General features: G+C 41.3%; 2 protein-coding genes and 1 non-coding gene across 12 annotated transcripts; 2 read left to right on the top strand and 1 right to left on the bottom strand.

Moving 5' to 3' along the window:
- Positions 1-30874: 30874 nt before the first annotated feature.
- LOC131501337 (integrin alpha-M-like) lies at positions 30875-74334 on the top strand. 8 transcript variants are annotated; one of them, XM_058711331.1, is made up of 31 exons: positions 30885-30996; positions 32503-32629; positions 36323-36426; positions 36739-36809; positions 36956-37073; positions 40545-40675; positions 41116-41261; positions 41996-42149; positions 43366-43516; positions 44155-44228; positions 45963-46092; positions 46379-46521; positions 61186-61326; positions 61415-61627; positions 65677-65807; positions 65902-66065; positions 68168-68322; positions 68420-68551; positions 69061-69134; positions 69351-69492; positions 69584-69706; positions 70250-70329; positions 70593-70676; positions 71016-71091; positions 71654-71761; positions 71947-72030; positions 72164-72277; positions 72364-72465; positions 72691-72801; positions 73226-73331; positions 73685-74334. In XM_058711331.1, the coding sequence occupies exons 1-30, from the start codon at positions 30969-30971 to the stop codon at positions 73292-73294; spliced, it is 3480 nt and encodes a 1159-aa protein (XP_058567314.1). In that variant the 5' UTR covers positions 30885-30968; the 3' UTR covers positions 73295-73331; positions 73685-74334. The 8 variants fall into 8 exon arrangements, with proteins under 8 accessions (XP_058567317.1, XP_058567316.1, XP_058567314.1 ...); XM_058711334.1 differs by having other exon boundaries at positions 30875-30996; positions 32521-32629; positions 61418-61627; positions 73226-74334; XM_058711333.1 differs by having other exon boundaries at positions 30875-30996; positions 32521-32629; positions 73226-74334.
- A 1993-nt stretch (positions 74335-76327) lies between these two features.
- On the bottom strand, positions 76328-76412 carry TRNAR-UCG (transfer RNA arginine (anticodon UCG)). The gene has a single exon. It is a non-coding gene; the product is annotated as a tRNA-Arg (tRNA).
- A 10584-nt stretch (positions 76413-86996) lies between these two features.
- Positions 86997-136606, top strand: LOC131501336 (integrin alpha-X-like). Of its 3 annotated transcripts, none has more exons than XM_058711328.1 (30): positions 86997-87153; positions 87687-87792; positions 91136-91239; positions 91536-91606; positions 91846-91873; positions 93246-93376; positions 93494-93639; positions 93882-94035; positions 94344-94494; positions 94702-94778; positions 95199-95328; positions 95438-95580; positions 95766-95906; positions 95999-96208; positions 105844-105974; positions 106106-106263; positions 106406-106560; positions 107477-107608; positions 107698-107771; positions 107987-108128; positions 130318-130434; positions 130523-130602; positions 130693-130776; positions 132728-132806; positions 132917-133024; positions 133142-133225; positions 133433-133546; positions 133709-133810; positions 134074-134184; positions 135930-136606. In XM_058711328.1, exons 1-30 carry the CDS (start codon positions 87120-87122, stop codon positions 136026-136028), a joined length of 3396 nt encoding a protein of 1131 aa, XP_058567311.1. In that variant the 5' UTR covers positions 86997-87119; the 3' UTR covers positions 136029-136606. The 3 variants fall into 3 exon arrangements, with proteins under 3 accessions (XP_058567311.1, XP_058567310.1, XP_058567312.1); XM_058711327.1 differs by having other exon boundaries at positions 91759-91873; XM_058711329.1 differs by lacking the exon at positions 132917-133024 and having other exon boundaries at positions 91759-91873.
- The last annotated feature ends 871 nt before the right edge of the window (positions 136607-137477 follow it).

Genomic DNA, 137477 nt, shown 5'->3' with positions numbered 1-137477 from the left:
ACAGGAAGAACAAAACCCTAATTGCCTCAATCCTTTGAGTCCACCAATGTGGAATATAAATTACAAGAACACCTGTAATATCTGTGGGCTTGACTGTCTATAAGGAATAGACACCTGCCTGAATTTCTACAAGAAAATAAGGGCTTGGTATGAAGATATGTAGAGATCAGGTATGAGGATATGTGGGGGCTTAACTAAAACTGGAAAGCACCCACAGAACCCAGGCTGCTCCAGAACTCACTCTGCATCTGTCTGTCTCAGGGGCTGTATGGCTCCCTCATGGTATCTCCCTCCTCTCTGTGAATAGACTTCATTTCTTTCCTGTCACCTCTCTATTTCCTCACAGCTTAGTTCTCTCCAATCATCACTTCCACATTCTAGGCAGGGGGTTCAGGGAGGGGAAATATCAGCCCCTTTGTCCATCAAGGTTTCCCTTACATCTCATTGGTCGGAATGGGATCGTATGGCCACTCCTGGCTATAAGGCAAGCTGTAGGCAGCTTTTCCAGTCTCTTGGAGGCACAGGAGAGGGAGCTGGAGTTAACCTACTAAAGTATCTGCCCCAGGAGGTGGAATTTAGGTTAGTCTGCCAGAGTGGTTGAAATAAAATTTATCAAATGGCTTGAAACTATAAAGCACTGTAAAATGTTGGCTTCAAAATGGAATGCCCATTTGGAGAGTCATTTGGCAGTGAGTACAAAGGGCCCCAAAATGTGCATCTAATTTGCCCCAGTCATTTCATCTTAAAAATTATATCTGGAGGGGCGCCTGGGTGGCGCAGTCGGTTAAGCGTCCGACTTCAGCCAGGTCACGATCTCGCGGTCCGTGAGTTCGAGCCCCGCGTCAGGCTCTGGGCCGATGGCTCGGAGCCTGGAGCCTGTTTCCGATTCTGTGTCTCCCTCTCTCTCTGCCCCTCCCCCGTTCATGCTCTGTCTCTCTCTGTCCCAAAAATAAATAAAAAACGTTGAAAAAAAAAATTAAAAAAAAAATTATATCTGGAAAAAAATTCCAAAGAAGCAAAAAGTTGTGTGTAAAAAATTATTTAATGAGCATTACCTAAAACAAAACCACTAAAATGTCTCAATTGAGTGGAATACTTTATACCCATTAAAATGAGAATTCTGTAAAGCTGCATGAAATATTTGTGCTAAAATGTTATATGACAAAACCATGATACAGAATTAAGCCTACCCTATCATGACAAATTTGTAAATCATATCTGCTGGGAGTGAGTGCAGAAAAGCTGATGTATGAAATACTGTTCAAGTGTTAAAATGATCAGGAGAAAAAAAATACAATCACTGTGGTTTCGTAGGCTTGGCCTAACCTCTCAGTGATTGAATAGAGTCATGTATCTTAGGACATATCTGACCTACTCCCCAGAAATGATCTGTCCTGTGGAGTTGGGGAGAAATTGTTGCCCTTTAACATTTGTTTACCCCTCTCCTCTAGAAGCAAAAATATCAGATAAAAGAGTTTGCAGTTCTTCTCCTTCTGTTCTTTTCATGTGAAGGAAGTGTGGTTCTTTTGTCCTATTCCAGGATTTAGTAATTTTCTCCTCTGTCCTGCTCAGGTCAGGCTCTGAGCCACTTCTTCTTTCAAGGATGGGAAACAGGAAGAAGTATTTTAGGGGTGGTGGCAGTGCATAGTTGACTCTGCCCTGAAAGTGACCCTTGGCCAACCATACCCTTAGGGTGATCTTGGGGGGAATACCCCCAAACTCCCACAAAGCCTATGATATGACTATTTATCTGACCTGCTTGAAGTTTGACTTACTGCTTGGCAACTGAGGGAGGATGTGGAACAGCCTAGAATGCTTCTGAGTAAGTAGCAGGCAACTTTGAGGCCAATACCCCCTTTATGTATCATTGGGATTGTGCTAGCCATATCATTGGTTAACTCAATAATATAATTATAATATAATTATAGCTAATGTTGATTGAATATTCACTACATGCACTGTGACATGTATTATCTCATTTAATCATAACAACAACTCCAAGAAGTTAAGTACTATTATTACCATCATTTTCTAGATGAGGACAAGGAGGTCAAGAAATAACTTGCTTAATTAAGGTCAAAAAGTCACCTATTGAGATATGATTTTTAACCCCCTTAGTCTGGCCTCAGACCCCAAAGGCTTAATAAGATTGTTAAGAATGGCATTCAAGTGGATCTTTTGTCAGCAGTAAGTGTAATGGAAACAATATTTTGTTATATGTATTTTTCCAGAACCTTCTCAGAAGGTAGATCCTGTGTGTCTAGTTCCTTTAAATGTGGTGAGTCAAGCAAATTGAAGAGGTTTGGACAGAGGTAACTTGTCTGGGTAGGTGGCAGAAAGAGATTTGGAGAGATGGGTCTGGGAGATTATATTGGAAGAGAGGAGCCATGATCCTAGGTGCCATGTGGGGCATGGGAGGTTAAGGAGACCCTGCTACCTTCATTCTCTTGAAAGCAAAGCCAAAATACTAGGGAGAAGAAACATGGTAAAGAGGATTTATGAAGTTGAATATAGAGACTTGAGTATGAGCCTTGAAGATCTCTGGGGGAAGAATAGTCCAGTTAAAGGGAGCAGCCAATGTGATGGCCTTAAGATGGAAGTGTGCCTGGTATGTCTGAGGAACAGCAAGGAGGCCAGCATGGCTAGAGTGGAAGGAATGAGGAGTCAAAGAGGAGGTGAGCTGAGAGAAGTAAAGGTAGGAGAATGGGACAATATGTGCACAGTCACACAGGGCACTGTTGCCATTGAGTGAATGTGGGAGAACATCTCCACAATGGTGCCTTGGCCATCTGGCACAGCCACATAGGCCACACAGGCAAAGGCTTGAACCACAGCTTGCCTGATTTTTGGTAGAACGTCTGTGATCTTCCCAGAAGAGAGAATATGGGAGGGGTTTGAGGAGCTGCTCTGGGGCCATCTCCTGCTTGCTTCTCTCCTTCCCTTAGGAGGCCATGATGAGACAGTTTCTGTGGTCTCCCAGGTTCTGATGAAGTATAAAACTTTCTTGCCTCCCCACCCATAAGAGCTACAGACTAGAACTGCTTTGTCTATAAGTCTAGAATATAGACTTCCATTTTTTGGCTTATCCTTTTTGATCCTCACGACAAGAACCATGAGAAAATTTAGTTTTGCCATCTGTGTAAGTAATAATCTGTCTAAACTTAAAAGTGGCTCATTGTATCTTTACTAAGCCTATCTGTCCTGCCTTGGTTTGGCCTAGCCTTGTCTGCTTACTTGAGGCTGAGATGCAGCAAGGTGTAGGGAGCAAGATTGGGAGCCATCGGGCATTCCATTTTAGACATACTTGATTTGAAGTACTTGTTAGACATTGAACAGGCAGTTGGATATCTGAATCTGGACCTCAAGAGAGGGGTCTGGGATGGAGACATAAACTTTGGCAACATCATCATATAGACGATATTTATAGCCTTGGGGCCACCTAAGAACAGAGTGTAGATAAAAAAGAGGCTCAGGGGTACTTGGGTGGTAACAGTGGGTTAATATTCTAACTCTTGATTTTGGTTCAGGTCATGAGATTGAGCCCCGTGTCATGGTTGGGCCCTGCACTGGGTGTACAGCCTGCTTGAGATTCTGTCTAGCCTTCCCCCTGTGCCCTTCTCCTGTGGGCTCTCTCTCTCTCTCTCTCTCTCTCTCAAATAAAAACAAAAAACAGAAAACAAAGAGGCCCAAAGACTGAGCTCTGGGATCCTCCTTAAGAGGGTAGAGAGAAAGGAAAGGATTGACAAAAGAAACCAGAAAGAGGAACTGGAATGAAGGAGAACAAGGGGAGTGGAGAGACCCCAAGGCAAATGTACAAATGAGTTCCAAGAAGGAGTAGTCAAATGTCAAAAGCTGCTGCTGAATCACTTAAAGGTGAAGATAGAGACTATTGGAGTTAACCATGTATCCTTGGTGACCTTGATGAAAACAGTTTTAGTGGAGTGGGAGCTGAGGTGAGGCAAATGCTTTATTGGAATGGGTTTAAATGAGAGTGGGAGGAACAGAACTGAATGCAGTAAATAGACAACTGTTTTAGAAACTGTTTTGCAAAAAGGAAGCAAAAAAATGGAGTAGTGATTGGTGGGCGAAGTGGGATCAAAGAAAGTTTACTTGCTTTTTCATTAAGAGAAACAAACTATTTCTGATAAGAACACTGGACTTGTGTGTATACATTCAATATTCATTCCATTGGCCTTATGCATTTATTCCAGAGCCAATTATTTATTCCAGAACCATACTTTAACTTACTATGGTTTTGGGGTTTTGCTTTCATATGGTACCTCTGGCTGTGGAATGGGATGATGCAATAATGTATGTTTCATGGGTTTTTAAGCTGTTTCTGTGTGTTTTCTCTTCCAGGTGAATTTTAGAATCAGCTTTCAAATTCTATAATAATTCTGTTGGGTGAGACTACACTGAATTACTGAGTAATCTGATGGAGAACTCACATATTTATAATGTTCAGCCTTGTCATCCATGAACATGACATGTCTCTCTATTTTTTTTAATGTTTATTTTTGAGAGAGAGAGAGAGAGAGAGAGAAAGAGAGAGAGAATGAGTGGGGTAGGGGCAGAGAGAGAAGGAGACACAGAATCTGAAGCAGGCTCCAAGGCTCTGAGCTGTCAGTCCAGAGCCCGACATGGGACTCGAACTCAGGAATTCTGAGATCATGAGCTAAGCTGAGGTTGGAGGCCCAACTGACTGAGCCACCCAGGTGCCCCATGTCTCTCTATTTTTTTATGTCCTGGATGAAAGCCTAACAGTTAAAAAAATTTACATATTCATATTAGATTTATGCTTAAGTGTTTTATAGTTTTTGATGTTATAAATGTTTTATTTTATTTTCTGATTATAAAATTACTCGTAGCAGAATAAGAAATAGATTAGATTTTTATATGTTGATCTTGCTGAATAAGATTAGTTCTAGCAAGTTATCAGTTAATGGTCTTGGATTTTCATACTTTCTGCAAATGCTGACTTTTTTTGCCCATTGAACATGCGTTGGGCAGGAAAGAGATTTATGATTGGATGTTACTGCTGCCCATCATTTTTGCTCTTGGGGAGGCAACAGAATGATCAGAATAATTCGTCCTTTTGAAGTGGTTTCCTAGCTGTGCCAGATTTACTCAGACTCAAAGAGAAAATAATTGTACCAATGGTGATAAGTAATACTGGAATATTGCTTTATATTGACTTGGGTAGAGAATGGAAAAGCGATAAAAAAAAAAAAGAAAGAAAGAAAATAAAAGAAAAAGATAAAGAAAAAAACCCCCAGACAAATAAAGAGAAGTAAAATTTCCTTCTAAAAGCTTATATTTTTTAAAGTTTATTTATTTTGAGAGAGAGAGGGAGAGTGTGTTTGCATGTGCAAGAGCACTAGCAGGGGAAGGGCAGAGAGAGAAGAAGAGAGAGAGAATCCTAAGCAGGCTGTATGGAGCCTGGCAAAGCTTGAACCCACAAACACTGAGATCATGACCTGAGCTGAAACCAAGAGTTGGACACTTAACTGACTGAGTCATCCAGGAGCCCCTGAAAGCTTATTTTATTTTACTAAAAATTTTTTTTTGCCACTTTTATTTTTATTTATTTATTTATTTATTTATTTATATGAAATTTATTGTCAAATTGGTTTCCATACACCACCCAGTGCTCATCCCAACAGGTGCCCTCCTCAATGCTCATCACCCACTTTACCCTCCCTCCCACCCCCCATCAACCCTCAGTTTGTTCTCAGTTTTTAAGAGTCTCTTATGGTTTGGCTCCCTCCCTCTCTAACTTTTTTTTCCTTCCCCTCCCTCATGGTCTTCTGTTAAGTTTTTCAGGATCCACATAAAAGTGAAAACATATGGTATCCGTCTTTCTCTGTAGGACTTATTTCACTTAGCATAACACTCTCCAGTTCCATCCACGTTGCTACAAAAGGCCATATTTCATTCTTTCTCATTGCCATGTAGTATTCCATTGTGTATATAAACCACAATTTCTTTATCCATTCATTGGTTGATGTACATTTAGGCTCTTTCTATAATTTGGCTATTGTTGAGAGTGCTGCTATAAACATTGGGGTATAAGTGCCCCTATGCATCAGTATTCCTGTATCCCTTGGGTAAATTCCTAGCAGTGCTATTGCTGGGTCATAGGGTAGGTCTATTTTTAATTTTTTGAGGAACCTCCACACTGTTTTCCAGAGTGGCTGCACCAGTTTGCATTCCCACCAACAGTGCAAGAGGGTTCCTGTTTCTCCACATCCTCTCCAGCATCTATAGTCTCCTGATTTGTTCATTTTAGCCACTCTGACTGGCGTGAGGTGATATCTCAGTGTGGTTTTGATTTGTATTTCCCTGATGAGGAGTGACATTGAGCAGCTTTTCATGTGCGTGTTGGCCATCTGGATGTCTTCTTTATTTTATTTTATTTTTTTTAATATACGAAATTTATTGTCAAATTGGTTTCCATTAGCAGCACTCTCAACAATAGCCAAATTATGGAAAGAGCCTAAATGTCCATCAACTGATGAATGGATGCCTTCTTTAGAGAAGTGTCTATTCATGTTTTCTGCCCATTTCTTCACTGGATTATTTGTTTTTCAGGTGTGGAGTTTGGTGAGTTGTTTATAGATTTTGGATACTAGCCCTTTGTCCGATATGTCATTTGCAAATATCTTTTCCCATTCTGTCAGTTGCCTTTTAGTTTTGTTGATTGTTTCCTTTGCAGTGCAGAAGCTTTTTATCTTCATGAGGTCCCAATAGTTCATTTTTGCTTTTAATTCCCTTGCCTTTGGAGATGTGTCAAGTAAGAGATTGTTCCGGCTGAGGTCAGAGAGGTTTTTTTCCTGCTTTCTCCTCTAGGGTTTTGATGGTTTCTTGTCTCACATTCAGGTCCTTTATCCATTTTGAGTTTATTTTTGTGAATGGTGTAAGAAAGTGGTCTAGTTTCATGCTTCTGCAGGTTGCTGTCCAGTTCTCCCAGCACCATTTATTAAAGATACTTTTTTTCTATTGGATATTCTTTCCTGCTTTGTCAAAGATTAGTTGGCCATACAATTGTGGGTCCAGTTCTGGAGTCTCTATTCTATTCCATTGGTCTATGCGTCTGTTTTTGTGCCAATACCATGCTGTCTTGATGATTACAGCTTTGTAGTAGAGGCTAAGTCTGGGATTGTGATGCCTGCCGCTTTGGTCTTCTTCTTCAATATTTGGCGATTTTGATTGGGATTGCATTGAATGTGTAGACAGCTTTGGGTATTATTGATATTTTAACAATATTTATCCTTCCAATCCATGAGCACGAATGTTTTTCCATTTCTTTGTATCTTCTTCAGTTTCCTTCATAAGCTTTCTATAGTTTTCAGCATACAGATCTTTTACATCTTTGGCTAGGTTTATTCCTTAGGTATTTTATGATTCTTGTGCAATTGTGAATGGGATAAGATTCTTTATTTGTCTTTCTGTTGCTTCATTATTATTGTATAAGAATGCAACTGATTTCTGTACATTGATTTATATCCTGCGACTTTGCTGAATTCATGTATCAGTTCTAGTAGACTTTTGGTGGAGTCTATCAGGTTTTCCATGCATGATATCATGTCATCTGCAAAAAGTGATAGCTTGACTTCATCTTTGCCAATTTTGATGCCTTTGATTTCCTTTTTTGTCTGATTGCTGATGCTAGAACTTCAAACACTATTGTTAAACAATAGCGGTGAGAGTGGATATCCCTGTCATGTTCCTGATCTCAGGGGGGAAAGCTCCTTTTTTCCCCATTGAGGATGATATTAGCTGTGGGCTTTTCATAAATGGTTTTATGATGTTTAAGTATATTCCTTGTATCCTGACTTTCTCGAGGGTTTTTATTAAGAAAGGATGCTGAATTTTGTCAAATGCTTTTTCCGCATTGATTGACAGGACCATATGGTTCTTATCTTTTCTTTCATTAATGTGATGTATCACATTGATTGATTTGCGAATGTTGAACCAACCGTGCAGCCCAGGAATGAATCCCACTTGATCATTGTGAATGATCTTTTTATATGCTGTTGAATTCAATTTGCTAGTATCTTCTTGGGGATTTTTGCATCCATATTCATCAGGGATATTGGCCTGTAGTTCTCTCTTTTTGCTGGATCTCTGTCTGGATGGCAATCAAAGTAATGCTGGCTTCATAGAATAAACCTGGAAGTTTTCCTTCCCTTTCTATTTTTTGGAACAGCTTGAGAAGGATAGGTATTATCTCTGCTTTAAATGTGCGGTAGAATTCCCCAGGGAAGCCATCTGGTCCTGGACTCTTATTTGTTGGGAGATTTTTGATAACTGGTTCAATTTCTTCGCTGGTTATGGGTCTGTTCAAGTTTTCTATTTCTTCCTGTTTGAGTTTTAGAAGTGTGTGGGTGCTTAGGAATTTGTCCATTTTTTCCAGGTTGTCCAGTTTGTTGGCATATAATTTTTCATAGTATTTTCTGATAATTGCTTGTATTTCTGAGGGATTGGTTGTAATAATTCCATTTTCATTTGTGATTTTATATATTTGGGTCATCTCCCTTTTCTTTTTGAGAATCCTGGTTAGAGGTTTATCAATTTTTTCAAAAAACCAACTCTTGGTTTCATGGATCTGTTCTACAGTTTTTTTTTAGATTCTGTATTGTTTATTTCTGCTCTGATCTTTATTATTTCTCTTCTTCTGCTGAGTTTGGGGTGTCTTTGCTGTTCTGCTTCTTGTTTCTTTAGGTGTGCTGTTAGATTTTGTATTTTGGATTTTTCTTGTTTCTTGAGATAGGCCTGGATTGCAATATATTTTCCTCTCAGGACTGCCTTCACTGCATCCCAAAACGTTTGGATTGTTGTGTTTCCGTTTTCATTTGTTTCCCTATATTTTTAAATTTCTTCTTTAATTGCCTGGTTGACCCATTCATTCTTTAGTAGGGTGTTCTTTAACCTCCATGTTTTTGGAAGTTTTCCAGACTTTTTCCTGTGGTTGATTTCAAGTTTCATAGCATTGTGGTCTGAAAGTATGCATGGTATGATCTCAATTCTTTTATACTTATGAAGGGCTGTTTTATGACCCAGTATGTGATCTCTCTTGGAGAATGTTCCATGTGCACTCGAGAAGAAAGTATATTGTGTTGCCTTGGGATGCAGAGTACTAAATATCTGTCAAGTCCATCTGATCCAATGTATCATTCAGGGCCCTTGTTTCCTTATTGATCCTGTGTCTAGATGATCTATCCATTGTTGTAAGTGGAATATTAAAGTCCTATGCAATTACCACATTCTTTTTTTTATACATATGAAATTTATTGTCAAATTTGTTTCCTACCACATTCTTATCAATAAGGTTGCTCATGTTTGTGATTAATTGTTTTATATAGTGGGGGCTCCCATATTCTGCGCATAGACATTTATAGTTGTTAGGTCTTCCTGCTGGATAGACCCTGTAATTATTATATAATGCCCTTCTTCATCTCTTGTTACAGCCTTTAATTTAAAGTCTAATTTGTCTGATGTAAGTATGGCTACTCCAGCTTTCTTTTGACTTCCAGCAGCATGATAGATAGTTCTCCATCCCTTCACTTTCAATCTGAAGATGTCCCCAGGTCTAAAATGAGTCTCTTGTAGACAGCAAATAGATGGGTCTTGTTTTTTTTTTTTTTAAATCCATTATGATATCCTATGTTTTTTGGTTGGAGCATTTAGTCTATTTACATTCAGTGTCATTATTGAAAGATATGGGTTTAGAGTCATTGTGATGTCTGTAAGTTTCATGCTTGTAGTGATGTCTATGGTCCTTTGTGGTCCTTGGAACATTTCACTCACAGAATCCCCATTAGGATCTCCTGTAAGACTGGTTTAGTGGTAATGAATTCCTTCAGTTTTTGTTTGGGAAGACCTTTATCTCTCCTTCTATTCTGAATGAGAGACTTGCTGGATAAAGGATTCTCGGCTGCATATTTTTTCTGTTCATCACATTGAAGATTTCCTGCATTCCTTTCTGGCCTGCCAAGTTTCAGCAGATAGGTCTGCTACTATTCTTATGTGTCTACCTTTGTAAGTTAGAGACTATTTAGCCCTAGCTGCTTTCAGAATTTTCTCTTTATCCTTGTATTTTGTCAGTTTCACCATGATACGTCATGTAGAAGATCGATTTAAGTTACGTCTGAAGGGAGTTCTCTGTGCCTCTTGGATTTCAATGCCTTTTTCCTACCCCAGATCAGGGAAGTTCTCAGCTATTATTTGTTCAAGTACACCTTCAGCCCTTTTCTCTCTCTCTCTCCTTCTTCTGGAATTCCTTCTGGAATATCCATGGATATTGTTCTGTTTGATTGCATCACGTAGTTCTCTATTTCTTCCCTCATACTCCTGGATTTTTTAATCTCTCTTTTTCTCAGCTTCCTATTTTTCCATAATTTTATCTTCTAATTCACCTATTCTCTCCTCTGCCTCTTCAATCCAAGCTGTGGTCACCTCCATTTTTTTTAAAAATTTTTTTAACGTTTATTTGTTTTTCAGACAGAGAGAGACACAGCATGAACGGGGGAGGGACAGAGAGAGAGGGAAACACAGAATCGGAAGCAGACTCCAGGCTCTGAGCCATCAGCCCAGAGCCCGATGCGGGGCTCGAACCCGCGGACCACGAGATCGTGACCTGAGCCGAAGTCGGACGCTTAACCGACTGAGCCACCCAGGCGCCCCAGTGGTCACCTCCATTTTATCTTGCACCTGATTTATAGCATTTTTTAGCTCCTCATGACTATTTCTTAGTCCCTTGATCTCTGTAGCAATAGATTCTCTGCTGTCCTCTATGCTTTTTTCAAGCCTAGAGATTAGTTTTATGACTATATTCTAAATTCTTGTTCTGTTATATTGCTTAAATCGTTTTTTATTAATTCATTAGCTGTCACTACTTCCTGGAGTTTCTTTTGAGGAGAGTTCTTCCATTTCATCATTTTGGGTAGTCCCTGTGGTGGCTCCAAACTTCAGGGCACTTCCCCTGTGCTGTCTGGAGTAACTTGTGTTGGTGGGCAGGGATGCAGACCCAATGTCTGTCCCTAGCCCACCACTGGGGCCACAGTCAGACTGGTGTGTACCTTATCTTCCCCTCTCCCAGGGGCAGGACTCACTGTGGAGTGGTGTGGCCCCTGTCTGGGCTACTTGCACACTGCCAGGCTTGTGGCGTTGCTTCAATGGGATCTGGCCAAGGGCATATTAGCCTGGGTGGATCCGCTAGGTGCACAGGGTCAGAGAGGCAGGCTTAGCTCACTTTACTATCGGTGGTCCCCTGAGGGAGGGGCCCTGCAGCACCAGGAGGGAGACAGGCCGTGGGAGGGATGGATCCACAGAAGCACAGTGTTGAGCATTTGTGTGGTGCAAGCAAGTTCAGTGATGGGAACTGGTTCTCTTTGGAATTTTGGCTGGAGAATGGGAGAGGGAAATGGCGCTGGCTAGTGCCTTTGTTCCCCCACCAAGCTAAGCTCTGTCTTCACGGGCTCAACAATAGCAGAGCTGTTGACTTTTAACATTCCAGATGTTAGGTCCCACTGCCTGTCAGAACTCACGGAGTCCAGTTCCTCCACTTTTGCAAGCCAGACTTCGGGGGCTCTGCCTTGTTGGGCAGGCTGCCCCTCCACCTCCCTGGCTCCATCCTGCCAGTCCGTGTAGCACGCACCACCTCTCTGCCCTTCCTACCCTCTTCTGTGGGCCTCTTGTCTACGCTTGGCTCCTGAGAGTCCTTTCTGCTAGTCTTCTGGTGGTTTTCTGGGTTATTTAGGCAGATGTGGGTGGAATCTAAGTGATCAGCAGGATGAGGTGAGCCCAGCGTCCTCCTATGCCACCATCTTCTTGTTTCTCCCAGTTAAAAAATTTTTTTAATGTTCATTTATTTTCGAGTGAGAGACAGAGTGTGAGTGGGGGAGGGGCAGAGAGAGAGGGAGACCCAGAATCTGAAGCAGGATCCAGGCTCTGAGCTGTCAGTACAGAGCCCCACCCAGGGCTTGAACCCACAAACTGAGAGATCATGACCTGAGCCAAAGTCAGACACTTAACCGACTGAGCCACCTAGTCATCCCTTTAGTTCCTTTAAAAAAATTATTTATTTTGAGAGAGAAGGAAAGAGAGTGAGAGTGCACGCATGTGTTTGTGACTGTGAGCCAGGGAGGGGCAGAGAGAGATACAGTGAATCCTGAGCAGGCTCTGTGCTATCAGCACAGAGTCCAATGTAGGGCTAGAACCTATGAACCATGAGATCATGACCTAAGCCAAAATCAGTACTCATACACTTAACTGATTGAACCACCCAGGCGCCCCTGAATTTCTGATTCCTTAAATTGTAAAGTTAGGATATTGATTTGAGGTCTTCCTTTTATTTTAATGTGTTTATAGCTATAAATTTTCCCTTAACACTGCTTTCATGTCGTCCCATTTTAAGTTTTGATATGTCGTGTTTTTGCTTCATTCATCTCTAAGTATTTTAAAATTTCCCTTGTAATTTCTTCTTTGACCCATTGGTTGTTTAAGAGTGTATTGCTTAATTTTTACAAATTTGTGAATTTCCCAGTTTTCCTTCTATTGTTGATCCTAATTTGCTCCCATTATGGTTGGAAAAGATACTTTGTGTAATATCTACCTTTTAAAATGTATTGAGAGTGGGGTTCCTGGCTGGCTCAGTCAGTATAGCACACATCTTGGGGTAGTGAGTTCAAGCCCCATGTTAGGTGTAGAGCTTACTTAAAGAAATCTGTTGGGACTTAAGGGGCACCTGGGTGGCTCAGTCAGTTGAGTGTCCAACTCTGGATTTTGGCTCAGGTCATGATCATGGTTCCTGGATTAAGCCCCGTGTTGGGCTCTGGGTTGGCAGTGCAGAGCCTGCTTGGGATTCTCTCTCTCCCTCTCTCTCTCCCTCTCCCCTGCTCTCTTTCTTTCTCTCAAAAATAAATAAACATTAAAAAAATAAAGTGAGTCTTTTATAGAAAGCACACAGCATATAGTTGGATCCTGTTTTTCAAATCCATTCTATAATCCTTGTCTTTTGTAAAGAGGTTAATCCATTTACATATGAAGTAATTACTGATAAAGAGGGACTTACTTCTGTCATGTTGCTGTTTATTTTCTTTATGTTTATGACTTTTATATCCTTCATTTTATGCATTACATTTTTTGGGTTTAGTTGATTTTTTTTTTTTTTTGCAGTGAAACATTTAAATTCCATTCTCATTTCCATTTTTGTATATTGTATACATGGGGTTTGGTTACCATGGGGATTACATTTAACATCATAGTTATAACATTTTAATTTTAATTAAAAATTTTTTAATGTTTATTTATTTTTGAGACAGACAGAGACAGAATGCAAGTGGGTTAGGGGCAGAGAGAGAGGGAGACACAGAATCCGAAGCAGGCTCCAGGCTCTGGACTATCAGCACAGAACCCAATGCGGGACTTGAACTGTGAGATCATGACCTGAGCCGAAGTCGGATGCTCAACTGACTGAGCCACCCAGACACCCCTAATTTGAATTTATACTAGCTTCACTTCAGTAACATACTAAACTCTGCTTTTATATAGCTCCATTCCCATGGATTTTGGCTTACTTGTTTATTTATTTATTTAGAGAAAGAAAGAGTGGGGGAAGGGCGGGGGGGGAGAGAGAGAGAGAGAGAGAGAGAGAAAGAAAGAAAGAGAAAGAAAGAAAGAAAGAAAGAAAGAAAGAAAGAAAGAAAGAAAATGTTAAGCAGGCTCAATGCCGAGTGTGGAGCCTGATGGTAGGGCTCTATCTCATGATCATGAGATTATGACCTGAGCTGAAATCAAGAGTCAGATGTTTAACTGACTGAGCCACCCAGACGCCCTCCACCCTCCATTTTGCTTATTTATGTCACACAATTGCATCTTTATACACTGCATGACCAAAAAATAGACTAATACGTGTTTTTAACTATGCATTAGTTTCTTAAATTATGTAGAACATAAAATGTGGCCTACAAACCAAAGGTAGTAATACTAGCCTTTAGATTAGTAGTTTACAAAGTGCATCAATTTCTTAAATTGTGTAGAAAACCAAAAAAGGAGTTACACACCATTGTTACAATAACACTAGTGTTTACTACTGCATGTATTTACCTTTAACTGAGATTTTCATTTCTTCATATGACTTCAAGTTGTTGAGTAGTGTATTTTCACTTCTTTTTTTTAAGTTTATTTATTCATTTTGAGAGAGAGAGAGAGAGCAGGGGAGGGGCAGAGAGAGAGAGGGAGAGAGAGAGCAAGGGAGGGGCAGAGAGAGAGAGAGGGAGAGAGAACCCCAAGCAGGCCCCCTGCACTTATCATGGAGCCTGATATGGGGTTTGACCCCACAAACCATGAGATCATGACCTGAGCTAAAACCAAGAGTCGGACCAAGAGCCCAGGTGCCCCTAGTGTCCTTTCATTTTAAACTGCAGGACTCCCTTTAGCATTTCTTTCAGGGTAGATCTAGTGGTAATGAGCTCCTTCAGCTTTTGTTTACCTGGGAATGTCTTGATTTCTCCTTCACTTTTTTTTTAATGTTTCTTTATTTTGAGAGAGTGTGTGTGTGAGCAGGGGAGGGACAGAGAAAGAAGGTGAGACAGAATCCCAAGCAGGCTCCATGCTGTCAGAGAAGAGCTTGACACAGGGCTCAATCTCCTGACTGTGAGATCACCACCTGAACCAAAATCAAGAACCAGATGCTCAACCAACTGAGCCACCCAGGCACCCCTCTCTTTGACTTTTGAAGGACAGTTTTGTGGGATATAAAATTCTTGGCTTACAATTTTTTTCTTCCAGTACTTTGAAAATATCAGCCCAATGCCTTTTGGCCTCCAAATTTTTTGATGAGAAATCTGCTGAAATTTTATTTAATATCCCTTCTTTGTGATGATTCACTTCTCTTTTGCTGCTTTCAGACTCTTGTCTTTGGCTTTTGACAGTTTGATTATAATATGCCATGTATGAGTCTCCTTGAGTTCATCCTGCTTGGAATTTATTGAGCTTTTGTAATATATATATTCATATCCTTCATAAAATTGGGAATTTTAGCCATTATTTCTTCAGAAAATCTCTCTGACCCCCTCTCTCATCTTCTGACACTTCCACAATGTGTATATTGGTCTGCTTAATGATGTTCCACAGGGGGCCATCTGGGTGGCTCAGTTGGTTAAGTGTCCAACTCTTGATTTTGACTCAGGTCATGATCTCATGGTTTGTGAGATTGAGCCCCAAGTTGGGTTTTCCAATGACAGCAATCAGTCTGCTCGGGATTTTCTTTCTCTTCTCTCTGCTCCTCTCCCGCTCTCTCTCTCTCAAAAATAAACATTAAAAAAAATCATGTTTCACAGATCCCGTACACTCTTTTAACTTTTCTTCATTTTTTTGTTGTTTCTCAGACTCAGTAACTACAGGTTATTGTCCTACCTTTAAGTTTGCTAATTCATTTTTCTGTCTGATCAAACTTGCTTTTATAACTTTCTAATGAATTTTACACTTCAATTAATGCACCTTTCAGCTCTAAAATTTCTTTTTGGCTTCCTTTTATTGATATTTCCATTTTGTTTATATATGTATAATATAATATACATATGTATTATATAATATAATATACATATATATATATAACATACATATATATTATATATGTATATATATATATATACACATACATACATATATATGTAATTTCTTTACTTTCTCTATGTTTTCCTTTAGTTATTTGAGCAATTTTAAGCAGTTGTTTTATTTACTCTTTATTTATTTAAATCTAAGTTAGTTAACGAACACTGCAGTATTGGTTTCAGGAGTAGAATTTAGTGAATTATCATTTACATATAACACCCAGTGCTCATCCCAACAAGTGCCCTCCTTAAGGCCCATCACCCATTTAGCCCTTCCCCCCACCCAACGTCCCTCCAGCAACTCTTGTTTTTTTTTTTTTCTGTATTTTAGAATCTCTTATGGCTTGCCTCCCTCTCTGTTTTTATCTTATTTTTCCTCCCTTTCCCCTATGTTTATCTGTTGTGTTTCTTAAATTCCATATATGAGTGAAATAATATGATATTTGTCTTTCTCTGACTGACTTATTTCACTTAACGTAATACATTCTAGTTCTATCCATGTTGTTCCAAATAGCAAGATTTCATTCTTTTTGATCACTGAGTAATATTCTATTGTATAAATAAATAAATAAATAAATAAATAGTTATATTTATTTATTTTTGAGAGAGAGAGAGAGAGAGAGAGAGAGAGAATGAGTGTGAGTGAGCAAGGGGTGGAGAGAGAGAGAGGGAAAGAGAGAGAGAGAGAACCCCATGAGGGGCAGAGAGAGAGAGAGGGAGAGAGAGAGGGAAAGAGAGAGAATCCCAAAGTGGGACTCAAGCTCACCTGATAAGGAGCTCAAACTCATGAACTGTGAGACCATGACCTGAGCTGAAGTTGGATGGTTAACTGATTGAGCCACCCAGGCACCCCTATATATCACATCTTCTTTATCCATTCATCTTTCGATGGACATTTGGGCTCTTACCATAATTTGGCTATTGTTGATAGTGCTGCTATAAACACTGGGGTACATGTGCCCCTTCGAATCAGCATTTTTGTATCCTTTGGATAAATACCTAGTAGTGCAATTGCTGGGTTGTAGGGTAGCTCAATTTTTGATTTTTTGAGCAAACTCCATACTGTTTTCCAGAGTGGCTGCACCATTTTGCATTCCCACCAACAGTGCAAAAGAGTTGCCCTTTTTCCACATCCTTGCCAACATAGGTCATTGTCCTAGTTGTTAATTTTAACCATTCTGACAGGTGTGAGGTGGTATCTTACCGTGGTTTTGATTTGCATTTCCCTGATGATGAGTGATGTTGAGCATCTTTTCATGTGTCTGTTAGCCATTTGGATGTGTTCTTTGGAAAAATGTCTGTTCATATCTTTTGCCTTCACTGGATTACTTGTTTTTTGGGTGTTGAGTCTGATAAGTTCTTTATAGATTTTGGATACTAACCCTTTATCTGATATGTCATTTGCAAATATCTTCTTCCATTCTGAAAGTTGCCTTATAGTTTTGTTGATTATTTCCTTCTCTGTGCAGAAACTTTTTTTATTTTAAAGTTTATTTTTGAGGGAGAGAGTGCAAGTGGGGGAGTGCAGAGAGAGAGAGAGAGAGGGACAGAGGATATGAAGCAGGCTCTATGCTGAAAATAGAGAGCTCGGTGCAGGGTGTGAACCTATGAACCGTGAGATCATGACCTGAGCTCAAGTCAGACACTTAACTGACTGAGCCATCCAGGTGCCCCTAGATGCCTTTTATCTTGATGAGGTCCCAATAGTTTGTTTTTGCTTTTATTTCCCTTGCCACCAGAGACATGTCTAGTAAGAAGTTGCTGCTGCTGAAATCAAAGATGTTGCCTGTTTTCTCCTGTAGGATTTTGATGGCTTCCTGTGTCACATATAGGTCTTTCATCCATTTTGAATTTATTTCTGTAGATGGTGTAAGAAAGTGGTCCAGGTTCATTCTTCTGCATGTCACTGTCCAATTTTCCCAACATCATTTGCTGAAGAGACTATCTTTTTTCCATTGGATAATCTTTCTAGCTGGCCATACATTTGTGGGTCCACTTCTGGGTTCTGTATTCTGTTGCATTGATTTATGTGTCTGTCTTTGTAGCAGTCCCATACTGTCTTAATGATTACAGCTTTGGAATACAGCTTGAAGTCTGGAATTGTGATGTTTCCAGCTTTGGTTTTCTTTTTCAGGATTGCTTTGTCTATTCAGGGTCTTTTCTGGTTCCATACAAATTGTAGGATTGTTTGTTCTAGCTCTGTGAAGAATGCTGGTATTATTTTGATAGGGATTGCATTGAATGTGTAGATTGCTTTGGGCAGTGTTGACATTTTAGCAATATTTGTTCTTCTGATCAATGAACGTGGATTTTTTTCCCATTTCTTTGTGTCTTATTCAATTTCTTTTATAAGCTTTCTATAGTTTTTGGCATGCAGATCTTTTACTTCTTTGGTTAGGTTTATCCCTAGGTACTTATGGTTGATTTCTGGTGCAATTGTAAATAGGATTGATTCCTTGGTTTCTCTTTTTGCTGCTTCATTATTGGTGTATAGCAATGCAACTGATTTCTGTACATGGATTTTTATATCCTGTGACTTGGCTGAATTCATGTGGCAGTTCTGTTGGAGTTTTTCGGGTTTTCCACAGAGTATCATGTCATCTGCGAAGAGTGAAAGTTTGACTTCTTACTTGCTAATTTGTATGCCTTTTATTTCTTTTTGTTGTCTGATTGCTGAGGCTAGGACTTCCAACACTATGTTGAACAACAGTGGTGAGAGTGGACATCCCTGCTGTATTTCTGACCTTAGATGGAAAGCTCTCAATTTTTCCCCATTGAGGATGATATTAGCTGTGGGTCTTTCATATATGGCCTTTACAATTTGAGGTATATTCCTTCTATCCCTACCCTCTTGCGAGTTGTTATCAAGAAAGGATGCTGTATTTTGTCAAATGCTTTTTCTACATCTATTGAGAGGATCATGTGGTTCTATCCTTTCTTTTATTAATGTGATACATCATTTATGGATATTGAACCACCCCTACAGTCCAGGAATAAATCCCACTTGATCATGGTGAATAATTCTTTAATGTATTATTGGATTTGGTTTGCTGTTATCTTTTGAGAATTTTTGCATCCACGTTTATCAGGGAGATTGGTCTGTAATTCTTCTTTTTAGTGGGATCTTTGCCTGGTTTTGGCATGAAAGTAATGCTGGCCTCATGAATGAGTTTGGAAATTTTCCTTTCATTTCTACTTGTTTTGGAACATCTTCAAAAGAATAGGTGTTAACTGTTATTCAAATGTTTTTATTAGAATTCCTCTGGGAAGCCATCCAACCCTGGACTCTTGTTTGTTGGGAGATCTTTGATTACTGATTCAATTTACTTACTGGTAATGGGACTATTCAAATTTTCTACTTCCTCTTGTTTCAGTTTTGGTGGTTTATATTTCTAGGAACTTGTGCATTTCTTCCAGATTGCCCTATTTGTTGGCATATACTTACTCATAATATTCTCTTATCATTGTTTGTATTTCTGTGGTGTTGTGATCTCTCCACTTTCATTTATGGTTTTATTTATTTGAGTCCTTTCCTTTTTCTTTTTGATAAATCTGACTAGGGGTTTACCAATTTTGTTAATTCTTTCAAAGAACCAGCTTCTGGTTTCATTGATTGGTTCTACTGAGTTTTTTTTCTTCAATATTATTGATTTCTGCTCTAATCTTTATTAGTTTCCTTCTTCAGCTGGTTTTGGGCTTTATTTGATGTTCTTTTCCCAGCTCCTTTAGGTGTAAGGTTAGGTTGTGTATTTGAGACATTTTTTTCCTTTCTTTAAGAAGGCTTGGATTGCTGTATACTTCCCTCTTATGATTGCCTTTGCTGCATCCCACAGATTTTGGACTATCATGTTTTCATTTTCACTGGCTTCCATGTACTTTTTAGTTTCCTCTTTTATTTCTTGGTTAACCCATTAGTTCTTTAGCAAGATTTCTTCAATCTCCAATTATTCATGATCTTTAAAAAATTTTTCTTGTGGTTGATTTCAAGTGTCATAGTGTCATGGTCTGAAAATGTGCACGGTATGATCTCAATCTTTTTGCATTTTTTGAGGGCTGATTTGTGACCCATGTCCCATGTGCACTCAAGAAGAATGTGTATTCTGCTGCTTTAGGATGAAATGTTCTTAATATATCTGTTAGGTCCATCTGGTCCAGTGTATGGTTTAGAGTCATTGTTTCCTTGTTAATTTTTTGCTTAGATGATCTATTCATTTCTATAAGTAGGGTGTTGAAATCCCCTACTATTGTGGTATTATTATTTTTTTAAATCTTTATTTATCTTTTAGAGAGAGAGAGAGAGAGAGAGAGAGAGAGAGAGAGAACATGAGCAGGGGAGGGGCAGAAAGAGAGGGAGACACAGAATCTGAAGCAGGTTCCAGGCTCTGAGCTGTCAGCACAGAGCCCGACATAGGGCTTGAACTCACAGAGCACAAGACTGTGACCTTAGCTGAAGTCGGACACTTAACCAACTGAGCCACCCGGGCGCCCCTATTATTATGGTATTATTATCAATGAGTTTCTTTATGTTTGTAATTGATTTATATACTTGGGTTCTTGCAAGTTGGGGGTATAAATATTTGCAATTGTTATAAATCTTGGTGGATAGACCTTAATTATGATATAAAGGCAATTGTTTTAAAGTGTCTAGGTCTACCATCTGGTCTTCCTCTGGAATAGTTTCCATTTTTTTTCCCTTTGAATTGGGCCATACTTTCTAACAATATAGTAGCTCTGGAAATCAGATTCTTTCCCTTCCCCAGGGTTTGTGTTCTCTCTGTCTCTCTCATTCTCTCATTGCTGTAGGCTATCTCTGTGTCAGGGATCAGCTTGAGGTATTAATGTCCTCTTTGGGCATTTATGGTGACTTTCCAGACTCTTCCATGTAGCAGTTTCTCTTTTTTTAAATATGAAATTTATTGTCAAATTGGTTTCTATACAACACCCAGTGCTCATCCCAAAAGGTGCCCTCCTCAATACCCATCACCCACCCTCCCCACCCTTCCACCCCCCATCAACCCTTAGTTTGTTCTCAGTTTTTAATAGCAGTTTCTTTTGAATGTCCTAGTTCTTAAATGTCTGGCTCCCCCCAAAAAAAGAAAAGGAGAAAAAATGGAGAAGAAAATGTCAGGAGCCCTTTAAATCTCCTGGATTTTGCTTCAGTCAGAGATGGAGGGGCTTCCATATCTGGGGAGGATGGAAATCCAACATGGCTGCCTGCCTGTGTCTGAAACTCTGAGATCAGAAGCTGCAATCAATAATCAGAACACTCCTGCAAGCTGCATGCAAGCTACTCCTGGAACATAAACACAGCTTCCTGCTGCCAGACTGTGGGAGATGGGAGATCCAGAGCTGCTGCAATAATAAGAAATGAAATAGACTGAAATTAGCCACAAGTGTATACATAGACTCCAGAGTTCCTATACAGTCCCACCAGACAGATTATGCCATTACAATTGCTGTCTAGGTAGGGAGAAGAATTCCTTGTTCTCCCTACTTTGCTATCTTTTGGAATCATCATTCTGTTTCAATTAATTTTGAGGGGATCTTTATTAGAACCAGCCACTGTTCTGTGCACTGGAAATAGAGTGATGAGCAAGACACACAAGAGTCTCTGCTCTTAGAGAGGTTATATATTATAGTTGGGAGTCAAACAATAGAAAAACTAAATAAATACATAATTTCATGTCATGATAAGTGCTATGAAAAAATACTTGAGTATCTGTAGCAGACATCGTAGTTTCTCCACTCACATCCCAATCAGTGTTTAACATTCTTATGTAATCTAGTCAGATTTCTAGCTATCATTGTCTGCAAGTGCTTGCCTGACGGTTCTTTCTGTTTCTTGGAGTCTCTTCTATGTGGGTGTAGGTCAGGCAGGTTGGGAGTACCAGAGAATTAGGCTACCACAGAGAACACCCCTCAACCAATAGCTGATGTGAATTGTGGATAAGAATTTAGACCCTTTGCCCTTCAGGTGGATAACTTTGAGGCATGTTCATTTATGTATGTATGTATGTATGTGAAAAGAAACTTATTTACATAATATTATTGAATACAAAAGAAAACATACAACTTGGCTGTGAAGACCAAACACACATGACATAACTAACAACAAACAATATGGTGGAAATTTGTAAACAAGAGTTAAATAATTAAGAATAGTAGTCTTGACTATCAGGATGTTTTAGACAATTATCAGCTAGTTGAATTTTCCAGATAACTGAATTGTATTCCTTTCAGAATCCAAAAGAATTTTATTTTACTCATTATCCTTTCCAAATATTTATGCAATCCTTTGACTTTTTTTTTTTAATTTTTTTTCAACGTTTTTTATTTATTTTTGGGACAGAGAGAGACAGAGCATGAACGGGGGAGGGGCAGAGAGAGAGGGAGACACAGAATCGGAAACAGGCTCCAGGCTCCGAGCCATCAGCCCAGAGCCTGACGCGGGGCTCGAACTCACGGACCGCGAGATCGTGACCTGGCTGAAGTCGGACGCTTAACCGACTGCGCCACCCAGGCGCCCCTCCTTTGACTTTTTAAATAGAGTCAGCTAACATGATGCAATCTAAAATTCACGTTATCTACCCTCTCCCATCCAAGTACTAACCAGGCCCGACCCTGCTTAGCTTCCGAGATCAGACGAGATCGGGCGCGTTCAGGGTGGTATGGCCGTAGACTACCCTCTCAAAATAATACCAGCATTCTTCACAGAGCTAGAACAAACAATCCTAAAATTTGTATGGAACCAGAGAAGACCCTGAATAGTCAAAGCAATCCTGAAAAAGAAAACCAAAGCTGGAGGTATCACAGTTCTGGACTTCAAGATGTACTACAAAGCTGTAATCATCAAGACAGTATGGTCGTGGCACAAAAACAGACACATAGATCAATGGAGCAGAATAGAGAATCCCCAAATGGACCCACAAATGTATGGCCAACTAATCTTTGACAAAGCCTGAAAGAATATCCAATGGAATAAAGACAGTATCTTCAGCAAATGGTGTAGGGAAAACTAAACAGTGACATGTGGAAGAATGAACGTGGATCACTTTCTTACACCATACACACAAAAAACTCAAAATGGATAAAAGACATAAATGTAAGACAGACAGCCATCAAAATCCTAGAGGAGAAAGCAGGTAAAAACTTCTCTGACCTCAGCTGCAGCAACTTCTTTCTCAACATGTCTCCAAAGGCAAGGGAAACAAAAGCAAAAATGAACTATTGGGACCTCAAAATAAGAAGCTGCTGCACAGCGAAGGAAATAGCAAAACTAAAAGGCAACCGACAGAATGGGAGAAGATATTTGCAAATGACATATTAGATAAGGGGTTAGTATCCAAAATCTATAAAGAACTTATCAAACGCAACACCCAAAAAAACAAATAGTCCAGTGAAGAAATGGGAATAAGACATGAATAGACACTTTTCCAAAAAAGACATCCAGATGGCTAACAGGCACATGAAAAAATGCTCAACATCACTCATCATCAGGGAAGTACAAATCAAAACCACAATGGGATACCACCTAGCACCTGTCAGAATGGCTAAAATTAACAACTCAGGAAATGACAGATGTTGGCTAGGATGCAAAGAAAGAGGAATCCTTTTGCACTGTTGGTGGGAATGTAAACTGGTGCAGCCACTCTGGAAGACAGTATGGAGTTTCCGCAAAAAATAAAAAAATTAGCTACCTTATGACCCAGCAATTGCACTATTAGGTATTTATCCAAAGAATACAAAAATGCTGATTTGAAGGGGCACATGCACCCCAATGTTTACAGCAGCACTATTAACAATAGCCAAAGTATGGAAAGAATCCAAATGTCCCAAATGTCATCTACAGATGAATGGATAAAGAAGAGGTGGTATATATACACAATGGAATATTACTTGGCAATCAGAAAGAATGAAATCTTGCCATCTGCAACAACGTGGATGGAACTAGAGTGCACTATGCTAAGCAAAATTAGTCAAAGACAAATATCATATGATTTCATTCATATGTGGAATTTAAGATATAAAACAGATGAACATAGGGAAGGGAAGCAAAAATAATATAAAAACAGGGAGGGGGACAAAACATAATAGACTCTTAAATACAGCAAACAAACTAAGGGTTGCTGGAGGGGTTTTGGGTGAGGGCATGGCCTAAATGGACAAGTGGCATGGAGGAGGGCACTTGTTGGGATGAGCACTGGGTGTAATATATATAGGTGATGAATCACTAGATTCTACTCCTGAAATCATTATTACACTATATGCTAACTAACTTGGATGTAAATTTAAAAAAAATAAAAAGAGATAATAAAAAAATAAAATTCACTTTACCTAGAAAAAACACAAAATCCTTCTTTAATCTCACTAATTATAATATGGGTATTTCTTTTTTAAATTTATCAGTATATGTAGTAATCCTAAGCAGCAGGCACTGTTCTTAGTATTTAACATATCTGCTAAATCAGTTTCTTATTCTTTTTTTAAAATATAATTTATTCTCAAGTTAGCTAACATACAGCGTATACAGTGTGCTCTTAGCTTCAGGAGTAGATTCCCACGGTTCATCACTTTTCTTTTTCTCAATTTTTGAGAGAGAGAGAGAGAAAGAGACAGGATGTGAGCAGGGGAAGGGCAGAGAAAGAGGGAGATATAGAATCTGAAGCAGGCTCCAGGCTCTGAGTTCTGAGCTCTCATCCCAGAGCCTGATGTGGCGCTCAAACAAATGAACTGTGAAATCATGACCTGAGCTGAGGTCAGATGCTTAACCCACTGAACCACCCAGGCATCCCTCATCACACAATTTTATGGTATTTTTCCTATTCCCACTTCCCCACCAGTGTTTCTTGCATCACCTCCCAAATAAATTACTTGCACTTGGATCCTTGTCTCAGGGTTCATTTTTAGGGGAACCCAAGCTAAGATTTTATCAAGAGGGGGTCTGGGGATGGATGGGAAGGAATGACAGGGACCCTATAAATAGGTGCCCACCTGTGGTCACTTGGTCAGGTGCACACCCATTGGCGAGTCATTGAGAAAGTCTCCGTGGTTTGGATAGCTATTCTGAAATTTTATCTATGCCTTTATATATAGTGGACCGTTGGCCCTGCCCAGGGCAAAAAAGGGCCCTCATGTCTGAGCTATAGCAACTTCCTGTGGTGGTCAGAGTGTGAAAGCTTTTTTTTTTTTTTTTAAAGCTTATTTATTTTTGAGAGAGAGAGAGAGAGAGAGAGAGAGAGAGAGAGCGCTAGAGCACATATGAGCAGGGGAGGGGCAGAGAGAGAGGAAAAGAGAGATTCCTAAGCAGGCTCCAGCTCAGTGCAGAGACTGATGTGGGGCTCGCATTCGTAAACTGTGAGATCGTGACCTGAGCTGGAACAGAGCGTGAAAGCTTTTACCAAAACAAACCAAGCATATTCATGAAACTACTCCTCCACACCCTGATATTGTCTCATCCAGAGCTTATGGTCTTATTCCTCTTTCTTCAGCTCCTTTTCCTGTTACTAGGTATAGGCACTTTGTTGTTTTAAATTATTTACTGGTGTTTTTATTTTCTTTCTGATCATAAAAGTCATTTTTTTTGGTATAAAAAATTTAAATACAAAAGAAATACAGAAGAAAATTCATAGACCACAATTCTTTGACACAACTCACATTGAGAAGTGGGATCTATGTCCCCTCTCCTTGAATGTGGATGAGCTCTGTGACTGCTTGACCAATAGAATATGGTGGAAGTGACTCTGTGACAGTTTCCAAGTCAAAACCTTATGAGGCTTGACACTTTCAATTATTGTTTTTTGGAATACTTATTCTTGAATTCTAATCACTGTGCTGTGAAAAGCCCAAGGAATATAGAGAGGCCACATGAAGGTACTTCAGTTTACAGCCCCAACTGAGCTCCCTGCCTGCACCACTGCCAGTTATGTGAGTGACCAATTTTGAAAGTCCAGCCCAACTGAGCCTTGGATGATTCCAGCCTTAGTCATGATCTGACTGAAACCATGTTAGGTTTAATGAGAACAGCTGAAGCTAGACAACCCACAGGACAATGAGACAATGAGTTACTGTTTTAAGTCACAAAGATTTGTAGTGGTTTGCTATGCAGCAATAAATGATTGGAACAAACTCGTAATCCACTGTCTAGAGATAACCATTATTAACATTTTGCTTTTCTTAACCACACACATTTTTATCTTTTTTAAAAGTTAGTTGTTAGTTAGTTAATTTAAAACATTTATTTATCTATTTTGGGAGAGAGAGAAGGAGGGGCAGAGAGAGGGAGAAAGAGAGAATCCCAAGCAGGCTCTGCATTGACAGCACAGGACCTGATGTGGGGCTCTAACTTATGAATGATGAGATCATGACCTGAGCTGAAACTAAGAGTTGGATGATTAACTGGACAATTAATCAACTGAGCCACCCAGCAGCCTCCATACATATATGTTAAAAGAAGTTAATTAATTAATTAATTAATTAGTTTTGAAAAAGAGAGAGAGAGAGAGCAGGGGAAAGGCAGAGGGAGATAGAGAGAGAATCTTAAGCAGGCTCCATGCTTAGTGGGCCCAATCCCATGACCCTGGGATCATGACCTGAGCCAAAATCAAGAGTTGGATGCTCAACCAAGCCATCCAGGCACCCCTAAATAAATAATTTTAGAAAAAAATGAACAGAGGAGTGGCTGAGTGGCTTAGTCAGTTAAACGTCAGACTCTTGATATCTGCTTAGGTAATGATCTCACGGTTTGTGAGATGGAGCCCCGAGTTGGTCTCTGTGCTGACAGCATGGAGCCTGCTTAGGATTCTCCCTCTCCTGTTTCTCTGCCCCTCCCTGACTCATGTACAAGTGCATATTCTCTCTCTGAAAATAAATAAATAAATAAATAAATAAATAAATAAATAAATAAAATATTTAAAATATTTAAAAAATGTACAGATTTTTAATGGATTTTTTAAATTTATTTTTATTTTATTTTATTTTTTCAATATATGAAATTTATTGTCAAACTGGTTTCCATACAACACCCAGTGCTCATCCCAACAGGTGCCCTCCTCTATACTCATCACCCACCCTCCCCTCCCTCCCTCCTCCATCAACCCTCAGTTGGTTCTCAGTTTTTAAGAGTCTCTTATGCTTTGGCTCTCTCCCACTCTAACCTCTTTTTTTTTCCCTTCCCCTCCCCCATGGGTTTCTGTTAAGTTTCTCAGAATCCACATAAGAGTGAAAACATATGGTATCTGTCTGTCTCTGTATGGCTTATTTCACTTAGCATAACACTCTCCAGTTCCATCCACATTGCTACAAAGCACCATATTTCATTCTTTCTCATTGCCAAGTAGTATTCCATTGTGTATATAAACCACAATTTCTTTATCCATTCATCAGTTGATGGACATTTAGGCTCTTTCCATAATTTGGCTATTGTTGAGTGTTGCTATAAACATTGGTGTACAAGTGCCCCTATGCATCAGTATTCCTGTATCCCTTGGGTAAATTCCTAGCAGTGCTATTGCTGGGTCATAGGGTAGTTCTATTTTTAATTTTTTGAGGAACCTCCACACTGTTTTCCAGAGTGGCTGCACCAGTTTGCATTCCCACCAACAGTGCAAGAGGGTTCCTGTTTCTCCACATCCTCTCCAGCATCTATAGTCTCCTGATTTGTTCATTTTGGCCACTCTGACTGGCATGAGGTGACATCTGACTGTGGTATTGATTTGTATTTTCCTGATGAGGAGTGATGTTGAGCATCTTTTCATATGCCTGTTGGCCATCCGGATGTCTTCTTTAGAGAAGTGTCTATTCATGTTTTCTGCCCATTTCTTCACTGGGTTATTTGTTTTTCGGGTGTGGAGTTTGGTGAGCTCTTTATAGATTTTGGATACTAGCCCTTTGTCCGATATGTCATTTGCAAATATCTTTTCCCATTCCGTTGGTTGCCTTTTAGTTTTGTTGGTTGTTTCCTTTGCTGTGCAGAAGCTTTTTATCTTCATAAGGTCCCAATAGTTCCTTTTTGCTTTTAATTCCCTTGCCTTTGGGGATGTGTCAAGTAAGAGATTGCTACGGCTGAGGTCAGAGAGGTCTTTTCCTGCTTTCTCCTCTAGGGTTTTGATGGTTTCCTGTCTCACATTCAGGTCCTTTACCCATTTTGAGTTTATTTTTGTGAATGGTGTGAGAAAGTGGTCTAGTTTCTATCTTCTGCATTTTGCTGTCCAGTTCTCCCAGCACCATTTGTTAAAGAGACTGTCTTTTTTCCATTGGATGTTCTTTCCTGCTTTGTTAAAGATTAGTTGGCCATACGTTTGTGGGTCTAGTTCTGGGGTTTCTATTCTATTCCATTGGTCTATGTGTCTGTTTTTGTGCCAATACCATGCTGTCTTGATGATTACAGCTTTGTAGTAGAGGTTAAAATCTGGGATTATGATGCTTCCTGCTTTGGTCTTCTTCTTCAAAATTACTTTGGCTATTCGGGGCCTTTTGTACATGTGCATATTCTCTCTCTGAAAATAAATAAATAAATAAATAATAAATAAATAAATAAATAAATAAATAAATAAAATATTTAAAATATTTTAAAAATGTACAGATTTTTAATGGAATTTTTTTTAAGAGGACAAATATTTATTTGCTTTGGTTATTAAGCAGGTGGCACTAGGGGCAAGAGAAAATGTGTTAGAGATAGAGTGAAAAAATCATTGGCTTGGGGAATCACATTAGTAGTCATATACAAGGTGCAGTTTGGTGTTCTATATATTTCATGTGTGACTGAATAAAGGAGACCTCATTTATTTATGTATTTATTTTTAATATTTTTATTATTTATCTTGAGAGAGAGAAAGCACGAGTGGGGGAGGGGCATAGAGAGAGAGGGAGAGAGAGAATCCCAAGCAGGGTCTGCACAATCAGCACAGAGCCTGACATGGGGCTTGAACCCACGAATAATAAGATCATGATCTGAGCCGAAGTTGGATGGTAAGCCGACTGAGCCACCCAGGTGCCCCAATGCTGCATTTAAAATGGAGTCAGGAGGGGGTGCTCAGTTGGTTAATCTTCCAACTCTCAATTTGGGCTCAGGTCATGGTCTCACAATTGGTGGTGAGATAGTGAGATCGAGCCCCTGAAACTGAGCCCTGCATAGGGCCCTGTGCTGGGCATGGAACTTGCGTAAGATTCTCTCTCTCCCTCTGCCTCTCTCCTACTCACTCATTTTCTCTCTCTGTCTCTCTCAAAAAAACAAAATGGAGTCAGGAAAACAGTAAGGGAAGCTCTCATACTCACTGCTCCTGGTCATTTGCAGGCTCCAACAGAAAGGGACTGCATTACACAACAGGAAGACACTTATACTTTGTATTTTCTTTCCTTTTTTAAATTTAAATTCAAGTTAGTTGAAATACAGTGTAGTTAGTCTTGGCTTCAGTAGTAGAACCCAGTGATTTATCTCTTATATATGACACCCAGTGCTCATCCTGAAAAGTGCCCTCCTTAATGCCCATCACCCATGTAACCCATCCCCACCCACCCAGCTCCAGCAACGCTCAATTTGTTCTCTGTATTTAAAAGTCTCTTTTGACTTCCTTCCCTCTCTGTTTTTATCTTATTTTTCCTTCCCTTCCCTATGTTCATCTGTTGAGTCTCTCAAATTCCACATAGGAGTCAAATCATATATTTGTCTTTCTCTGAATGACTTATTTCGCTTAGGAAAATACCCTCTAGTTCCATCCATGTTGTTGCAAATGGCAAAATTTCATTCTTTTTGATTATCAAGTAGTATTCCATTGCATATATATACTACATCTTCTTTATTCATCAGTCAGTGGACATTTGGGCTCTTTCCATAATTTGGCTATTGTTGATTGCATTGCTATATACATTGGGATGCATCAGCCCCTTCGAAATAGCCCTTTTGTATCCTTTGGATAAATTACTAGTTATACTTTATATTTTCTTCCTCCTAAAAAATTTTTTCCTTGCTGACCAACAGCCCAGTCAGTGAGAGAAAATGTCCCAACTCAGGAATGAAAAGCCACTATACTTTGAACTCCCAGTTTACTCCAATGGAGTTTTTGTTTATAACTGCCTTTCCCAACTCATTTCTTTCCTCTATAAAAGAGCTTTCCTGTTCTTTGTTTTTGGGACTTGGTTTTGCCATAGCTTGTAAGTCCCAAATCGCAATTTCTATTATTCCTGAATAAACCCAGTTTTGCTGGTAAAGTAACTGACAGTTTTGTTTTGAAGGTTAACACATGAAATTATGCCTTTGAAAACAGATTTGGAAGTGAGTAGTCATGATGGAATGTAAGGATGTATCACAGAGTGAGACATCATTCAACCATCCCTCTGTTGTTGGCTATTGAAGCGATTCTAGTTTTTTGTTATTAAAAACAATGCCACAGTGAACAAGCTTGTAAATACATCTTTGACTGTACTTCTCAACTATTTTTTAGGATAAATTTCTGGAAGTGAAAACTCCTAGACAAAGTGTTTGAGGCTTTTTTTTTAAGCAAAATAATATTCAAAAAGCACTGGGTTTCTCTGTACCTGACTTGTCCTTTCTGATGGCTATAAAAGGAGGACAGCTGTGGCTGAAGGGTACTCCTATTTCCTTGGGCAGGAGGGAAGGACATTTTGCAAAGTGTACTTTCAGAGAGACACAGTGTGACTGTCCACATATGCTTGGTCTGTATTAATATTAGTTTAGACACATGTTCCAGGAGGCAGACCCTAAGTTTCTTCAGCTTGCTTTTCTTTTTTAAATATATATATATATATATTTTTAATATATATAATATATTAAAATTAAATATATATATATTTAATATATATAATAAATATATATTATATATATATATAATATTTATTTATTTATTTGAGACAGAGAGAGGATAAGCAAGAGGCAGGGGAGAGGGGTAGAGGGAGAGAATCTTAAGCAGGCTCCAAGTAAGCAGGCTCCACACTCAGTGCGAGCCTGTCACAGGACTTGATCCCAGGACCCTGGGATCATGACCTGAGCCAAAATCAAGAGTCAGATGGTCAACCAGCTGAGCCACCCAGGCACCCCTCAGGTTGCTTTTCATAATGCTTGGCCAACCCTAGAAGCGGGTGGGCAAAGAATACCTTTGGGACAGGGATCTTGTTGGTTTGGGCCAGGAATATGGTTAGGCAGGGAGCACAGGCTCTTTGTAGTCTAAGGGAAGAAGGTTGAGCAGGACTGTGCTCACTAAGCCCCCGCCCTCTTCCTTTGAATCTCTAATAGACTTCTGCCTCCTACTTCTCCTTTTCTGTTCTTCCTGTCTTTGGTGGCTTTCTTGAAGTGGCTCAGTGGTGCATCCAGCTCCACAGTTTCTGCTCCCTCCAGCTATGACTCACAGAGTTCTTCTGTTAACAGGTACCCTAGGGACTTGGTGGTGGTGGGGTGATCAGAGTGAGGAGACAGGGACATTTTGAGTCTCTGAGTGGAGAGAGAGGGCACAGAATATCTAGGAGTTAGATGGGGGGAATTTGGGGAAGGACAAGGGATTTAAGAAGCAGAGAGAACTAGACCAAGATGGGATGACCAGAGAAGCTTGGATGAATATTTAAATTTACAGACAATGCAATGGGGTTTGGCTGTCCCCTTCACTTTACAGATGAGGAAACTGAGGTCCCAGACAGGTGGAATGATATGCCCAAAAGTCAACATATATTGGGTTCTCAGAGTGTTTCTTGGATTCCATTTTACCATGTCCACTTTGTCTTCAGTTCTATTTTCCAAGGAACCAGGTGTAAATGTTTGTTGAATGACCAAAATGATTCAAATCTGCTTCCTTTCATGCCTGTGCTTTGTGGAGAATGAGCCAAAGAAAGGAAAAAAAAAATGCTTGAGAGTTGCATACGAAGGAAATTGCCTAATAGAGAGTCTTTAGGAACTTGTTAGGCAAATCAGCAGAGTAGGAGCATAGGGTGGAGCTCAGAGAGGGACTGATTGTACCCCATATTAGTGGTCTTTGGGCCAAGAGTCAGCAAACTAACTTATGCCTGTGGCCATAAGGCATGGATTCCCCTACCTGTTTTTGTACTGTGAGCCATAGGTCTCAGGTGAACATTTGCAATTGATTCATGATAAGGAAAGCTAACTCTGAATCCCAGTGAAGTGACACGTTATTTTCCCAAAAGAATTCCATTTGTCTCATTAGTAAATTTATATTACAAAAAAACTGTACTCAATTATTATATTTTGAATTTCCCTAGTGAAAAATTTGTGGAAATACATTTTCTCTCTTGTGTAAGTACTTACCTAATGTACTCTACTTGCTTTTTGGCCCACAAAACCTAAAATATTTACTATCTGGCCCTTTATAGAAAAAGTGTGCCAACCTCTGCTTCAGACAGTTGGACAGTAAGACAGTTGGACCTGGGAGGCAGATATCTCCATGCTGGGTTAGGGTGAATTCCAGCAGGTAGATGCACAGAGCAGGAGGGCAAGTTGCTTTTTTAAAAATTTTATTTATTTTTATTATTATTAGTGTTATTTTTATTTTTATAAAGAAAGGCAGACTGCCACGTGCAGCGCCTCATTTGGATGTGTCTGGAGTCTTGGAAGCTTGACTATCCTACGTTCTCCTACAAATGGACCTTGAGAGCTTGTTTGGAGGTTCTAGCAGGGGAGCGCAGCTACTCATATACTTGTGACCGAAGAACGGTCCTCCTCTGTCAGGGAAGGTCGTCCTCTTCGACCGAGCGCGCAACTTTGGGAGGGAAGCACATGGAGCGGTGAGGGAGGAAGGAGACACCCGCCTAGCCAGTCAAATCAGCCGAATCAACCCTGGCGATCAATGGGGTGACAGATGTCGCAGCCAGATCACCCTCACATCCAAGTTGCTTTCTTATCTCCTTATGTCCTCCTGACCCTCAGGCTTTCTCCTCCTTCCAGCCTTGGCCTTATTATGTCATGGGTTCAACCTGGACACTAAGCATGCAACGCTATTCCAAGAGAATGCAGCGGGCTTCGGGCAAAGTGTGGTCCAGCTTGAGGGATCCCGGTAAGGACCACATGTGGAGGTCTCTGTATTACACTTCTCTTTAACACTTATATACTTGAAAAAAAATCACAATTTTGTGGATTTTTTTCTTGATTTACTTTTTGTATAGGTAATACAGATAGAGAGTTCTAAATTCAAAAGATCCTAAAGAGTGCAATAGTAAAAAGTCTCCTCAGCACATACTCCCTTCCCCCATTCTTTACCCAGGAGGTTCCCTGTCAAATGGTTTCTTGTGGGTCCTTGCAGAGTCTATGTTGTGTGTACCTCCACATTTCCTTAACTCCCATTCCCCACACAATTTGTAGCACACATTGTATTCAAACTACTGCCTATTTTTGTAAATAAATTTTATTGATCCCATCCTCATCCCAACTTGATATTCGTTGTTTATGGACACTTTGGAGCTACAATGGGAGAATCAAGAGGCTTCAACAGGGAGTATATGGCCTGCAAAGCCTAAAATATTTGCCTATATAAAAAGAATTATGGAAATAGTATTACCTTTCCACAAAAAGTTTGCCAGCCTCTGCTCTATACTGAGCTTCACATTTTTTTTCTTAATAGAGCTTGGTAATTTTCCCAGATACATGCATAAAAACTTTACCCATTCTTAAAAAAATTTTCTTAAATGTTTATTTATTTTTGAGAGAGAGAGAGAGCACAAGAAGGGGAGGGGCAGAGAGAGAGAGAGAGAGAGAGAGAGAAGGAGACACAAATCTGAAGCAGGCTTCAGGCTCTGGTGAGCACAGAGCCTGATGTGGGACTAGAACCACAAACCATGAGATCATGACCTGAGCTGAAGTTGGACACTTAACCAACTGAGCCACCCAGGTGGCTAACTCATTCTTTTAAATTCTTGCATCATCAATGCTCTGGTTTCTCTTCAGATCATATAAATCTTTCGCCTTTTACTAAATTCTTGCATCATATTCTATTATTTTGAGGTACTATAGTTTACATTGATATTACATTTAAATCTCTTCTTAATAGACATTAGATTGTTTCCAAATTTTTGTGATGTGAAAAATGCTGTCCTTTTGTACATGTGTGAGTATATTTGGAAGTAAATTCCTAGAACTAGGATTCCTGGATCAAAGGAATGCATATGTGATGTTAATAGATGTTTCCAGATTACCCTTGGTGGAGGTGGAAACAGTTTGCACTTACACCAGAAATTTATGGAAACACTTACTTCCCCACCCACCTGCCAACCCAATGTATAATCAAACTTCTTGATCTTTGCAAATTGAATAGGTTAGATATGGTATCTCAATTTAGTTTTAAATTGCATTTATTTATTTATTTATTTATTTATTTATATTTATTTTTGAGAGAGAGAATGTGCAGGTGCTCATGTGTGTGAGTTGGGAAGGGGCAGAGAGAGAGGGAGACAGAGGATCTGAAATAGGCTTCTCACTGTCAACGCAGAGCCCTGTGTGATGCTCTAACTCACAAACTTTGAGATCATGACTGAACAGAAGTCAGACTCTTAGCCACCCAGGTGCCCCTTATTTTTATTTTTTATTTTTATTTTTTAAAGCGTTTATTTATTTTGAGAGACAGAGCGAGAGAGCAGGGGAGGGGCAGGCAGAGAGGGAGACAGAATCCCAAGCAGGGTCTGCTATGTCAGGGGCTCAAACTCATGAACTGTGAGATCATGACCTGAGCTGAAACCAAGAGCTGGATGCTCAACTGACTGAGTTACCCAGGAGTCATGCAGGTGCCCCTTAAATTGCACTTGCTTTTAAATGAGAAATGTATTTCCTTTTCTGTGAACCTTTTTCTTATTTGTTGCCCATTTTTCTATTGTTTTATTTCTTTTTTCTTTATTGATTTGTAGGAGCTCTGACTATATTGAGGAAAGTAGTCTGTGGCATGAGTTGCTAATTTCCCTCTCACCAGTTTATTGTTTGTCCTTTAACTTTGTATATGGTAGTTTTTCACATACGGAAATTTAGAAAAAAGTTTTTGTTCTCTATAGTTAAGAATCTGTTTCTTGGTTTGCCTTTCTCTTTTTTGTCCCTTCGCTTATTTCTTGGTTTCTTAAATTCCACATATGAGTGAAATCATACAGTATTTGTCTTTCTCTGACTGACTTATTTCACCTAGCATAATAGTCTTTATTTTTTAATTTTTTTAATTTTTAACGTTTATTTATTTTTGAGACAGAGAGAGACAGAGCATGAATGGGGGAGGGGCAGAGAGAGAGAGAGAGACAGAATCGGAATCAGGCTCCAGGCTCTGAGCAAGCATAATAGTCTTTAATTCCACCCATGTCGTTGCAAACAGCAAGATTTCATTCTTTTTTATGGCTATTAATATTCCATCGTGTATGTGTGTGTATATACATATATATATGTGTATATATATATATATATATAATCATCATCTTTTTTTTTAAGATTTTATTTTTAAGTAGTCTCTACACCCAATGTGGGGTTTGAACTCACAACCCAAGATCAAGAGTCGCACACTCCACTGACTGAGCCAGCCAGGCTCAGAATACACCATATCTTCTTTATCCATTCATCAGTTGATGAACAATCGGATTTCTTCTATAATTTGGCTGTTGTAGATAATGCTGCTGTAAACATTGGGATGCATGTATCCCTTTGAATTATTGGTTTTGCATTCTTTGGGTAAATACCCAGTAGTGGAATTGCTGGATTGTAGCATAGCTTTATTTTTAACTTTTTGGGGAAACTCAATACTGTTTTCCAGAGTGGCTGCACTAGTTTGCGTCCTACCAACAGTGCGTGAGGGTTCCCCTTTCTCCATATCCTCACCAATACCTGTTGTTTCTTGTGTTTTTCGATTTTAGCCATTTTGATAGGTATAAGGTGATATCTCATTATTTTTTTAATGTTTATTTATTTTTGAGAGAGAGAGAGAGCATGTGCACAAGCAGGGGAGGGACAGAGAGAGAGGGAGGGAGACAGAGGATTGGAAGTGTGCTGACAACAGAGAGAACTCACGAACCACAAGATCATGACCTAAGCCAAAGTCAGATGCTTAACCAACTGAGCCACCCAGGTGCCCCCAAGGTGATATCTCATTGTAGTTTTGATTTGCATTTCCCTGATATCACATACAGAAATTTATTTAAAATGACTGAATTTAAAATGGTTGAATTTATTCATCAAAAATTTTTCTTTAAATTCCAGTATAGTTAACATACAGTGTTATATTAATTTCAGGTGTACAATATAGGATGCAACAACTTTTTAAAAAAATTTTTTTTAATGTTTATTTATTTTTGAGACAGAGAGAGACAGAGCATGGATGGGAGAGGGGCAGAGAGAGAGGGACACACAGAATCAGAAGCAGGCTCCAGGCTCTGAGCCATCAGCCCAGAGCCTGACGTGGGGCTCGAACTCACAAACCGTGAGATTGTGACCTGAGCTGAAGTCGGATGCTCAACCGACTGAGCCACCCAGGCGCCCCAGGATGCAACAACTTTTTAATGACTTCTTGGTTTTGTGTCATTCTTAAAGAGGCCCTTCCCCTTCCAATATTTAAACTTTTCCCATTTTTTTCTTTGCTGAATCTTCCTATTTCAGGGAATTGGGAAATACTGAGGGTTGTCTCTTCTCACTTTCCTTTGAGTGGCAGAACTTTCATGGTCTCCTTCTTTCCCACATGCCATGGTTTTCTCTTGTCCCTGTAGTGATCTTTTCCTAACTCTCCCCCCAGGTTGGTGGTTGGAGCCCCCCAGGAGATAAAGGCTGCCAACCAAACAGGTGGCCTCTACCAGTGTGACTACAGCACGGGCAAGTGTGAGCCTATCTCCCTGGAGGGTGAGTCACTGCCCCTCCCTGGGATCCAGGGCTAGGCTTCCACCTGTGTGTACACCTGAACTTGCCAGGCATTCCTTTTGTTCTGAGCGTCTGTAGTTGGGGGCTCAGGCATCCAGTTCATCAGTCTCTGTGCTGTATGCAGACTCTACCTCAGATACTTTCAGGCACCCCTCATGTTCCTTTCCTGTGACTTAGGTTCACCTTGATCTGTTTAGTCTGCATGTCTCCCAGGTTAAAGTGACCTCTGTTGACCTTCACATAGCCCATTTTATGCCCCTGAAGGTGACCATGTATATATATATGTCTCCTCAGTCCCCCTGGAGGCTGTGAACATGTCTCTGGGCCTGTCTCTGGCATTTGCCACCAACCCTTTTCGACTGCTGGTGAGTTGTCCTGGGTCATGGGATTGTTCTGAAAGAAGGAGTTAGGGGCTTATGGCTGCTGGGGCTGGGGTCTGTGGAAGCTGGTGATGCTGAGGTAAAAGGACAGGAAGCAGGAACAGCCCCTCCCACATGCAACCTTCCCCCAGGCCTGTGGTCCCACTGTGCACCAAACTTGTAAGGAGAACACCTATGTGAATGGCTTATGCTTCCTGTTTGGATCCAACCTACGGCAGCAGCCCCAGAGTTTCCCAGAGAGCCTCAGAGGTAGGTGGACTTTGGCAAAGAATACAGATGGGCAGTGTGAGCATAAGGGCAGGACTGGGATGGGGACTATTCACAGCCTGAGGGGTGACTTAGGGATCTAGGTGCAGAAGTGGGAGGCAACTAGGTTCCAACAGAGATGGTAGGAGTTGATGCTAGGATTTTGCACTTTAAGAAAAGTCCTGATATATAAATATAAATATAAATAATATAAATATAAATAATATAAATATAAATATAAATAAGGAAAGTCCTGATATGCCCACTCATCTTTGTGAGATGATGTCCTTAGAATAAGTGCCTAAGTCTCCTAATCATAGCCTTTGAAGCTCCGAATGGTATGGCTTCTTCAACTTTTCTCCCATCCATTCTACCTCAGCCACTGTGCTCCAGCCACTCTGGCTGTCTTTCTTCAAGAACAACACCAAGTTGTCCATGTCTGTACATGCACTCACTATTGCACTCACTATTCCTTCAGCCTGGAATGCTCTTCCCTCAGATCTTACCTGGCAACCCATTATTGTCAACTCAGCTCAAATGTCACTTCTTCAAAGAGGGCTTTTCTGAGTGGATCTTCTAATCTTTTCCATCATCACTCCCTACCACATTGTCCTACTTTACCATTTTCATACTTGTATGTACATATTTTACTTGTTTGTTTTATGTCCTTTCTTCTGGAATGCAGGCTTCATGATAGCAAGGATACTACTGCCCAGCTTGTTCATTGTTCTATACTCTCATATCTATTGCTGCTTAACAAATTGCCCCTGAACTTAGTAGCTAAAAACAATAAATGTTAATTATATTACAGTTTCTATGGATCAGGAATCTGGGTATGACTTAGCTGGGTAGCTCTGCCTTAGGGTTTTTTTTTTTTTTTGTGAGATTGAAGTTAACTTGTTAAACTGGAGCTGTGGTCTCATCTGAATGCTTGACTGAGAAAAGATCCACTTCCAAGCTCATTTACAAGATTGTTGAACTGAAGGCCTCTGTTTTCACTGGCTGTTGCTGGAGGCTTCTCTCAGTTGTTTGTCACATGGGCTTCCCTATAAATAATCTCATAACTGCTCCCCACAGAGCAGCTGGCTTCCTCCAGAATGAGTAAACAAGGGATTAGGAGAGCAAGAGGGAGAGAAAACACCCAGGGAAGAAAACACAGTAGTTTCATAATCTAATCTCAGAAGTAAAAACACATTACTTCTGTAATTTTATATTTCTTTGAATTGAGTCAAAAAGTCTAGCTCACACTGAAGAGAAGGGACTATGCAAGGGTGTTATTTCCATGAGGTGAGAATCTTGGGGACCACCTTAGTGGCTACCTACCACATTCTTGTTCCCCATGCATTTGTTGACTGAAAGAGTGAGTGACTGACTGAATCTTTTTTTTCTAAACTACTTTTTGCCACTTATTTCTTGGCCTTCTTTTTCTTGTCTTCAAGTTGGTTCTGGAAACAAGGGCAGATATGTCTTCCTTTTGTAAGTTTTTTTTTCTCTCAAGCTCTGCTCCTTTGTACTTTACTCTCAAAAGATAACCTTCCTTCTTCACAAAGAAAATCAAAGTTGCCAGGGATGAACTCCCTCCACTTACCCCTTCTCCTTGTTCAAACTTTGCAATGGTATCACCCTTGGTTTTAGAGAAAGACCTGTCTCTCCACCTTTCCATGAATCACTCTTTTCTCTGGGCTTTTGAGGCTCTCTCACCTCACCAACTTGAAATCCACATCCTAAATCTTTCATTCTCTCTAGGAGCTTAAATTTCTACCCCTCTTTTGAATGTAAACATGCTCATGCTTATCCATATCTTAAAATCAATCAACCACCAAAATTAATAGCACTAAAAATACCCTTCCCTCTCCTTGATCTCCTCTATATCTTCTGCCATTTCTCCTTACCTTCACCACCACACTTCTTGAAAGGGCTCTCTCTCCTTGTTTCCATTTCCCCCATATCACCATTCTTCACCCTCTGACATCTGGCTTCTGCTCAACCATCATATAAATCTTCCTCTTGCAAATGGCACTTATGACTCCCTAAATGCCAAATCTCTTTTCTGCCCTCATATTTACTGACTTTTCTGATGTGACTTACAGATCATCTCTTCTTTCCCAAAACAACTTGGCTCTAGATTTCTCCCTTCTCCTCCCTTCCCCTCCTCCTCTCCTCTCCCTTCCCCTCCCTCCACCTCCCCTCCTTCCTCTCCTCTCCCTTCCTCTCCCCTCCCTCCCCTTCCCCTCCCCTCCCCCTCCCCTTCCCTTCCTTCTCCTCCCCTCTCCTGCCTTCTCCTCCCCTCCCCTTCTCTCTTCTGTCTTTGCTTCTCCCCCTGCCAAGGGCTTCTGTTAAGCTTCAGCTCCAGGCAGTCTTCCTCTGCCTTCTTTGCATGCATAGGGGTACCAGGTTATAGCTTCTATTCTTGTCCATTTGTTCTTCCTGCCCAATCACATCCAGTTCTGTGGCTTCAGCTCTCACCCTCACATTTCTCTCTTCTGTTTTCACTCTCAGGATTCCATACTTTTCTTTTCTTTTTTCTTTTTTTATTTTTTTTTCAATATATGAAATTTATTGTCAAACTGGTTTCCATACAACACCCAGTGCTCATCCCAAAAGGTGCCCTCCTCTATACCCATCACCCACCCTCCCCTCCCTCCCCCATCAACCCTCAGTTGGTTCTCAGTTTTTAAGAGTCTCTTATGCTTTGGCTCTCTCCCACTCTAACCTCTTTTTTTTCCCTTCCCCTCCCCCATGGGTTTCTGTTAAGTTTCTCAGAATCCACATAAGAGTGAAAACATATGGTATCTGTCTGTCTCTGTATGGCTTATTTCACTTAGCATAACACTCTCCAGTTCCATCCACGTTGCTACAAAAGGCCATATTTCATTCTTTCTCATTGTCACATAGTATTCCATTGTGTATATAAACCACAATTTCTTTATCTATTCATTGGTTGATGGACATTTAGGCTCTTTTCATAATTTAGCTATTGTTGAAAGTGCTGCTATAAACATTGGGGTACATGTGCCCCTATGCATCAGCACTCCTGTATCCCTTGGGTAAATTCCTAGCAGTGCTATTGCTGGGTCATAGGGTAGTTCTATTTTTAATTTTTTGAGGAACCTCCACACTGTTTTCCAGAGTGGCTGCACCAGTTTGCATTCCCACCAACAGTGCAAGCATCTTCTAAATTTTGTTGTTTCTTTTTCACTTGTATTTCTTCCTTCATCTCTGTGATTCTACTTGCATTCCTTGAAAAATTGTTTATTTTTTGTTATTCAAAAGTAACATTGACATATTCTACAGATGCCTTCCTCATGGTGACTGCCATCTTGAGACTGTGTCCATGTTTTTATTAAGCTTGGAGCATGGGTTGCATATTGTTTACTTTTCTTTTTCACTGCTTAGTAGAGGGTTGACATGGAAAAGAATTAATCCCAGTCTCTAATACTTAATCAGTTCATGCTTTTTCTCCTGTTTCCCAAGAGTGTCCTCGGCAAGACAGTGATATTGCCTTCTTGATTGATGGTTCTGGTAGCATCATCCAGAGTGACTTTCAGAAGATGAAGGATTTTGTCTCAACTGTGATGGGTCAATTCAAGAAATCCAAAACCTTGGTGAGGGCAAATGGGTTGGTTAGGAAATAGTTCATATAAAGCTGGCAAATCCATGGCAACCAGTCTGCCACTTTTCTCTTTTACTTCTATTGCAAAATTGCCAATTGATCATGTTTTCTTTCATGATCCTCTTTCCTGCTCTTTCTGGATGCAGCCTCAGCATTCTTCCAGCCCTCTGTAAAGCAGGCAGCTCTGACTAATTGATAAGGGTTGGCATGGGAGATGAAACCTACCTGTCATCTCTGGCTGAGTTCTAGTATTTAGAGGTGGGAGCTGGTGGCAGATCTCTGTCCTGGTGTGGCAGAAGAATTGGGGGCAGTGTAGAATTTGGAGGGATTTGGAGACTTGAGTGTTTCAAGATTTATGTAACATTTCCTAGGAGGTGGGTAAGTGTGAGGAGGGACACTTTCTCCAGGGTAATACCAGATGCCTGTTCCCAGTTTTCTTTAATGCAGTACTCTGAAGAATTCCAGACTCATTTCACCTTTAATGAATTCAAGAAAAACCCTAACCCATCATTGCTGGTGAAGCCAATAAAACAGTTGCGTGGGCGGACACACACTGCCACAGGAATCCGCAAAGTAGTGTAAGTTCTTTGCTTAGGATGGAAGGAGGAAGTGATATTTTTTAGTTGGGATTTGAAGAATGAAGGCAGTTGTTCAGACAGGGATGGGGTAAAGGATATTTATGGTGGAGGGAACAGCATGAGTAAAGGTGTGGAGGAGGGACTCTGCATTGTATGTTCATGAAATACAAGTTGTGAGTAAAGGTAGGAGTGAAGGGGAGACGTGAAGGTAAAGCTAGAGGGTGGCCACAGAGATTAGTTGAGGTCAGGTACCTTAAGGCAACTGAAAAGCCAGTGGGGATTCACTGAAGGTTTTAAGCAGTGGGGAGATGTCACCACATCTTGTTTTGGAAAGTTCACTCTGGTGTGTGTGTGTGTGTGTGTGTACGTGTATAGAGGTGAGGGTGGGGATTGGGACAAAAGTATAGGAAGGTGAGCTAGAGACCCGTTGCATCAAACCAGGAAAAGTTTGTGAGGGCCGAATTAAGCTTAAAAATTTTGTTTTAATTTAAAATAGTTAAAAAAAATCAATATATGCAAAAGTATATAAATGCAGTGAAGATTTCTTTTCCTTCCACTCTTCTACCTTCTCCTGTTGCCTTTCCAGGTCATGGGGCAGCCACATCTCAATGTTCATTCCAAGGGAGCCCAAACCCCTCCTAGCTACATCGGAACCAGTGACTGCTGATGCTTCCTCCTTAGCATTAAGAGTATCTCTATTCACATTTGACTTTTCTTTCCTCTTCCCTGGACAGAAGAGAATTGTTTCAGAGCAGTAGTGGAGCCCGGGAGAAAGCCTTTAAGATCCTAGTAGTCATCACGGATGGAGAAAAGTTTGGCGATCCCTTGGAGTACAAGGATGTCATTCCTGAAGCAGACAAAGAGGGAATCATTCGCTATGTCATTGGGGTAGGAAATGTGGCTCTCTGGCCTGAGCTTCTGTGGCCTGATGCTTCTACTTGGATACGCCCTCCCTTCAATTTGTAAATATCAGTTAAACCAAGGTGGGGCAAGGTCACTGCTAGCCCACATGAGCCTGTATCAGTTAATTATTGTTACAATGATGCAGTACAACAAATTATCTCAGATTTCAGTCCTTTAATTTTTTTAACAATTTATTTTTATTTTTGAGAGGGAGAGAGAAAGAGAGAGAGAGGGAGACATAGAATCTAAAGCAGGCTTTAGGCTCTGAGCTGTCAGCACAGAGCCTGATGCAGGGCTCAAACTCATGGGCTGTGAGATCATGACTTGAGCCAAAGTCGGATGCTCAACTGACTGAGCCACCCATGCGCACCAGAATTCAGTCCTTTATTTAAAAAAAAATTTTTTTTAGGGCGCCTGGGTGGCTCAGTCGGTTAAGTGTCCGACTTCGGCTCAGGTCATGATCTCGCGGTCCGTGAGTTCGAGCCCCATGTCAGGCTCTGTGCTGACAGCTCAGAGACTGGAGCCTGCTTCAGATTCTGTGTCTCCCTCTCTCTCTCCACCCCTCCCCTGCTCATGCTCTGTCTCTCTCTGTCTCTCAAAAATAAATAAACATTAAAAAAAATAAAAAAAGAGCAAGTGTAAATGTTTCAAGCACTTTTTTTTTTTAAAGCATCTGTCTGAATCATGTATGATAATATCCATTGGGTGAAGCGAGACACATAGCCAGACCCAGAGACAACAAGCAGGGCAGATTGCTCTGCTGTAAATAGGAGGATACAGCAAAGTTTTGGGGGAAAGGGCTTGGATATAGGAAGAGGTATAGAGTTGGGGATCATCAGTGTAATCAAACTACCACAGTACCTTGTATGACATAGAAAAAGGTATCATCATGGGTACATGGGTTGGCAAGTAGGAAACTCCTTCATATAGAGAAAAAGACTCCCTTTACTCTGGGGAGAGGTCAGCTCCATACCAGGAGGCATAGCACAACAAAGGGACCAAAAGCTAATTTCTCCCTTGACAGAATGTTCTGTGCAGTGCATAAACTGCCCTACTATACTTGGTAGCCCTGTCCCTATTCTGGTGCATTTCTTCATCTGACAGATATTGTTTCAGATTCTTTTCCCACAGAATTTTCTTTGCTGGATGAGACTGATACCCCCAGATGATGTCTGATTTGGCCTCTATTCCTTGATAACAGGTGGGAGCTGCTTTCAACAGTCCAAAAACTCGTGAAGAGCTTAATACCATTGCATCAAAGCCTCCTCGTGATCATGTGTTCCGGGTGAATAACTTTGAAGCTCTGAAGACCATTCAAAACCAGCTTCAGGAAAAGATCTTTGCAATTGAGGGTAAGCTAAGGTTCTATATTCCTGTAGCAGCTCCAGAGGCAGCTCCTTATCTCCAAACATACATTTCCTCTTTAGTAGCTAGAACCTCTTAACATTTGATATCCTCTCAGCATTAACTCTTTCTCCATTTCCTCTAGTTCCCAGCAACTCTGGCCTCACTTGGTCATTTCCTTTGAAATCAAAGAATCTAGACTTTATCTTTACTTTGTAAGCCTTGGCTATAGGCTGAAAAATTGGAGGATAGGGGAGCCAAATCTCAGATAGTATTTTTCAAAAAATTTAGATATGCTAACCAACATTTGTCTGTTTGATTCACTGCTGTATTTCCAGTGTCTAGAATAGTGCCTGGTACATAGAGAGTTCTCAATAAATGTTTATTGAATAAATTAATTCAAAAATTGGGGAAAGGTTCATACACAATCTGGATTTATGGTTTTTCTTGAAAAGTTGGAAGGTTAGACTGCATTCCTACTTGGCAAAAAGAAGGTGGGGCCAAATTGCTACCTTCTCTTTAAAAGGAGTACATGCTTTCTAGTGCAACATAGCTCCCATATGACTCTCTTTTTGTTTGGTCAACATAACATTTGAGTTCTCAGCTCTTCTGCTTTCTTTAATGTAGAAAGTGCTCCTCCTCACAGGTACTCAGACAGGAAGTACCAGCTCCTTTGAACATGAGATGTCTCAGGAAGGCTTCAGTGCTGCCATCACCTCTGTAAGTGGTCCTTTATTAAATTGTGATGGGGCAAGAAGAAGGGGGAGAAGAGGTGCAAGGGTTTGGGTGCTTTTATCTGCAATGGGTACTTGTTGGGAGGCATGTCTTTGATGGGGAGCAGTGGTCCCTTTTCTTTTCCTTATCAGACTTTTTTTTTTTAAATGAGATATAGTGGACATATGGTATTATCTTTAGATATACAACATAACGATTTGATGTATGCATGTATTGTGAAATGATCAACACAATAAGTCTGATTAAGATCCATCACACATTTTAGGTAAAAAATTTATTTTTCTTGTAATGAAAACTTTAAGATTTATATTCTTAGCAACTTTCAAATATCAATACAGTGTTATTAACTATACTTACCAGGGTGTACATTATACCCCAGACTTATTTATTTTATAACTGGAAATTTGTACCTTTTGACCACCATCACCCATTTTGCCTACCTTCCCAACAAATTGCCTTTGGCTACCACCAATCTGTTCTCTGCATCTATGAGTTCAGTTTTTGTTTTGTTTTAGATTCCATATATAAGTGAGATCATACCATATTTGTCTTTCTCTGACTTGTTTTGCTTAGCATAATGCCCTCAAGGTCCATACATGTTACAAATGGCAGTATTTCCTTCTTTTTTTATGGCTGGTTAATATTCCATTGTATTATATATAACATTTTCTTTATCTGTGCTTCAGTGGACACTTAGATTATTTCCATGTCTTGGTTATTGTAAATAATGCTTCAGTGAACATGGGGTGCAGATATCTTTTTGAGTTAGTGTTTTCATTTCCTTCATTTCTTTCTTTTCTTTTTCATGACAGTCATTCTAACAGGTGTGAGGTGACATCTCATTGTGGTTTTGATTTGCATTTCCCTGATGATTAGTGATGTTGAGCACTGTTTCATGTACTTCTTGGCCATCTGTATATCTTCTTTGGAAAAATGTCTATTCAGATCCTCTGCCCATTTTTAATTAGAAATTTTTTGCTATTGAGTTGTAGGAGTTCTTTATATATTTTGTATATATCAACCCCTTACCAGAGATATGATGCACAAATATTTTCTCCAATTCTGTAGGTTACCTTTTCACTTTGTTGATGGTTTCTTTTGTTGTGCAGAAGCTTTTTAGCTTGATGTAGTCCTATTTGTTTATTTTTGTTTTTGTTTCCTTTGCTTTTGGTGTCAAACCCCAAAAAATCCTTGCCATGATCAATGTAAAGTTGCTTACCACCAGTTTTATTCTTGGAGTGTTATGGTTTACGGTCTTATGGTCCATTTTGAATTGATTTTTGTAAGTCATGTGAGATAGTGGTTCAGTTTCATTCTTTTGCATGAGACTTTTCACTTTTCCCAATCCCATTTATTGAGAGACTGTCTTTTCCCCATTGCATATTCTTGAAACTTTTTTGTAAATTAATTGACCGTATATGTATGGGTTTATTTCTGGGCTGTCTATGTATTCTGCTATATTTATCTATATGTTTGTATTTATGCCAATACGATACTGTTTTGATTACTATAATTTTGCAATATAGTTTGAAATCAGAAAACATGATGCCTCCAGCTTTGTTCTTCTTTCTCAGAATTGCTTTGGCTATTTGGGGTCTTTTGTGGTTCCATACAAATTTAGGATTTTTGTTCTATTTCCATGAAAAATGCCATTGAAATTTTGATAGAGATTGCACTGAAGCTGTATGTTGCTCAATCTTGTTCTACCTTCTTTCCCAGAATGATCTCTTGCTAGGTGCTGTGGGAAGCTTTGACTGGGCTGGTGGAGCTTTTCTGTATGGGTCAAAGGACAAATTCACCTTCATCAACACAACCAGGGTAGATTCAGACATGAATGATGCTTACTTGGGTAAGTGGAGACGGCAGGGTAACTCTAAGAAGGGATCTTGATAGGGCATACCTCAACTAGCATAGACATCACTGGATCTTTCAAAGGCCCTTGGAATAAATTTAAAGACAGAAATTTCAAAATTTCATTTTAGTTATGTTAAAAAAAGGGGATATAGTGCAGGGTCCAGTTATCCCAACCTACTAAGCATGGGGCTACTGCAGTGCCCCTACTCTAAGGATAGGTCTCCTAGAGGGGGCTGAGTCTGTGAAGGAAAGCACTTATCCTCTCAGATCACCATCTTCAGGTTATGCTGCCGAAGTCATATGGAGGAGCAGGGTGCAAAATCTGGTTCTTGGGGCACCTCGATATCAGCACACTGGCCTGGTGGTGATGTTTAGAGAGAATGCTGGTACCTGGGAGACCAACACTGTTATCAAGGGTAGCCAGGTAAGTGCAGAGTATGTGGAGCATAAATGTGCAAACAGAGGCACCATGGGGGCTTGACATTCCAGTATGGGCATCACCAGGTGCCATGTGTATCAGAGTTTTGTAAAGGAGCTTTCAGAGGGCTTTGAGCTGGACAGTCACAAGAATAAGCTTTGTATTTGAGAATGTTGTGTTTTCACTTTTCTAACTACAATAAATAATGACACTTGACTTGTGCAGAGCTTTCTGTGAGTCTCCCTGTGCAAAGAGCTGGTATTTAACCAGTACACAACCAGTATAGCCATATTAGTTATTAGTACATGGAAGTAATTCCATATCTGTCAATCAATAGACGCTTTCCTTAGATTAATGCTTTCTTCCCCCTCCCTTGCACTCTGGTCTCTTCCTCATTATTCTTTGAACTTCCCCATGATTCAACAACTATGAGGTGAGACAGGGCATCTCAGGGGAGCTTTTGGACCTACTTCATCTAAGCCCATAGTCAGAGCCTGAGCAATCCTAGCAGTTCAATATTTTGATTTTTTAAAATGTTTATTTATTTTTGAAAAGGAGAGAGAGACAGAGTGTGAGCAGGGGAGGGGCAGAGAGAGAGAGGGAGACATAGAATCTGAAGCAGGCTCCAGGATCTGCACTGTCAGCACAGAGCCTGATGTGGGGCTTAAACTCATGAACCATGAGATCGTGACCTGAGCCGAAGTAGGACCCTTAACCCACTGAGTCACTCTGGTGCCCCTAGCAGTTCAATATTTTGAATATCACCCTGAAAAAGCAGTGTGATTGCGTCTTATGTGTGGCATCATATGTGGTGCGAGACACAAAAGTTTCTAGTTCAAATTATCCTTGAAAATTCCTGAAATAGGGTTGCACTCGTGTGTCTGTAGTTCTGTGTGTATTCCTTTCATTTTTATCACTGGCTTACTTTGGTCTGCAATTAATGCATCATATGTGGATACCTGATTGTTCTGATACCTGAACAGCTTGTCATAATTCTTTGCCATAGTCAAATTCTTCATATGGTCTTTTCATAGTTTTTATTAACACATAAAACATAGGTATCAGTGCCTGACACATATAAGGGGTAGGGTGGGGGAGAATACATAGGGGAATTCTAGGAAGTCAAGTGTGAATGTGATGCTACTTCTCTGTTTTAAGTGTGTGTGGTCCAGAATTACATGGAGAAGGCTGGATGGTCAACTCTTTTATCATACACAGGTATTACACATGCAAATTAGAATCAAGGATGATGAATACTAAACTGGGACAGTCTGAGTGTTATGAGAGTAAATGGGAGGGATATCCACACAAGGATGTTAAGGAAAGTTTCCTAGAGAAAGTGACAATTGATGTGGAAGAACTAGAGAAATGAAGAATGTGGAAATAAGAGGGCCAAAGGAAGGAGAGAGCATGAGACACAGTTCAGAGTGTGTGTATTGGGGTTTGGGGAGTGTGGGTGAAAACACTGGGAAGAACTAGATTAATGTCAAATCTATCACTCCCTCCATTTCTAATGAAATCAGCCTGGTCCATGCCATCATTTCCGTGGACCTAGCTTTAGGTTCCTGTGGGTCTCCCAAAGTCTTATGTTTCCTCTCTTTAATCCATAGAGGGAGGGTGAACTTTCTAAATGAGAAACTGTTGATATCAATCTTCAGTTTAAAACACTTTGTTGACTGCAGACCAATATTTAATAAAAATTTAAATCTATAAAAATGATAATGCATCACAATCAAGTGTAGTTAATCCCATGAATGCAGGGCTTGTTCAATAATGTTCCAGAAATGGACAAGCTGATTATAAAGTTCACATGGAAATGCTAGGGACCCAGAATAGTCAAAATATTTGAAAAAGAAGAATTTCCAATGTCAAAACCTACTACCAATCTACAATAATCAAGACAGTGTGGTACCAGTGTAAAGATAGACCTACAGGTCAATGGAATAGGATGAGGGGCCCAGAAATAAACCTATACATCTATAATCAATTGATTTTTGACAAAGGTACCAAGTTCATTCAATAGGGAACAATAATCTTTTCAACAAATGGTGTTGGGATAACTGGATATCACCTACCTCAAAATATACAAAAATTAATTCAAAATAGATCAAAGAGCTAAATGTAAGAACTAAAGCTATAAACTTCTTAGAAGGACTCATAGGTAAATTTTTGTAATTTTAGATTTGGCAGTGGTTTCTTAGATATAACACCACAAGAACAATAAACCAAAGAAAAAATAGATAAATTTGGCTTCATCAGATTGAAAACTTTTGAGCATCAAAGGACACTATCAAGAAAATGAAAAGGATGGAAGAAACTATTTATAAACCATATATCTGATAAAGATCTGGTATTTAGAATATATAAAGAACTCTTACAGCTCAACAATAAAGAGACAAAACATGTAATTTAAAAATGGGTATAAGATTTGAACAAACATTTCTCTAAAGAGGATATATACAAATGGCCAATAGGCACATGAAAAGATGTTCAACATTATTAGTTTTTAGTGAAAGACAAATCAAAACCACAATAGAGATATCACTAGAATGACTATTTAAAAAAATAAAAAATAACAAATATTGGTGAGGATGTGGGGAAATGGGAGCCCTCATGTACTGTTGGTGGGAATGTAAAATAATAGAATCTTTTTGGAATACAGTTTGGCAGTTCCCCAAAAAGTTAAATATAGGTTTACTACGTGACCCAGGAATTCCCCTCCTAGATTAGATATATACCTTCCCCCCAAACAAAATAAATGTTCAAATAAAAACACGAGTGTTCATAGCAACATTATTCATAATAGTCAAAAGGTGAAAAAAATCTAAATGTTCATCAACTTTTGAAGAGGTAAACAAAACGTGGTACATCTATACAATGAAATACTATTTAGTTATAACAAGAATGAAGTGTTGACACATGCTACATGGGTAAACCTTGAAAATTTTATGGTAAGTGAAAATAACCTGTCACAAAAGGCTACATATTGTATGATTTCATCCATCTGAAGTGTCTGACTTAGACAAATTCATAGAGCTAGAAAGTAGATTAATCGTTGCCAGGGAAAAGAGGAAAGAGGGAATTGGAATTGATGCTAACAGAAAGGTTTCTTTCTGGAGTGATGGAAATATTCTGGAATTAGTGCTGATGGTTACACAACATAGTTTATGAACTAAAAACAACTAAATTTTAAATGGTGAATTTTATGTTATGTAAATTTTATCTCAATTAAAAAAAGCTGTTCTGAGAAAAAGAGCAATGAAATTTACCATAACAGCAGACTAAAGAAGAAAAAAAAATCTTAATAGATACAGAAAAAGAATTTGACAAAATACAACATTTACTCATGATGTTTAGTTCTCAGCAAACTAAGAACTAACATTTTTTGAGTTTTGTAAAAAAAAGTACAGCGAGCATCACACTAAAAAATAAAAGAGAACTTTTCCCCCCTAAAATTGGAAATAAGAATATTCACCTTCATAAGTAAGTAAATGAATAAAGAAAGAAAAGAAAAGAAAAGAAAAGAAAAGAATATTCACTTTTACCACTCCTATTCAGCCTTGTACTGACAGATGTAACAAGTGCAACAAGACAAGAAAAAGGGGGAAAAAAAGCACACAGAGTGGAAAGGAAAAAATAAAACTGTCTTATTTGCGGATTACATGTTGCATGGAAAATCCTAAAGAATCTACAAAAAAAGCTCCTATAATTAATAAGATATTTCATTAAGTCATACAGAGAAAGACAAATACCATATGTTTTCATTCTTACGTGGATCCTGAGAATCTTACTAGAAGTCCATGGGGGAGGGGAAGAAAAAAAAAAGAGGTTAGGGAGGGAGCCAAAACATAAGAGACTCTTAAAAACTGAGAACTGAGGGTTGATGGAGGGTGGGAGGGAGGGGAGGGTGGGTAATGGGTAGTGAGGAGGGCACTTTTTGGGATGAGCACTGGGTGTTGTATGGAAACCAATTTGACAATAAATTTCATATTAAAAAATAAGCTATTTCAGTAAGTTCTTAGGTTACAAGATGAATATATAAAAATCACTTGCATTTCTATACTACCAATGAACATTTGGAAATTTATTTTTTATTTTTATTAACTTGTTATATTTTTTATTTTTTAAAATTTACATCCAAATTAGTTTGCATATAGTGCAACAATGATTTCAGGAGTAGATTCATTAGTGCTCCTTACCCATTTAGCCCATTCCCCCTCCCACAACCCCTCCAGCAACCCTCAGTTTGTTCTCCATATTTATGAGTCTCTTCTGTTTTGTCTCCCTCCCTGTTTTTATATTATTTTTGTTTCCCTTCTCTTATGTTCATCTGTTTTGTCTCTTAAAGTCCTCATATGAATGAAGTCATATGATTTTTGTCTTTCTCTGACTAATTTCACTTAGCGTAATACCCTCCAGTTCCATCCACGTAGTTGCAAATGGCAAGATTTCATTCTTTTTTTTTTTTTTTTTAATTTTTTTTTTCAACATTTTTTATTTATTTTTGGGACAGAGAGAGACAGAGCATGAACGGGGGAGGGGCAGAGAGAGAGGGAGACACAGAATCGGAAACAGGCTCCAGGCTCCGAGCCATCAGCCCAGAGCCTGACGCGGGGCTCGAACTCACGGACCGCGAGATCGTGACCTGGCTGAAGTCGGACGCTTAACCGACTGCGCCACCCAGGCGCCCCAAGATTTCATTCTTTTTGATTGCTCCATTGTACATATATACTCCATTGTACAAATATACCACATCTTCTTTATCCATTTATCCATCGATGGACATTGGGCTCTTTCCATACTTTGGCTATTGTTGATAGTACTGCTATAAACATGGGGATTCATGTGTCCCTTCAAAACAGCACACCTGTATCCCTTGGATAAATGCCTAGTAGTGAAATTGCTGGGTCATAGGGTAGTTCTATTTTTAGCTTTTTGAGGAACTTCCATACTGATTTTTAGAGTGGCTGCACCAGCTTGCATTCCCACCAACAATGCAAAAGAGATCCTTTTTCTCCGCATCCTCGCCAACATCTGTTGTTGCCTGAGTTGTTAATGTTAGCCATTCTGACAGGTGTAAGGTGGTATCTCATTGTGGTTTTGATTTGTATTTCCCTGATGATGAGCGATGTTGAGCATTTTTTCATGTGTCGGTTGGCCATCTGGGTGTCTTCTTTGGAGAAGTGTCTATTCATGTCTTTTGCCCATTTCTTCACTGGATATTTGTTTTTTGGGTGTTGAGTTTGATAAGTTCTTTGTAGATTTTGGATACTAACCCTTTATCTGATATGTTGTTTGCAAATATCTTCTCCCATTCTGTCAGTTGCCTTTTAGTTTTTCTGATTGTTTCCTTTGCTGTGCAGAAGATTTTGATTTTGATAAGGTCCCAGTAGTTCATTTTTGCTTTTGTTTCCCTTGCCTCCAGAGACGTGTTGAGTAAGAAGTTGCTGCAGCCAAGATCAAAGAGGTTTTTGCCTGATTTATCCTCGAGGATTTTGATGGCTTCCTATCTTACATTGAGGTCTTTCATCCATTTTGAGTTTATTTTTGTGTATGGTGTAAGAAAGTGGTCCAGGTTTATTTTTCTGCATGTCACTGTCCAGTTTTCCCAGCCCCACTTGTTAAAGAGACTGTCTTTATTCCCTTGGATATTCTTTCCTACTTTGTCAGAGATTAGTTGGCCATACGTTTGTGGGTCAATTTGTGAGTTCTCTATTCTGTTCCATTGATCTGAGTGTCCGTTCTTGTGCCAGTACCATACTGTCTTGATGATTACAGCTTTGTAGTATAGCTTGAAGTCTGGGATTGTGATGCCTCCTGCTTTGTATTTCTTTTTCAAGATTGCTTTGGCTATTTGGGGTCTTTTCTGGTTCCATACAAATTTTAGGATTATTTGTTCTAGCTCTGTGAAGAATGCTGGTATTATTTTGATAGGGATTGCCTTGAATATGTAGATTGCTTTGGGTAGTATCGACATTTTAACAATATTTGTTCTTCGTATGCAGGAGCATGGAATCCTTTTCCATTTCTTTGTGTCTTCTTCAATTTCTTTCATAAGCTTCCTTTCAGTGTATAGATTTTTCGTCTCTTTGGTTAGATTTATTCCTAGGTATTTTATGGTTTTTTGTGCAACTGTAAATGGGATCGATTCCTTGATTTCTCTGTTGCTTCATTGTTGGTGTATAGGAATGCAACCAATTTCTGTGCATTGATTTTATATCCTGCAACTTTGATGAATTCATGAATCAGTTCTAGCAGTTTTTTGGTGGAATCTTTTGGGTTTTCCATATAGAGTATCATGTCATCTGCAAAGAGTGGATGTTTGACCTCCTCCTGGCTGATTTGGATGACTTTTATTTCTTTGTGTTTTCTGATTGCAGAGGCTGAGACTTCCAATACTATGTTGAATAACAGTGGTGAGAGTGGACATCCCTGTCTTGTTCCTGACCTTAAGGGGAAAGTTCTCAGTTTTTCCCCATTGAGGATGATATTAGCGTTGGGTTGTTCATATATGGCTTTTATGATCTTGAGGTATACTCCTTCTATCCCTGCTTTCTTGAGGGGTTTTATCAAGAAAGGATGCTGTATTTTGTTAAAAGCTTTCTCTTCATCTATTCAGAGTATCATATGGTTTTTGTCCTTTCTTTTATTGATGTGATGAATCACATTAATTGTTTTGTGGAAATCGAACCAACCCTGCATCCCAGGTATAAATCCCACTTGGTCGTGGTGAACATATTTTTTAAATGTATTGTTGTATCTGGGTGGTGAATACCTTGTTGAGGATTTTTGTTCATCAGGGAAATTGGTCTATAGTTCTCCTTTGTAGTGGGGTGTCTGTCTGGTTTTGGAATCAAAGTAATTCTGACTTCATAGAAAGAGTTTGGAAGTTTTCCTTCTGTTTCTATTTTTTTGGAAGAGCTTCAAGAGAATAGGTGTTAATTCTTTCTTAAATGTTCGGTAGAATTCCCCTGGAAAGCCATCTGGCCCTGGACTCTTGTTTTTTGGCAAATTTTTGATTATTAATTCGATTTCCTTACTGGTTATGGGTCTGTTCAAATTTTCTATTTCTTACTGTTTCAGTTTCGGTAGTGTATATGTTTCTAGGAATTTGTCCATTTCTTCCAGATTGCCCATTTTATTGGCATATAATTGCTCATAATATTCTCTTATTATTGTTTTTATTTCTGCTGTGTTGGTTGTGATCTCTCCTCTTTCATTCTTGATTTTATTCATTTGGGTCCTTTCCTTTTTCTTTTTGATCAAACTGGCTAGTGGCTTATCAATTTTGTTAATTCTTTCAAAGAACCAGCTTCTGGTTTCACTGATCTGTTCTACTGTTTTTTTGGTTTTGATAGCATTAATTTCTGCTCTAATCTTTATTATTGCCTGTCTTCTGCTGTTTTGGGGTTTTATTTGCTGTTCATTTTCCAGCTCCTTAAGGCGTAAGGTTAGGTTGTGTATCTGAGATCTTTCTTCCTTCTTTAGGAAGGCCTGGATTGCTATATACTTTCTTCATATGACCGCCTTGGTGCGTCCCAGATATTTTGGGTGGTGTCATCATTTTCATTGACTTCCATATACTGTTTAATTTCCTCTTTAACTTCTTGGTTAGCCCATTCATTCTTTAGTAGGATGTTCTTCAGTCTCCAAGTATTTGTTACCTTTCCAAATTTTTTCTTGTGGTTCATTTCAAGTTTCATAGCATTGTGGTCTGAAAATATGCACGGTATGATCTCAATCTTTTTGTAGTTACTTAGGGCTGATTTGTGTCCCAGTATATGGTCTATTCTGGAGAAAGTTCCAAGTGCACTGGAGCAGAATGTATATTCTACTGCTTTGGGAAGAAATGTTCTGAATATATCTGTTAAGTCCGTCTGGTCCAGTGTGTCATTCAAAGCCATTGTTTCCTTGTTGATTTTTTGATTACATGATCTGTCCATTGCTATGAGTGGGGTGTTGAAGTCTCCTACTATTATGGTATTACTATTGATGAGTTTCTTTATGTTTGTGATTCATTGATTTATATATTTGGGTGCCTCCACATTTGGCACATAAATGTTTACAATTGTTAGGTGTTCTTGGTGGATAGACCCCTTGATTATGATATAATATCCTTCTGCATCTCTAGATGCAGATTCTAGATTGTCTGATATAAGTATGGCTACTCTGGCTTTTTTTGTTGACCATTAGCATGATAGCTGGTTCTCCATCCCCTTATTTTCAATCTGAAGGTGTCTTTAGGTCTAAAGTGGGTCTCTTGGAAACAGCATATAGATGGATCTTGTTTTATTATCCATTCTGTTACCCTATGTTGTTTGATTGGAGCATTGAGTCCATTGACGTTTAGAATGAGTACTGAAATATATGAATTTATTGCCATTATGATGCTTGTAGAGTTGGAGTTTCTGGTGGTGTTTTCTGGTCCTTTCTAAACTTTGTTGCTTTTGGTATTTATTTATTTAGTTCTCTATCTATCTATCTATCTATCATCATCTATCTATGTTTTTTTTCCCATCTTTTCTCCCCTCAGAGAGTCCCCCTTAAAATTTCTTGCAAGGGTGGTTTAGTGGTTACAATCTCCTTTAATTTTTGTTTGTCTGGGGAACTTTTTATCTCTCCTTCTATTTTGAATGACAGCCTTGCTGGATAAAGAATTCTTGGCTGCATGTTTTTCTGATTCAACACATTGAATATATCCTGCCACTCCTTTCTGGCCTGCCAAGTTTCTGTGGATAGGTCTGCTGCAAACCTGATCTGTTTCCCTTGTAGGTTAGGGACTTTTTTTTCCCTTGATGCTTTCATGATTCTCTCCTTGCCTGAGTATTTTGTGAATTTGACTATGATATGCTTTTTGATGGTTGGTTTTTGTTGAATCTAATGAGGGTCCTCTGTGCTTCCTGGATTTTGATGTCTGTGTCTTTCCCCAGGTTAGGAAAGTTTTCTGCTATTATTTGCTCACATAACCCTTCTACCGCTATTTCTTTCTCTTCCTCTTCTAGGACCCCTATGATTCTGATGTTGTTACTTTTTAATGAGTCACTGATTTCTCTAATTCTTAAATCATACTCTTCTGCCTTAATCTCCTTTTTTTCTACTTCATTATTCTCTGTAAGTTTGTCTTCTGTATCGCTTGTTCTCTGTTCTGCCTCATCCATCCTTGGCGTCACTGCATCCATCCATGATTGCAGCTCAGTTATAGCATTTTTAATTTCATTCTATTTTTTTTTACTCATTTTATCTCCACAGAAAGGGATTCTAATCTATTTTTGACTCCATCTAGTATTCTTATTATCGTGATTGTAAATTCTAGTTCAGACATTTTGCTTGTATCTGTGTTGGTTAAATCCCTGGCTGTTGTTTCTTCATGCTCTTTCTTTTGGGGTGAAATCCTTCATTTTGTCATTTTGAACAGAGAAAATGAATTAATGAGGTATAAAAATTAAAATAAAAAAATTAAAGTTAAAAATATTAAAATTAAAAAATTAACACACACACACACACACACACAAATCTAATAAATGATGCTAGATCCTAGGTGTGTTTTGGTCTGGGTGTTGACAGTGGTTTGACAGATTAGAGAAAAAAAGCGAGGGGGAAGGAAATCGTTTGAGAATTTGAAAAAATGAATACAGTGAAGTATGCTAAAATGAGATGATGGGAGTAAAATGGAATTTGAAAAAATTTACACAAAAGTAAAGAATATAGTAGGAAAAAATTAAACAAAAACATTTTTAATAAGAAGTAAAAATGAAAATGAAATTTTCTCTTTATGTATTCAAGAAAAAGAAAAGAAACAAAAAAGAAAAAAGAGAAAAAAAATCATTTGAAAATTTGAAAAAGTGAGTACACTGTAGTAGACTAAAATAAAATGATGGAAGTAAAATAGAATTTGAGAAAACTTACATAAAAACAAAAATATAGTAAAAAATTAAAGAAAAATATTTTTAATAGAAATTGAAAATAAAAATGAATTTTTTCTCTTTATTCAAGACAAAGAATAGTGTAAAAGAGAAAAAACAAAGAAAAAGAAAGAAAGAAAATTAAACAGATGGACCTACTAACAGATTGAAATAGGACTGATATTACTTTGTTTTCCCCTATAAATTAGACCATGTAGCGCTTTATAGTCCATAAACTAAGCAGGCGGTGAGACTTGTGTTCTTGAAGAGTGAGGTTGGCCCAGTTGGGCGGGACTCAGTGTAACATCTCCATTCTCCATTAGATGGCGCTGCTAGCCTACTGGGGTGGATTGTTGCAGCATTGGTAGGTGTGTATGCTCATGCATGGGAGCAGTGAAAATGGCATAACCCAGCTACCCAGTCTCTAGTATGGGAACTCTGTTCTCTCTCATCAGCAATCGCACACCATCCTCTGTCTTCAGCTTTCGTCCACTCCCCGCTTCTTCACTGCCTGTGACCAAGCCCCAGGCAGTACCTCTTTCCCGAGTTTTGTCTCAGATGCAGCTGTTTTCCCTGGCCCCTTACTTCTGAAGGGCTGAGGCTTTGACCTGCTCTGCCCCTCTGTGGGAGGGTCTCACTGAGCAATGGTCAAATGCTGGCTGCACCTAGGAACGCCTAGCACCTAGGACCTGCTACTGATGGTGTCCCAAGACTGCAGCCAGGTACCAGCCTGCCCAAGAAAAAGTTCACGAGATAGTGTAGCAGAAACTTTTCAGGGATTATGGAAAATTACAACACACATCTGGCAGCAGGCTTCACTCTCAATGACCTTGTTCCAGCACCAGCAAATGTAGCCATTTTCTGGGGTCTGCTGGGACCAGGTGGTTTCAACACTCTCCACCAAATGTCCTTCCAGCAGTGGAACCGCTTTTCCTATATGGCCCAAGAGCCTCCTGGATCCCACTCTGTTTCTGGTGATTCGCCCTTCCCACCAGAGCACCACCAGGTATTGAGCTGCAGAGTTTCAGAGTTTGTGCTCCTCTTGTTTACAGTCTTAATGGAATTTAAACCCTTTCCTTTCTCCTTTCTCCTTTCTCCCTTTTTAGTTTAGTCCCTGTGGCTGTTTCCAATTTTCCACTTTCTCTCCAGCTGCTTTTGGGGAGGGGTGCTTTTCCCATATTCTCCTCTGCCCCAGTCTCCATCCTCTCTCCACCCACAAAGGTGGCTCCCTGCCTGCTGCCGGCTTCTCTCTCCCTAGGTTCACCTCTCCACACGACATACCTGATGAATTCTGTGGTTCAGGTTGTGCAGATTATTGTCTTAATCCTCCAATCAGTTTTCTAGGCATGTAGGATGGTTTAGTGTTGGTCTGGCTACAGATGGGAGACACACAAAAAACTTCCATGCTCTTCCGCCATCTTGGCTGTAACCCAACATTTGGAAATTTAAATTAAAAAGTACCATTTACAATAGCACCAAAAGACCATGAAAGACTTAGATATAAATTTAACAAAATGTGTATGATTTCTGTATGCTAAAAGCTATGAAACACCAATGAGAGAAATCGAAGACCTAAATAAATTGAGAGATATGCTGTGTTCATGGACTGGAAGACTCAGTATTGTTAAGATGTCAGTTCTCCCCAAGCTGATCTATACATTCAACACAATGCCAATCAAAATTCTAGCCACTTATTTTGTAAAATTGACAAGCTGATTCTAAGATTTATATGGAAAATAAAAGAAAGTAAAATATCCATAACAGTTTTTTTCCAGAACTGTTTTAAAAAGAAGTTAAATAAATAGCACTAGGTATTTAGTGGAGAATTCATACACTACCTGATTTTAAGACTTACTATAAAGTTACAGTAATCAGGATAGTGTGGCATTGGCAAAAGGATAGATATAAAGGTCAGTGGGAAGAATAGGTCTGGAATAGACTGATGCATATATAGTCAATGATTTTAAATAAAGGCACAAAGACATTTCAATGGAGACTTCAGTGGAACAGTCACACATCCATAGCAAAAAACAAACCAAAATAAAATGTCACCCATATGTGATATCGTATTAAGCTTAATTCAAGGGGCACCTGGGTGGCTCAGTCACTTAAGTGTCTGACTTCGTCTCAGGTCATGACCTTGTGGTTTGTGGGTTCAAGCCCTGCATCAGGGTCTGTGATGACAGCTTAGAGCCTGGAGCTTGCTTTGGATTCTGTGTTTCCCTCTTTCTGCCCCTCCCCCACTCACACTCTGTCTCTCTCTCTATCAAAAATAAATAAACATTAAAAAATTTAAAATTAATTAAAAATAGACCATGGAGCAAAATATAAAGTCTAAAATACAATAGTTGTGGAAGAAAACATAAGAGAGAAAATCTTTGTGACCTGTGTTAGGTAAAGAGTTCTTAGCTATAACACTAAAAGCATGATCCATAAAGGAAAAACTGATAAATAAGACTTCATAAAAATGAAAAGTTTTGCTCTGTGGACACTATTAAGAGAATGGACAGGTAAGCTATAGACTGGAAGAAAATATTTGCAAATTTTCCTTCTTTTTTATTTTTTAATACATATTTTTAAAGTTTATTTATTTATTTTGAGAGAGAGAGAGAGAGTGAGGGAGAGGCAGAGAGAGAGAGACAGAGAGGGAATTACAAGCAGGCTCCACATTGTCAGTGTAGAGCCCAATATGGGGCTTGATCTCATGAACATGAGATCATGACCTGAGCCCAAATCAAGAGTCAGATGCTTAACCAACTGAGCCATCCAGGGGCCCCTCCTTCTTTTTTAAATTATGTAGCTGACAAAGGACTTCTATTCAGAATATACAAAGGATTCTCAAAAACAAAACAATAAGAAGCCAAACAATCCAATTAAAAAGTAAGCTAAATATTTTAACAGACACTTCACCAAAGAAGATACATGGATGGCAAATAAGCACATGAAAACATCCTTCATGTCATTAATCATTATAGAAATGCAAATTAAAACCACAATGAGATGCTACTGCATACCTATTAGAATGATTAACATAAGGAAATAAATTGGTAATATCAAGTACTGGCAAGGGTATGCAATAACTAAAACATTGCCATCTGAATGAAAAATGGCATGCCTACTTTGGAAACAGTTTGTCAATATCTTATAAAGTTCAATATGCAGTTACCATACTAGTAATCCCACTTTTAGGTATTTATGTAGGAGAAATAAAAAGAGATGTATACATGAAAAACTGTATGTGAATGTTTCTACTGGTGGTATTCATAATTGCCAAAAACTAGAAACAATCCAAGTGTCCCTCAACTGGAAAATGAATCAACAAACTGTGGTACATCCATACAATGGAATATCAGAAATACTGGAAATTTAAAGGAATGGACTACTGATAGACAGAACAACATGACTGCATCTTAAATGCTTTATTATACGTGAAAGGAGCCAGACGTGAAAGGTTACATACTATATAATGGCATGTATATAACATTCTGGAAAAGCCAAAACTATAGGGATAGAAAATTGAGCAATGGTTGCCAGGAGTTGGTGTTTGAAGGAAGAGGTTGATTACAGCAGGGTATGAGGGAATATTTTGGGAGTGGTGAAACTTTTATATTTTGATCATTGGTAGTGGTTACATGACTTTATGTGTTTTCAAAACTTATAAAACTATACTAAAAAGGCTGAAATAGGGGTGTCTGGGTAGCTCAGTTGGTTAAGTGTCAGAGTGTTGATTTCAGCTCAGGTCATGATCCCAGGGTTGTGGGGTCGAGCTTCATGTTGGGCTCCTCGCTGAGTGTGGAGCCTGGTTAAGATTCTCTCTGTCTCTCTTCCTCTGCCCTTCTCCCCTGCTTGTGTTCTCTCTCTCTTAAAAAAAAAAGCTTGAACTTTATTGTATGCCAGTTATACCCTAATCAACTTAACCTAAAGACAAAAAAATCCTATTGACTTTAGGTTAAAGCTTAAATGCCTTTATTGGGACATTAGTGAGGTCTCCTTCAATTGTGTGTGGGGCAGAAATTAGATTGCAGTGAGTCACGTGTGACATCCTCTGCACTTTTCCTTCCTAGAACTTGCCCCCATTTGAAATTGCTAAATACTCCTCCCTGTTTATCTGTTACTATTTCCCTCTGCTCCACTCTGCTGTACTGAGAGCTCTGGAGGACACTGTTTTTCCACTACACATACTTATGCTTAGCAAATAGCAAATACTTGCTGTTGAATGAATGAATGAATGAATGAATAAAAGGATGAATCTTGTTGATGAATTCTACATATTGACATTAAACATTTTTTTAGAACATACTTTAAAAATTATTTTAAAAGATAGACAGTACTTCTCAATATCATGCAAAAAAAATCCTGTAGCAATAGTTATTTGTAATCTAAGCCAGTTGATTCCTTACTAGCAGGACAATCAACTTTGAATTTTTTATCCCCATCCCCACCCACAGAGATTTACAATATATTGCAAAGATATCCTGTGTGCTCTTCCAGGCTTTTCTGTGTAGTTTCCAATCCAACTTCTTCTTTGCTATATTAATCATCTCCTTGGAACACCATTTGGGGTAAATCCTCAGCCAATGCCCATCAACTCTATATTTTTCTCTAGCTAGCAGTACACTCAAATGAGAATTTGAATCATATGGAAGATCACATCTGCTCCAAAGGGCTTTCCCTGGTTGAAATGATTTTTCTTCACAGGAAGAAAACACTCACACTTTGATTTTGGTGGCAAGAGATATATGTGTGATCCTGGACTCATCTCTTTCAGATTGGCTCCTACTTTGGGGCCTCCCTCTGCTCTGTGGACATGGACAGAGATGGCAGCTCTGACCTGATCCTTATTGGGGCCCCCCATTACTACGAGCCGACAAGGGGGGGCCAGGTGTCTGTGTGCCCTTTGCCTCGGGGAGTGAGTAGCTGATGGGGCCTGGGCTGGGTGGGGCCTGGGCATGAGCTGGGAGTTGCCCAGGTTGGGATTTGACACTGTTTTTGTTCAGCAGAGGGCTAGATGGCAGTGTGAGACTGTTCTCCATGGGGTGCAGGGCCACCCCTGGGGCCGCTTTGGGGCAGCCTTGACAGCGCTGGGAGATGTGAATGGAGACAAGCTGACAGATGTGGCCATTGGGGCCCCAGGAGAGCAGGAGAACCGGGGTGCTGTTTACCTATTTCATGGAACCTCAAGACCGGGCATTAGCCCTTCCCACAGCCAGGTGAGGCCAGGTCACTGTCCCTGTCATGACAGTAGCCTCTTTGCTGATATGTACTTTTCTTTCTTTCTTTCTCTCTCTTCCTTGGTGTCCTTCCTTTCTTTTTTAACGTTTATTTATTTTTGAGAGAGAGAGACAGTGAAAGTGGGGGGAGAGGCAGAAAGAGAGGGGGACAGAAAATCCCAAGCAGGCTCTGCACTGTCAGCATAGAGCCCCATGCTGGGCTTGAACTCATGAACCATGAGATCATGACCTGAGACGAAGTCTGGCGCTCAACCAACTGAGTCACCCAGGTGCCCCTCTGTCTCTTTCTTAAAAAATTTTTTAAATGTTTTATTTATTCTTGTGAGGGGGGAGGGGCATAGAGAGGGAGACACAGAATCCAAAGCAGGCTCTAGACTCTGAGCCGTCAGCACAGAGCCCAACACAGGGCTCAAACCCACAAACCGTGAGATAATGACCGAAGTCGGGCACTTAACTGACTGAGTTACACAGGTGCCCCCTTCCCTTTCTAATTCAGCATCCTCAGAGCTGCCAGATCAATTCTCCCAGTACTGGATTTTTAGAATCTTCAAAAATAATAACACACTTCATAGAAATTCTTACCACAACTATAGGAGGTGCATGGGGGCACAATCACCTCCTCTTCACAGATGAGGAGATTAAGGCTTAGAGGTGGTAAGTGGTTGGCTGGGAGTGTTGGGATGCAGGCTTTCCTTTCTTCTGAATCTCAATCTTGGTAGAGTGACCAGTAGTCCTGGTTTGTTCAGATCTGTCCCAGTTTTAGTGCTCAAAGTCTTGAATCTCAGGAAACCCCTACAGCTGGTCACCCTACAGGACTACATCTTCATGGGTTTGTGACCTATGCAGCCACACAGAAGGGCCCTGCACTTGGTTAATGCTCTGCATTTTGTTTGGTTTTTGTTTTTTGGGTTTTTTTTGGTACTGGGTCCTGCAAATTATGTAGTCCATCTTGATGGTTGGTCACCTGAAATCTTGGTCACCACAACTGGTTTCCTCTCTAAAATGGCTCCTTGCTTCTTGCTAGATGGAACCCACTGTTTGGAGGGATCCCAGAGTCTGGTTCTCTCCCACCACTGCCAGCTGAGGCCATCTGGTCTTCTACCCTTGGATCTCTGACTTTTTTCCAGCCTTACCTTTTTCTTATGTTCTTTTTCTCTCTGTCCCCCATCGGTCTACCAAATCCCTCACACCAGAGTTTCAATCCTATGAACGCATTAAAATTACTTGAAGGCCTTGGGACACCTAGATGGCTCAGTTGGCTAAGTGTCCGACTTCAGTTCAGGTCATGATCTCACGGTTTGTGGGTTCAAGCCCTGCATTGGGCTGTGTGTTGACAGCTCAGAGCCTGGAGACTGCTTTGGATTATGTGTCTCCCTCTCTCTCTCTCTGCCCCTCCCTCATTCATACTCTGTCTCTGTCTCTCAAAAAAAAACAGTAAAAAAATAAAATTACTTTAAGGTCTTAAAAGGCACAGATGCCTGGGCTCTGCTAATAAGAGCTCCAGTTTAATTGGTCTGGGGCAGTGTGCCAGCTATCAGTAGAGTTTTCCAGCACTATTTAGAAAAATTTCAAATTCACAACAAAGTGAAGGAATTGTACAATGAACACCCATATATTTACAACCTAGAATCTACAATGAACATTTGACTAAATTTATGTTATCACAGATCAAACCTTTTATTCATCCTACTTCTATCCATCCATCAGTCCATCTTGTTGTTTTAAACTACTTTTTAAAAAAAAGTTTATTTGTTTAGAGAGTGTGTTCGCATGAGCAGGGGAAGGGCAGAGAGAAAGAGAGAGAGAGAATCCCAAGCAGGTTCTGTGCTGTCAGCGTGGAGCCTGACATGGGGTTTGAACTCACAAATTATGAGATCATGACCTGAGCCAAAACCAAGAGTCATATGCTTAACTGACTAAGCCACCCAGTGCCATTGTCCATCTTATTTTTAATGAATTTTAAAATTTTAATTCAAAATAAGTTTCAATGCCCCTAAATAGTTCAGTATGTTTATCATTAACTAGAATTCAATATTTGCTTACTGTTGTTTTTAGGATAAAGTTTACAGACAGGAAATGTGCAAATCCTTTGCCACTCAGTGATTTTGATAAATGCATACACATGTGTAACCCACACCCCTATCAAGATATAGAATATAATCACCACTCCAGAAAGTTCCCTCATGCCCCTTTCCAGTTAATTTCTGACCCCACTCCATTCCAGAGGAAAGCACTGTCCTGATTATTTTCCACCATAAATGAGTTTTGCCCATTCTAGAATTTCATATAAATGGAATAGAATGAGATGCAGGCCCCAGTATTTTTAAGACACTTGTTAGTTGATGCCAGGGATAAGAAGCACTGCCTTACCCACTTCTCTCTGCACCAGGGAGCCTTTTTCTACACACAATTGTATGAATATTGTAATTAGGCCTCTTTTCACTGACACCTGTTGCTTCTCTGTGTCAATGCAGTGTGAAGGCTCTGATTTTACTTTATTTTATTATAAAACCTTGACATGCTTGTATAAATTTATTAATCTAAAGTAAACGGTGAAAACCCTAGTTCCCTCTCCTTATCTGCATCATAACTCACTTTGCAAAGGAAAACAAAGGTAAGGGGAGGGTGCTTTATATGTACACACACACACACACACACACACACCCCACAGACCCAGGAATTAAAAACAAATGCCAAAAGGATTATCTTATCCTTTTCTACTGTTTACGATCTTATCCTTTTCTACTGTATGTATTTTTTTACTTGCTTTTTCCCTTATGATTGAGGATAAGGTTGGTCAGTGTTTGGATAAGTAAATATGCTGTGGATCTCCCAACTGTGTAATTTTACTTTATAGCTAATCACAAAACAAAACTTCCTCCAAACAGAATACAATAAATTTTTCTCAAAAAACGAGGTATAATATACATACACTAAACACATAAATCTTAAGTGATGAATTTTCACATATCTGTGAACCCAAGTCAGCACCATTTAGATTTAGATATAGCATATACCCAGCATCCCATGCTTCCTCATCCTTCCTTTCAGTTAACAAAATTTGTAAAAAATGTGGTAAAATATATATTACATAAAAGTTTTCATTTTAACCATTTTAAGTGTACAATTCAGTGGCATTAGGTACATGACAAGATCACTTTTAAATTTTCTTTTTATTTGGTTGTTCTTTCAGTGTTATTCTTGCACATAGATTAAAGAGTAAAAATTGTTCTTATATCTCATTATGAAAAATAACAATCACCACACTCACACTGCAACTTCCTCTTCATTTTCCCTTCTCTTGAGGAAACTTTATTTCAGATTTTTCAATTATTGTCTATACTCCCCAATAAGATGATTATTTTGCTGCTTCTTGACTTTTATTTTAGCATTGACTTCCCTCTATGAGAGGTGAGCTCTCTTTCAGAGGGCTTGCCCCCTCGGCCCTTTCACCTCTTTGCCCCACTCCTTACATTTATATGAGAATTTTGGTAGATCGATATTCAGTGTTTGCATTATTTTGACATGTCAATGATATTAGGTGAGTCAAATAGCATGCTATGTCACTTCTTTCCTTTTTTTAAAAGTTTTTTTTATATGTTTCATCATTTTGAGAGAGAGAGAGAGAGAGAACATGAGCAGGGGAGGGGCAGAGGGAGAGGGAGAGAGAATGTCAAACAGGCTCCACATGGTCACCACAGAGCCTGGCGTGGGGTTCAGTCCCACGAACTGTGAGATCTTGACCTGAGCCAAAATCAAGTGTTGGACATTAAACCACCCAGGTGCCCCTGTCATTTCTTTCCTGTAAAACTTTGTCCTGGAAAACCTAGGTGATTGATGGAAACTTTGGGTATCATCTCTATGCTGTGGTCTAAAGCTGAATGGTTGCTCTAATTCCCTGAGAAGTTATAAGAGATGAGACTTGAGTGGAACCCAGACAATCTGTCCTCTTGGGTCACTCTGGGTAACCGAGTTACACACTTCCCTATTCTTTCCCACTTCCTTTCTCTCCTCTTTTCTACCTTCAGCGAATTGAAGGCTCCCAGCTCTCTCCCACACTCCAATATTTTGGTCAGTCACTGAGTGGGGGCCAGGACCTCACAATGGATGGACTGGTGGACCTGGCTATAGGAGCCCAAGGCCATGTACTGCTGCTTAGGTAAGAAATTCTTTTATAGCACACCAAATATCTTCCCTTTCAGGAGTGGCTTTGCTGTCTGAAGGCCCCTGATGGTCCTCTGGTGTCCCTACAGATCCCAGCCTGTGCTGAGACTTGAGGTTACCATGGAGTTCACACCCAAAGAAGTGGCAAGGAATGTGTTTGAGTGCCGTGCAAAGGTGGTGAAAGGTCAGACTGCTGGGGAGGTTAGAGTTTGCCTTCATGTCCGCAAGAATACACGGGACAGGCTAAGAGAAGGTGAGGCTGGGTAGGTAAGTCTGAAAGAGTTAAATAACTGGAGATATTGATGGGTGGCCCAGTGCAGTCTTCCCAGCCTTCTGGCAGTCCAGAGCAAACTTCCACAGGCTTCTACAGCCTTTTCGAAGCTTGGCTGAAGTGAGAAGACAGTTCCCTGACTGGGTACAGAGGCCCAGAAAACCTCACCAGAAGTGAGCATGTGGCACTCCTTTATTCTCTCAGTTCTCCAGAGAAACAATGGCCCCACATCTGTGAACTAACCAGGATTTTTTTTAAGTCAAGAGATAACTCATTTAAAGGGCAGGTTGAGTTGATGAAGCTAAACACAAGTTCAGAAAACATTTAGGCATGGCATTTTATCACAAGTAACTTGACTTCTCCTTGTCTCTAATTTGAAAGAGTGGCATTGTGCTGGGTGTGGGGGAATTGTAATGATGGTACTAGAGAGAAATGAGGGAATAAAATTAGGTTTCTAACAGTAATCTTACTAGGCTGAGGAGACAGTAGTCAGTTTGGGGCAGCTTGCATGGCTAGACATTAATATAAAAGTGTTGGAGAGTAGAGAATCATGTAGAAGGTGCCCCGAAACCTACATATAAATTCCTCTCAAGTCATAGGCTGACTTCCTCAGCAATGTATGTCTAGATCAATACTCTAAGAAACTCAGTAGAAGACAGAAGCCAAAGAGTTGTATAGAAGTTCAGCTCCCTAGTGCTGGGGAAACAGAAATTTGAGAGGGGTATTGGTAAGCAACTTGGTCTTTCTATTGGAACAATGTCTATTCAGACCAGCAACTAAGAGAAACAATAGACAATAGAAATAGACCCACAGGTGATTCAGAAATTGGAGTTATTAGGAATCTAAAAAACAACTACAGTTAATATCTTCAAGAAAAAAAGAGAAAATGATGGAGAACTTCAGAAAAGACCTGGAATTCATAAAATAGAGTAAAATGGAAACTATATTACTGAAAAATACCCTGACTTAAATTAAGAATTCAATAAATAGATTTGATAGTAGGTTCAAAGTGGAACAAAGAATTAGTGAACTGGAAGGTAAATCAATTGAGAGTATTTAGATTAACACACAGAGAAAAGAGGATGAAAAATACAGAAAAAAATGGTAAGACATATGGAGCATGGTGAAAAATTTAATAAACATGTAATTTGAAATTGAGAGAAGAGAGAATAAGAAAGAAGCAACAAAATAGAGGGAAAATCTTTTCTTTTTTTATTTAAAATTATTTACTTATTTTGAGAGAGAGAGAGAGAGAGAGCACAAGCAGGGGGAGACGCAGAGAGGAGAGAGAGAATCCCAAGCAGACTCCAAGCTGTCAGTATAAGCCTGAAGTGGGGCTCATGTGAAATCATGACCTGAGTCAAAATCAAGAGTTATACTCTTAACTGACTGAGCCACCCAGGTTTCCCAGTAACAATTTTTTTTAAAACTAATGAAAGACATCAAGATTCTCTGCCAAAACAAAGCAAGATAAATATAAAGGAAACCATACCATAGTACATTATACCAATGTGTATGACATACATTGTACCATTCCAAGGCACAAGTTACTGAATGCCAATGACGAAGAGAAAGAAGTTAAAAGTGACCAGAAAAATATACTTAGTTTTCTAGTATGTAACAGAATAGCTACTATTTTTTGAGTACTTTCTGTGTGGCAGGACTGTGATAAATGCTTTATAGACACTATTTCATTTCATTTTCACCACTGAGAAGGTACAATTATCTTCCTCAACTTGAAAATAAAGAATGGACAGGGTGCATGGGTGGCTCAGTTGGTTAAGCATCCAACTCTTGACTTCGGCTCAGGTCATGATATCAAGGTTTGTGAGTTCGAACCAGCTGGCTCTGTGCTGACAGCATGGAACCTGCTTCGTATTCTCTCTCTCCCTCTCTCTGCCCCTCCCTTGTGTTCTCTCTCTCTCTTTCAAAATAAATATACAAATTTAAAAAAATTAAAAAAAATAAGGAATGGAGACTCAAAGAGGTCAGGTAGCATGCCCAAAGTAGAGCTGGGCCTCAAACTCATGCTTGTCTGACTCCAAAGCTGGGATCCTCACTACCATGCTGCCCTGCCCCTTCAGGAGAGATTCAGAGCAACATCACATATGACTTGGCTCTGGACCCAACTCTCCCACATCCCCGAGTTGTCTTTGATGAGACAAAGAACAGCACACGCAGACAGACAAGAATCTTGAGACTGAATCAAGAATGTGAGACCCTAAAGCTACTGTTACCGGTGAGCAAGGGTTGGCCACACTCCTGGGTCCTCCATGCATGGGGTGGGTTTGGGAATCTAAGGAGGGCAAACCCTCAAACCCCCTACTATCTCTCAGTATTGTGTAGAGGATTCAGTGAACCCCATCATCCTGCACTTCAACTTCTCTCTGGTGGGGAAACCCTTGTCCTTATTCGGGAACCTCCAGCCAGTGCTGGCTGTGGATGCTCAGAGACTCTTCACAGCTTTGGTGAGTTCTGGAGTTGGGGTCCTTCAGGGTCATGGAAGACACCAGGGCCAAGATTGTTGAAGAACATTTTATTTCATTTCACATAATTTTATTTCAATATTTTATTTTATTTTGAATTAAATTTTAGTTAACATACAGTGCAATATTGGTTTCAGGAGTAGAATTGAGTGATTCATCACTTACATACAACATCCAGTGCTCATCACAACAAGTTCCCTCCTTAATACCCATGACCCTTCTAGTCCATCTCCCACTCACTTCCCTCCATCAACCCTCAGTTTATTCTCTGTCATTAAGATTCTCTTGTGATTTGTTTCTCTCTCTTCTCTCCCCATCCCCTTCCCATATGCTCATCTGTTTTTTTTAAGTTCCACATATAAGTGAAATCATATGGTATTTGTCTTTCTCTGATTGACCTATTTTACTTAGCATAATACATTCTAGCTCAATATTTTATTGTTTCATTTTATTCTTTCCTTTTCTTTCATCATACTTTATTTTTTTTGTAGTTTCCTTTTGAGCAGAATTGTGGCAGTGACAACATTTGCCATGATGACCTCAGCATCACCTTCACTTTTATGGGGTGAGTTTCTTTTCCTCACTGCTACCTGAAAATCTGCACCACAACCTGGTGCTCTGTTCTGGCCTCTGAGGGAGCCTGGAACAGAGCAGCTGCTTTGGAGGTGTTTGTGTGGTTGCCCCATCCACTGTCTTCTCTCTCCAAGAGTCTGTGCCACCAGAGTAGACTTGCCACATGGAGGGCCTCAGCGTCTCACGGCCTGGCTTGTTCTTTCCACAGTCTGGATACCCTGGTGGTGGGTGGTCCCCGAGACCTGAATGTGACATTGACTGTGAGAAACCAGGGCGAGGACTCCTACAGGACTCAAGTTACCTTCTTCTACCCACCTGGCCTGTCCTATAGGAGGATGTCAGTGACCCAGGTAGTCAAATCCTTCTCAGGCTCTGACTTTGCTTTCTTTGTCCCCACAGGTTCTGGTTCACATCATCATCTTTGTCTCCCTTGCCTTCCAGAAGCAGCGCTCACAGCGACCATGGCGCCTGACTTGTGAGTCTGAAGACTCCGCCAATGGGCCAGAGGCTTTGAAGAATAGCAGCTGCAACATAAGCCACCCCATCTTCCCAAACTACTCAGAGGTCGGGCTGCTGTCCCCCTCTCCCTTTCTCTTTTGCCTTTTTCTGAATGCTTTTCTTATTTTTTAAAAGTAGAGGCTCCTTTTTTGTTTTGAAAAATAGCTTTACTGAGATACAATTCATATACCATACAATTTACCTATTTCAAGCAGACAATTGGGTGGCTTTTTAGTATGTTCACAGAGTTCATATTCATCACCATGATCAATTTTAGAATATTTTATTACCTCGAGAAAAGACGCTGCTCTCCTCAGCCATCAACTCTAGTCCTCTCATTTCTCCAAGCTCTAGGCAACCACTAATGTATTTTCTGTCTCTAGGTTCACCTATTCTGGACACTTCATATAAATGGGATTATATTGTATGTAGTCATGTTTTCAAGGATCATGTATATTTGCAGCATCTATCAATATTTTATTTCTTTTTACTGTTGCATAGTATCCTGTTGTATGGAAGCACCACATTTTATTTATCCATTCTTTAGTTGATAGACATTTAAGTTGTTTCTTCTATTCTTTTCACTATCTCTCCTCTCTCTAACTCCAGATCACCTTTAATATCACATTTGGTGTGGAATCTGATGCTTTCTTTGGAAACAGACTACTACTCAAGGCCAATGTGACCAGGTGTGCTGTGCCTATCTTACCCCTTTGAGCCCCCAACCCCCTGCCCAGGATGAACCACTGCCCTCTCCCCACTGGTTCTCTCCTCAGCTTAGTCAGTTATTTATTCATTCATTCAATAAATACCAACTGAGCACTCACCATGTGCCAGGCATTGTGCCCAGTGCTGGTGAGACAGTGATGGACAAGACAGCTGTGGTTCCTGCCCTTACAGAGATTATAATTTAGTGGAAATATACACAGGAAAGCTCTCTGTTTCCCTTTAGTGAGAACAACACAACTAAGACCAACAAAACCGAATTCCAGCTGGAGTTGCCTGTGAAATACACTGTCTTCGTGGTGGTCACCAGGTGCTGGCTTCTAGGGCTTTAGCTCTGCCTTTACCATTATGCTGGACATGACCCATTGTGTATTTGTGTGTGTGTGTCTATGCACATGAGTGCCTGTGTATATGTGTCTAGTTTATATGTGCCTGGGAGTGTATTTGTGCCTGTGTGCATATGTGTGTGTGTAACCCAAGCTAGCACATCCTGTGTGTCTGACACACATCCCCCCCTGCTTACCACCCCACTGGCACTTTCTCAGGGCAGCATTACCCATGTACTCCCTTACATACTTAGCCCAAGACTCCTTCTCAGGACACCTCTGATGTCCTGACACCTCTTGTACTTTCTTCTTTCTCCCATCAGCCATGAAGTCTCCACCAAATATCTCAACTTCATAGCCTCAGAGAAGACCAGCCACATTATAAAGCACCAGTATGAGGTGGGGAGCTGAGAAGGATGACAGGGAGGGAAATCAATGTGCTGGGAATGCAATAATGGGAAATAATGATGGGATACATGCCTCAGGTGCCTACTATGTTCTGGGCTCTGTTCCAAGTTTACTTTCACCCTATACACACAGAACCACACACACACACATATGCACACACATACGCGCGCGCGCGCACACACACACACACACACACACACACACACACACCTCATTTTATCCTTACAATGAGTCTTTGAAGGAGGCACTGTCATTATCTCCAGTTCACAGATGGAGAAACTGAGGCTCAGAGAAGTTAACAGAACATGGCCAAAGTGTCCCCACTAGTAAGTGGAAGAGACACCACTTATTACCAACCTATCTGGGTCTTGAATGTGTGTTTAAGTGCTACAATTTACTGCATCCCAGAAAGCATCAAGAGGCAGGCTGCTTGGGTCTGTGAGGCCTTATTTAAGTGTACTGGGGTGTCAGGAGTGGGAAGGCTGATTCTGGTTGCTGGTGTAAGTGGAAAGGCCAGAGCTCTGAAGTCCACTGCCTTCTTCTCACTGTGCAGGTCAACAACTTGGGACAGAGGAGCCTCCCCATCAGTGTGGTCTTCTGGGTGCCTATCAAGCTGAACCAGGTGACTGTGTGGGACAACCTCCAGGTCACCCTTTCCCAGGTAAGCCTAGCTGGGCTTGAGAAGTGTCCTAACTCCTCCCTCCATAGCCCTGGTCTTTCCTAAAATCTCTGTTTTATTTTGGAGGCACTTTGACCTTCTCCTGGACTTAGGCCATTTCAGCCTCCTTAAGTCTGGATTCACAAGCCCTCATTTCTCTCTATTTTCATGGTGTCTCTTTTCCTCAGAACCTCTCCAGAACATGCAACACCACGGAGAAGTCTCCCCCTCTCTCTGACTTCATGGCAGAGCTTAAGAGGGCCCCAGTGGTGGTAAGAATAAGCCAGACCCAGCACTGTCCCCTTGTTGATGCTCAATACCATCTGTCAACTGAGTGGGCTGGGTGCATGAGCATTTTCGCATCCAGTTTCTTTAGTCACTTCTCCCCTTTTTTCCCTTCCCCAGAACTGCTCCATTGCTGTCTGCCAGAGAATCCAGTGTGACATCTCATCCTTCAGCATCCAGGAAAAAGTCAACATTACCCTCCAAGGCAAACTCTCATTTGACTGGTATATCAAGGTATGTGAGGGACAGGACTCAGCTGGGCATGGACACGATATTTCAGAGGGCCCATGGGTCCAGATTCAATCTACTCTCTCCTGTAGACTTCAGCAAACTACCTTCAGGTTGTGACCATGGCAGAGGTCTTGTATGACGATTCGAAGTTTGCCCTGCTTCCAGGACAAGAGACATTTCTGAGGGCCCAGGTATCTATCTTTGGCACAGAGGGACTATTGGAGGTAGGAATTGAGGCTGGGCTTGTGGAGATCTCTGGGTAAAGAGCTAGAAAGAGACAGAGGAGGAGGAGTGGGAGGAGGAGTGAGGGCAGAGGGAGGGGCCAGTCATTGGGTTAAGTGGGGGCAGAAGGTCTGACTGGGGAACCCCTAGAAATTTGGGGTTCCCCTGATGTACCCTCCCTCCCCCTGCTACAGATAGAAACCAAAGTGGAGCCAAATGAAGTGCACAACCCTGTACCACTTATAGTGGGCAGCTCAGTGGGGGGGCTGGTGCTTCTGGCCCTCATCACCGCTGGACTGTACAAGGTATTCCCTCTTCCTGTTTGCTCTCCTCTATCCTCACTGCTTCTTACTCAGCAGCTCATTATTGGGTTCAACTCACACCAAGTCACAGAGTCTCAGTTTCTTCAGCTATGAAATGAGAATATAAATACTACTTTGTGAAGGTAATTGGGTTAATACATATGTAGTGTACTTAGAATGGTCCCGGGTACAGAATGACCACTATGTAAGGATTAATCCTTCTCCTTGTATGTTTTATTTATTTTCACTTTCCTGACTCTAACATCAAAGCCATCTCTTTCTCTGCCCCACTTTCCCCAGGTCTCTTTATACTCTGTCACATTATTCTTTGTGCCTCCTGGCCCCTAGGTCTCCCCTCCTGTTCTGCATGGCCTTCACCACTTCCCTGACTTTGGTGGCCCTTACTCCTCTGTCTTTGCCTCCACAGCTTGGCTTCTTCAAACGGCAGTACAAGGACATGATGAGTGAAGCTGGTCCCAATGCCCAGCCCCAGTAACAGCTCCTTCCCCATTGAGTGGCCTCTCCTGCAGCAAGTAGGATTCTGGTTAGACCAGCATGCAGGTCCCCAGGCTGTTGGGCAGACTCTGCTATTAGGAGAGTGGGGTGGTAACATCTCAGTCGAAAAAGAACTGCTTGGGTTTCCATTCATGTGTGTGTGTGTTTGTGCAAGTGTGTGTGCAAGCATGTGCATGAGTTTTGTGTGTGACTCAGATGTCTTTTGCATGGGGATGAGTGCCGTCAGTACAACCTCTCAGGCAGAAGAGAATTGCTTAGGCTTCTTTGTGTGTGGGTGAAGGTGCCATTGGGCCTTCCTCTGGACAGAAGTGATGGCAGATTTTGTGGGTGAAGATAAAGGGAAATGTAACAGATCCTGTTCCTGCTGAAGGAAGCAAGACCTTCTTTCATGGGTGAGGACACATATCTGCAGGATGCTTTGCAGCTGGATCAAGACCACATGGAGGAGCTGTGATGGAGCCAGGATCTGATTAGCCACCAGGAGCCTGTCCACTCATTCCATTCCATACTAGAGCTACATAAGGTCCAATGAGCAATGGTGCACCTCCTTTTATGTATGCATTTACTTATTATTTTAATATTACTTTTATTTTTTGGAAGGGTAAACCCATCGACAGAACAAAAATCAAAAGTTGTCCAAGCATGAATGATGAAAATTTTCCCTTCCATCCTGGTCCCCCTAGCCATTCAAGTCCTTCCTAAGGGGTTATAAGGTTATGTGTTTTGGGGTCTTCTTCACAAAGATTTTAAGCATATGCAGACACACACACACACAAGCTTTTTTACACAAATGGTAATAGGTGTTATTTATACTGTTTTGCATCTTGCTTTATTCATCAATATGGCTTAGATGTTTTATATCAAGACATAAAGTATTTTTTTTTCATTCTTTTATACAGCTGTGTAGTATCCCATTGTATGGAAAGATCATGATGTATTTAACCAGTTTCTTTTCGGTATATTATTTCCAACCTCTCGCAACTACAAACAATGATGAATTAATAAATTGAATATATGTAATTTTTGCATATGTGTAAAGATAATTTATAGGATATATTCTCAGAAGTTTGGGTTCTCCCAGAAACAAACTCAAGATAAGAATTTGAGTGAAAGAAGTTTATTTAACAGTGGCCCCAAGAAATAGGGGAGGGATGTGAGCTGGGAAGGAAAGTCATCCAGGAAAGTCATCCATTTTCAAGAGGGACCACTCTGAACCCTGGGAGCATAACCCTACTGGGATTTCTGGGAGACAGTGTAGAATGCACACCTCAACATTGTCCCACTTGAAGACAGAAGGAGATGAAATATGTATAGTTGACCTTTGAACAACGTGGAGGTTAGGGGCACTGACCCCTCACACAGTTGAAAATCCATGTATGACTTTTGACTCCCCAAAAACTTAATTACTAAGTCTTACTGACATAACATAAATAGCCAACACATAATTTACATATTGCATGTATTATATTGTATTATTTTATGTATTCTTATAATAAAATAAGCTAGAGAAAAGAAAATGTTATTAAGAAAATCACAAGGAAGGGGTGCCTGGCTGGCTCAATCAGTAGAGCATGATACTCCTGACCTTAGGGTCATGAGTCCAAGTTCCATGTTGGGCATGGAGCCTATTTAAAATAAAGATTAAAAAAAATTTTAAGAAAAAGAAAATCATAATGAAGAGAAAATACATTTACAGTACTATATGTATCTTCATTGGAAAAAATCCACATAAAAGTGGACCTGTGCAATTCAAACCTGTGTTGTTCAAGAGAACTGTCCACCAATTCTGCAGTTATTGGCTGAGGTCTGCTCTTGGTGGGGAAGGGAGTCATTAATTCTCTGGCACTTCTGGCCTGTCCTGAATGAGGACAGAGTGGGCTCTGGTGGTCAGAGAAAGAGATAACAGGTGCTGGTAGTTGGAAGTCTGACTGATGAGGCTATGCTCCCCTGGCAAGGTCCACAGGGATCTGGGCAGGGCACCAACAGCACTTGCTACCAAGGGTGTGTACAGGTAAAGTTTTGATAGCTGTTTCTAGGTAGCCTTCCCTCCTCCCAGTGCCCATCTCCCATACCTTTGTCAGTGCAGTAGCCACAACTCTGGCTTCAGCATGTATCCTAATTCTCACACTAGTCCTGCTAAGTAGCCACCACTTGCTAGTTAATAACATTGCTATTTAATATACCTGAATTTCACTTATGAGAAAACTGAGGCTTGGAGAGATCACACTAATGGCCTGAGGTCATTACAGATAGGACTAGAATGGATCTGGGATTCAAATCTGGTCTGTCTGGTTCCAAAGCTTTCCTCCTTTACTGTCCTGATGATTTTTGAGGAATGGGTGTGCAGCAGGGGCAGTCAGGAATGGGTATGCAGCAGGTACAAGTTAAGTGTCAGGAGAGTGACTTTTATTTAGCTGTTATAATAATATTAGGTGAGCCATATGAAAGTGCCAACATGTTGACAAAAATGACAATTTCATGGGGCTCATCAAAATACAAGAAAATCATGGTTTAGATTAACAGAAATGCAAGAAAATCATTGCTCAGATGGAAGTCTGTTCCAGATGTGATAGGAAGAGGGAAGGGATCTTCCTGTTTGGGAAGGTTTGAGAAGAGACCCCAGGGTAGGCAACATCTGAATCAAGTAGGGGCAGAAGTGTTCCAGTCAGGGGAAGCATAGATGGGGCTGGAGAGTGGGCAAGAGCTTGGGCAGATGCACTTTGTAAGCCAGAGTGGAGGAGTTCTAATTTTATTCAAAGTGCAATATGATGTCATCAAAGAGTGACTAATGAGACAATGGCCCTTTGTATCCTGGGGGTGCCAGGATACATGTGTAAACATGTCAGATGATTCCACATACACATTTAGATGATTTATTTATTTTTTTTTAATTTTTTTTTAACGTTTATTTATTTTTCAGACACAGAGAGACACAGCATGAACGGGGGAGGGGCAGAGAGAGAGGGAAACACAGAATCTGAAGCAGGCTCCAGTCTCTGAGCCATCAGCCCAGAGCCCGAAGCGGGGCTCGAACCCGCGGACCGCGAGATCGTGACCTGAGCCGAAGTCGGACGCTCAACCGACTGAGCCACCCAGGCGCCCCCATTTAGATGATTTAGATACACATTTAGATGATTCCACACAATTTTCTCTCTGACTTAAAAATCCATTAAAAATGTTTTTTTCCTAAGTTAAAAGATAAATGACCTTAATATCTGCAGAAGTCCTTAACTGCCTCAGGAAAGAGGGCCTCTGTATCTGCAGGGACCTGCTCTTGGATGAGCAGCTAAGGTCTTGTGGGCTCAGAGTCCACATTGGCATCACTGAATCGGAAGCTTGTGTCGAATTCAGCCAGATAGGAGTTTTATGATGGGTTGGAAAAGAAATAATTTCCAGTGAAAAATTCTCTTAACATGACCATAATGTTATTAATAAACAGGGCCATAAATCTCTCATGATAAGCAGCCAAACCAGGAAAGTCTGCCTTTGATTTTTCTTTTTGGGGTCCCTTGATTCAGAATAAATAAATCCCTTCAGTCTCTGCCCTCTTTTTCTTACTTAGTAATAGGGTTCTTATCTGGGCCACCATGGAATATTGTTAGCATTATAATCTCCAGTGAATTGTGCCTCTTTGTATCCCACTCCTTTGCACTGGGACATTGTGCTCTTCCCATCAAGTGGAGGGCCAAATTCCCTGGAATTTGGGCTGGTCTTGTGGCTTACTTTGACCAATAGAATGTGGTGGCTTAAGGGATGTGTTGGAGTTCCAGAGCCTAGGCCATGAGAAGCACTACAGCTTCTGCTCCCACCCTCACACCACCATGCTGATACCCATCTAGCTCATTGGAGAATGAGCAGCCATATAGAAGAGATGACTAAGGCTCCCAGCTGATAGCTAGCACAACTGCATGCCTGAGGCCATTGTGACTCTTCCAGCCCAGTCCTGGAATCTGATGACTGCAGCCACTGGCAAGTCCAACAAAAGAACTGCCCAGAACTGAGGGAAATAATCCACTCTGCTTTGGAATGGTTTATTATGCCACAATGGATAACTAATATGGCCACCCAGTTAAAGAGCACGTTTCCCAGTTTCCTATACAGCTATCATGGCCATGTGGCTATTTTCTGGCTAATGGGACATGAGTAGGGTGAGTGAACAACTTTGGAGTCTGGTCTTCTGAGAGAAGAAGTGTACCTCTTTTCTCCTTACCATCTTTTTACCAACTGAAGTGTGAGTGTCATTCACCATTTTAGACTTTGCTGACAAGGGCAACACTTAAGAATGCCAAAGTGAGACAGAGTTTGGGTTCTAACTCTGTAGAACCACTATGTTATCCATGGACTCCATAATCTCATATTGTTATAAGAAAGAGAAATCTTCTTTAAGGCACTGGTATTTTGAGTCTTCGACACAGCAGTTGTCTCTGTATTGTAACTAATAACATTACCTTCTCAAGAGTTTTTACCTACTTGGTCAAAGAAACTAAACTTGTGGTAAATTCTGATAGAAACCCCAGTTTTTAGCATTTCAGTCCCCTCCTTCTTGTCAGGACTTATGATATGACTGGCACCTAAAATGGGGGGGAGGGCTGGAGAATGTTCCACTCTATCCATTCTCAGGCTGCTCACAGGCATCAGTAATACTTTCTTCATCTGTGGGACCTTCCTGATGAGCCCACTTGGGTTGGTCTCCAGGATTTATCCCCAACCTCTGAGATCACAAAGGTGGGGTCCTTCCTGCTGGCTAAATGACCTCATAGAGAAATTAATTATCCTGTTTCTCCTGTAAATGCATGAGAAAGGTACTTGGAAGGTATTTCTCCCTTCTCTGTCTTGAGAGATTACCAGAGATGTGTGTCCTGATGGTGTGAATTTCCCCTCCCCAGGGAAAGTTCAGAGCCTTTAAAAAAATCTATTGCTTTTACTCACTTACAGCTTATTTATTCTTGTTTCTTTCAAATTTTTATTTAAATTCTAGTTATTTAACATATAGTAATATTGATTTCAGGAGTAGAATCTAGTGATTCATCACTTATATATAACACCTAGTGCTCATGCCAACAAGTGCCCTCCTTAATACCCATGACCCATCTAGCCCATTCCCTGCCCACCTTCCCTCCAGCAGCCCTCAGTTTGTTTTCTATAGTTAATAGTCTGGAATGGTTTCCATCTTTCTTTCTTTCTTTCTTTCTTTCTTTCTTTCTTTCTTTCTTTCTTTCTTTCATTTCCTTCCCCTATGTTTATCTGTTTTGTTCAAATTCTTTTTTTTAAATTTTTTTTTCAACGTTTTTTAATTTATTTTTGGGACAGAGAGAGACAGAGCATGAACGGGGGAGGGGCAGAGAGAGAGGGAGACACAGAATCGGAAACAGGCTCCAGGCTCCGAGCCATCAGCCCAGAGCCTGATGCGGGGCTCGAACTCACGGACCGCGAGATCGTGACCTGGCTGAAGTCGGACGCTTAACCGACTGCGCCACCCAGGCGCCCCTGTTTTGTTCAAATTCTACACATGAGTGTAATCATATGGTATTTGTCTTTCTCTGACTGACTTATTTTGCTTAGCAAAATACACTCTAGCTCCATTCATGTTATTGTAAATGGCAAGATTTCATTCTTTTTGGTGGCTGAGTAATAGTCCTCAGGTTTTAGTCAGCCTACATAGTTTTGTTTGTTTATTTGTTTTTGATTAGTTACTGACATTTTATTATTAAAATTTTTTAATGTTTATTATTTTTGACAGAGAGACAGAGAGCAAGCTGAGGAGGGGCAGAGAGAGAGAGAGAGAGAGAGAGAGAGAGAGAGAGAGATACACAGAATTGGAAGCAGACTCCAGGCTCTGAGCTGTCAGCACAGAGCCCAACGCGGGGCTGGAACCCACAGACTGCAAGATCATGACCTGAACTGAAGTCAGCCGCTTAACCAACTGAGCCACTGAGTCGCCCTGAGTTGATGACATTTTAAAATTGGCAGATTTCTTAGAGAAACCCAAATTTATGGCTTTTATTGAAAAATGGGAGTGAGACAACATGAGGCTGCAGCTAGGTAGAGCCACCATAAACAGGCAGGAGATGGCTTTCCAGTTCACTCCATATAGCGCTCCTGCTCTGAGGTTAGGGTCCATTGGATTAAAGGTGATCTTGAAGCCCTATGTGATCTGGTCACTGCCTACCTCTGTAACTCACCTTCTGCTCCCTTCCCTCTCAACCTCATATTTCTCAAATGCACCATATCTAGCGTGACCAGTCAGGACCCTTTTGAAAGTGAAAGGAAGTGTGAATAATAATTGCATTGGGATGTCAAGCCTAAACATGACCTGTTGAGGACAGGTCAGGATGTATCTGTTCCCCCTTCGTTCCTTCTCACTTCCCAGTCTTTGTCCATGCTTTATTCTTTGCCCAGAACTCACTTCCTTTCCTCCTTCACTTGACTCTTGTCTCAGCTTGAATGTCACTTCCTCCAGATCCTCCTGAATGCCTAGCCAAGAGAAGCTTCACCTCTCATATGCTGTCAGTAACCTGTTTTTTTATTCCTGGACACTGTACAATCCTGGAGTGCAGGAACCCCTATGACAATATCTGGAACACAGAACAAACAATTGCTGAATATATGTGTTTGGTGAATAAATGAATGAATGAATGAATGAATGATCTTGGTTTTCCTGGCTTCCTGTTCTTGTTTCCTCCACCAGAAGACAGAGCTCTCAAAAGTCTGTTTCCCTACAGCACAATGCATTTCTTCAGGACCATATAGTATCTGGCTATATGTAACTACTTCACATTTTCTAAATCTTGAGAGAATGAATGGATAATGGATAGACTATACATAGAAACAGAGCTCTGACCCATAATCTGTAGCAATCAGCCCAAGAAACCCATCCAGTAACTATAATAAACAGCCCAAGAAGCTGGTTTGCCACCTGTAAGTCAGACTTGTAGGAAGTCAGACCTTTAGCAACTGGTCCAGGAAGCCAAACAATAACCCCTGTAATAATTGGCTCAAAATGACCAGGGCTTGATTAATAACTGACAGCTTCCCTAATTTTTGTTGCTGTATCCAACTTAGGCCCAACCAGGAAAAGCCAAATATGCTCCCCTAACCAATCAAAAGATGTTCTGCTTCCAGTTAATCCACCTCCAGCTTCCCTGGGCCAACAGCCTCCAGTCAGGGCACACCTGAAAACTTCCCTTTTTATACCATAAAGCCTATCCTCTCTTCCTCTCTTGCCTTTGGGTATTTGTCAAAATGCAAGTGATGGTGGCTGAATTTCTTGCTAGAGCAAGCTCTGAATAAATAGCCTTTGCTTATCAACAGACATTTTGTTGGTCTTCATTTATTTTCTCAATCCTCTGGTCCAGCTACTACAATTAAAAAACAAATAAACAAACAAACAAACAAACAAACAAATAAACCACAATGATCTCCTTTCCAGTTTCTCTGTGGGCATTACCATTTTGGCACAGACTTTGAACAACTGCTGAAATGGGTCTCCTTATCTGCCCCCATCTCTTGTTGCCCATTGAAGTTCCAAGGCCCCTCTGAGTAAACATGAATTGAATGCATTGATTGCCATGTTCTTCCATATATATATTGCCTGTTGAGAATGATCTTGTTATTGGGTGTTGTATGGAAACCAATTTGACAATAAATTGTATTTAATATATAAAAAAAGAGAATAATCTTGCTACCAAGCCAAGAGTAAGATACAGAAGCTAAGCCTGATGACCCAGCCTTACCTCTGTTCTCTGGAATTCTCCCTCCCCTAATTCCCACAAGCATCTCCAGCCCAGCCCCTCCCATGTGCAGCACAGCTGCTGTGCTTGAGCCTCTATTAAAGTCAAGGCATCAAAAAAATGATGGAAAAAATTTTTTGAAAAGGATATAATATTTGTAATTGACAAATACAAAGAAACATCAAAATATTGGAAGGAAAACCAGAACTTTGAATACCTTTCTTGCACTTACTTTTTCATTTAGAATTTTTTTTGAGTCACAGAGTGGAGTAGGCAGAAAGCCACTGTGTTTTCTGATTTAAGAGCATCTTGATTTATGTGTTACAGTTCAGGTGTAATCAGCCCATTGTTCACGCTATTTTCCATGGTATTTTGAGGGGTGTGCTGACCAGACTCTAGCTCAGACAGGGCTGGAGAAGTCCTGCCCTGAAAGTCAATTCAGTTCTCATTAAATTCTTCACACCTGCCCATTGAGGTGGATATTATTGTTCCTATTTTGCAGAAGAGGATACTGATGATTAGTGAGGTTATGTTAACTTGCCCAAGGTCAGTCAAGGCTTCCTATAGCTTGGACTCCAGCCCAGCTTTTCCTGCTCATCTTTGTGAGTTGAATCTAAGGCTGGGAATTGAGGCAGCATTATGGAGCCTTCATATGGAAAGTATGAATGTTCCCTCCAAGGGAAACCCAGAAGAAGGTAGGTCAGTCATCAATATTCAGCCCCTATCCACCTTACTCTGACCACCTCATTTCTGCTCTCTTTCCTCTTCTCTGTCTTTCCTTTTCTCAATGAATTATCTTTGCTTCTCATTTTCTCTTCTATTTCACAGAACTTAAGTGCAAATTAAATACTATGTTCCTCTAATTCCAGCTAAATCATTTGCCAGCAGTGGGAGTTAAAGGACAACCATTTGACTCTTCAAGGGGTTTTTGCCAATGTATGTACAGAAGCCAAGCCAGTGTTCCTTCCTCTTCCCTTCACTGTTGCCCCAGGCTTTTCCTCATCCACCAGACACATGTTTGCTGTGTTCCCTAACATTCTTCTACTTATTTCCTACAGCATTTACTCAACCTAAACAAATACCTGTTGTATTCAAAATTTGCCCCAATTCATTAGTTTGCCTCCTAGAAAGGCTGCTTTTGCCTTGTTCTGAGGCAGCCTTCGATTTATACAACAATTGGGGGGATCCCAGGTTATCTGGGCTGAGCACTTTGTCTATCACCTTCAAATATGTGCAGATTTCCTTTCCACATACCCATCCACCCCACTTATCCATTCATCCACTCATCCTCCCATCTACCCAGCTACCTGCTCATCTGTCCACACACAAACTCACCTACCCTCTTATCACCCAACTATCCACATACCCAACAGACATGTTTGACCCCTGGTTGTATCTACTCTAGGTCTAATGGCCATCCTTGGAGAAAGAAAGAGAAATGAGTGTCTGATCTCAATGAGCTGTCATTGAGAGGGTGTCACTTTTTATTCTTCACTAAGGAAAACTGAATTCTCACCCTTATCCTCAACTTATAACAGCTATAGCAACAAACAGAAGCAAGTGCTATTTCCCAGGCACATAATTGAGGTGCAACAGTGACTGAGACCAGAACTGTTGGATGTTCTGTACAAAAAGGCTTGCTCCCTTGACTGGGATTAGCTCTGCCCTTCTTTAACTTCATGCAGGCACCAAGTATTGATTGGGTGCTTCTTATGTGTCAGGTGTTGTGCTGAATGCAGGGGATAGAGGACCAGAAGGATACAGTCCTTATATTGAAGAAGTCTATAGTCTCTATACCAATCCCTGGTGTATAAAAGCACCACCCCCCAAGAATCTCCTTCTGAGATTCACCAAAGCAGAGCTAATCACTTCCTCCCTGAGCCACTCAAATTATTCTGCTATCTAGTAAAACTTGTGATTTGAATGTATCAGAATATTGTTTCCCTTGTAGGGTATGATCTCTTAGAAGGCCAGCACCCTTTCCTGCTTGTTTTGCTTCCCTAGCAGCCAACCCACAGCCTGGATCACACGAGAAGCTCCTGTGTGTGGGATGAATGGTTGAGTGAACAAATACTGCCCCGGCAGCAGGTGGGGTAGAAAGGAGGAAGATCATTAACAGTGTGGTCAAGACTCCAGTGCCTTGATATCTGTCTTTACCTTGTACTAGCTGGCAACTTGAGGCAAATAACTCAACTTCTCTGTGCCTTAATTCTGCATCCATAAAATGAGGATAATAGCAGCTCCCCACCCCCATAGGGCTGTTGAGAAGATTAAGTGAGCTAACAGACATAAAGGGCACGTTACGTTAGTACTACTCAGTTCTTTTTTTCTGCCATAAAGATGTTATTACCCTATGCCTGCTTCTCACTTCCATGTCCCAAACTTCCCAACCACTGACTAAAATCCTCTAGCGTTCTCAAATAATCGATCACAACAGAATTCCATGCCCACGGCTCCTGGAGTGTAGGGAGAACCAGTTGCTTTTGGAAAGCAGCCTCTTCCTGAGAACCTGAGTATACATGTGTGTATTTCTACACTATAGAGTTAAATAAATTGTTTTGGGGTGCCTGGGTGACTCAGTTGGTTAAGCGTCTGACTCTTGGTTTCAGCTCAGGTCATTATCTCACAGTTCTTGGGTTTGAGTCCTGGGTCAGTCTCCATGCTGACAGTGCAGAGCCTGATTGGGATTCTCTTTCTCCTTCTCCCTCCCCTTCTCTCTAAAAAAATTCTGTTTTGAGAAAATTTGGTGGTGAGGTGGCCAATTGTCCATCAAAGAAAGAGAAGTGAGACAGAGTGCATATGGTAAGAAGAAGGGCAGAAACTCTAGGGAAAATCCATTCAGGCCTCATGGGTAAGTGTGGGGGTGGAAACAGACTGAAAAATACCAAAGTTTCCACCCACCAGATTTCTGTTCTCTTTCCATGGAAAAGAAACAACCCAGGAAACAGACCCAAAATTATTCAGTTCCACTTAGTTCAGGTAAATCAGACCTGAATTAAATCAACATCTGTCCTGGTTTCTCCATTTCCCACCCTTGCTCCAGTATGTGACAGATCAGAAGCAGCACCTCCTGCCCCACCATCCTACCAGAATCTTCTTCAGTCAGTATATCTAGTCTCAGGGACAGAGCAGAAACTTATTGAGTGAGGAATTCCAGCAGTGAGAAAGGCTGGCTGCCTCCAAACTTCCCCAAACCCTCCCATTCTGCTCTTGACTTCTTCCACCGGCTCAGCCTTGGCTCTGAACAACCTACAGGTGTCAGATGGACAGAGTTGGATGTGACTGACTCATGGTCCTACTGGGCTGAGGAGATTAGGGAACTTGGGTATCCACCCTTTCCTTGCTTATATTATGCTCCTCAGCTGCCATCCTTTTTCTGGAAGTGTCACAACATGATTCACTGGAATGAAAAGGGGCTGTGAGTTTTAGAAACCCTAAGTTCCTATCTGGAGCCTCACTGCCTTCATGGATGGCTTGAATTAAGGACACATCCTGTTCTACACTTTTATGATACAAGTTATCTTTGTTAAAGGTGAGATGTCTTACCTTGCTTGGCTTTTCCTGAAGTATCATAGAAGTATGTTGGTCGGCTTGAAAGAAGAATTTAAGTCTTAGTTGTCCAATATTCTTGTTTTGTGTACCTCATCCATCAAGAGTGGAACCCAAGCCCTGGAAAGGCCAGGATTCAAGGCACCTTCAAAGGCTTGGTGGCTCTCTTGTACTTACCCTGTCTGTGAGTCCAGTCATGAGTCTTCTAGACATCTCCTGGCTTGAGTTATTTCTGGCTTGCCTTTTATCTTGTCTGAAATCTGGGTCACTTCTTTCTTTTTATTGGGTTTCTGTGTCTCCATTTCCTTCTCTTTCAATTTTTTTTTTCATCTCCAAGAATTCCAGGGATTTTCTCCAGTCATATTGTATCTGAGGTCCCTACAAGGCTGCTTATCTTCAGGTGGCATTAATGTCCACATTACTCACTCCCAGCTCCCCCCCCCCCCCCCCACTAACCTGGCACTGCCACCTCTAGGGTCCTTGATAGCCTCTGTTGCCATATCTGGGGACTTCTTCATTTCTCACCTCACTTGACATCTGGCAGCTTGTGAAATTATTTACATTCCTCTCCAGGTAGCCCTTTCATGATACCCTTTTTTTCTCCTGGGCTCCTTTCTCCCTCTTTGAGAACTCCTTCCTTCTCAATATTTCTGGGCTTCTGCTCTGCTGCTAACACTGGTTTCCTTCCCCTCTTCCACCCATCTTTCTCTTCCCTCTTCACACTCCCACCAGGATCTCATTCAGCACTTCTGATGGATCCGAAACCCAGAATTGTCTCCTGAGCTCTAGCCCCATTCACTCAACTGCCTCTAGGACATCTTCTCTTGGAAGGCCTTCAGGCCCCTCTTACCTAACACAATAATCACCAGAGCATAGTACTCATAATAGCCAATGACAGAAGCTCATATACATTTTTCTCAGCATTTCATACTAATTCAACCTTCCCAGAAACAAACAATAGGAAATGTGTACTTTTAAAGTTTTAAAAAATGTTTATTTATTTTTACAGAGAGAGAGAGAGAGAGAGAGAGAGAGAGAGAGAGATTGAGAACACGAGTGGGGAGGGTCAGAAAGGGAGAGAATCCCAAGCAGGCTCCATGCTGTCAGTGCAGAGCTTGATGCGGGGCTCAAACTCACAAACCATAAAATCATCTCCTGAACTGAATCTCCAATTGAGAGTTGGATGCTTAACTGACTGAACCACCCAGGCACCCTAGGAGATATGTAGTTTTATTATCACCCTCATTTTGTGGAAGAGGAAACTGGAGCCTAGAGAGATTGAGAGCCCAAGCTCTTAAAGACTAAATTTTGGCTTTCTAAAAACCGTAACTATCCTAGTCCATTGTCCCTCCCTTTCTCCAAGTATGCTCAGGGACCATCACCACTGTCTTCCCCTTAGAGACCAGTCAGCCTCCAGCCCATCCCCATAGCCACTAGCTCACCCCACAGGGCCCCATTACCTCTCTCTTAGCTGGTCTGTCTTCAGCTAGTTCTCAATGAAACCATGCCCCATACTTCTCCTCTTTCTAGCTTTCTAAAATGTAAATTTGAAGATTTCAGTCTTCCCAATTTGATTCAATGCTTCCCTCTGCCCTCAGGATAAAATCAACATACCTTAAGGGGGCTTTCCAGACTTGGGGCCTGCTTCCCCTTCTCCCCTTCCTCCATGGCACTGACCTCATCTCTTGTCACTTCCTACCTCCCACTCTCTGGTTTACCATCACTGGTTTCCCAAGAGGCCCTCCAGGCTCATGCCTTGGTCACATTTGGCTACCCCTTCTGAAATATGCTCCCCTATAGTCATTTGCCTTCAAAACTCAGCTCAAGTGCCAGGAAGCCTTTTCAGAAATAGACACCCTTCTAAGTGGGTAAGGTACTCTGTGGTCAATGGGCTTCTCATCTCATAGCAATACCTTGCTCTTTGCACATTTTCCTTCTCTACTGACCCCAGGGCTGGGCCTTCTGGTTTGTGTTTTATCTCTTTGCTAATAGAGAGATGCGTAATTAGCCTCAAATGAGGCTTGTTGAGTAAATGACTAAATGCCCACTCCATTTTCCTCCTAAGGTCCAGATGCTTGCTTCTTAGCCCAGAGGTTTCCAGGTCTGAGAGTACACACCAGAGTCTCCATTAGGGCCCTAAATTGACCCTGGCGTCTGCCTGTTTTCCCTCCCCAGGCTAAATGAAGTTTCAAGGTCAAGAGGAAACTTCTGCCTGTACAACTAGAGAAGCTAAAGAGGTGAGGCAGGGAGGGGATTTGCATTCACTTAAGTCTAGTTTGGTAAAGCAAAAGAAGCAAGCCATCTCTGGTTAGAAAGACTCTTGGACCCAGGATGTGTGGGCTACCTCAGCCCCTTTCTCTGTTTATTTTAGTCCTATTCTCCGCCCTCCACTTCTGAGTCATGCTGACAACTTCCCTCTCTGCTTCTATTCTCCTGACTACCTCTCTGCTCACTGGCCCCTCTGTACCTTTGTCCAGTTCCCTCAGTGGCTGAGGAACTCAGAAGCCCATATCTTACCTTCCAGTCATGACCATGATCAGGACCTTCCTCCTGTTGATGGGTAAGTGGCGGGCTCCAATGAAGAGACATGAGAGCATTGGGGTCCAGATAGGGAAAGAGCTGAGAATGTACATGTTTTGGATGCAGACATTAGGGGAGGGATCTGGAGTTACACAGGGCTTGGTATCTGGAGTTTTTGGAGGGAGAGGGAGGGGACAGTTGCCTGAACAATCTAGAGATTTCCCAAGTAGGTAGAACAAGTCAACCTTGTGCTCTGTTCACAATGTCACCTTGGCCCAAGTTTTCCTGGACTCTTTGTCCTAGAAGCCCCACGGTGGCAAAGGAGTTAGAGTCCGGGTGTTTCTCTGTGAAAATGGAGAATTGAAACATTCCAGCAGGCCAATGAGTGAAGAGCTGTCTCTGGACTTCCTGCAGGAGAGAAGCAGGACTGGGGGAAGCCTGAGCCTAAGAGTTCAGAAGTCCAGGAGACATTAGGGCATTGGACCTGGAGAGGAGAGCAGGTCTGGGGTCTGGGGAGATGGAATAGGAGGAAGACCCTTCTTCAGAGCTTCTCTTCTCACCTCCCTTTCCCAGGCTTGGCTTCTTCTCTCTGTTTCAACTTGGACACAGATCAGCCAACAACCTTCCTTATGGAGAGTGCTGGGTTTGGATACAGTGTGGTCCAGTATGCCAACTCCTGGTGAGGACTGGGTGGTGACTGGCTTTTGGTTCTCATTAACTCCTTTCCATGCACAAAGTCCTGTCCTTCCCCATGATTCTCTTCTCCAGTGCCCGGTGTAGAAATTCTCTTAGGGATATGAAGAGTTGGACTGAAAACAGGTACTGTCTTGCCATCTTGATGATTACAACTAACATTTATTGAGCACTTTCTAAGTGCCCAGCACTGTGCCAAGCATGCTTTATGTGGTCACTGATTTATTTTATTTAAAAATTTTGAATTTAAATTCCAGTGTAGTTAACTTATAGTGCTATATTAGTTTCAGGTGTAAAATAGAGTGATTCAAAATTCCATACATCATCTGGTGCTCATCACAAAAAATGCATTCCTTTTAATTTATTTGTTGTTTAATTTATATCCAAGTTAGCATATGGTGCAATAATGATTTCAGGAGTAGATTCCTTAATGCCCCTTACCCATTTAGACCATCCGCCCCTCCCACAATGCCTCCAGTAACCCGCTGTTTGTTTTCTATATTTAAGAGTCTTTTATGTTTTGTCTCCCTCCCTGTTTTTATATTATTTTTGCTTCCCTTCACTTACGTTCATCTGTTTTGTATCTTAAATTCCTCATATGAGTGAAGTCATATGATATTAGTCTTTCTCTGACTAATTTCTCTTAGCATAATACCCTTCAGTTCCATCCACATAGTTGCAAATGGCAAGGTTTCATTCTTTTTGATTGCCCAGTAATACTCCATTGTATTTATATACTACATCTTCCTTTTTTTTTCAATGTATGAAGTTTATTGTCAAATTGGTTTCCATACAACACCCAAGGCTCATCCCAAAAGGTGCCCTCCTCAATACCCACCACCCACCCTCCCCTCCCTCCCACCTCCCATCAGCCCTCAGTTTGTTCTCAGTTTTTAAGAGTCTCTTATGCTTTGGCTATACCACATCTTCTTTATTCATTCATCTGTCAATGGACATTTGGGCTCTTTCCATACTTTGGTTATTGTTGATAGCGCTGCTATAAACATTGGGGTGTATGTGCCCCTAGAAATAGCACACCTGTATCCCTTGGATAAATACTTTGGATAAATAAGGTACTTACATTTTTAATTTTTTGAGGAACCTCCATACTGTTTTCCAGAGTGACTGCACCAGTCTGCATTCCCACCAGCAGTGCAAAAGAGATTCTCTTCCTCTGCATCCTCATCAACATCTGTTGTTGCTTGAGTTATTAATGTTAGCCATTCTCACAGGTGTGAGGTGGTATCTCATTGTGGTTTTGATTTGTATTTCCCTGATGATGAGTGATGTGGAGCATTTTTTCATGTGTAGGTTGGCCATCTGGATGTCTTCTTTGGAGAAGTGTCTATTCATGTCTTTTGCCCATTTCTTCCCAGATTATTTGTTTTTTGGGTGTTGAGTTTGATAAGTTCTTTGTAGATTTTGGATACTAAGCCTTTATTTGATATGTCATTTGCAAATATCTTCTCTCATTCCATTGGTTCCTTTTTAGTTTTGCTGATTGTTTCCTTCGCTGTGTGGAAGTTTTTTATTTTGATCAGGTCCCAATAGTTCATTTTTGCTTTTGTTTCCCTTGCTTCTGGAGACGTGTTGAGTGAGAAGTTGCTGCAGCCAAAGTCAAAGAGGCTTTTGCCTGCTTTCTCTTTGAGAATTTTGATGGCTTCCTGTCTTACATTTATGTCTTTCATCCAGTTTGAATTTATTTTTTTGTATGGTGTAAGAAAGTGATCCAGGTTCGTTTTTCTGCATGTCGCTGTCCAGTTTTCCCAGCACCATTTGCTGAAGAGACTGTCTTTATTCCATCGGATATTCTTTCCTGCTTTGTCAAAAATTAGTTGGCCATACATTTCTGGGTCCATTTCTGGGTTCTCTATTCTGTTCCATTGATCTAAGTGTCTGTTTTTGTGCCAGTACCATACATAACAAATGCACTCCTTAATCACTATCACCTATTTAACCCATAACCCTACCCTCCTTCTCTCTGGTAACCATCAGTTTGTTCTCTGTAATTAAGAATCTGTTGCTTGGTTTCTCTCTCTCTCTTTTCTCCTTTGTTCATTTATTTTGTTTCTTAGATTCCACATGAATGAAATCACATTTCTGACTTATTTCACTGACTTATTTCACTTACCATTACACTCTCTAGCTCCATCTATTTCACTGCAAATGGCAAAATGTCATTCTTTTTTATGGCTGAATACATAAGATTCCTGTGACGACTAAATTAGTACTCACCTAGAAACGCAAATCAAAGCTGCACTGAGATATCATCTCACACCTGTCAGAATGGCTAAAATCAACACAAGAAACAACAGGTGTTGGCAAGGATATGGAAAAAAGGATCCCTCATGTACAGTTGGTGAGAATGCAAACTGGTGCAGTCATATATATATATATATATATATATATATATATATATATATAGTGTGTGTGTGTGTGTGTGTGTGTGTGTATCCCACATCTTCTTTATCCATTCACCAATTGACATTTGGGCTGCTTCCATATCTTGGCTATTGTAAATAATCCTGCTATAGACACAGGGGTGCATGTATCCTTTTGAGTTAGTATTTTTGTATTCTTTGGGTAAATACCCAAGAGTGTGATTGCTGGATCCTACAGTAATTCTATTTGTAGCCCTTTGAGGAAACCATACTGTTTTCCACAGTGACTGCACCAGTTTGCATTCTCACCAACTGTACATGAGGGATCCTTTTTCCATATCCTTGCCAACACCTTTTGTTTCTTGTGTTGATTTTAGCCATTCTGACAGGTGTGAGGTGATATCTCCATGTAGTTTTGATTTGCATTTCTAGGTGAGTACTAATTTCGTCATTATAATAATCTTATAAGATAGGTAAGGATCAACTTTTCAAGAAATATTTATTGAGCACTTACTACTAAAGGAGCCAGACATATACAGGAGAACAAAACAGACAAAAATCCCTCCCATGTGTAACTTAAATTGTTATTAATCTCCACTTTGCAGATAAGGACTCTGAGGCTTAGAGATGAAGCAAACTTGCCGAGTGGCAGTCTGGCTCCACTGTCCATATTCTTTTTAAAAAATTTTTTTTTAACGTTTATTTATTTTTGAGACAGAGAGAGACAGAGCATGAACAGGGGAGGGGCAGAGAGAGAGGGAGACACAGAATCTGAAACAGGCTCCAGGCTCTGAGCTGTCAGCACAGAGCCCGACGCGGGGCTTGAACTCACATACCGCGAGATCGTGACCTGAGCCGAAGTTGGACGCTTAACCGACTGAGCCACCCAGGCGCCCCACCCACTGTCCATATTCTTAACTTCAGTGTTCTTTGTCTTCCTCCCCCCAGGGTGGTGGTTGGAGCCCCCCAGGAGATAAAGGCTGCCAACCAAACAGGTAGCCTCTACCAGTGTGACTATAGAACGGGCAAGTGTGAGCCTATCCGCCTGAAGAGTGAGTCACTGCCTCTCCCTGGGACCCAGGTCCAAACTCCTATGCTCTGGGGATCTGGGGGGAGCACAGAAGATGCACTTCCCAGTTCCAGCTCTGTCTGCAGACCCTCACCCTCAGACAAGCTTCCTGATCCCTTCATAGCCTCTTTGTCCATCACACCCCTTACCCTCATGGCTCTATCAAGACCTGAAAGCCTCCTTCACTTTCCAGACCTCCTTGTCTTGCAGGGTTGAGGTGACCCCTGTCCAGATCTTACACAGATCTGAGGGTGACCATGCACATATCTGTCCCCTCAGTCCCCCCAGAAGCAGTGAACATGTCCTTGGGCCTGTCCCTGGCAGCCTCAACCAACCCCTCTCAACTGCTGGTGAGTTACCTGGGTTGCAGAGCTGTCCTGAAGGGAAGAATGGGGACCTGGGGTTAGTGGGGCTGGGGACCTTGGGGAGTGTGAAAATACTGGGTTGGAAGGATGGAATGGAAGCAGGGACAGCCCCTCCCATCAGACACCTCTGTCCTTAGGCCTGTGGCCCCACAGTGCACCATACATGCAAGGAAAACATGTACTTGACTGGGTTCTGTTTCCTGCTGGTTTCCCCTTCCTGGCAGGCCCAGAGGCTCCCGGCTGCCCTGCAGGGTGAGTGTTGGGGACTACTGGTTTCTTCGAGGAGCCCACACACTTGTGATTGGGAGTGTAGTGGGCCAGAGACACTTTTGCCAGAGTGGATAAAAAAGACATCTGGAAAAAATATGTACTGGATAGTATAGCAGTTCCAGACATGAGTTGGGTAGTCACTGTATGCTTTCACATCTTGCCACATTACTGTTCCACTTTTCTATGACCTAACCCTCTTGGAGCTCCAGTTTCTTCATTTGTGAGATGGGGGTAATGACACCCAACCCTGAGAGTGACATAAGATGATCCATGGCCAAGGTTTAGCACATAGTGAGGGCTCAATTAATGTTAGCTGCTATTATTTTTAGGGAGAAGGGAATTTATTTTCAGTCAATACACCCTGGGGTATAACCAATTTGTGTAACAGAATGGGAAAGAATGATGAAGGCGCAGACAATCTGAGCAGTGTGTGTATGTGTGTGTGTGTCTATGTACATGGATATATATATATGTGTGCATATATATGCACATGCATATGTGCCTGTATGTATATTTACATGAGTGTATATATATGAGTATGTGTGTATATGTGTGCATATGAGTATGCATGGGTTTATTTGTGTATGTATGTGTATGTGAATAGGTATGCATGAATGTATGTGTGCACACTAGGCCCCTCCCTAGTTTCACATTTCCACTCAAGCCCTTGGGGAAACTGACGTCTGGCCACTGAATGGAGTTCTCTTCTAGCACCTCCTAGACTTTGCCCATAGGAATCTGGGCTCCCATAAGAACACCCAGGACACCACTGTCTGGTGGGAACCTCTGGAATGAAAGAGGGAGGCTGGGAGGTCTCTTCTTGGAGAACTGGGAGAGCTTCCTCTTTTTGACCAATTTTGAATACACACAGGAGGGGAATAGGGGCCCATATTTAAGCTGAGAACAGAGCAGGGCCAGTGTGTGGTTATTTCCAGGGATGACATTAAAAATGTTTAACAAAAGCACAGTTTGGCATTGACTAATGAGGACAGATTCTGGCCAGGGGCTGAAGCAGGCTCCTTTCATTGCTGGATCATGGGGATATGGGAGAGGGAGTGGGATAGGGTTTGGGAGAGGGGCACAGACAGCCAAGGTAGAAGGAGGGGCTCCCCGTTTCTTACCATCTGGATTGGAGGAACTTCACTTTTTTATCACCTAGGCTGACTACACAGGTGTGAGAAGCTGAATCACAGATATAGCCTCTTTAGGGACTTAAGGAGGCCAAAGGACCCTATTCTAGGCAGGGCTTAAGGAGGTCCCTGGGTTGGGGGGCAGTGACTTCTTGTGGCCAGGATGCTGAGGTCCTGGGCTCTGGGAGTGTTCCTTGGAGAACTGGTGCCACTTCCTTTCTCAGAGTGTCCGAGGCAGGAGCAGGATATTGTGTTCCTGATCGATGGCTCAGGGAGCATCTCCTTCAGAGATTTTACCAAGATGTTGAATTTTGTGAAGGCTGTTATGAGCCAGTTCCAGAGACCTAGCACCCAGGTGTGTCCTTGGGGGAGGGAAGGCAAGTGTGCAGGGGCCCCGTGGGAGGTTTGTGGGTGGGATGCCTGGGGTTTTGGTCAAGTGGCCTTGGCTCCCAGCCCCCTTCAATTCTCCCAGTTCTCTCTGATGCAGTTCTCTGACCATTCCCGGGTGCACTTCACTTTCAAAGACTTCGTATACAGCTCAAACCCACTAGGCCTGTTGGATTCTGTATACCAGCTGCAAGGGTTCACTTACACAGCTACAGCCATCCAAATGGTTACGTGAGTCCTCCCTTCTCCCGGGTCCTTCCCCAAAACATCTGGGTCTTCCTTTAGGCCTCACCTATCTCCATGAGAGAGGGACAGGCTGGGACAGAAATTCAGTCTGTGGTCTCCTCACCAAGCTGGGGGCCTACAGGTGGGACTGGGACCTCCAAGAGAAAGGGTCAACAACTTGTTCTCAAAAGGCATAAGGGACCAGTAGCAGTTCTGTTCACAGGTCTCTGGATCTTCTTCTCTGACAGAAATCAACTGTTCAGTGCCTCAAGTGGGGCCCGAAAAGATGCCTCCAAGATCCTTATTGTCATCACTGATGGTCAGAAAAAAGGAGACCCCCTGGGTTATGAGGATGTTATCCCTAGGGCTGAAGCTGCGGGTATCATTCGCTATGCAGTTGGGGTAGGATGTGGAAATGCCCTCCCACCGCTTCCTCCCTTCACTTCCTCTTAAAGCAACTTCCCTTTCTAGGACAAAAACCTCAGCTCTCTCAGCTTCTACTACCTTCAATATGAAAGCTGTGTTCCAGCCTGGGGACCCTGATCCTTTTCTTTAAATTCCCTGATGTTGTCTGAGCCTCATTTTTCTCATCTGTACACTGAGTGTAATAATATTGACCTTGTGGAGTTATTGGGGGATATGCACCCAGCATGTGGCAGGCATATTAACTTTATTATTATTTTCACTGAGTTGGTCTTTGTTGGGGACAGGTGGGATTGGCTTTTCAAAAGCCACATTCCCGGAAAGAATTAAATGACATTGCATCGAAGCCCTCCCATGAGTACATTTTTCAAGTGGAGAATTTTGATGCTTTGAGAGACATTCAAAACCAACTGAAAGAGAAGATCTTTGCCATTGAGGGTAAGTCAGAGATGAAAGTACTCACTTTAGAAGCCATAACCCATAAATGCTTTCCCTTCTTGGACCTGGACCCACTTGTCATAGCCACCAATTCCTCCCTTTGGGTATTAATGTCCAACATTAGATCGTCTAAAGCTGAGATGTCCTTTTCAGACTTGGTAAAGCCTGTATTTCCCCCTGGAACCCAGGTGTCATGTCTTCTTCCAGGTACGCAGACCATAAGCAGTAGTAGTTCCTTTGAATTGGAGATGTCCCAGGAGGGTTTCAGCGCTGTGTTCTCACCTGTGAGTGGGGCCATTTTCAGGCCATTGATGTAGGAGGTAGGGAGTGGTGGGAGGAGGGAAGGTAAGGATAGGTGTTAGATGAATGAGTGGAGAAAGAGAATTCCAAATAATAAGTGGAGTCAGGGGGCACCTGGGTGGCTCAGTCTGTTGTGTGTCCAGCTCTTGATTTTGGCTCAGGTCATAATTTAGCTGTTAGTGGGATTGAGCCCTGTATTGGGCTCTGTGCTATTGGCATGGAGCCTGCTTGGGATTCTCTTCCTCCCTCTCTTTCTGCCCACCTCCTTCTCGTTCTCTCTCTCTCTCTGTCTCAAAATCAGTAAACATGAAAAAAGAAAAGTGGAATCAGTGGTAGGCATTGCTTTAAATAGGCTGTCTGTTTTTGACTCAAACCTGCTTAGCCCTGGAATCCTTTCCTCCCAGGATGGGCCAGTTCTGGGGGCTGTGGGGAGCTTCAGCTGGTCTGGAGGAGCCTTCCTATACCCCAAAAATATGAACCCCACTTTCATCAACATGTCTCAAGAGAATGTGGACATGAGGGACTCTTATCTAGGTGAGAAAAGGCTGTGATTGGGGGCACAGGAGGGAGATGAACTGCCTGGGAAGGGCAGGAGCTCGGGGAGTAGGGAGGAAGCTTTTATGCTGAGGCCTGCCCCCCTCAGGTTACTCCACTGAGCTGGCATTTTGGAAGGGGGTGAAGATCCTGATCCTGGGGGCCCCCCGCCATCAGCATACTGGGAAGGTTGTCATCTTCACTCAGGCATCCGGGCAATGGAGGCCGAAGGCTGAAGTTGCAGGGACCCAGGTTGGATGTAGAGGAAGCCAGAGTGAAACACGAGGGTGGCAGGGTCTCTAGGGGAAGAGAGGGAGGAGAAGGGGTTTTGGGATCCATGGGGGAAGTCCCTGGTGACTGGGGAGAGGAGGTACCTATCCCAGAAGGGGATGCCTCTGACAGAGGCAAGCAGGATGACTTCACACTCTATCCTCCAGATTGGTTCCTACTTTGGGGCCTCCCTCTGCTCTGTCGATGTGAACAGAGATGGCAACTCTGACCTCGTCCTCATTGGGGCTCCACATTACTACAAGCCAACCCGGGGGGGGCAGGTGTCCATGTGCCACTTGCCCCTGGGGGTAAGTGTCTGATGAGACCTGGGCTGGGTGGGACCTGGGTGTGGGGTGGAGGGGTTGCCTGGTTGGGTCCTGACACTTGTTTTGTTCTGCAGAGGGCTAGATGGCAGTGTGAGGTCATTCTCTGTGGGGAGCAGGGCCACCCCTGGGGCCGCTTTGGGGCAGCCTTGACAGTGCTGGGGGATGTGAATGGGGACAAGCTGACAGATGTGGCCATTGGGGCCCCAGGAGAGCAGGAGAACCGGGGTGCTGTCTACCTATTTCATGGAACCTCAGAACTGGGCATCAACCCCTCCTACAGCCAGGTGAGGACTGGTTGCAAATTCTGTTGTTACAACCACCTCCTCCTTGCTTCTCCCTGTCTTCTGCACTGCCACCAAGAAAATTCTCCTTTCCCTTAACTTGCTTCCTTTGCCAAGCCCTGGGCACCTTGTAGGCAGCAAGGAAAATCTGGAACTTTAGATAAGGACACATTGGTATGTTCCCTGTTTCTATGAGGACTTGATTCTTTTTTTTTAATATGAAATTTATTGTCAAATTGGTTTCCATACAACACCCAGTGCTCAACCCAACAGGTGCCCTCCTCAGTACCCATCACCCACCCTCCCCTCCCTCCCACCCCCCATCAACCCTCAGTCTGTTCTCAGTTTTTAAGAGTCTCTTATGTTTTGGCTCCCTCCCTCTCTAACTTCTTTTTTTTTCTTCCCCTCCACCATGGTCTTCTGTTAAGTTTCTCAGGATCCACATAAGAGTGAAAACATATCGTATCTGTCTTTCTCTGTATGGCTTATTTCACTTAGCATAACACTCTCTGGTTCCATCCACATTGCTACAAAAGGCAAATTTCATTCTTTCTCATTGCCACGTAGTATTCCATTGTGTATATAAAATTTCTTTGATCCATTCTTCATCCATTTTCTTTTTTTTTCTTTTTTTTATTTAAAAAATTTTTTTTCAACGTTTTTTATTTATTTTTGGGACAGAGAGAGACAGAGAATGAACGGGGGAGGGGCAGAGAGAGAGGGAGACACAGACTCGGAAACAGGCTCCAGGCTCTGAGCCATCAGCCCAGAGCCTGACGCGGGGCTCGAACTCACGGACCGCGAGATTGTGACTTGGCTGAAGTCGGACGCTTAACCGACTGCGCCACCCAGGCGCCCCTCTTCATCCATTTTCTTTATCCATTCATCAGTTGATGGACATTTATGTTCTTTCCATAATTTAGCTATTGTTGAGAGTGCTGCTATAAACATTGGCGTACAAGTGCCCCTATGCATCAGTATTCCTGTATCCCTTGGGTAAATTCCTAGCAGTGCTATTGCTGGGTCATAGGGTAGATCTATGTTTAATTTTTTGAGGAACCTCCACACTGTTTTCCAGAGCGGCTGCACCAGTTTGCATTCCCACCAACAATGCAAGAGGGTTCCCGTTTCTCCACATCCTCTCCAGCATCTATAGTCTCCTGATTTGTTCATTTTGGCCACTCTGACTGGCGTGAGGTGATATCTGAGTGTGGTTTTGATTTGTATTTCCCTGATGAGGAGCGACGTTGAGCATCTTTTCATGTGCCTGTTGGCCATCTGGATGTCTTCTTAGAGAAGTGTCTTCTGCCCATTTCTTCACTGGGTTATTTGTTTTTTCAGGTGTGGAGTTTGGTGAGCTCTTTACAGATTTCGATACTAACCCTTTGTCCGATATGTCATTTGCAAATATCTTTTCCCATTCCATTGGTTGCCTTTTAGATTTGTTGATTGTTTCCATTGCAGTGCAGAAGCTTTTTATCTTCATGAAGTCCCAATAGTTCATTTTTGCTTTTAATTCCCTTGACTTTGGAGATGTTTCAAGTAAGAAATTGCTGCTGCTGAGGCCAGAGAGGTTTTTTTCCTGCTTTCTCCTCTAGGGTTTTGATGGTTTCCTGTGTCACATTCAGGTCCTTTGTCCATTTTGAGTTTATTTTTGTGAATGGTGTAAGAAAGTGGTCTAGTTTCATCCTTCTGTATGTTGCTGTCCAGTTCTCCCAGTACCATTTGTTAAAGAGACTGTCTTTTTTCCATTGGATATTCTTTCCTGCTTTGTCAAAGATTAGTTGGCCATACATTTGTGGGTCTAATTCTGGGGTTTCTATTGGATTCCATTGGTCTATGTGTCTGTTTTTGAGCCAATACCATGCTGTCTTGATGATTACAGATTTGTAGTAGAGGCTGAATTCTGGGATTGTGATGCCTGCCGCTTTGGTCTTCTTCTTCAAAATTACTTTGGCTACTCAGGGCCTTTTGAAGTTCCATACAAATTTTAGGATTGCTTGTTCTAGCTTCGAGAAGAATGCTGGTGCAATTTTGATTGGGATTGCATTGAATGTGTAGATAGCTTTGGGTAGTATTGACATTTTAACAATATTTATTCTTGCAATCCATGAACATGGAATCTTTTTCCATTCCTTTATATCTTCTTCAATTTCCTTCATAAGCTTTCTAAAGTTTTCAGCATACAGATCTTTTACATCTTTGGTTAAGTTTATTCCTATGTATTTTATGGTTCTTGGTGCAGTTGTGAATGGGATCAGTTTCTTTATTTGTCTTTCTGTTGCTTCATTATTAGTATATAAGAATACAACTGATTTCTGTACATTGATTTTGTATCCTGCGACTTTGCTGAATTCATGTATCAGTTGTAGCAGACTTTTGGTTGCATCTATCAGGTTTTCCATGCATACTATCATGTCATCTGCAAAAAGTGAAAGCTTGACTTCATCATTGCCAATTTTGATGCCTTTGATTTCCTTTTGTTGTCTGATTGCTGATGCTAGCACTCCCAACACTATATTAAACAACAGCGGTGAGAGTGGACATCCCTGTCATGTTCCTGATCTCAGGGGGAAAGCTCTCGGTTTTTCCCCATTGAGGATGATATTAGCTGTGGGCTTTTCATAAATGGTTTTATGATGTTTAAGTATATTCCTTGTATCCTGACTTTCTAGAGGGTTTTTATTAAGAAAGGATGCTGAATTTTGTCAAATGCTTTGTCTGCATTGATTGACAGGATAATATGGTTCTTATCTTTCTTTTATTAATGTGATGTATCACATTGATTGATTCGGGAATGTTGAACCAGCCCTGCAGCCCAGGAATGAATCCCACTTGATCATGGTGAATAATTCTTTTTATATGCTGTTGAATTCGATTTGCTAGTATCTTGATGAGAATTTTTGCATCCATATTCATCAGGGATATTGGCCTGTAGTCCTCTTTTTTTGCTGAGTCTCTGTCTGGTTTGGGAATCAAAGTAATGCTGGCTTCATAGAATGAGTCTGGAAGTTTTTCTTCTGTTTCTATTTTGGAAAAGCTTGAGAAGGATAGGTATTATCTCTGCTTTAAATGTGTGGTAGAACTCCCCAGGGAAGCCATCTTGTCCTGGACTCTTATTTGTTGGGAGATTTTTGATAACCGATACAATGTCTTCGCTGGTTATGGGTCTGTTCAAGTTTTCTATTTCTTCCTGTTTGAGTTTTGGAAGTGTGTGGGTGCTTAGGAATTTGTCCATTTCTTCCAGGTTGTCCAGTTTGTTGGCATATAATTTTTCATAATATTCTCTGATAATTGCTTGTATTTCTGAGGGATTGGTTGTAATAATTCCATTTTCATTCGTGATTTTATCTATGTGGGTCATCTCCCTTTTCTTTCTTTTTTTTTTTAATTTTTTTTTCAACGTTTTTTATTTATTTTTGGGACAGAGAGAGACAGAGCATGAACGGGGGAGGGGCAGAGAGAGAGGGAGACACAGAATCAGAAACAGGCTCCAGGCTCCGAGCCATCAGCCCAGAGCCTGACGCGGGGCTCGAACTCACGGACCGCGAGATCGTGACCTGGCTGAAGTCGGACGCTTAACCGACTGCGCCACCCAGGCGCCCCTCCCTTTTCTTTTTTGAGAAGCCTGGCTAGAGGTTTGTCAATTTTGTTTATTTTTTCAAAAAACCAACTCTTGGTTTCGTTGATCTGCTCTACAGTTTTTTTTAGATTCTATATTGTTTATTTCTGCTCTGATCTTTATGATTTCTCTTCTTCTGCTGGGTTTGGGGTGTCTTTGCTGTTCTGCTTCTATTTCTTTTAGGTGTGCTGTTAGATTTTGTATTTGGGATTTTTCTTGTTTCTTGAGATAGGCCTGGATTGCAATGCATTTTCCTCTCAGGACTGCCTTCGCTGCATCCCAAAGCATTAGTATCGTTGTATTTTCATTTTCATTTGTTTCCATATATTTTTTAATTTCTTCTCTAATTGCCTGGTTGACCCATTCCTTCTTTAGTAGGGTGTTCTTTAACCTCCATGCTTTTGGAGGTTTTCCAGACTTTTTCCTGTGGTTGATTTCAAGCTTCATAGCATTGTGGTCTGAAAGTATGCATGGTATGCTTTCAATTCTTGTATACTTATGAAGGGCTGTTTTGTGACCCAGTATGTGATCTCTCTTGGAGAATGTTCCATGTGCACTTGAAAAGAAAGTATATTGTGTTGCTTTGGGATGCAGAGTTCTAAATATATCTGTCAAGTCCATCTGATCCAATGTATCATTCAGGGCCCTTGTTTCCTTATTGATCCTGTGTCTAGATGATCTATCCATTTCTGTAAGTGGAGTATTAAAGTTCCCTGCAATGACCACATTATTATCAATAAGGTTGCTTATGTTTGTGATTAATTGTTTTATATATTTGGGGGTTCCCGTATTTGGTACATAGACATTTATAATTGTTAGCTCTTCCTGATGGATAGACCCTGTAGTTATTATATAATGCCCTTATTCATCTCTTGTTACAGCCTTTAATTTAATTCTAGTTTGTCTGATATAAGTATGGCTACTCCAGCTTTCTTTTGACTTCCAGTAGCATGAATGGACCTGACCTCCTCAGGTCTAAAATGAGTCTCTTGTAGACAGCAAATAGATGGGTCTTGTTTTTTTATCCATTCTGATACCCTATGTCTTTTGGTTGGAGCATTTAGTCCATTTACATTCAGTGTTATTATTGAAACATATAGGTTCAGAGTCATTGTGATGTTTGTAGGTTTTATGCTTGTAGTAATTTTTCTGGTCTTTTGTGGTTCTTGCATCATTTCACTCACAGAATCCCCCTTAGGATCTCTTGTAAGGATGGTTTAGTGGTGATGAATTCCTTCAGTTTTTGTTTGTTTGGGAAAACCTTTATCTCTCCTTTTGTTCTGAATGACAGACTTGCTGGATAAAGGATTCTCAGCTGCATATTTTTTTTCTGTTCATCACATTGAAGATTTCCTGCCATTCCTTTCTGGCCTGCCAAATTTCAGTAGATAGGTCTGCTACTATTCTCTGCTACTGTCTACCTTTGTAAGTTAGAGCCTATTTAGCATTAGCTGCTTTCAGAATTTTCTCTTTATCCTTGTATTTTGCCAGTTTCACCATGATATGTCATGCAGAAGATCGATTTAAGTTATGTCTGAAGGGAGTTCTCTGTGCCTCTTAGATTTCAATGCCTTTTTCCTTCCCCAGATCTGGGAAGTTCCCAGCTATGATTTGTTCAAGTACACCTTCAGCCCCTTTCTCTCTCTCTTCTGGAATTCCTATTATACGGGTATTGTTCCGTTTCATTGCATCACTTAGTTCTCTAATTTTCACCTCATAGTCGTTGATTTTTTAATTTCCCTTTTTCTCAGCTTCTTCTTTTTCCATAATTTTATCTTCTAATTCACCTATTCTCTCCTCTGCCTCTTCAATCCAAGCTGTGGTCGCCTCCATTTTATTTTGCACCTCATTTATAGCATTTTTTTTTTTTTTTAGCTCTCATGACTGTTTCTTAGTCCCTTGATCTCTGTAGCAATAGATTCTCTGTTGTCCTTTATACTTTTTTTTGAAATCCAGCGATTAATTTTATGATGATTATTCTAAATTCTTGTTCTGTTATATTGCTTAAATCATTTTTTGTCAATTCATTAGATGTTACTATTTCCTGGAGTTTCTTTTGAGGAGAATTCTTCCATTTCGTCATTTTGGATAGTCCCTGGAGTGGCGCAGAACTGCAGGGCACTTCCCCTGTGCTGTCTGGAGTAACTTGAGTTGGTGGGTGGGGCCACAGTCAGACCTCATGTCTGTCTCCAGCCCACCGCTGGGGCCACAGTCAGACTGGTGTGTACTTTATGTCCTGCTCTCCCAGGGGCAGGACTCACTGTGGAGTGGTGTGGCCCCTGTCTGGGCTACTTGCACACTGCCAGGCTTGTGGTGCTGCTTTGATGGGATCTGGCATATTAGCTGGGGTGGATCCCCTAGGTGTACAGGGGTGGGAGGGGCAGGCTTAGCTCACTTTGCTATCAGTGTTCCCCTGCACAAGGGGCCCTGCAGCACTGGGAGGGAGGCAGGCAGACCCGTCGAAGGGATGGATCCACAGAGACACAGCATTGGGTGTTTGCGTGGTGCAAGCAATTTCAGTGACAGTAAATGGTTCCCTTTGGAATTTTGGCTGGGGGATGGGAGGGAGAGATGGCGCTGGCCAGTGCCTTTGTTCCCTGCTGAGCTGAGCTCTGTCTTCCAGGGCTCAACACCTCTCCCTCCTGGTGTCCTCTCGCCCTCCTGCTCTCTGAGCCGAGCTGGTGACTTATAACATTCCAGATGTTAAGTCCCACTGGCTGTCAGAACTCACGCAGTCTGGCCCCTCTGCTTTTTCAAGCCAGACTAGGGGATTCCACCTTGCCAGGCAGGCTGCCCCTCCACCGCCCTGGCTTCCTCCCACCAGTCCGTGTAGCACACACCGCCTCTCTACCCTTCCTACCCTCTTCCGTGGACCTCTTGTCTATGCTTGGTTCCAGGGAGTCCGTTCTGCTAGTCTTCTGGCGGTTTTCTGGGTTATTTAGGCAGATATGGGTGGAATTTAAGTGACCAGCAGGACGCAGTGAGCCCAGCGTCCTCCTATGCCACCATCTTCTCCTCTGTAAATCTAGGACTTGATTCTTGAGTGAGCTCTCTATCCAGACCTGTTAATCCCCCAGCAGCTTTACAAGGTACATAAGCCAGGCATTAGCAAACCTATGTTAGAGATGAAATCTGGGGCATGGGGAAAATCAGTGATTTGTCCAAGGTTTATTGTGGATTAGGAATGGTGATGAGGGAGGCTTCAATTTCCTGACTTCTAACCCAGTGCTGGCTCTGTTGGTGGCTCCCTGTTGCCAGTTTAGGTCGGGCTGCCTCTGTGTGCCTGTCTATTCACCCCTTCTCCTTTAATGCTTTATGACTGTTTCCTCATGTCATTAGTAATCCTGCCAAATATCTGTCTAGGCAGGAGTACTTCATCCATGGGGCAGGTTCTCCTGAAAAGGGAGGGTTTCTTCTCATGGCAAAAGTTAAAGAAAGCCTCAATTAAAAAATAGGCAAAGGATTTGAATAGACATGTCTCCAAAGATGATATACAAAGGACCAATATGCACATGAAAAGATGTCAAACATCATTAGTCATCAGTCATCAGCAAATCAAAACCACTGTGAGATACCATTTCACAGCCACTGGCATGGCTAGAATAAAAAGATAGATCATAAGTAGTGTTGGTGAGAATGTTGAATGTTTGGTATCCTTAAACACTGCTGGTGTGAATGTAAAATGCTGCAGCTACTTTGGAACACATCTGGCAGTTCCTCAAAAGGTTGTACGTAGAGTTACTGTATGACTCAGCAATTCCACCCAAGAGAATTGAAACCTTATGTCCACACAAAAAGTTATACATCAATGTTCATAGGGGCATTATTCATAATATCCAAAATATGGAAATAATCCAAATATCCATTAACTGATGAGCGGATAAATTCTGTTGTAAATAAATACCTATATGATGGAATATTACTTGGCCATGAAAGGAATGAAATACTAGTATTTGCTACAACATGGATGAAGCTTGAAAACATAATGCTAAGTAAAAAGAAGCCAGAAACAAAAGGGCACATATTGTATGATTCCATTTATATGAAATGTCCAGAATAGGTAAATCCACAGAGATAGAAAGTAGATTGGGGGTTGTCAGGGACTGGCAATGGAGGAAAATGAGGAACATGGGTGTGGGTGATAAGGGGTATGGGTTTTCTTGGGGGGTGATCAAAATGTTCTAACATTGATTTGGTGATGGTAGCATAACTCTGAGAACATCCTAAAACCACTGACTTGTATGCTTTAAAAGAGTAAATTGTATGGTGTGTGAACTATATCTCAAAAAGTTGTTACAACAAAAATGTCAAAGAAGGTCTCTACAGTTCTGTTACTTCCCAGCTACATGGTCTTAGTCATTGCAATCTCTCTGTGTTCAGTTTCCTCATCTGTAAAATGGTGATAATAAGAGAACCAACCTCACTTGGCTGCTTCTGTGAGGATTAAATGAGTTAGTACATATAGAGTACATACATAGTATAAATATACACATGTGCCTGGCATATAATTGGTGTTACAGTATTATAATCAACTATTGTTAATACAGTTTAACAATGGGAGGGGTTCTAAATAACTTGGAAATTTTTTTTAAGTTTACTTATTCATTTTGAGAGAGAGCAAGAGTGAGGGTGTGCTAGTAGTAGAGGGGCAGACAGAGAGAGGTGGAGAGATAATCCCAAGCAGGTTCTGCATTGCTACAAGCTAGCAGATCATGACCTGAGCTGAAATCAGGAGTCAGACGCTTAATCTACTGACCCACCCAGGCGCCACTAAAGAACTTGGAAGTTTAAGAAGAGGGTGAAAGGCTTTGTTGACAATAACACCAGATGTCAAGAAACTGCATTCATTCCACACCACCTGTTTAACTTCACGTTGCTACAGCTGCTTAGAAGCATATCTATGAAAAATCTCAATTGCAAATATCACTTGAGTTATACCCAAGAGGGTATAAGGACTCTAAGAGGAGATCTTTCCAGATTTGCTGGCCCACCATGATTTTTCTCCTTCCCACCATGATGTATCCCACAACATACTTGACTGGGAAGGACTTACCCTGTTCCCACTGGGCCCCACACAAACCTGAGGATATGGTGATAAGATCAGTTTTCTTGAGCATGAAGCCATTTGACTGGGTTTGTATATCACTTCCTGCCTCTTCCTTTCTAGACACCCTTAGTAATTGGTAAATTACTCTTTATTTAATATGACTATGCTTAATGTCTTCCAGTCCCAGCAGTGTCCAGAGATTTTAAAGGACACATTCTTCAAGGGATTTGTCATTACAGGGGCAATGGAAATAAAAGAGAAGGAATGCACAGGGGAGGCAAGTTTCCAGAGCATTTTATTATGGGTACAGCCACTTCCCATCCCTTGTCCTCTGAAGAGATATGGTCGCCCTTGGGAGCAAAAAGGGGCCTTGGGCATGGTGTCAGAGGATCTGATTTCAGATATGGAGCTGATCTCTTAAAGGTCATGTGGCCTTGGCACTGTCTGAAAAGTAGGAGGTGGGGTCAGATGAGCTCTGAGGTCCCATTTAGCCCTAATACTCATCATAATCAGTAACTGACTAGTGACTTTTCCAGGTGCTGTTCAAAGAACTATATGCATTAATTCATTTACTACTCACAGCTAAACTCTGAGGTATTATTATCCCCATATGAAGCATGAGGAAACTGAGGCACGGTAAGATCAGATCCTGGCCCAAGGCCTCATGCTCATGAGTGGAGGCTCCATAATTGAACCTGAGACTAAGTAAATTAATGAATGAATGAGACCCAGGTCGCCAGGCCAGCCTTTCAATCACCATGTCTTCACTTATGTCTTAGGGATCTTTCCTTTTCTTTAGTCATCATTGCCCCACCCCACCTCCTCTTCTTAAGCACTTCTGGTGACATCTTTTCACTACTCACCTCTTCTTTCTGTCTCCCACATTCATACCTTCCTGTTCCTCTTGTTGCTAATTTCCAACTCGTTTCCCTCACCCTCAACTTGACTTGCCATTCCCTTTCTCGCCAGCGGATCTCAGGCTCCCAGCTCTCCCCCAGCCTCCAGTATTTTGGGCAGTCACTGAGTGGGGGTCAGGACCTTACCCTGGATGGACTGGTGGACCTGGCTGTGGGGGCCCAGGGGCAGGTGATGTTGCTAAGGTGAGAAAGCCTTTCTCAGACACTTCTAGATGGTATCCTAAGTCCACGTAGGACTCCAGCCTCCCAATCCCCATCCCATGTTGTCTTCCTGGGATCAAGGGCCTGCCATCAGCTCAGTTTTCCACTCATAGGACCAGACCTGTGCTCAGGGTGTGGATGAATATCCAATTCACATCTGCAGAGATTGCCAGGTCTGTGTTTGAATGTCGGGAAGAGACAGCCTCTGTCAAGGCACTGGGTGATGCCAACGTCTGCCTTCGTATTTATGAAAGTCCCAAGAATCGGCTGGGTGAGTCCTCTCCTCTTTGACCCAAGATACCCTGACACTTGGAATCCCTCAGCTCAGGACTCCTGTCTCCTACCTTGAACCTTGTCCACCTGAGGCATTTCTGGCTCTCTCATCTCTCCTTATCCCCTCCTTTCCCCTGCAGGTGACCTCCAAAGCTCTGTGACCTTTGACCTGACCCTCGACCCTGGCCGCCAGAATCCCCGTGCCATCTTTGAGGAGACAAAAGCCCGGAATCTGACTCATATCCGAGTCCTTGGGCTGAGACAGTACTGTGAGACCGTGAGGTTGCTCCTCCTGGTAAGGGGACTTTGAAGTCCTGGGGATGGCAGAGATTCTGAGGCTGGCAGTGGGCTGGGCAGGGAAAGAACAGAGTGTGTTCTGATTCTCACTGTGGTTCAGCCCCAGCACAGCACCTGGCATACAGGAGGTGCATAACATTGTTAGCTGAATGAGTGAGTGAGCAAACGAATAAATGGATGGGTCACCTGTAATTGCTGAGGCTACATAGCTGGATTTTAGGATAGAACCACTGGTTTAGAGAGCTATGGGGTTGATGTACTGGGATTCTTTTAGGAACTGCTTCTCTGAGACAGGCCTTGTCTGAGGCACTGGGGACACAGCATGATCATGGGAAACTCTAGGGGAAGGCCAAAAGCAATCAAGTTCCTAGATAATAGATGTCAGATAGTGATGAATGCTATGAAGAAAGATAAAGTCGGGGTACCTGGGTGGCTCAGTCGGTTGAGCATCTGACTTCAGCTCAGGTCATGATCTTGTGGTTCATAAGTTCGAGCCCTGTGTCAGGCTCTGTGCTGACAGCTCAGAGCCTAGAGCCTGCTTTGGATGCTGTGTCTCCCTCTCTCTGCCCCTCTCCCACTTGCTCTCTCTCTCTCTCTTTCAAAAAAAAAAAAAAGAGAATAAACATTTAAAAATTAAAAAAAAGGATAAAGTCAGGGAGGAGAGCAGAGAAGGTATTGGGGAGACCTCTTGAGCAGGTAGAGTTTGGGAAGATCCTGAATAGAATGAATGAGCTGTGTAGGAGGCTGGGGGTAAGGAATTCAAGGCAGAAAATAGGCAAAGCAGAGGTTCTGCATGGTGGAATTATAGTCATTGCACACAGATTTTACATTTTACAGATGAGGGAACAGGACACAGCTAGTGACTGTGAGGATGCATTCTTTAGCCACTGCTGTTTTCAATGTCCATTCTCTAGGCCTGTGTGGAGGACTCAGTGACCCCCATCACCTTGCGTCTCAACTTCTCTCTGGTGGGCAAACCTATCCCTTCCTTTGGAAACCTCCAGCCTGTCTTGGCTGTGGATGCTCAGCGATACTTCGTGGCCTCTGTGAGTCCTGGTACTGGAATCTTCCAGAAAGGAGTGGAGGGTGTGGACTCCAGAACTTGGGGAAAACCTCACTTTGCCTTCCCTTTCAGCTTCCCTTTGAGAAGAATTGTGGAACTGACCATGTCTGTCAGGATGACCTTGGCATCTCCTTTGACTTCTCAGGGTGAGCTACCACTCCTTAGACCTGCCCTGGTTCCCCAACCCCTCTTCTTGAACCTGGAGCTCCTGCTCTGGCTCTCCCTAACATTTCTACCCTGTGCTCAGAAACAGACAACCTGTACCCCATTTCTTCCCTACTTCCTCACTCTGTGTTTTATCCCCAGACCATTTCTAGCCCCAGTCCCAGAATTATCTCCTGCCCTCTACCCCAACAACTAGCTTGAAGACTCTGGTGGTGGGGAGTACCCTGGAGCTGAATATGAAAGTGACAGTGTGGAATGATGGTGAAGACTCCTATGGAACCACAATCACCTTCTTCTACCCTCCAGGGCTGTCTTATCGTCGTGTGGCAGGGAGCCAGGTATCTGGGGAAGAAGGCAGCTGATGGCTGGGGGTCAGCAGAGACTCCTGTGCTTGGTTTAGAGCTCAGGCAGGTGCCACCATTGCTTAGCAGCCTCTTGTAAGCCAAGAGGACTGGGGTGATCATAGTTGGATGAATATGGTTATATTGCTGGAGCTTGCCTTGGCTCATGCTGTGTTCAACTCTGGGTATTGTATTTTAGAGATACTATCAGAAATTAATTCCCACAAGGCTGCAAGTGTGGAGAGAAAGGGGACCCTGCCTTAAATTTCTTTGTTTTCCACACCATATAAGTATTCCTCTTTAAATAAAACATCTTGGCCCTCAAATAGTTTAAAACACTGTTCTGTAGAAGAAAGAGTTGAATTTATTGGTTTCTATAGATCAGGGCTTTGGATACTTTGGTAATCAAACCTCAGTCTGTATGCCTAGTGCACAGCAAAGCCAGTCACTGAGACATTGAATATGCAGCATGGGAAGGGTTTATTCGAGAGGCAGCCCAACCAGGAGATGGGAAATCCAGCCTCAAATCCACCTTCTCTAAGGGGGAGAGTCAGAGATTTTTAAGGCAACAAACAAAAAAAGAGTCTGGCTATAGGGGAGAGGAGCTACATGACTTCAAAATCAGATAAAGGAAATTAATAAGTAGGGGAAGGTTGAAGTCATTTTGTCATCTGTGCCTGCGAGAAGCTTCTGCATATGTTTTCATGCAATCCACAACCAGAGATTGGTGTCCATAATATGATCTGAGAGTAGGGCTTTAGGCCCTTCTATGTCAAAAGTTCATACATTGGACATATGTGCATTCTCAGAGACAGTCAGTGGTCATGACTGGTTCTGGTCAGTTTCTTTTTCTTTTTAAAGCTTTTATTTATTAATTAAAAAAATTTAAATGTTTATTTATTTATTTTTATTATTTTTTATTAAATATAATTTATTGTCAAATTGGTTTCCATACAACACCCAGTGCTCATCCCAACAGGTGCCCTCCTTAATGCCCATCACCCACTTTCCCCTCTCCCCCAACCCCCATCAACCCTCAGTTTGTTCTCAGTATTTAAGAGGCTCTTATGGTTTGCCTCCCTCCCTCTCTGTAACTTTTTTTCCCCTTCCCCTCCCCCATGGTCTTCTGTTAAGTTTCTCAGGATCCACATATGAGTGAAAACATATGGTATCTGTCTTTCTCTGACTGACTTATTTCACTTAGCATAATACCCTTCAGTTCCATCCACGTTGATGCAAATGGCCAGATTTCATTCTTTCTCATTGCCAAGCAGCATTCCATTGTACATATAAACCACATCTTCTTTATCCATCTGTCACTTGATGGGCATTTAGGATCTTTCCATAATTTGGCTATTGTTTCCATAATTTGGCTATATAGCACCCATAAGAGCTGCTATACGGGTACATGTGCCCCTATGCATCAGCGCTCTTGTTTCCTTTGGATAAATTCCTAGTAGTTCTGTTCCTGGGTTGTAGGGCAGTTCTATTTTTAATTTTTTGAGGAACCTCCACACTGTTTTCCAGAGTGGCTGCACCAGTTTGCGTTCCCACCAACAGTACAAGAGGGTTCCCGTTTCTCCACATCCTCGCCAGCATCTGTTGTTTCCTGAGTTGTTAATTTTAGCCACTCTGACCAGTGTGAGGTGGTATCTCAGTGTGGTTTTGATTTGTATTTCCCTGATGATGAGTGTGTTGAGCATCTTTTCATGTGTCTTTTTGCCATCTGGATGTCTTCTATGGAAAAGTCTCTATTCATGTCTTCTGCCCATTTCTTGATTGGATTATTTATTTTTTGGGTGTTGAATTTGGTAAGTTCTTTACAGATTTTGGATGCTAAGCCCTTATCTGGTATGTCATTTGCAAATATCTTTTCCCATTCTGTCAGTTGCCTTTTAGTTTGGTTGATTGTTTCCTTTGCAGTGCAGAGCTATTTATCTTGATGAGGTCCCAATACTTCACTTTTGCTTTTAATTCTCTTGCCTTTGGAGATGTGTCAAGCAAGAAATTACTGCGGCTGAGGTCAAAGAGGTTGTTGCCTGTTTTCTCCTCTAGAGTTTTGATAGTTTCCTGTCTCACATTTAGGTCTTTCATTCATTTTGAGTTTATTTTTGTGTATGGTGTAAGAAAGTGGTCCAGTTTCATTCTTCTGCATGTTGCTTGCTGTCCAGTTCTTCCAGCACCATTTGTTAAAGATACTATCTTTTTTCCATTGGATACTCTTTCCCGCTTTGTCAAAAATTAGTTGGCCATACATTTATGGGCCCAATTCTGGGGTCTCTATTTATTCCATTGGTCTATGTGTCTGTTTTTTGTGCCAGTACCATACTGTCTTGATGATTACAGCTTTGTAGTAGAGCCTAAGTCTGGGATTGTGATGCCCCCCGCTTTGGTTTTCTTTTTCAACATTACTTTGGCTATTTAGGGTCTTTTCTGATTCCATACAAATTTTGGGATTGTTTGTTCTAGCTTTGAGAAGAATGCTGGTGCAATTTTGATTGGGACTGCAGTGAATGTGTAGAGAGCTTTGGGTAGTATTGACATTTTAACAATATTTATTCTTCCAATCCATGAGCATGGAATGTTTTTCCATTTCTTTGTGTCTTCTTCAATTTCCTTCATAAGTTTTCTATAGTTTTCAGCATACAGATCTTTTACATCTTTGGTTACATTTATTCCTAGGTATTTTATGGTTCTTGGTGCAATTGTAAGTGGGATCGAAGTCTTGATTTCTCTTTCTGTTGCTTCATTATTGGTGTATAGAAATGCAACAGACTTCTGTACATTGATTTTGTACCCTGTGACTTTGCTGAATTAATGTATCAGTTCTAGCAGCTTTTTGGTGGAGTCTTTCCGGTTTTCCATGTGGAATATCAAGTCATCTGCGAAAAGTGAAAGCTCAACTTCTTTGCCAATTTTGATGCTTTCTATTTCATTTTGTCATCTGATAGGTGATGCTAGGACTTCCAACACTATGTTAAACAACAGTGGTGAGAGTAGACATCCCTGTCGTGTTCCTGATCTCAGGGGGAAAGGTCTCAGTTTTTCCCCATTGAGGATGATATTAGCTGTGGGCTTTTCATATATGGCTTTTATGATGTTCCGGTATGTTCTTTCTATCCCGACTTTCTTGAGAGTTTTTTTTATTAAGAAAGGATGCTGTAATTTGTCAAATGCTTTTTCTGCATCTGTTGACAGGATCATATGGTTCTTAGCCTTTCTTTAATGTGATGTATCACATTGATTGCTTTGCAAATATTGAACCAGCCCTGCATCCCAGGAATGAATCCCACTTGATCATGGTGAATAATTGTTTTTATATGCTGTTGAATTCAATTTGCTAGTATCTTGTTGAGAATTTTTGCATCCATATTCATCAGGGATATTGGCCTGTAGTTCTCCTTTTTTGTGGGGTCTCTGGTTTGGGAATCAATGTAATGCTGGCTTCATGGAATGAGTCCAGAACTTTTCCTTCCATTTCTATTTTTGGAACAGCTTGAGAAGGATAGGTATTAAGTCTGATTTAAATGTCTGGTAGAATTCCACTGGGAAGCCATCTGGCCCAGGACTCTTGTTTGTTGGGGCATTTTTGATAACTGATTCAATTTCTTCACTAGTTATCAATCTGTTCAAATTTTCTGTTTCTTCCCGTTTGAGTTTTGGTAGTGTGTGGGTGTATAGGAATTTGTCCATTTCTTCCAGGTTGTCCAGTTTATTGGCATATAATTTTTCATAGTATTCTCTGATAACTGCTTGTATTTCTGAGGGATTGGTTGTGATAAATCCATTTTCATTCGTGATTTTATTTATTTGGGTCCTCTCTCTTTTCTTTTTAAGAAGTCTGGCTAGGGGTTTATCAATTTTACTTATTTTTTCAAAAAATCAGCTCTTAGTTTCATTGATCTGTTCTACTGGTTTTGTGTTTTTTTTATTCTATATTGTTTATTTCTGCTCTGATCTTTATTATTTCTCTTTTTCTCCTGGCCTTGGGGTTTCTTTGTTGTTCTGCTTCTAGTTCCTTTAAGTTTGCTGTTAGATTTTGTATTTGGGATTTTTCTTGTTTTTTGAGATAGGCCTGGATTGCAATGTGTTTTCCCCTTAAGACAACCTTTACTGCATCCCAAATGTTTTTGACTGTCGTGTTTTCATTTTCATTTGTTTCCATAAATTTTTAAATTTCTTCTTTAATTGCCTGGTTGACCCATTCATTCTTTAGTAGGATGTTCTTTAACCTCCACGCATTTGGAGGTTTTCCAAACTTTTTCCTGTGGTTGATTTCAAGTTTCATGGCATTGTGATCTGAAAATGTTCATGGTATGATCTAAATTCTTTTATATTTATTGATGGATGTTTTGTGACCCAGTATATGATCTATCTTGGAGAACATTCCATGTGCACTCGAGAAGAATGTGTATTCTGCTGCTTTTGGATGAAAAGTTCTGAAAATATCTGTCAAGTCCATCTGGTCCAGTATATCATTCAGGGCCATTGTTTCTTTATTGATCTTCTGCCTATATGATCTGTCCATTGTTGTAAGTGGAATATTAAAGTCACCTGCAATTACCATATTCTTATAACAAGATTGCTTATGTTTGTGATTGTTTTGTATATTTGGGAACTCTCAAATTGGGCGCATAAACATTTATAATTGTTAGCTCTTCTTGATGGATAGACCCTGTAATTATGACATAATGCCCTTCTTCATTTCTTGTTACAGCCTTTAGTTTAAAATCTAGTTTGTCTGATACAAGTATGGCTACTCCAGTTTTCTTTTGACTTACAGTAGCATGATAGATGGTTCTCCATCCCCTCACTTTCAATCTGAAGGTGTCCTCAGGTCTAAAGGTAGACAGAAAATTGATGGGTCTTTTTTTTTTTAATCCATTCTGATACCCTATGTCTTTTGATTGGAGCATTTAGTCCATTTACATTCAGAGTTATTATTGAAAGATGTGGATTTAATGTTATTGTGTTATCTGTAGGTTTCATCTTTTTGGTGGTGTCTCTGGTCCTTTGTAGTCTTTGCAACATTCCTCACAGAGTCCCCTTTAAGATCTCTTGCTTTTAGAATTCTCTCTTTATCTTTTCATTTTGACAGTTTCACTATGATATGTTATGCAGAAGATCGATTCCTGTTGCATCTGAAGGGAGCTTTCTGTGCCTCCTGGATTTCAATGTTTGTTTCTTTCCCCAGATTGGGGAAGTTCTCAGCTATGATTTGTTCAAATTGCTCCTATCTCTCTCCCTTCTTATCCTGAAACTCCTATGATATGGATATTATTCCATTTCATTGAATCACTTAGTTCTCTAATTCTCCCCTTATGGTCGAGAATTCTTTTTATCTCTCTTTTTCTCAGCTTCATCTTTTTCCATAATTGTATCCTCTATTTCACCTAATCTCCCCTCTGCCTCTTCAGTGTTCACTGTCAGCACCTTTAGTTTATTTTGCACCTCATTTACAGCATTTTTAAATTCATCATGACTATTTTTTAGTTCCTTGATCTCTGCAGCAATAGATTCTCTGCTGTCTTCTATGTTTTTTTTTCAATCCCAGTGATTAATCTTATGACTATTATTCTAAATTCTTGTTCAGTTATATTGTTTATATCTGTTGTGATCAATTCTTTAGCTGTCATTTCTTCCTGGAATTTATTTTGAGGAGAATCCTTCTGTTTCATCATTTTGGCTAGTTTTCTGTCCCTTATGTGTTTTAGAAACTTTTGTGTCCTGCACCTGCGAGCACTACTATACACTGTCCAGGACCTGGACCTTCAGGAGGTGTTTTTTGGAGTGTGTTATGTACTCTCTGTTGTTGTGACTCTAGCTTCTTTATTTCCCTCCTCGTAGTGATGTTTTGGACTCTGTACCAGGTGTGCTTTGATTTGTTCATTAAAGTAACCCTGGAAAAAAATTTTTTTAAAAAGGGGGTGGTGGTAGTGGTGGAACAGGCCTTATCCCATACAAAGAGAAAAATGACCGTGGAAGGGAAAAAGAAAAGAAAAGAAAATTGACCAGGCAGAGAACTATATGGCTTAATTCAGAGAGAGAGAGAGAGAGAGAGAGAGAGAGAGGAAAATAAAGAGGGAGATATAGAACAGGTATAAAGAAAATAGATTAAATATGTCTGCTTAAACAAACCAAAAACCTGAATACCCAGACTAGGGAAGGGAAGAAATAAGGAGAAAAGGAAGAAAAAATATATAAACTAAGAATTGTCCAAGAATTAAATTTGGAAAAGCAAAACCTCTGGATGCCTTGGAACAGGTGGCAGCGCTCATCTGGAAGAGGGGGTGTCTGGTTGGTCAATGTCAATCTCTGGTAGATATGTAGTTACCTGGTGTTGAAGGGTATGGTTTGGTGTAGGTGAGTCCTGCCTCCACTGTGGGCCTGCTGTCCCTTCTCTGAAGCCCCACCTTGTTGGTGATGGGGAGAAAAATGGTGACACCCCAGTTTCTCCTCCCCAGACCAGGTGTCCCAAACCACTCTGCTCAGGTAGTCCTCGCAGCACTGTGTGGGCATAAGCAGGCCTATTTTTTTTCTTTGCTCCACTGACTCGACTCCTATGCCTCCCTAGTGCTCAGCTGGGATTCAAACCCTGATGTCTTAAAGGGTCCCACTCTGTGCACCTCAGTTCCGGGAGAAGTGCCACTCCACCCCACCGATAAATGGTTTCTGGCTGGTGGGCACAGGCAGGGTGCTTTTTCCTTTGAATGGCCGTATACATTCTTCCCACAGCACATGAGGGAGGGGATTGCTTTCTCCCACTGTGGACTGTGTCTCTGAACTAGTTACTGAGCCCTGGGTGGGCTCCCCTCCTTTCCAGGTGCGAGAACAGAGCAGCTGACTCCAGTCCAGAGAAAGCCTCGAAGTTAGAAATTGGATATTTCTTTTTTTTTTTTTTCTGATCTCAGGTCTGTGGTTTCTCTCTTGTCCAAATATAGTCTTACACTTCCACAGCCTCTCTTTCTCTCCCCTTTGTCTCTCCACAGAAGGGGATCCCTCCCCTTCATGCCTATGCCACCCATTTTATCTCTCCCAGTTCACAATCATACACCTATGGCCCACCAGGTTGTCCTTGTGGGCCCCTGGAGATGTCTCTGTCACTCTGTGGCCCGGACTCTTGGAATTCAAAGTCCTTTGGCCTCAACACTGCTGTGTTTGAGGGACTAGGAAGCTTTGGGTCCCCCTACCTCTCTGCCATGTGTATTCCCTGGTTCTGGTCAGTTTCTTAGTGAAGGCTTGAGTCTCTGCAGGACAACTAAATCAACCTTCTGTTATCATGGCATCAGGCAAGACTGTTATCTACAGAGACATGGTGGCAGGCTGCATTCTGAGAACAAGCAGATTTGGGTAAAAAGTTGCAGTTGCACTTATTAGTCCTGTTAACTCTTTGGTTACTGGTTTCCATGCCCACTGTCTTTTGATTATTCCTCATTCTTGAGGGAACTGGGATGATGACTACTCTAGCTATTTCCTGCTGAAATAGTGTGTAGATCAGGGTTAGAGGAATGGAAACTTTTCGCACTTATTTGGAAATATCCTTTGTTCCATGTTGTAAGCTAACATTTTGCATTACCAAAATTTTTGTACTTTGGTTAATAGTTTTTGTACATTTTATACCACATTTTATGATTAAGTAGCAAAGGAGAAGTAGGAATATGAATAATCCTAGGGAAATTGATCTAATTTCTTGGAGGATCCAAGAAAATAACCTGGAAAACGAGTCCAAATCTGAGTCTGGGACATTAGGGGAGACTTGTTGTAACCAAGTAGCTTGTTGTCTTATTTTGTAAATACAAGCTTCAATTTCTGAGGAAGTGCTAATATATATGCTGCATGATGAATTAGCTTTTACACAAACACCTCCTTGCTCTGCTAAAATAGAATCTAAATTATGTTATATAAAACTATTATATATTATATTATATAAAATTATATATTTTACAAATTATATTAATATTAAATTATATTACATAAAACTATTCCTGCCCAAGGCCTTTTGTTGGGCCGCTATGGCTTGGGAAGTTTTATTTTATTTAATAATTCCTAAAGTTACTGAAGAGTTTCTTATCATATGTTCATGTGATGTCATTTCAACACCTTGGCAATAATGGTCTCCCAAACATGTACCAAATTCCATCTTCCTGACTTCTGGGAAAATAATCAGAATATTTTGTGATTTCTCTCTTTAACCTGTAGAACAGTTGAGAGGACTTGTCAAATGTCTGCTTTTATTAGAATTATATATGAAAAAAGGGGTGACCAAATGTCCTAGGAGACAAGTACCTCCCATGTGCTAGCCACATAAACATTCATATTGCCAAGGGAAGTGTTGATATCCACAAACAAAAATGTAACCTGGGGTTCACATAGCACTTCTCTTAGTTTATTGGGGTCAATACTTTCATTTTGCAGAATCATTGTATTATTTGAAACCAAGAACAAGTATAGTTAAGTTTGGTGTAATTGGTAAGAGAGTAACACAGAAGGGTGTGGGGGTCCTATGTTGTCAAGTTCTTTTAGTTTTCAGTATTGTACAGAGAGGAGCAGGACAAGATGAGTAACTTTTTTTTTTTCAATTTTTAAAAGTTTATTTGTTTTTGTTTTAAGTACACATTTAATTTTATTATTGTTTTTTAAATATAATTTATCATCAAATTGGCTAACATACAGTGTGTACAGTGTGCTCTTGGTTTTGGGGGTAAATTCCAGTGCTTCATCATTTACACACAACACTCAGTGCTCAAGATGAGTAACTTTTAAAACAGCATGTTTCTCAAAAATCTCTAAAAGGTGATGAAAGGAAAAAGGGTCAATTAATTTAACAAGAGGTGAAATTATTAACTGTTATGATTATATTGTAAACAAAAGGAGAAATACAAGCTTCTAGGGTGTATTCCAATCATTGAATGTGAGAGGCCCATATTTTGGGATAGTTGGGAGAAAAATAAAGGATAAGAAAAATGAGGGAGGCCAAGTTGATTAACCTGACTCTGTAAGCTAATGGAGTGCATTGATTTAGATGTATTGAAAAATTAGGGATGAGAGAAAAGTTGGTTACAGGCATTACTATTGGGTCATTGTGGTTGTACACTGAGTGTGGTTTAGGGTGACATATCCAATAGGTATATGACATTTGAGAAATCCTAATCATGGAGTTATCTTTCCAAACTCGAGAGATTGTAATAGGAAATTACTTAGGAAATGTAAATAGGAAATATAAATAGGAAATGTAACAGGAAAATGCAAATAGAAAATGGAATAACATTCATAGTGTATAAACTATTAATAGGTCATTTGTTACTTATCTATTGGTTTCTTTAGACCAGTTCTCCCAAGTAGCAGTTTCAGGTCCATCTCAGGCTTTCTGGTCCAAGCAGAGTTTTTCCCTATGTTCTTGTTGACAGGACATAGGGAACCAATGGACTCTTGTGGAACCAGCTTGAGTGTGGTATATCTATGGCTTAATTCCCTTCAGTTTCACTGAAGAATGGTGGTCAACAGCACCTCATAAGGTCCTGTCAACTGAGGTTGGAGTTGATCCTCCAGGTGCTTCTTATTCAAGGTGTTTAATAACACCAAGTCTCCAAGATTCAAGCGGTGTAAGAATACATCTGTGAAATGCATCAACCTGATAGAAGCAAATGTATGTATAGCACTTAGAATATTTCCCAAAGATTGAATGTACCCGATAGTATCCAAATCCCTAACACGAGCCCCACCTGGAACTCCTAAGTCATGAAAAGAATACAGAAAGTGTCTTTCATAAAACATTTCATAGGGGATTAAACCAAGCCTACTTCTAGAAGCCACTCTTACTGAAGCAGGGCAACTGACAAGACCTTTTTTCCCAGTTAAGTTGGTTTCTTGGCAGATTTTTACCAAAGTTTTTTAAGCATATGGTTCATTTTTTTTCCTGTTTTCCCAGAATATTGGTGTCTCTAGGAAGTATGTAGTCTCCATCAAGTGCCCAAGGCATTAGATACTGCTTGTGTGACCTTAGCCACAAATGCTGCTTCATTGTCTCTCTGAATTGTTAGTGGCAATCCAAACCTAGGATTGGTTTTAAAGTGTTTTGAAAACTTCTGAAAACTTCTCCGAATGGCATGAAAAAAACTCAACCCAACTTGTAGAGGTGTCTGTAAATTCTGGCAAATATTGAAAGTTACCTGTTGTTTTCAGCATCATGGTAAAATCTTCCTACCAATTTTCTCCAGGTTTGGTGTCTCTAAGTTCTATATCTTTTAGGACTGGTGGGGGTTCAGTCCTAGGATTTTTTTTAGCACAAATGTCACATTTTTGAACTATTTTTGAACAGTTTTCTAAATATTGGGATCCATAATATATGATTGGATCCATTAAAGAGCAGCATTATGTCCATAACAGGTGCTTTGTGAATATCACTAATTATCTCTTCCATAAGATGTTCTAGGTTAAGGTTCATTCCTTATTTATTATATTTCCAGCCAGTTTCAATGCCAGAAATATGTCCAAATATCCATTTCTTAGCTCTTCTTAGGTCTTCAGAGGAAGGTTAGAGTTGGTATTTAGTTAAGTCTATGTCTGGTACTAAAGCTGTTATAGAGGGTTTTGAAGTCTTTGTATGACCATGCCTGATTGTTACCTTTGGCAAGAAAACAGTCCAATTTCTGGTGTCCTCAGCAGGGGACAATAGCTACCTCCTTGAGTTCCAAAACAGCTTCTAGTACTTGTAAAGTCTCTTTGTCATGTTCAATTTCCCTATTTCCTGAATTTAACAAACCTCTTTCCTTCAAAATGGCTCTGCATGTGCATGGACTGGTAAAAAGGTGTATTTAGAATAAGTAAAAATAGTCACTGTCTTGGCATACCTAAATGGAGGGCTCTTATGAGAGCTATGGCTTCAGCTTTCTGAGTGGAGGTACCTGGTGAGAGAGCTTCTACTGATGGGTCATCACTGCATATCCAGCTCTTTATTGTCCGTGATCCATGATATACTGCTCCAGTCCACAAACATCTCAAAGTCTGGATTTTCCAGTGTCAGATCCATAAAATCAGGATGGCTGGAATAAACTTGTTAATTATCTGTATACAGTCATGTATGTGTCCCTCAGTGTTGTTGGAGAGCAATGTGGCTGGGTTCAAGGTGGAGACCGCTTTCTAAGTAACATTGGGGTTGTACAATAGGACAACCTGATATTTGCCTAATCTTCTAGAGGTGAGCCAGTAGCCACCCTTTTGTTCCAGTAGGAAGAGTACATAAATGTGGAGTATGCAGTGTGGTAGGATACCCCAAAGCAAATTTTTCTACTTGTAATAGATTACAAGTGGCTTTTATTGCTCTCACACACATTGGCCATCCCTTAGTTGTTACATCTAATTATTTAGAAAAAATAGCAACAGAGCTTTTTATGTTGCCCAAATTCTGAGTTAGCACTCCCAAGACTGATCCCCTGACTCTCATGGACAGACAAATCAAAAGGCTTCCTGATATATGGAAGGCTCAAAGCAGGAGCTGTGAGTAGCTTTTCTTTAACAACTTGGAATGCCTAATGACGTTCTCCAGTCCAATCAAGAAGTTCATTATTTCTTCCTTTAAGAATTTCATAGAGAGGTTTAGTGATGAATCTTAAGGACTGAGAAAAAACTAAGGGTAGATGGCGGTGGGAGAAAGGGGAAAGTGGGTGATGGGCATGGAGGGGAGCACTTGTTGGGATGAGCACTGGGTGTTGTATGGAAACCAATTTGACAATAAATTATATTTAAAAAAATCAGGAATCCAAATGTGGAAAATCCAGTGATGCCTAGGAATCCATGCAACTGTCTTTTGGTAATGAGCACTGTGACCCTTTGCTAATGCTTCCCTTCGGTCTGGAGCAGATTCCTTTGTCCCTTTGACAGTTTGATATTTAACACATGTTTGAGAGATTTGGGACTTTTTCTTTGAGGCTTTATAGACTTGCTAATTCAGGAAGTTTAGGGTCAAAATCATATTTTGGTCTGAGGTTTCTCTAGTCTTGCTTGCAACCAAAATATCAACTACATATTGGAGGAAGGTTCCCCCTTATAAGTGGAGGTCCCTTAAGTCTGTGGCTAAGACTTTCCTCAAAATGCAGAGAGAGTTCTTAAAACCTTAGGGAAGGACTATCCAGCAATATTGCTGCTTATTCTTAGTCTCAGGTTCTTTCCAAATGCAAACAGTTTTTGGGAGTCTGAACTGAGAGGGATGTAAGAGAATGCATCTTTTAAATCTAGAAAAGTAAACCATTGAAAGTCTCCGGCAAGGTTAAGAGAGTATATGAATTAGTTACCACCAGGTGGATATCTTCTACAGTTTGGTTAATGGCTCTTAAATTTGTACAGGCAAAATAGGTGTATTGTAGGGGTGCCTGGGTGGCTCAGTTGGTTGAGCATCCAACTCTTGATTTCATTCATAAGGTCATGATCTTATGATCGTGGGATAGAGCCCTGTGTTGAGCTCTGCACTGAGTGTGGAGCCTGCTTGGGATTTTCTCTCTTCCTCTCTCTATGCCACTCCTCCACACTCACATGTGCTTGCATGCTCTCTCTCTCTCTCTCTCTCTCAAAATGAATAAATAAACAGAAAAAAATAGGTGCATTGTATGTGGACTGGCAACAGTGGAGAAGGCCAAATTCTAAGAAGGCAGACAGAACAGGCTGAATTCCCCCTTTTAGTTTGTTTCTTTAATGGGTACTATCTGAAGTTTGGAATTCCCATCACAAAACTTAATATGTACAAGTGTCCCTGCTTTTGCTTGTCCTGGCTTCCTATCCATCCAAACATCTGATCTTACTTTTCAGATGACTTCTTCAGGCAGCTCTAATAGAACTTCTCTACCTTGATGAAGCTTGTTCTGGTGGTACCTTTATATCTATGGATCCAATAGCAAAATTAACTTTAGCATTCAGTTTAGTTAATAGATCAAAACCCAGTAAAGGGATGGGACATTCGGGCATATTCAGAAATCTGCGTTTAAGGTGAATTTGTCCCATTTGGCAGTTTAGTGGTTGTGGGAAGGTTTTAGTCAATACTTCTCCCAAAACTCTTGGTACAGCTATAGCAGAGAGAACCCAGAGTACTGAATATGTGGCCCTCACATCAGTAAAAAGTCCATGAGTCTATTTCCCATTGCCATTGTTATTTGGGGTTCCTTGTGGTATATGATGATAGGCTTTACAAGATTTAAAGGAACCCCTGGTCCCCTTCATTCTTAGTCACTATCAGCCAGTTAAGGTATCTGGTAGGCATTTTGGGACTCTGTCCCCTTAAGAGAACTCATGAGCCTAGGGCATTCTCTTTTCCAATGGCCCTCTTCTTTACAATAGGCATATTGACAAGACCCAAATTGGGGCACCTGAATTTCTTATCTGTTGTCGATCTCATCCTCTAGGGGTCCCTGGCCTGGTCTTGGATTTCCTTGAGTTAAGGCGGCAGTTAACAAGGCAACATGCTGTTTCATTTTCTGGTGCTCTTTTATTTCTTGTACTTGGTCTCTGTTGATACTGTTAAAAACTTCAAAGACAGTTTCAAACAATTGTGAAGGGCATTACCAATGCAGCTTTTGGAGTTTTTTTTTTTTTTTTTGAATTTCCAGATACGTTTTGTTTGATAAACATCATATTGATCATCTTAAAAATTTCTGGTGCCTCAGGATCAATATCAGTTTATTTCTGATGTGTCTCAAAAATTCTTTCAGGAAATTCTGAAGGGTTCTCATTCAGTTTTAACTTCTTGACTCTTATTTACACTCCTTTGCTTAGGGACTCCTTTTCTTAATCCAGCTAAAATGCAATCCTGATAGTGTTCAAGCTAACTGCAGTCTCCAACGTTGACACTCCAGTTGGGATCCACAGCAGCAATGGCCATCATGGAATCAGCTCTTAAGGGGTTACTGGGGTTTCAGCATGTAGCTGATTAGCTTCTTCTCTAGCCTTTTCCTGGCCACATGCAGCATTCCTTAGAAGTGAGGAAAGTATTTAACAGATTTTGTACCTCTGCCTAAGTGGGTTGTGAGTGGCAAAAATAGATGAAAACAAATTTTCCATCCTCTTGGGGTCATCTCTATAAGTAAGCATATTGTTTTTTCAATTAAACAAATCTGAGGTAGAGAATGGAGAGTGGACCCAAATCATTCTTCCAGCGTCTGAACATCCAATTGGGACCTGTGTTAGCAGATATTGCCATCCTCAGGAATCAGTGATTCCCTGGATGAATTAAACACCCTGCTGCGTATGAGAAGGGGAAATCTTTCCAAACTCTGCCCCCCACCCCCGAAGGTAAGGGGACCTGGTTCAGGGTCCCTTTGGTGCTCAAGTTGTTGGAATGGAGCTGCTGTGGAGGGGCAGCTGCTCTGGTACCCCCTTTGGGGGTTTAATTCAATAATCAGTAAATTATCCTCTTTTCTCCAGTTGGATTCAGGCAACACAGATTTTTTAATGTCACTATGCTGTTGAAGTAAAATTTTACATCTTTTCTGAGCCAGCTTATTCTGATACAAAATCATAAAAGACTGAACAGAAGGTATTTCATCCCATTTACCTTCCCTTTTACAAATATCTAACTGTAAAATGGTATTATAATTTATGAATCCATTAATTAATGGCCATTTTTCTCCAGAATGTAGCATATCTTGGCCAAGCAGTGTTGCAAAAAAAGATAATTTTTTCATAGTTTCATAACTAAACACTGCCCAATTTTGGAGAGTATAGCCCAAAGGGCTACATGCAGAAATCAAATAGTCATTTCTCATTTTCTAATTAGAACATGGCTGGTATTATGCAAAGATGCCAAAAGCTGCAGCAACAAACATACCAGATGAAGCTCAGAGAGTACTACTGTGAGCATTTAGTTCCTCACTAAAAGTTGGGGCTTCACCTACTGAAACAAATGGCTTCCTAGTCTCTAGTTTCTCTCTGAAAGTTGGGTCTTCACTGACTGAACCAGTCAGTCAGACTGACTGACTAGAAAAAGTCAAACTTTTCCTTTTATGTTTATTTTATTTTATTTTTTTCTTCCAAGATTTTATTTAAATTCAAGTTACTTAATATAGAGCATATAGCGTAATATTGGTTTCAAGAGTAGAATTTAGTGATTCATCACTTACATATAGCACCCTGTCCTCATTCCAACAAGTGCCCTCCTTAATGCCCATTACCCATTTAACCTATCCCCCCCATCTACTTCCCCTCCAGCAACCCTCAGTTTGTTCTCTATTACTTAAGAGTCTCTTATGGTTTGCCTCCCCCTCTGTCTTTATCTTTTTTTTTTTATTTTTTTATTTTTTTATTTTATTTTTTAATATATGAAATTTACTGTCAAATTGGTTTCCATACAACACCCAGTGCTCATCCCAAAAGGTGCCCTCCTCAATACCCATCACCCACCCTGCCCTCCCTCCCACCCCCCATCAACCCTCAGTTTGTTCTCAGTTTTTAAGAGTCTCTTATGCTTTGGCTCTCTCCCACTCTAACCTCTTTTTTTTTTTCCTTCCCCTCCCCCATGGGTTTCTGTTACGTTTCTCAGGATCCACATAAGAGTGAAACCATATGGTATCTGTCTTTCTCTGTATGGCTTATTTCACTTAGCATCACACTCTCCAGTTCCATCCACGTTGCTACAAAAGGCCATATTTCATTCTTTCTCATTGCCATGTAGTATTCCATTGTGTATATAAACCACAATTTCTTTATCCATTCATCAGTTGATGGACATTTAGGCTCTTTCCATAATTTGGCTATTGTTGAGAGTGCTGCTATAAACATTGGGGTACAAGTGCCCCTATGCATCAGTACTCCTGTATCCCTTGGATAAATTCCTAGCAGTGCTATTGCTGGGTCATAGGGTAGGTCTATTTTTAATTTTCTGAGGAACCTCCACACTGCTTTCCAGAGCGGCTGCACCAGTCTGCATTCCCACCAACAGTGCAAGAGGGTTCCCGTTTCTCCACATCCTCTCCAGCATCTGTAGTCTCCTGATTTGTTCATTTTGGCCACTCTGACTGGCGTGAGGTGATATCTGAGTGTGGTTTTGATTTGTATTTCCCTGATGAGGAGCGACGTTGAGCATCTTTTCATGTGCCTGTTGGCCATCCGGATGTCTTCTTTAGAGAAGTGTCTATTCATGTTTTCTGCCCATTTCTTCACTGGGTTATTTGTTTTTCGGGTGTGGAGTTTGGTGAGCTCTTTACAGATTTTGGATACTAGCCCTTTGTCCGATATGTCATTTGCAAATATCTTTTCCCATTCCGTTGGTTGCCTTTTAGTTTTGTTGGTTGTTTCCTTTGCTGTGCAGAAGCTTTTTATCTTCATAAGGTCCCAGCAATTCACTTTTGCTTTTAATTCCCTTGCCTTTGGGGATGTGCCGAGTAAGAGATTGCTACGGCTGAGGTCAGAGAGGTCTTTTCCTGCTTTCTCCTCTAAGGTTTTGATGGTTTCCTGTGTCACATTCAGGTCCTTTATCCATTTTGAGTTTATTTTTGTGAATGGTGTGAGAAAGTGGTCTAGTTTCAACCTTCTGCATGTTGCTGTCCAGTTCTCCCAGCACCATTTGTTAAAGAGACTGTCTTTTTTCGGGGCGCCTGGGTGGCGCAGTCGGTTAAGCGTCCGACTTCAGCCAGGTCACGATCTCGCGGTCTGTGAGTTCGAGCCCCGCGTCAGGCTCTGGGCTGATGGCTCGGAGCCTGGAGCCTGTTTCCGATTCTGTGTCTCCCTCTCTCTCTGCCCCTCCCCCGTTCATGCTCTGTCTCTCTCTGTCCCAAAAATAAATAAAAAACGTTGAAAAAAAAATTAAAAAAAAAAAAGAGACTGTCTTTTTTCCATTGGATGTTCTTTCCTGCTTTGTCAAAGATTAGTTGGCCATACGTTTGTGGGTCTAGTTCTGGGGTTTCTATTCTATTCCATTGGTCTATGTGTCTGTTTTTATGCCAATACCATGCTGTCTTGATGATGACAGCTTTGTAGTAGAGGCTAAAGTCTGGGATTGTGATGCCTCCTGCTTTGGTCTTCTTCTTCAAAATTACTTTGGCTATTCAGGGCCTTTTGTGGTTCATATGAATTTTAGGATTGCTTGTTCTAGTTTCGAGAAGAATGCTGGTGCAATTTTGATTGGGATTGCATTGAATGTGTAGATAGCTTTGGGTAGTATTGACATTTTGACAATATTTATTCTTCCAATCCATGAGCAGGGAATGTCTTTCCATTTCTTTATATCTTCTTCAATTACCTGCATAAGCTTTCTATAGTTTTCAGCATACAGATCTTTTACATCTTTGGTTAGATTTATTCCTAGGTATTTTATGCTTCTTGGTGCAATTGTGAATGGGATCAGTTTCTTTATTTGTCTTTCTGTTGCTTCATTGTTAGTGTATAAGAATGTAACTGATTTCTGTACATTGATTTTGTATCCTGCAACTTTGCTGAATTCATGTATCAGTTCTAGCAGACTTTTGGTGGAGTCTATTGGATTTTCCATGTATAATATCATGTCATCTGCAAAAAGCGAAAGCTTGACTTCATCTTTGCCAATTTTGATGCCTTTGATTTCCTTTTGTTGTCTGATTGCTGATGCTAGAACTTCCAGCACTATGTTAAACAACAGCGGTGAGAGTGGGCATCCCTGTCGTGTTCCTGATCTCAGGGAAAAAGCTCTCAGTTTTTCCCCATTGAGGATGATGTTAGCTGTGGGCTTTTCATAAATGGCTTTTATGATCTTTAAGTATGTTCCTTCTATCCCGACTTTCTCAAGGGTTTTTATTAAGAAAGGGTGCTGGATTTTGTCAAAGGCCTTTTCTGCATCGATTGACAGGATCATATGGTTCTTCTCTTTTTTTTTTTTTTGTTAATGTGATGTATCACGTTGATTGATTTGCGAATGTTGAACCAGCCCTGCATCCCAGGAATGAATCCCACTTGATCATGGTGAATAATTCTTTTTATATGCTGTTGAATTCGATTTGCTAGTATCTTATTGAGAATTTTTGCATCCATATTCATCAGGGATATTGGCCTGTAGTTCTCTTTTTTTACTGGGTCTCTGTCTGGTTTAGGAATCAAAGTAATACTGGCTTCATAGAATGAGTCTGGAAGTTTTGCTTCCCTTTCTATTTCTTGGAATAGCTTGAGAAGGATAGGTATTATCTCTGCTTTAAACGTCTGGTAGAACTCCCCTGGGAAGCCATCTGGTCCTGGACTCTTATTTGTTGGGAGATTTTTGATAACCGATTCAATTTCTTCTCTGGTTATGGGTCTGTTCAAGCTTTCTATTTCCTCCTGATTGAGTTTTGGAAGAGTGTGGGTGTTTAGGAATTTGTCCATTTCTTCCAGGTTGTCCAATTTGTTGGCATATAATTTTTCATAGTATTCCCTGATAATTGTTTGTATCTCTGAGGGATTGGTTGTAATAATTCCATTTTCATTCATGATTTTATCTATTTGGGTCATCTCCCTTTTCTTTTTGAGAAGCCTGGCCAGAGGTTTGTCAATTTTGTTTATTTTTTCAAAAAACCAACTCTTGGTTTCGTTGATCTGCTCTACCGTTTTTTTTTAGATTCTATATTGTTTATTTCTGCTCTGATCTTTATGATTTCTCTTCTTCTGCTGGGTTTAGGCTGTCTTTGCTGTTCTGCTTCTATTTCCTTTAGGTGTGCTGTTAGATTTTGTATTTGGGATTTTTCTTGTTTCTTGATATAGGCCTGGATTTCAATGTATTTTCCTCTCAGGACTGCCTTCGCTGCATCCCAAAGCGTTTGGATTTTTGTATTTTCATTTTCGTTTGTTTCCATATATTTTTAAATTTCTTCTCTAATTGCCTGGTTGACCCACTCATTCGTTACTAGGGTGTTCTTTAACCTCCATGCTTTTGGAGGTTTTCCAGACTTTTTCCTGTGGTTGATTTCAAGCTTCATAGCATTGTGGTCTGAAAGTATGCATGGTATGCTTTCAATTCTTGTAAACTTATGAAGGGCTGTTTTGTGACCCAGTATATGATCTATCTTGGAGAATGTTCCATGTGCACTCGAGAAGAAAGTATATTGTGTTGCTTTGGGATGCAGAGTTCTAAATATATCTGTCAAGTCCATCTGATCCAATGTATCATTCAGGGCCCTTGTTTCTTTACTGACCGTGTGTCTAGATGATCTATCCATTTCTGTAAGTGGAGTGTTAAAGTCCCCTGCAATGACCACATTCTTATCAATAAGGTTGCTTATGTTTATGAGTAATTGTTTTATATATCTGGGGGCTCCGGTATTCGGCGCATAGACATTTATAATTGTTAGCTCTTCCTGATGGATAGACCCTGTAATTATTATATAATGCCCTTCTTCATCTCTTGTTACAGCCTTTAATTTAAAGTCTAGTTTGTCTGACATAAGTATGGCTACTCCAGCTTTCTTTTGGCTTCCAGTGGCATGATAAATAGTTCTCCATCCCCTCACTCTCAGTCTAAAGGTGTCCTCAGATCTCAAATGAGTCTCTTGTAGACAGCAAATAGATGGGTCTTGGTTTTTTATCCATTCTGATACCCTAAGTCTTTTGGTTGGTGCATTTAATCCATTTACATTCAGTGTTATTATAGAAAGATACGGGTTTAGAGTCATTGTGATGTCTGTATGTTTTATGCTTGTAGTGATGTCTCTGGTACTTTGTCTCACAGGATCCCCCTTAGGATCTCTTGTAGGGCTGGTTTAGTGGTGACAAATTCCTTCAGTTTTTGTTTGTTTGGGAAGACCTTTGTCTCTCCTTCTATTCTAAATGACAGACTTGCTGGATAAAGGATTCTCGGCTGCATATTTTTTCTGTTTAGCACACTGAAGATATCGTGCCAAGCCTTTCTGGCCTGCCAAGTTTCAAAGGAGAGATCAGTCACGAGTCTTATAGGTCTCCCTTTATATGTGAGGGCACGTTTATCCCTTGCTGCTTTCAGAATTTTCTCTTTATCCTTGTATTTTGCCAGTTTCACTATGATATGTCGTGCAGAAGATCGATTCAAGTTACGTCTGAAGGGAGTTCTCTGTGCCTCTTGGATTTCAATGTCTTTTTCCTTCCCCAGTTCAGGGAAGTTCTCAGCTATAATTTCTTCAAGTACCCCTTCAGCACCTTTCCCTCTCTCTTCCTCCTCTGGGATACCAATTATGCGTATATTATTTCTTTTTAGTGTATCACTTAGTTCTCTAATTTTTCCCTCATACTCCTGGATTTTTTTTATCTCTCTTTCTCTCAGCTTCCTCTTTTTCCATAACTTTATCTTCTGGTTCACCTATTCTCTCCTCTGCCTCTTCAATCCGAGCTGTCGTCATTTCCATTTTGTTTTGCATTTCATTTAAAGCGCTTTTCAGCTCCTCGTGACTGTTCCTTAGTCCCTTGATCTCTGTGGCAAGAGATTCTCTGCTGTCCTGTATACTGTTTTCAAGCCCAGCGATTAATTTTATGACTATTATTCTAAATTCGCTTTCTGTTATATTATTTAAATCCTTTTTGATCAGTTCATTAGCTGTTGTTATTTCCTGGAGATTCTTCTGAGGGGAATTCTTCCGTTTGGTCATTTTGGATAGTCCCTGGAGTGGTGAGGACCTGCAGAGCACTTCCCCTGTGCTGTGGTGTATAACTGGAGTCGGTGGGCGGAGCCGCAGTCCGACCTGATGTCTGCCCCCAGCCCACCGCTGGGGCCACAGTCAGACTTGGTGTGTGCCTTCTCTTCCCCTCTCCTAGGGGCGGGATTCACTGTGGGGTGGTGTGACCCATCTGGGCTACTTGCACATTGCCAGGCTTGTGGTGCTGGGGATCTGGCGTATTAGCTGGGGTGGGTAGGCAAGGTGCACGGGGGCGGGAGGGGCAGGGTTAGCTCGCTTCTCCTTAGGTGATCCACTTCAGGAGGGGCCCTGTGGCAGCCGGAGGGAGTCAGATCCGCTGCCGGAGGTTTGGCTCCGCAGGAGCACAGAGTTGGGTGTTTGCACAGAGCGAGCAAGTTCCCTGACAGGAACTGGTTCTCTTTGGGATTTTGGCTGGGGGATGGGCGGGGGAGATGGCGCTGGTGAGCGCCTTTGTTCCCCGCCAAGCTGAGCTCTGTCGTCCGGGCGCTCAGCAGCTCTCCCTCCCTTTGTCCTCCAGCCTTCCCGCTTTCTGAGCAGAGCTGTTAACTTATGACCTCCCAGACGCTACGTGGCGCTTGCTGTCGGAACACAGTCCGTCCGGCCCCTCCGCTTTTGCCGGCCAGACTCGGGGGCTCTGCTTGGCCGGCGAGCCGCCCCTCTGCCCCGGCTCCCTCCCGCCGGTCCGTGGAGCGTGCACCGCCTCTCCACCCTTCCTACCCTCTTCCGTGGGCCTCTCGTCTGCGCTTGGCTCTGGAGACTCCGTTCTGCTAATCCTCTGGCGGTTTTCTGGGTTATTTAGGCAGGTGTCGGTGGAATCTAAGTGATCAGCAGGAGGCGCGGTGAGCCCAGCGTCCTCCTACGCCGCCATCTTCCCTCTCTCCCGAGTGTGATTTCTTAAGTCCTGTGCTTATGTTAAAAAATACCCTTATCTGTTAGTGGCATACACTGAAGTGTTTCTGGATACAATGATGTGATATCCAGAATGTGCTTTAAATTATTCAGAAAAAATTGTCAAGCAGCTGAATAAAACAAGAGTAGAAATTTAAATTGAGTGATGGAAACAAAGAGGGTTGACTTATCTAGTCTGTCTTTCTACTTTTGAGTATGTTTGAAAATTTCCATAATAAAAAGCTCTTTTATTTATTTATTTTTTATTTTTTTATTTTTTAATTTTTTTTTCAACGCTTTTTATTTATTTTTGGGACAGAGAGAGACAGAGCATGAACGGGGGAGGGGCAGAGAGAGAGGGAGACACAGAATCGGAAACAGGCTCCAGGCTCCGAGCCATCAGCCCAGAGCCTGACGCGGGGCTCGAACTCACGGACCGCGAGATCATGACCTGGCTGAAGTCGGACGCTTAACCGACTGCGCCACCCAGGCGCCCCAAAAAAGCTCTTTTAAAAGAACAAAAAATAAAGAGGGTAAACTCTAATAAATCTGGCATTTCTACATTAGGAAGAAATTTGACCAGATAGTGTCTGAAGATATTTTAAAAAACATAACCTTAAGATACATACCAGGAAACTCACTACTTCATGGAGTCTCTTTAGAATATTAAACAATGCTCACCTGCCTTTTCTTTACTTGCCCTTGCCTAGAACCAGCTGCAGGCACACTCCCCAAGCCTGACCTGTGATGGCACCCCAGCCCAGGGCCAGAGTACTCAGAGCACCCGTTGCAGCATCAACCACCTCATCTTCCGTGAGGGTGCTAAGGTCAGCCTTGCTTCTGCCCACCCACTGCTTACCTGCCCCTACCCTGTCTCATTTCTTGGTGACTCCCTCATTCTTGCCTCTTCCTCAGATGACTTTCATGGTCACCTTTGACATCTCCCCCAAGGCCATACTGGGTGATAGGTTGCTTCTGACAGCTAATGTGAGCAGGTGAGCTGGGCCAGGCCTGGGGCAGTGCCTCCTTGCCCCTAGCCTCCTCCTCTAGGGTCCTTGCCAATTAGGCTCCTCCTCTTTCTCCAGTGAAAATACTACTCCCAGGACCAGCAAGACCACCTTTCAGATGGAGCTCATGGTGAAGTATGCCATCTACACTGTGATCAGCAGGTACCATACCACCAGCTCAAAAGAGTTCTTCTCTATCACTCTGATGGGGCTAGGAAAGGATTTTACCCCCTGCAGCATTTCAACATCTGGAACATTCAGGTTTTATCACCACCTTTTCAATTGGTAGATGATACTGCTAGCACTTACTAATTAAACATCGAGTGTTTATTGCGGGATAGCTATGATAATAATAACTGTAATATTATTATTGTTATACATTTAATAGAGGTTACAGTTCTCAGAAGGCTTTTTTAAAAACACCAAGATTTTCCTGGGTTTCCTGAGAAATATGAGACATTTTCATGTCTCAAGATTCCTACAGCTTTATTTGGAAGTGAGGTTGCTCTGATCCAAGGCAGAATCTCATCAAGGACCTCTCCATGGTTCTGTACTCTGAGGCTGAGTTTCCAAGAGCAGCTAGAGCCTTCTGTCAGGGGAGGCCTCTGCTAAATGTGAGAGTCCATGGCATTGGGATTAGCCAACAGTGGTTCTCAAAGGAGTCGTTGACATTTGGGTGAGACAATTCTTCATTGAAAGGAACAGATTTACACCTGCAGGGCGTTAGACCTGCTACTCCTCCTCTTCCCAGTCCCTTTTGGGAGGTATAGAGACAAATGACCTGCTTGCTGTAGAGGTCAAATTTCAGGGAGAAGTTAGATAAAAGAAAAAGAGCTTAAAATGCTGCTCCAGGAAGGGTAATAGATGAGGTGTTTAAAACTCAGGAGTCAAGTCATGTGTTGGAGCAGACACCTTCTTTCAGTAAATAGCTTCCTAAGCATTTTCTGTGTTCTAAGCACAGTGCTCTGGCTGCTTTCCATAAATTCATTTGAAATTCAACAAAAATTTATTGAGTCTGTATTGTATAATCAAAACCAGACACAATCTCCTGCCCTTGTGGGATGTATACATCCATGATATGCAACAAGTCTGTGTGGCTTAGCCTGGGTACCTTTCCCTGTGCTAGTTCTGCCCTTGTGCCTCATTGGACACCCTCCTCCTGCCCAGTGTCACATTCTAATTCACATCTCCACATTGGGAGGTCTCAGCAGCCCAGCCAGGTGCATGCTCTGAGCTTGTTTGCTGGAGTGTGTACTGGAAACCCATGGGCAGGGCATATCTAGGCATATTTGGCCCTACAGTTCAGCTGTACTCAGCTGATTTGACTCTGTGGGTGGGAGCATTCAGAGAGGCCCGCAGGATGAGGCTGGGGAATTTTGGGGAAGCTCCTCACAGAGGAGGGATGAGAGTTTAGAGTGGAAGTGGTCTAGAATTAGGACTGTGTGGGCAAAGGATAGGTACCCAAGAAGTGGAGCAAGAAGGGCCAGAGGTGAGCCCACCCACCTGTGTGAGGAGCCAGGCTGGCCACTGGGTCTCCACACATGGGCTTGGGTAGGGCTCAGGAGGAATTGTTACGCTGAGATCCAGTAAAGAGTACTGTTAGGCCTTCCCTCACCTCTAAGTCCCAGGACCAGAAAAGCCAAGGAAACAGGAGAGGAAGGAAGGTCTGTGGGAGGCCAGACAGTGGTAGTGTCCAGTAAACATTTACCAATAGTATAAGTCCAAGTCTCCCCAAAACTTTGCTGGGTCTCACATGCATATCCTGTATCCTCTATGCCCATGAAGGCCTGAAAGGAAAACAGAGACACAAAGAGGGATGGTTTGGCCCCTGCTCTCTAGTGAGTCGATGGCATAGCTCTGGGTCCCTTTCACGGTGCTCTCTGCCAGCCTCCTTGGCAGTTTACTCCATTGACAGCTTCTGCAAGAAGCTTGCACCCAGCTTGAAGCCCAGCCCTGCTCCCTAAATCCTCCCATTACCTCATATCAGTCACAGAATTCATTGAAGGCCACCCCAAGGCCCCACTGGCTACCTATCCTGTCATGATGCTAACTTGAGCCTCTTTAGGAGTCCCTCAAGGAACTTCAAATCCATCTGTGCCTCTTTTCTCCCCAGCCATGAACAGTCCACCAGGTACCTCAACTTCTCAGCCTTGGACTGGGAGGAAAGCAACCAGGCTCAGCATAGATACCAGGCAAGTGATACTGACTCAAGAGCATGGGCTGTGGCAGGGGGCTAGCAGCCAGCAATTAGGGAGGGATATGGCATTTGGCATGGTCTTTGCTCTCACTGCCCTCTGTGCAGGTGAACAATCTGGGACAGAGGGACCTGCCTGTCAGCATCAACTTCTCTGTGCCTGTGGAGCTGAATGGGGTGCCTGTGTGGACAGAGTTAGAGGTTTTCCACCCCCAGGTACTCAAGGACTGTGTACAGCTCCCCAGCTAATGCCCTTTACTTGGATCTCTCTGTCCCTCATGAATTCCTGATGCCCAACCCCCTTAGATGCTTGTTCTCTGTGTTTTTTCCTAGAACCCCTCCATTCAGTGTTCTTCAGAGAGAATGGTGCCCATAGAGTCTGACTTCCTGACCCACATTCAGAAGAATCCCGTGCTGGTAAAAGGAGGGCTCTGGGCCATTTCCACTTCAAACCACACACCAGAAGAGTTTAATTCAAGAACCTGTATTACATTCAGATGGCTGTCTGCTGAACAGCCCTCTTGAATTCAATTGTGACTGCTCCTCTCACATCAATCAGTTTTATGCTGCCATCTGCCTTCAAAACCACCTTTCTCTGGCCTAATGCTACTTCTCTGTCCCTAGAACTGCTCAATTGCTGACTGCCTGAGGTTCCACTGTGACCTGCCTTCCTTTGGCGTCCAGGAGGAACTTGACTTCATCCTAAAGGGCAACCTCAGCTTTGGCTGGGTCAGCCAGGTGTGTAGGCCCAACAGCAGAGTCCACCCACCCCCCACCGCCCCACCACAGGATTCAGGTGCCACCAGATGACGTCTGTGTCCATCCTCCAGCCAGGACATTTCTTGAACTCTGTGCCTTTCCCAGTGCTAGTTCCTCATCTGTGCCCCCTCTGTTTTGTAGACATTGCAGAAGAAGGTATTGATTGTGAGTGTGGCTGAACTCATGTTCAACACGTCTGTGTATGCCCAGCTTCCAGGACAGGAGGCATTCTTGAGAGCTCAGGTAGTGACTGTGTGGTAGGCAGTGGCCAGGCTGGTAAGAGGGCTCCTAATGCAAAATATGTGGTGCTGTGAGGCTCACAAGCCTGGAGGGAGGAAGGATGAAGGTCCCTCAGCAGGAGAGGTGTCCCCAAGCCTATGAATTTTTCTCTTTGTCACCCCTTGGAGTAAAGGAAGGAGGGGAGAGAGTTAAAGGTTGGGGAACCTGGGAAGAGTCTGGGACAGCAAGAGTTCTGATACTTTCTGATGAGGTCACCTCCACTCCAGATGGAGATGGTACTGGAGAAGTATGAGGTCTACAACCCTGTCCCCATTATTGTGGGCAGCTCTTTGGGAGGACTGCTGCTGCTGGCTCTCATCACAGTCATTCTGTATAAGGTGAGTATTTTCATCCTGCTCTTGACACTACCAGGTTTTTTTTTTATTTTAACATTTTTATTTATTTTTGAGAGACAGAGACAGGGGAGGGGCAGAGAGAGAGAGGGAGACACAGAATCCGAAGTAGGCTCCAGGCTCTGAGCTGTTAGTACAGAGCCCTGCGCGGGCTATAACCCATGAACTGTGGGATCATGACTTAAGCCGAAGTCAGACGCTTAACTGACTGAGCCATCAGTTTTTGATCCCATTCTTTCTGCAGTGTAGGGAAGAACTCACCTTGGATATAGATACACATTCTTGCTAACGCACTGCATATGAGAGATCCCCTCCCACATATGACATCACCAGTCCCCAACACTCCCTCATGCCTTCCTGTCTGATTCTCAGGCCTCCTTATGTGTTTTTCTTCCAAATTTTTATTTAAATTCAGGTTAGTTGATGTATGGTGTAGTATTGGTTTCAGGAGTAGAATTTAGTAATTCACCACTTTCATATAATACCCAGCGCTCATCATAATTCCTCCCCTTAATGCCCATCACCATTTATCCCACCTCCCACTCACCTACCCTTCAACAACCCTCAGTTTGTTCTCTATTGTTGAGTCTCTTATAGTTTTCTTCCCTCTCCTTTTTTTCCTTTCTCGTATGTTTATCTGTTTTGTTTCCTAAATCCACATATGAGTGAAATCATATGATATTTGTCTTTCTCTGACTGACTTATTTCTCTTAGATTAATATACTCTAGCTCCATCTTGTCATTGCAAATGGCAAGATTTCATTTCTTTTGATATCTACAATCTTCTTTATCCATTCATCAGCCTATGGACAGTTGGGCTCTTTCCACAGTTGACTATTAGTGATAATGCTGCTGTAAACATTGGGGTGCATGTATCCCTTTGTTTTTTGTCTTTTTGTTTTTTCTTTCAATTTTAATTTTTTAAAGTTTTTTATTTATTTTGAGAGAGAGAGAGAGAGAGAGAGAGAGAGAGAGAGAGAGAGAGCAGAAAGAGGCAGAGAGAGAGAGGGAGAGAGAAGGAAAGACAGACTCCCAAGCAGGCTCCACGCTGTCATCATGGAGCCCGATGTGGGGCTCAAATTCATGAACCGTGAGATCATGACCTGAGCCGAAGTCAAGAGTCAGATGCTTCACTGACTGAGCCACCCAGGCGCCCCTTGAATCTGTATTTTGTATCCTCGAGTACCTAGTAGCACAATTGCTGGATTAGAGGGTAGTTGTGTGTTTTTTTTTTAATTTTGGGTAACCTCCATACTGTTTTCCAGAGTGGCTGAACCAGTTTGCACTCCCACCAACAGTTTAGGATGGCTTCCCTTTCTCTGCATTGTTGCTAACATCTGTTGTTTCTTGTGTTGTTAATTTTAGTCAGACTGCCTTTAATTGCTCTCCTTGTCTTTTCCACTCTCCTCTTTATCACTACATGTTTCTCTTCACAGCAAATTATAAAATAAAGCACAGCACTGGATTGGGTGCTGACACTACCACTGATTCTTTCTGTGACTGTAGGCAGTGACTGGTCCATGCTGGGTCTTGACTTCTCATTCTGAAGGTGATTTCATCCAACTCACAGAATTTTGGTAAAGGCTAAATGACACAGTGTGTCTAATGTTTCTAGTGTAGTGCTGGAACATAGTAGGGGCTCCAGCAATGGTGATCCCTCTCCCTCCTCAATCATCTCTTTTCCTCTCTTCCACTGGACTTCCTAATTCTCTTTTCCTTCCTCTCCACAGGTTGGCTTCTTCAAACGTCAGTATAAGGAAATGATGGAGGAAGCAAATGGACAGACTATCCCAGAAAATGGGACACCAGACCCTCAAGCTTCCCAATAAGAAATTACCTCCTATTCTCCCTTGAACCTGTTCTCTTCTGAGAGGTTTCCTGGCCCTCTTACTCTCAGCTAAGTTAGGCCAGCAGGGAGAGAAATGCTCCATGTGAGGGAGGCCAGCTTTCTCCCTTTGGGAGGATGCATTGTGTTCACTGAAAGCTCTTGCCAGGGAAGGGCTATTTGTTTTGTCAAGTCTGCAACTGGAAACCCCAGAACAGGATTTTCACCATACCCTTGATTTTTACCTAGAAGTACATGAACAATAGCCTCAGGCTCCAGTCTCTCTTCACTAGCTACCAATGATCTTTCTAAAATACAATACTAAACAAGGCACAATCCTCATCTATCTTTGGTGGCTCCCTATTAACATAGGATAACTCCTGAACTCTCCAACTTGATGTTAGGAATCCAGTTGAATTTCCAGAAGGTGGGCTTTGATGTACACACCATGAGTTGCTTTGTGCCTTCCTATCATCCTCATTCCTAGTAAATACTGTCAAAGCAGCTTTTTGTCTCAGAAATTTCAGCCCGCATTTTGAAACTGAATTGGGAATAAAATGTCTACACATTGGAATTTGTAAACATGGCTTCCAGCCTTTGTCAGCATTGCTGGCTTGGAGAGAGAAGTAGAACCCCAGCAGGGGTATTGCCCCAATGTCATTCTGGCTCAACTAGCTCCAGCATCTCTCAAGAGATCAAGATGCCCAGGATACTTCCATTTTTTTGAGGTTCCAAATATAGCGAATGAAGAAACGCTAGAGCATTATTCTAAAAATTGTGTATTTTAAAGTTTGCATTAACAATTTAACACATTGCACAAAAACAATGCATGCACCTTCATTGGAAAATATGTCAAAGGTATAAAATTAAGGCCTTTTAGGGATGTGAGTCATGTATAGTGGTCAGCCCATGGTGTCCCCTAACCATGGTGGACACCTGCCAGCCCTGAAGCCTGAGGCCAGGACAAGTAAGTTAAATAGAGTGAGGATTATTAATGTTCTTATGTTGGATAACCTGACTTCTTCATCTACTCACTCGATTCTCAAAGCTGTCACTGATGGGAGGCTGATGGGGCTGTGACAGGGGCATGAAGAAGGGGCTTACCTGGAAAGGTCATTAGAGTGGATCAACACACAGGTGTTTCTTACAAATCCTAGGATGCAGTGAAGGGGACATTGTTTGCACATGGTAAGTGATTGGAGAGCACTTTGAAGTCTTATATCAGAGACCTGCTGCCCCAAATAAGGCCATTCTTACTATTATGCCACCAATCTTAGCATAAAGCACAAAGTGGTGCATGGCACTGAGCTGGGGGTCAACACATAGCAGGCCATTCCTTGCCTGGAGAGATTCCACTGCTGCCGCCACCCCTTAGGTGTTTGGGCCATGTGTATGGTTGCATTAGAAACACAGAAGGGTGAAGCAGTTGATGAGTGATTTAGGGGAAGCTGGA

Source organism: Neofelis nebulosa, chromosome 18 (assembly GCF_028018385.1).
Source record: "Neofelis nebulosa isolate mNeoNeb1 chromosome 18, mNeoNeb1.pri, whole genome shotgun sequence".
NCBI classification, from domain to species: domain Eukaryota; kingdom Metazoa; phylum Chordata; class Mammalia; order Carnivora; family Felidae; genus Neofelis; species Neofelis nebulosa.
The sequence above is the reverse complement of the archived record's forward strand: the minus strand, read 5'-3'. Positions and strand labels throughout refer to the sequence as shown.

Bases quoted from the DNA above. Each gene is read 5' to 3' on its own strand.
- LOC131501337 (XM_058711331.1), top strand. From the start codon at position 30,969: ATGACTCACAGAGTTCTTCTGTTAACAG. The intron at 66,066-68,167 runs GTGAGGCTGGGT...CTGCCCCTTCAG, and splicing joins ACGGGACAGGCTAAGAGAAG to GAGAGATTCAGAGCAACATC. The intron at 68,552-69,060 runs GTGAGTTCTGGA...TTTTTTTTGTAG, and splicing joins AGAGACTCTTCACAGCTTTG to TTTCCTTTTGAGCAGAATTG.
- LOC131501336 (XM_058711327.1), top strand. From the start codon at position 87,120: ATGACCATGATCAGGACCTTCCTCCTGTTGATGG. The intron at 91,240-91,535 runs GTGAGTCACTGC...CTGTCCCCTCAG, and splicing joins TGAGCCTATCCGCCTGAAGA to TCCCCCCAGAAGCAGTGAAC. The intron at 133,811-134,073 runs GTAGTGACTGTG...CCTCCACTCCAG, and splicing joins AGGCATTCTTGAGAGCTCAG to ATGGAGATGGTACTGGAGAA.